The sequence below is a fragment of the Leptidea sinapis genome, chromosome 5 (assembly GCF_905404315.1).
Source record: "Leptidea sinapis chromosome 5, ilLepSina1.1, whole genome shotgun sequence".
Classification (NCBI taxonomy): Eukaryota; Metazoa; Arthropoda; class Insecta; order Lepidoptera; family Pieridae; genus Leptidea; species Leptidea sinapis.
This window is the reverse complement of record NC_066269.1, coordinates 8,631,695-8,760,954: the sequence shown is the minus strand read 5'-3', so window position 1 is coordinate 8,760,954 and position 129,260 is coordinate 8,631,695. Positions and strand designations below refer to the sequence as shown.

The following is a 129,260-nucleotide window of genomic DNA, read 5'->3' as shown; positions in this document are numbered from 1 at the left end:
ACATACAAGAAACTCAACAGCCACTCTCTTCAATTAATAGAGTATTTTACAATGGCTGTAATATACATAACAAATTATTTAGTAAGGTGCTGCATCCAAGATATAAATCGTATTCAAAGTTACAAGCGTTTCAATATCAAATATATAAAATGTAAAAGAATAAATTTTATAAATATAAATTATCGTATATTGGATACATCAACCTTAAGAGCTTGAATTCATTGTTTGTGTAAGGGTGCCTCATGACAATTATGGTTGTGATTACTGTCACAATTAGTAATTGCATCCAACAAATACAATGATTCATTAAGGCGAAGAGTAAGCAGAAAACACGCAAACATGGTGTTTTTAGACAAGTTTTGTGGTGAAAGTATAGCATTTCGAGCTATGAACACTACTTAATCCTGTTACCATAGTTAACATTGCCGAGCCTTTTTGAACTACCACTTTTCTTTGAAGTTAAACAAGTTTTATGGCATGGCGTGACGCATTTTTTTGGTACTTCTCTCAGAAAACTTATTCTTATAGCTTGTACTTTTTTGTGTAGGTTCATTTATTCAGATTAGTAGTGAATAACGAGGATTGTAAGCATATAAACTGTTTTCCACGCAAGAATTTTGAAAATATTGGCTTTGTTACATAGATGGTGGGCCGGCAGCCGTGAACTCATATCGCTCAAGGTCGCTGGCATTTAGGGTCGCCTTAACTATAACAGGTCGACCAGGCACCACAAGCAGCAACCCGTTCACGAGGTGACGCACGGGCAAGCCTTCGTCCCCTTCTCACATGTTTGAGGGAAGGAGAGGACAGGAAACATGACGCCGCCGCAAGCAATACTATTTTAGTGGGCATGACGAACCATAGCATTTTAAAACAATAATCCTATGTCTTAGATTAAGGATTGGTCTCCGCTGCGTTCCAACTAGATACCGCACTACCTAAAAACATAAGCATTTAGCATGCACCTACCTATGATGAATATGGATGTTTGTTTCCGAGTCATGGACGTTTATATGTATTTATGTATGTTTATATGAATTTATGTATGTTTAAGTAAGTATATTGTATTAAATATATCATTGTCTTGTAACCCATAACGCAGGTTATACATGCTTAACTTGGGGCAAGATAATTTGTGTAAAAAGTGTGTCAATATTATTATTATTATATTAAATACCAATAACTTTTTTATTACGGCAAGCTTTAGATGCTTGTGTGCGTGGCATCTTGACTCTCAATGGCTTCTTTCAAAATTTGCAACATACGCTTCGTGTTATTTTACATTGAAGTTAATAAAATACAAATACTTACTGATGATATGTGATCCCAGTGTCTTTCTTATTTTTTGTACTATTATATTTACAAAGTTTTCCTACGCAACCCGGCATTTTAGTTTCAACGTGGCACGTCATCGTCACACATTGATCGAGACTGGCTCGAGTAGGTACGCCTACTAGTTATAGTTGCCGTACTTTGCGACAACGCCTGCGGTATCTAGTTGAAGCGCAGCGGAGACCAATCCTTAATCTAAATACTATGTATTGTTATGTGTAGATGTACTATGTATTAGATGTATCGTTCAGGGCCCATCTATGTTCGCTTGCGACCCACGGGTGGTTCAAGCCATTGTTTGGAAAATGCTGGAGTAGGAAATTAATATCTGTATCGTTTATACAATGCTAATACCCAGCTTTAATTAAAATGGCTACCTCGTATTAAGCGATAAATAAAACTAATGACAATTTATGTTTTCTAATGAAACTTATGCAAAGGAAATTCTTTGTACAAGTTTAATAACCATTGGTTACGCATATGTCAAGTACAAGGAAATTACTAAAACTATTAATAATATTATGAATGCTAGTTTTTCCTTTAAAGAAAATTAATCTTTCATTGTGTGTCAAAGGAAACATACTATTTCTGACGATTAGCTTTTTTTTCTTTTTTATATTCACTAAGCTGTAGATTTTTTTTATGAAAATAAGGGACGAGATGAGGTCGTTCAGCTGATGGTAATTGATATACTCTGCCCATTACAATGCAGTGCCGCTCAGGGAATGCTGAGCGGCTGCGGCACTGCATTGAAAAACCCCAAAAATTTAGAGCGGCACTACAACTGCGCTCGTCACAGTTATATACATAAGATATTAAGTCTCATTTGCTCAGTAATTTCACTAGCTACGGAGCCCTTCTGACCGCACACAGTAATGCTTACACTTTACTGCTTCACGGCAGAAATAGGCGCCGTTGTAGTACCCATAATCTAGCCGGCATCCTGTGCAAAGGAGCCTCCTACTGGTAGGTAACTGTTACACTTGATAGATGTTATAGGATTATTATTACGTCTAGATAGAGCCTTTTGTTGCTAGGCGATGCATGAAAACAGGCCAGGTTTATTACTTTAGTGTGCATGACTACTCCGTCTTACACCCGTAATACATCAGTTACTTGTTTTAGTGTGCTTGCGATGCTAAAAATAGAGGCCAACAGTTCACCCCAATTTTTTTCGATGTGTTCACAGCTGTCGCAGTTTACGTATAAATTATCTAAGGTTACATTGACTGATTGATTAGTAAAGTGTCTAGTCGTATTCTAGATGGATGACAAACAATTAATTAAATAACAGAATGCATCGCTAAAGTCAATCAGTTCTGATAACCTAAAAATTCAGCTGAAAATGTATTTATCATTAGATCATTTATACATCTAGAAAGGCTGTGGCAGCTGTGAAAACGTCGAAAATTTGAGGTGGACAGTTAAACTCTATTTTGAGCATTGCACGCACACTAACACAATACAAATCGCAAACCGACTTCAAAAACTAAAAAGTATCAAATAACTAAAAATTTAATTTAATACACATCTTATGCAAACCTTTACCTTTAATAATATTAAAATTACTATTATTTATATGTGCTACCTATTCATAGATTTTAAGTCGGTGCCAAGTCAAATAAAATTTTTACGATCCGCATCGAAGTAAAGAAGAATTACGTAAATCGGATCATATACCTCATAGTAATCGGTGCACATACATAAAAAAAATCCGATCGAATTGAGAACCTCCTCCTTTTTGAAGTCGGTTAATAAAAAAGCTATTGTTCTTCGATAGCATCTAGTTGGAGCGCAGCGAAGACCAATCCTTAATCTAAGCTTAATACCATAGAGATCTAGATTTAGCTTAGATTCTCTGTGCTTAATACGTTTTCTTTTTAGACTTTCATATCTGTAAGTCAATATCGCTACAATAGATATAAAGACTGTTTTAAATTTAAATATTATGCAAAGCTTTTTCTTTCATATGTAATGTCCGAAGACATTTAAAGTAACGACAATGGAATCATATTTCTACTAAAGTTTTCTATTTTGTTTGTTATGTCTTCGCGCTAAAATGAAATCACATTAAACAATTTGTTATTTTAAGGCTGTGGACCGAGCCAACGGCCTTGAGGAATCGAGCCGAGCTAGGTTACCTCTCTCGCACAAGATCGCCATAGTTTTAATTCGGAATTAGAAGCATTTTGAATTTATTACAAATATAATACAATTTTATTTAAAAAACTATCAAAACCAAAAATCATGTTAAATAGCTAATTAAGCTGTTAATAATTTTTCATGCAATTTTTCTCTACATTGAATGATTAGCATGGCTCCAACTGTAAAAGTTATGGTGATTTTTTTCGCAATGTCTATTAAAGATAGAAAAAGAAAGAAAAAATGAATTTTCTTCTCATTATCTGTAGACATTTTTTTTGTTAAAAATAAAAGCTTTATATAAACCGTTAAGAAATGGTTTTAATTAAGCGCTATTTTGACGATTTGTTGGGATTGCGACCTTTAAGTTATATCTCACCTCACTTCTGGGAATAATTATACTAATTAAAATAATATCTGACCAAAATTTATGAACGATTCGAACGACACGAAATAACGGCTCTCGGATTCCGTCCGCGCGCTCTTACCATCTGAGCTAACCGTTCGAGTGACACATCTCTTCTGTTAAATTCCATATTACTAAACTGCGGATGTGAAAGCCCACATAGTTTTATGACCACAAACTACACAATAATAAGGGTATCGCGTGTGATCGCATAAATGTCATTGTATATTTTTGCTCCGAACTGAACAGAGTAAGTCCCAAAACTTATTCAATTAATTATGACAAAATTAAAGAACCTACGTAAAATTTGCCTTTGGTAACGGATTACTAAGCGTATTTTCAATAAATTAGTATTTTTTTCGCTTTTATGGAAGATGCAGTTCTCAAGCAAATTACCATATTCTTAAAAATAAGCATCGTTATCGATTTAAAAAAAAGTATCGAACAAATTTCTTTCAATCGTGTTATCAGTATAGGCAACGGAAACAAAAAGGTTTAAAAAAATATATTTAAATTTCTCTTTGATAGGAATTTTAGTTTAGTTGTAAAATTTCGAGAAAATCTCAAATAATTATATGAGATTTTCTCGAGATAGGTAATTTGTAATTTTTTTATTTTTAACAGGATAACATGCTTATTGAAAAGTTACGATTATTTCCTTCCGGTTTCCTCGCCAGATCTGGTCTACATTTTGAAGGTTATTTCAAAATATTGATTTCACTCTTGTGTTAAGTAAGACATTTAACGAAAATTTTTATGTTTTTTAAACTTTAAACAAAAACCAAAAATCTTCCAAACCGGCTGGTCACCGTGGAAGATCAAGACCAAAACCTTCCAAAGAAAATAATAATACACACTCATGTTCACATATGGACAGCTATTGTACCATAAACGCTAAAAAAATACTCCAGTCCAAAGCACGTCTAAGTAATTCAGCCAAGTGTAATAAAACGAGAACTTACCTTAGCTTAAGCTGAGCATATAGCTCTATAATAATAATAATATAAACACACTTTTACACAAATTATCTTGCCCCAAACTAGGCATAGCCTGTACTGTGGGTACAAGACAACGATATATTTAATACAATATACTTACTTAAACATACATAAATACATATAAACATCCATGACTCGGAAACAAACATCCATATTCATCAATGATTTCACCTACCGGGATTCCAACCCGGACCTCTAGCTTTAGTCTTTAGATTTGTCTATAGATCTTATTAGCCTAAGATCATACTTGCAATATTTAATACCGTATCAAGTAATATCTTATATTCGATTCATCCACCCACGCCAGATCCTCTACGTCAACGATTATGACGAAAAACGCTGACACGTCATAAAAGTTTTAGATATAATGACGTCACATTTGGCTTAGTTGAAGTGATAACATTGGCCCAGAGTTTTATTAGAAACTATATACCTACGCGTGGGAGGTTAATTAATCAAGTTCTTTTGTGTAAACTATTTTATACAGCTAGAGCGATTTAAACTTGATGTTCTATATTTTTTAATATTAGTTTGTTACATATACCTAATAAGCCTAGCCATAGATAGGGTTACAATTAAAAAGTGTGTGTGTAATTATGTATGTACGCAAGAAGTTATACTTCTTTGGCCTAACAAAGCAAAAATCCATAAAATTATTTATTCCTCGTGCTATTCTACGTTTGTAGAAAGAACAATATTGTAAAAATCTTGCAACGATGGCTTTGAAAATTAATTATTAAATAACGAATACGGCTGTACGGGCTTGAACATTTGCCGTTCTTAATAGTGGACGAAGAACCAAAAAAAATAAAATAACGAAAGTCGCAAACGTCAGAATTGTAGGAACCAACTTCACCCTGTTACTTTTGTGTTACAGTGTGAAGTACAATACAAAGTACATCTTAAAATATTACTCTCATAATTTTTTCATAACGCGCCGAAGAAGTATAATTTCAAAAAGATATTCGGCCTTACAAATAAACTTAGTATAAAATTATACCTGAGCATAAACCAAGAATATGCAAAATATTTACAAATACTATTTGCTTACGATTAGTTTTTTTGGACGTACAATATTTCCCGGGTTTTTGAAGTGACATTTCTTTAGGCGCATGAAGGTAATTTTTTTACAAATGAAACAGAAACGATTGCGTCACGGACATTTGAGACGTTTTCGTTCAAGAAGAGGATAAAGGTTGAAAGATTGACACCGATTGAGGAAGAGTATTTCTTACTCTCGGGCTTCCCTACAAGACTTGTATCGTGCAGTTTTTTTTAATCCAAGATGGCCGCCGCGCAAAATTATGATTTCATCAATATGGATATCGAATCCGAGGTTCTCGAGGGTGCACAGAACGAATTTGGGATCATTTATTAAATCCAGTGTTTATATGTGTAAAAATCACGAAAATGTGGGACGTTTTTATCCAAGAAGAGATATAGGGAGATTGAAAGCGATTGAGATAGAGTGAGAAAGGGCGAACGTAGCATGAAGCACATGGCACCGCTTGTAAGTAGAACAACTTCCCTACTAGAGTTATATCGTACAGGTACAGCGCGCGGCCGTGAAAACGTAGAACAGATGTAAACGAGATTTAAAAATTAGTTTTCCAAAGAAGTTTCACCTCTGACATGTGTACTTTATACGCACGCCATTTTTTTTTGTAAGGCTGCCTTTTATTTGAAAAACTTCAGAATTATCATTGTATTGGCATTGTTGTCAGCGATATTGTCAACATTTTGCATATTCTTGGTTTATTCTCAGATATAACTTTATACCAGGTTTATTTGTAATGCAGATTATGTTTGAATTTGCAACCTGCCATTGGAATATTCATTGACAGCCTAGCGAAACTTTCTAAGAAAAAAGCGATTGTATGAAACGTGCAGTCATTGATAGATTGACAGATGACGGCTTTAATCTTGTAAAAAATGGAGATAGCCATATCAAATACATCTCATCATGAACCCACTAGGTCCTAAGCAACTGTTCGCTTTCAAACTTAGCCGGATTATACTTCGTCGCCTCAGTATTGTAATTACTATTTAAAACTTATGTCAAATGACTGCACGTTTCATACTAAATTAAACTTCAATTTTTACTTTGATAGTCCCGCGTCTTATAACAAAGTATTTACATCCTCTTTGTTCATTCAGTCTACATATTTTCCCGCCAATCTGTATTAAATATTCTTGTGATATTAATAATATGGTGTGACGAGACCAAATTACTGTAATTGCGTTACATACAAGGTAGGTATGTTATGGTTACAAATAGTTATGAACTTATAATAAATATATTTTTAGTGTGGGCCGGTACCGTGAATCATAGCTGCACTTTGAATGAGTTTTATTTTTCAATAAAATTTATATTTAAAAGCAATATAAACGTAGACACAGATATGATGAATCATAACTTGCATTGAGACTTATTTCTAAATAAGATTTCTATTTATATGCGAACAAAAGATACAAAGATATCGAAAATACATAATAATATCTTGCTTTGATAGCATCATACTCAGTCGGGATGAATCAAGTTACGTCTGCAAAATAGCAACAAAAGTCTTTGTGGGAATAAATACGAGAAATGTGAATCCTTAAATCTTTAAACGTTTTCGGTGCAGGTGACTCGGGCAGCCAAGTGTAAGCGTTTCTGCATACGGGGTTCTATCGGGCTACGAAAAGTGTAATAATTTTAGTAACAAACATTACACCTGTATACTATGATAGGTATAGAAAGATAACATTGATTTTTTTGTATGGAAAAGGAGAGCAAACGAGCGTACGGGTCACCTGGTGTTAAGTGATCACCGCTGCCCACATTGCAACACCAGAGGTATCACAGGAGCGTTGCTGCCCTTTAAGGAAAGTGTACGCGCATTTTTGTAGGTACCCATGTCGTATCGTACCGCACAAGGAAACTCATTCCAAAGCTTTGTAGTACGTGAATGAAAGCTCCTTGGAAACCGCACTGTGGAACACAGCCATCTAGATGATGGGGATATCCTCATTTGTGTCAAATCGTGCGAAGGTGGAATTCTGCGGCAGGAATCATATACAGTGTATGTAGGAATGTATGTACTGCTGGTGTCTTTATAGAGATATGTGTGAGAGAGTTTGTTATTTAAACACACACAATTCTTGTAATCACTGTATTTGGACAAAGTTTCCACTTAAAATTCACAATAAGTAATTAATATACGAACTTAGCATTAGAACTATAGCTTATATAGACACGTATAACACGACAGCCAACTGTGTTAATGCTAACAAATGTTACACGAATCAAATTAAAGTTAATTTAACTTAAACTAAACTAAACTTAACTAAAGATTAAAATAATTATTAATAAATCTGAGAATCGTGGCAACCGTTATATCCATATTGTTATAATAATAATTACAATATTAGTAAGAATATTAAGTGGCGGCCATCTTAGATGTCCAAAAATATCTTTGGATATTGAATACGATTTTGGACTTTGGATATGATTATCTTTCCTTTCATAGATTTATTTAACTGGCAATTGTTTTATGTAGACACGACCTACATAACAGGTAGTATATCTCAAGCTTTCTTGTTTAAACCCCTTTTAGAATATCCTTTTCTGTAACGTGTGTGCAAAATACCATAATGATCGGTTGAGTAACTTAGGCGTGAAAGCGTACCAGAAAGTAAGTAGGATTTGTAATGAATTAAAATACATTATTTGAAGTTGCTATCATTTTATAAAAGTTATATTTTGTAGATGGACCAAGGGATAAATATAAATAGAATTATCATCAACAAATTGCACTGCTTAAAGCAATGGCATGCTATATATACCTACAGACAATTTAGATCATATAAAAATAAAGTCGAAATATGGAACATGATACATATTACACAATAATAAGTTTTGAATGCTTTATCTATACATTGACGCTTTTAGTCCAGTTGTTTTAAATATTCTTGGGCAATAAGCAGTAATGTAAAATATTTATTCAGTTTAGTTTTGATTCGGACAGTGACACGACTAAGGAGTAAGTGTGCTTACATTGTCTTTTAGCACAATAATTGCCGTTCCGCTATCAGACTGCGAATTATATGTAGAACGTAATTGGCTTACAGGGATAAAATAACTAGGTAGAAAAGATTGGAATAAATTGTAAGCAACCCTAAAATATAAAATTATATAGATAATCATATTTATTTGAGTAGGTACCTTCAAAGCAAAACGTCTCATCGAGATAAACAAGATAAAAGGAAATCGTAAATGAATGCATTAGTAATAAGTGGTTATATGTGAGATCTGATTGACATTTTCGAAGAATTTACATTAAATTCGTATATTTTGTTCTCCCCTCACAATTCACTCCAGCCTTGTATTTTAGATAACATATTTGCAATACCGTATCTTACTTTTTAATATATGTTCTTCTAAAGTAGATGAATTATATAAAAATATATCTACTTATGTATTTTTCTCGATATAGTTGGATATAGCACTATTTTTTTTTATGGAATAGGAGGACAAATGAGCGTACGGATCACCTGGTGTTAAGTGATCACCGCCGCCCACATTCTCTTGCAACACCAGAGGAATCACAAGAGCGTTGCCGGCCTTTAAGGAAGGTGTACGCGCTTTATTTGAAGGTACCCATGTCGTATCGTCCCGAAAACACCGCACAAGGAAGCTCATTCCACAGCTTTGTAGTACGAAGCTCCTTGAAAACTATTTCTCAAAGGTGTTTTTGTGGGAAGAATACTACTACTAGTATTTCCTTTTGATTAACGCGAGTGTTACATATAAAACACTTTTAAAGGATTATTTCTATATCGATCTTTTGAAGATCGCTGGAATACGTTGGATGAGGGCAGCGCAGGACCGATCTTCGTGGAGATCTTTGCAGGAGGCCTTTGTCCCGCAGTGGACGTCTTCTGGCTGTTGATGATGACATCTACTATGTACTATCTACTCCTACATCAACTATGTAATGATTCATATTTCAAATACCATGTTAAAGCCTATGTTAGCCGCTTATGATTATGAAAGTAAACACGTTTTAAATTATACATTTCTTAAAAAAAAGTGAAATCTGTTTACCGTATACAATTATATAAATAGGTTATAAGCGCATAGATGACTTTAGGTGCGCCATTAATTATCGTTTCGATAAATTAAAAAAAAAAAGAATTATGCATAAATGCTTAGATCATATTTTATACGTCTAGACTATGACAGCTGTGAAAACGTCGAGAAATATTGAGTTTACAATTAACCTCTATTTTGAGCAATTCACGCACACTAAAGTATTATTCCTGTCCTCTTTTTATCAGTTGTCTAACAGCAAGAGACTATCTAGATGTATAAAATATTATCTAAGTTCTTAACTATACTTGTTGGTTATAGAACTATTTAGTTGATTTATTCTGACTCTTTTGTTTCAACATTTTTTTTTTATAATCAGGCGTTTAACGCAGGCCATTATATTTTGAAGCACGAGGGGTGATGTGTGCGATAGGTAAAAGCATAAAAGGCATTTATTTTCTCAAAATTGATTCCTTTAGATTTCTTTTTGATGTCATTTCTAATATACTAGACACTACTACCACTTCGGAAACAAATGGCGCTCTAAGGGAGAAGAAGCGGCGCAAGAAACTCTTCCAAATTTTTTTTTGTGCTCTTTTTTTAATCAAATATACAATATTGTATTGCCATTGCTATAAAATAATCATAATCTAGTCCCAGGCAGTCATAATTATGGACCAATCGTCGATAAAATAATGTCTTTTTAACCGACTTTACATAAATAACCCATACAAATAAGTAACACGTACTAACATAATATAGATATTAAGAAAAATATAAACTAACACTAAATAACAACATTTGAAATGTATTATATTAAGGATATGGAATAAAAAAAAAGGCTTTATTAATATTAAAAAACCGACTTTACAAAACGAGGAGGTTATCTAATAAAGTCAATGTGCTTCAGATTTACATGAATATTTTCACTTCGTGAGTTTATTTTAATTTTAATCTTAGGTATAGATAAGTTTTCCATATAAGCCAATTAAACTTTTTCTCAGATAATGTACTCTGATTTTCAAAATTGGCATAAAATCTACACTGATGCTTCAAAAACAGATATGAGCCCTGTTAGTGCTGCAGCATGGATTCCTTTAAGAAGAATTATACTCAGTTACAGCTGCCCATCTATTCTGTTTTCACTGGGGAATCAATTGCCATACTTGAAGCAATTTTATTTGTTAAGGCTCACGGCATGAACAATCCTATTATTCTTTCGGACTCCAAAAGCTGCTTTCAATCAATACTGTCAAATCCATTTAGGTCTAAATGTAATTTTCCAATTATACTTAAAATAAGGGAATCTTTGAAAGAATGCATGCTTAATATGAACATTGTTTTAGCATGGATTCCAGGTCATTCTGGCATCCTCGGTAATGAAAATGCAGATGCCTGACAGTTCAAAGACAGTTATTGCAACAGGTTCCCTCCAATATTCAAAAATTTTCCCCCATGACTTGCGCACCATCCTGAAACCCAAGATGCATGAGAGTTGGTCCAACATAGGGCAAGTTTCCAAAAACTCTAAAGGCAAATTTTATGAAGATCTACAACCCGTAATTCCTCAGAAACCTTGGTTCTCCAAATTTTAAATTCCCAACGAGTCAGTGATATCAACTATTTGTCGTTTACGTTTTAATCATGCTTGTACCCCAGTATTTTTGGCTAAACTAAGAATTAGGGACAATTCCCTTTGTGAATGTGGTCTAGATGAGGGAAACGTGGACCATTTATTCTTCAATTGCAATTATACTTCCTGAAATTCCCCGCCCAACCTCCTTTAAATGTCTCCTTTCCCTAGTTTTCACTCTTTTTGTATATATTTTGTGTAAATATATTAAAATAAATGAGATTAAGTTGTAAATAGCACTAAGTACTCATATTAAATAATTTAAGTAATTATATTTGTCCTTTATAGTCCGAACAGCATGTATATTTGTTTCAGGTATAAGAAAATAAAACTTGTTTCAATCTTAAGCACCGATCACTACCATTAAAATTAGTAAAAGAATACTCTAAGCTTGGTGGACTACCTTAACGTGACATTGGCAAACTTGTGGTACACCTTCCACAGGAGCCATAGTAGGAACAATAGAATAGAATAGTGTTTATTTTTTTGTTATTCTTTAATACCTATTCAATAAGGTCAATGAACGCATGTTTTTATACGCACTAGTTATATGTTACTCATATATTAAATGAGTTATCGCATTTAATTTGATTCCCAAACAATTAGGAGTTGAGATAAGCTCGCCTAACTATTGCATATGAAATCCCTGATAGTCGATCATTCATTATTCTTTCCAAACAATGTTAATTGGATTTCCCTAAAGATTGCCTAAATCGTAAGAATAGATAGACAAGATTTCCTATTATTTGGCACTGAATCAAGCATAAGCTACCTTAATATTGTACTTATCCATATTTTTGAAGTAAGACTTCTTTACGCGTGCTTGACTTGGGGACTAAGCTATTGAATACGTGGCGATAGCGTTACGCGAACGGTGATTTCTTAGCTTGGGGAGTAACCTATTGAATGAGTGACGAGAACGTTACGCGAACGGTGATTTCTGGACTTGGGGAGTAACCTATTGAATGAGTGGCGAGAGCGTTACGCGAACGGTGATTTCTGGACTTGGGGAGTAACCTATTGAATGAGTGGCGAGAGCGTTACGCGAACGGTGATTTCTGGACTTGGGGAGTAACCTATTGAATGAGTGACGAGAGCGTTACGCGAACGGTGATTACTGGACTTGGGGAGTAACCTATTGAATGAGTGGCGAGAGCGTTACGCGAACGGTGATTTCTGGACTTGGGGAGTAACCTATTGAATGAGTGGCGAGAGCGTTACGCGAACGGTGATTTCTGGACTTGGGGAGTAACCTATTGAATGAGTGACGAGAGCGTCACGCGAACGGTGATTTCTTGATTATTTCGTAATTACATTTCGTTCTTGAACAATTTTATAAATTATTATTTTGTTTTACTTCAGTTGTGTGGGCTAAAGCATACTCGTTTTTTGTAATGAGAAGAAGTGAGGAGAAAAGCAAGACGTAGGTATATCTGATGGTAAGTGATAAGGCCTGCCCGTTAGAATATACAATGCAGTGCCGCTCAGGATATTTGATAACAATTCAAACGGTTTGAATCTCGCATTATTCAAAGATTATGTATACCTAATATGTCATAAGTATTGATTTATGTGGCTTTTTAGTAGGCTTTATGATCAGTTACACTTTACCAAATGATAATTTCTGTACATAAAATAAAAAAAATACAATCGCTATATAGCTATTTCTATAAAATTATTGATGTTCCCCAATTACTCATTTTTACCAATGAGACCAATCTAAGAGTATTAAACCCTTAAAATAAGGATTGGTCTCCGCTGCGCTCCAACTAGATACCGCAGGCGTAGTCTCAAAGTGCGGCAACTAATACTATGCCCAAGTAGGCGTAGGTACTCGAGCCAGTCACAATGTGTGTCACATGTTCTGTTAAACATTGCTAATAATTGAAACTATAATGCCAGGTTGCGTAGTAAAACTTTGTAAAAATAATACTACAAGAAATGAGAAAGACACTGGGATCACATATCATCAGTAAGTATTTTGTATTTTAATAATTTAAATGTAAAATAACACAAAGCGTATGTCACAAAATTTCACAGATGGCATTGAGTGTCAAGATGCCACGCACACAAGCATCTAATAGTTGCTGTAATAAAATAGCTATTGTTCTCAGGTAGAGCGGTATCTAGTTGAAGCGCAGTGGAGACTAATCCTTAATCTACGGAATCACCGCTATATACCTATTTCAATAAGGGTTTACTGCTCCCCAATTACTAATTTTAAACATTGAGACCAATCCGAGAGTATTAAACCCTTTTAATAAACCTAAAAGAGGTTCATTGACAGGACGTCCTATTCAAAATAAAAATATATTTATTTCACTAGACATCATTACCTCTCAATGCCGTACAGTTCTAAGAATTTCTTTCATGAATTAATAATAAAGTTTATGTGTCGCGAACCAATTGCATTTGTAGTGTTTCCGAATACTTACTTACGTGTGATTAAGAAAAGAAAATAATATGTACACCACATGATTTTCTTATCTTTATTTTACGTAGGCACACGTTAAATAAAGTCTTCTTTTCAGTTTTTTTGTGTGCTCAGACTGTAAATGAGGGAGATTGTAAATGCTCATGCATACCAACGCAGCCAAGTCTGCTTTGGTTATGTGGGACTACTACGTAAAACCTAAGTGCCTACCCACTAAACACCACCTGAAGTTGGCTTTGGGCAAATGCTCTCTAAGCCTTCATCGAAAGCGACCTTCTCTTAGGGAGAAAGAGGCACAAGCGGCAATCCCTATGGAGTATCCGCTGGGATAATCTTTTCAGTCAGAACACGTCCGTCTATAAATAGCATTTCCGGTACACAAATAGCTTGCGTTACATTCCTACGAGACGGTAAACCTCTAACGGCCGTTCACAATATTCAGTCTATCTCTTACTTGAGATAAAAATCGTAACTATCGTTGTCTTTTCTGTCCCAATAAACTTATCGACGGTAACTCACCTTATCCGTACACGCTGTCTGCCAATGGGATGACGTATAGCTTACCAGCGATAGAAGTTTTTATGGAAATTTCAATTCACGCGTCCCAATATAAGGCGATAAGAATGACTTATCGGGTATATTGAGACATCTTCAGATTATTGACAGCTAATTACAATAGAAGGTAGTAATTTATATATATTTGTAGATAGTATATTGGGAACGGCCGTTAGTTACTAATCCAGACGGTATCTTGTGTACAGGATCCATCTACATACAATTATTATTGCCTTCGCCAAAGGGAAGTACTTAAGTCAAGTTTTTTATGAGGAAAACCTTAGATTATTTAATTAACATCTAGATAGACAGCTGTGAAAACTTAATAACATACATTTTTTAGACTTACTCGTGTATGGCATCTAGTTTAAGACGTTTGAGTATTTTTATTGCATCACTGCATATATTGTGATTTAAATGATTTGTTAGTTTAATTGAAAATAAGAACTTATAGTACCATTCTGTCTTGAAAACCTGTAGAGCAACCTTAGAGTTTCTTGCCCGTTCTACTCTTAGTAAATCTGCCTTCCGAATGAGCTGTTTGAAATAATGACATATTTCAAGTATAATGCAATTTACCTACGAATAAAATATTTTTGATTCGATTTGGTAACTTCTATTTTGATCAAAGCACGCACACTAACACAAAGTACCATACAAATCGCTAGTGTATATAATAATAAATCTGGCCTGTTTTCATCGGTTGTCTAGCACCAACAGACTCTATCTAGACGTATAAATTATCTAAGAGTAACAGTCACGAAACCAGTAAAATGTTCATCTGATGGTGAGTTATACGCCCTGCCCATTACAATGCAATGCCGCTCAGCAGTGCTATTCTCGTAATTTCAAAATCGTTGAAGTTAAGTTACGATCCTATCTCAGGGTTGCTTTAGATCGGTATTCTCCTATTATTTCCCCAGAACATTAACTGAATCGGAGCCGCGCGTCATTGACATTAGAACGACTAGTTCGCTCGAAGTTACCAATATTATTCTAAGAAAACTAAAATATTTCTACTACTATTAAAAGGGTTATGTATACTCTATTACATAATGTTTAAAGCATCTCCCAAAAAGTAACGTTCTATCTTGTTAAGAGAATACGATTTTTTTTTAAATAAGGGACGAGAAGAGCATGACGTTCAGCTGATGGTAATTGATAGGCCCTGCCCACTACAATGCAGCACCGATCAAGATTATTGAAAAACCCAAAAATTCTGAGCGGCACTATCTACAACTGCGCTCGTCACCTTGAGACATAAGATGTCTAGCCTCATTTGTCCAGTAATTTCACTAGCTACGGCGCCCTTCAAACCAAAACACAGTAATGCTTACACATTACTGCTTCACGGCAGAAATAGGCGCCGTTGTGGTAGCCATATTCTAGGCGGACAAAGGCCTCCCCCAAAAGTCGGCATGAAGATAGATCCTGCGCTGCCCTCATCCAATCTTTTCGGCGATCTTGACCAGATCATCGGTCCGGCTTGTGGGAGGCCTACCAACACTACATATTCCGGTACGTGGTCGCCATTCCAATACTTTACTGGCCCAAAGGCCGTCGAGCTATGTGCCCTGCCCACTGCCACTTCAGTTTCCCAATCATTTGGGTTATGATTTTAGTTCTCTTAGGGATCTCCTCATTTCTGATTCGATCTCGCATGAAAACTACGAGCATAGCCTTCGAGAGCGACAATGAGCTTCCTCATAAGGCCTTTAGTTAGGTATCACGTCTGCGTTTCATATGTCATCACTGGAAACACACACTGGTTAAAAACCTTCGTCTTCAGACAGTATTTTGGACGAGAAGATTTTACGGAGCTTTCCGAACGCTGCTCGTCCGAGTTGGATTCGATGAGGTCACTCATCGAATTCAACTCGGACTATTCCGAAAATTTCAGGTCCAATTTCGGAGCTATTCCGAAATTGGACCTGCAGTTGAATTATTTGACCAAGACGTACTCGTAACAATGTCGAGAGAACAGTTCAGCTGCTACGGGAGTAGGTGGTTAGTAAGTTAGTAAGCCACACTCAATGGTTGTAAATTGCAGATGATTCTGGCTATCCGCTACGACCATGTTTTTTTCAGATGCTGTTGATGGGAAGACCAGGGTAGGAGAATACATTTACGGTAAAAAAAAATAGATATTGTTTATATTAAGACCACACACTACTATATGCACCAGAGAAAAATAATAATAAAATCATGTTATGTGTTGCACACCTTAGATATCAACTTATGTATCTCTGATCTTGTTTTTCAAGATAATAATATAGGGGTTGATTTATTGAAGGAGAGGACAGTAAGAAATATATGAATTCTCAAAATTAGCTTATTTTCCAAGCTAAATCTGTATCACGCTGCTTTCCAAGTCAGTCAATGATAACTGACCTTCAGTGTTGGACCTCCACCTGTGCTAGTAGAGGCCCTTTTGATTTTGGCTACTGTTCATAATTCTCACAAAACTGAAGCCCTGACTGTAAAAGGTATAAAAAGCATTTATTTTCTCAAAATTGATTCCTTTATAATTCTTTTTGATGTCATTTCTAACATACTACGAGGGCGGCACTGAAAATTTCGGGAATCAAGGAAGTGACACAACATTACTATTTAAAAATGTATCTATTGCTTTTCGAAGTATTTTCCGCGAAATTTGACACATTTTTCCATATGATGGAACCAATCATTGAAGCAACCATTCCATTCGGAGGTTGGGGTCCCCAAAATGGCCGTTTTGTAGGCCTGACCACGGAATTTATTCTTTATTTTAGGGAAAGTATAGAAATCATTAGGGCTTAGGTCGGGGCTGTACGGCGGTTGGTCTAATAATTCTGTTTTCTTGCTCTAAAAACTCTTTGGTCTGTGCGCGGTGTGAGAACTCGCATTGTCGTAATGGAGGATGATGCGGCGGTTGCAGTTCTCTTTACGGAGTTCAGAAACGCCCTGTGGCAAACAAATGCTAGCATACCATTCTGCATTAACCGTTTTTTGTCCCTCAAGAGGAATGGTCGCAACATGGCCGGTTTTGGAGACAAACGTGGCCACCATTTTTTTTGCAACACTCCGTGAACGAACAATTTCTGTTGGCTTTAACTCATTTTCGAACACCCAAACTCGTGACTGGTTTTTTGTTTCGGGTTCGTACGCGTATATCCAGGATTCGTCACCTGATACGATGTTGTATACAGCATTTGAGGATCCTGCGTGGAATCTTTCGAGAGTTCTGACGCACCAAGTAACGCGAGCCTCTTTTTGCTCTTCACAGAGCAAATGCGGTATCCATCGGGAAAACAACTTTTTTACACCTAATTATTGTTCATGCAAGATTATTTGTATTTGACTCATGCCAATGTCTAAAGTTGCCTGAATTTCGCGGTATGTCACATGTCGATCTTCTTCAATCAGCTTACGCACAGCATCAACGTTTTCTTTGGTGACTGCAGTTTTTGGACGACCTTGACGGGGATCATCACTGAGCTTGACACGTCCACATTGAAATTCAGCAAACCAGCGATAAATTGTGGTTTTGGATGGGGCTTCATCATCAAATGCAGAAATCATCCGGTCAACACACTGTTTTTCTGTTAAACCACTTCGAAAGTCATAATAAATCATCGCTCTAGAATTTTCTCGAGTCAATTCCATTTTCTCAACAACCAAACAAGTTTGAAAAGACCTTGTGGCAAGACCGAGAATCTTTTTTTAAATAAATAAATGGTATCCGATTTTTAAAACCAAGGAGTTTTCAATTAAAAAGATTTTAATACGACAGGAACAGTGGAAATATTCCATTCCCGATACTTTTAGTGCAGCCCTCGTAGATACTACTACCGCTTCGGAAACAAAAGGCACGCTGAGAGAGAGAAGAAGCGGCGCAAGAAACTCCCAGCATTCTCCTATTGCGCTCTTTTTAATAAAATATACTAATATATTGATTGTACAGTCAATGATTTTTCTTTAAAATAATCAAGGCTGTGGGATAACTTAGATATTCAGCAGTGGAGTAATAGGATTTACGACAGAGCCAATTTTAATAAAACATTTAAATTTATTTATGGATAATGCCTGAACACTGCAACTTTACTATAAAAGTGTATACATTTAGCTTCAAGCTATAATGTATCTTATGAAGCCTACTAGAATTAGTTACAAGCAATTCCTTTTTCTAGTGTTATAATAATGAGAATCACTATTAGTTCTATAACATTTAATGTTAAGTCTTCGAGTAACATAGAAAAATAACAAATAACTCAATTTCTAATAGCAACTATACTATGACATCTCGGTGATAGAACTGGATCGAACAATTTCACCAAATACGCATTCTTACAACCACACTCATATAAATAAAGCAACCTATCCAACAGTATAACACCCTCTATAACTTGCGCCAAACATAACCTCATTAAATAGAATAAAACAATTTTTTTCCACTGGCAATCCATTGTCCGTTCCAACTCAATCAGGTAACATTCGGGCAAGCTGTTAAATATGTTAAGACCAAGTTTCTCGTCCGCCATTTTGAAATACTGCTGGAAGCTTTGACATTTTGATGCGAATCCCTTTAACTTGCCTTCCTTTATCGGTGTGTGTGGTAAAAACTTTTTCATGGTTACCTGCGGAGTTAAATTTAATATTATTATATTATTTTAAGTGATCACTTTTTATGGGAGCGTAAAGCCGCTTCGTAACGTAACGCGTTACGGCGCCAGTCCATCTGGCTTCCCTTTCTCTCACGCATACGGGAGCGGTAGGCAGGCTCCTCCTCTCTCACTCTAACCAAATGTTACTTTTATAGGATTAAAAAATGATACATATAATATGCATACACAAAATTCTATTGTACATTTTCAGGAGTTGTAAATAAAAATAAATATATTTTATGATTAAAGATTATAATAATAATAACTTTTCGTTACAACATAACAAACATAAAACTTACGTAATAACCTAAGCTTTTCTCAAGTTAAAAAATAGTTCAACTTAGTTCAGTTTAAGTTATAACTTCTGTCAGAGGTCCCGAGACTACACGTTTTTTTTTTGGTTGAACAAAAAAATTAAGAGGTAGTGAAAATTTTGATTGTGCGTTTAAATTCTTCATATTCCTAGAGTTCAAAATTCAAGTAATAATTATAGCTAAGGTAACTTATACATCAAAGTAAATTGTTTTTAAATTAATAAAAAAAAATAACATTAAATTTTTCTTTCTACATAATTGTAATTATGTGATGCACTCGCTTTTGCTCATACTTTTTTATTTAAGAATTATATATGTTCCTTGGATTACAAATTCTCAGAAGTTAATCAGTGAAGCTTATGTCGACATTCTGGGAGCCTTACCTGCAGCAGCGCTCTATACAACAAACTCCTGTCGGGCATTTGTCTGTAGTGCCTCACCCTGTCTATACTCTGAGCGCCCAGCATGCGAGCGTTCCGACCTAGGTTCAAACCTAATAAAATAGAAAATATACTTCTAAGCTCTGCTATACACAGTGAATAAGATCTTAGGCACAGTATATATATATATATATATATAGTATATATATATATATATATAGTATATATATATATATACTGTGCGTATATATATATATATACGCTAAAGCAGTATGGAAACTACGTGCAAACCAAAGAGTATATATAGGGAAAAGAGAGCCCTCTCTACGCATTATGAGCTGTCTTTTTGAAAGCTAGCGCCATCTGGAGATTGGCCCCGAAAATAACTATATATAAGCTCGACATTATAAAATTCATTTTAAATGTTGTGACGCAATAAAATAACTAACTCTACATTTTAATGTAGGTATTGCAATTTTTTACCATGTTGAAATTGCGCGTAGAGTTAGTTATCTAATTTTGTCACAACACAGAACACGAGAGCTACATACATGCGCAAACGCTAGGCGTAGCCGCCATTTTATGACCAGTGGGCAGTAACACAATTATTTTAGAAAAGTTTAAAGGTTTCAAAGCGAGTGACAGCTGCCAAGGCTTTCATTTTCGGGCCGACTAACAGATGGCACTACAGTCTTCTGAAAACGTCACTTTAAGGCGTCTGTCCCACCCCTGGTGCAAACATTGGAAACGACTATATATATATACTTAGTCTAGTAAATAAACAAAATATTACATTTGAATTTGAAATCTGTCATTTTTATATTATGACTAGCAGACCCGACAGACGTTGTTCTGTAGATATTGAAAAAAAAAACTGTTTTATAGGAATTTGCCAATAATATTTCAAAACTTAGAGAATGATTTCGTAAAAATTGCTCCCTGTTGTTATAATGAAATTGTTTCACAGCGGAACTGTCAAACCCTGCGTCACTAAATTCTCTCATAGAAAACATGTCCATACAAAACAAATATCGAAAATAAAAATAATTATGAGTCCCAAATCGAAATAAAAACTATTCTATCTCTCAAGTTGGACCAAACTGCACTCCATGAAGTAATCCCTATAAACATCCGAGTCCATCGCGGACAAACAACGTGTCATATAATTTATATATATTAAGATTGTACATTGAACTTTCTCATTTTGGCGCCAATACATTGTACAATATATTGCGATATTAAATTGGAGTGGGGTGATAAAGAGAACCGAATCGCTGTGATTGCACTACACAAAGTAGGTATGGAGCCAAATGCAATTTTAAAAACTCTACATACGCTTGGTATTAGTAAAATGCTTGTGTACCGAGCTATTAACAGGTACATTGAGACCTACTCTATTTGTGACAGACAAAGATCTGGCCGTCCACGTAGTGTTCGTACAAAAAAAGTGGTCAAAGCAGTAATAGAAAGAATTCGAAGAAATTCTGTCCGAAAGAAAAAATATTTTGCTTTGTTTTGCGTTGTTTGGTTGGAAACGCAAATTGACTGCAAATTAAATTACGTATATCAGATTAGAAACAGAAAAGGTAAGTTTTTAATCATTAACTTAGCATACTAGCGTAAAGTAAACAAGGTTTATGGTTGTAATGCAACTTGACATATTAACCGCAGTTTCTCTTTCAAGTAATAACCATCAAGAAAATTAAATAAAATTAAAGTAAGATAGGACCACTCATTTCAAAATTGCGACGTTGCCACACTTATCAGCACGGCTTGTATCAACAATAATAGTAAGCTATGACCCAACCTCTCAAATACTGTGACATGGGGAATCCTTTATCATCGGTTGCTGTTTGATCATCATCAAACATGGCCACATCCACCGCCTCACTCAGCAGATGATAGCAACATGGCACGTTGAACAGCACTCGCACTGCTGGCGAGACCGTGAACAGACGCAGGCAGGAGGGACCCAGGTCGCCACAGGTATGAAGACCTGCGGATAATATACAACATGACAACATACTGTTTTGTTTGTGGATAAAATAATACTGTACCATTTGTTATTTTTAAATTGATATCCCTCTCTCTAATCTGGTTGGTAGTTTTACAAATCAAATTTTTAACTAAAATTTATGAACAAGAGGACCACATAAAAAATAACATATTTTTTAGATTTTTAAGTCAATTTCCTAATATGCAATAGGTTATCAATTGTAAAGTAGATCCTGTATGTCCACAACCTGAGAGTTGAACAAAACATACCGATATTTACGAACCATGCGTCACTCGAACGGTTGGCTCAGTTGGTAAGATTAAAAATATTCTAAAATGAATTTATTTATTTATTTACATACTTAATATAAATTTGGTTAGACTGGTGTGCGTGTCTAATTTCTGTGGATAATAAAAATGATTCTGTATTTTTTTAAATCATAAAAGATAAAACACCTTATAATGTCTATTTACATTTTGTGTGTCCGTATGTTTGACAGAATAAAAACCAAGTTGACGAGAACTACCACCATAGAGATGTTACAAAAATTACTATTAATAAACGTTGCCTTAGATAATTTATATGTCAAGATAGAGCATTTTGCTGCTAGGCAATCCACGAAAACAGGACAGGTTTATTACTATGACAGCTACGTCTTACATTGGCGACACGTTAGTCGCTTTGTTTTAGTGTGCGTGCTTGCAGAAAATAGAGGCTATCAGCTGGTCGCTTTTTTTTTTCGCTGTGTTCGCAGCTGTCACAGTAAATCTAGAGATATAAATTATATAAGATCTATACAGTTACAGAAAACGAAATATTGGTTGTAGTGAGGGCAAATTCGATTATATGTTATTCTTTTATATGGCAATATAAATATATTATAATCAAGTTTCGATATACCGGTTAGCAGCAAATTCACTTCTTCACAATCGAATTGTTCTCTGACAACGCTGCTTAAATCCGTATCTCTGGTTATGTACGAGCAGGCGAATCGATGTAGGTTTGTGTCCACACCACCACCCGTCCACACATTGGCACCACCGTTGGCACGTTTTGCAATGGCGTGCCACTGTTTCTGGTAAATAATTGACAACATACTTAATGTAAGACATAACACAATAGAATATGTTCAGATTAAGAAGATTTAATTAAGGCTCAAAAGGGGGATGTCCATTTTAAGCCAGTTTTTCAAATTCAAATGCTTTTTAAAAAAAATATATTTGATTTTTCAGTTAATTATTAAGATGTTAGCTTGTTTGTGAATCCTTACAAACCTCACGCGCTCCTCTACATTCATTACTCTTTTCATACATGCTCGCCGGTTGCGGGTGCTTCGGACCTCTTCTTTTCTCAAAACGTCCCCAATTTGGTCGACGAATGTTCTGCGAGGTCTCCCGCGACCGCAGTAAATATTGTTAAAAAAAACTTTTTGATTTTATTTTCTTGACTAGCATATAGACAGCCCGATAATGCCTAACCAATGTTGATCTGTCAATGTGTGCGTTAGCTATAGCTAGCAATGATAAGCGTGGCTGACTGTTTACGACTTGTCAATCAAAATCAGTTACAGTCACAATAGCTCTCCCTCGCACGTTTCGTTTGTCTATACGCTAGTATATTATAAATCTATAGATAGACCCTCAGTCTGGACAGACGAAGGGTCATAATAATAGTGTTACCATTTATTTTCGGGTACGGAACACTCAAGGCTTTTTTTTCAATGGTAGTACGGGACGAGACGAGCACGACGTTGAGCTGATGGTAATGTATATGCCATTATTCAAGATTCTTGAGAAACCAAAAAGTTCCGAGTGGCACTACAATTGCGCTCGCCACCTTGAGACATAAGATGTTAAGTCTCATTTGCCCCGTAATTTCACTAGCTACGGCGCCCTTCAGATCGAAACACAATAATGCTTACACATTACTGCTTCACGGCAGAAAGGCGCCGTTGTGGTACACATAATCTAGCCGGCATCCTGTGCAAAGGAGCCTCCCACTGGTTACGCTTTAAGTTTACAGGTTACCTGGATAAGCTTAACTCTTTTCTTAGCATTATTCAACGTTGTTTCATCACAGTCTATGGTAAGGCTCGGAATGTGATGTCCCAAAGACATGGTGACAAGTAGATGGCCACGTCCACCACCAGCTTCCACGCAGTGGCTGGTGTTGCAAGCTCTGTGGAGCGACGCGATATATGGGGACATTGTCTCAACCTGCAGATCGCAAATATAATTATTGTAGATCTTTTTTTATAACAATAAGGGACGAGACGGACAGGACGTTCAGCTGATGGTAATTGATACGCCCTGTCCATTACAATGCACTGCCTCTCAGGATACGAGAAAAGCCCCAAAAATTCTGAGCGGCACTACAGTTCCGCTCGTCACCTTGAGACATTAGATGTTACGTCTCATTAGCCCAGTAATTTCACTAGCTACGGCGCCCTTTAGACCGAAACACAATAATGTTTACACATTACTGCTTCACGGCAGAAATAGGCGCCGTTATAGTACCCATAATCTAGCCGACATCCTGTGCAAAGGAGCCTCCCACTGGTAAAAAACTTACGCGATACTCAAGGTGGTAAACACAATTGGATTTATATGTGAGCCTTGCGATACTCCCAAAATGTATAGTAGTATCTACTAGGAGTTTGTATCGACTTTTACAAATAACCAATCCCTACTAATATTATAAATGTTAATGTAACTTTGTTACTAGCTGAACCGACTTTGATGAAAGTTGGTAAAGCGATAGACTAGAGCTTGGGAAAGGTACAATTTATCCCGGTAAAATCCATGGTTCCCTCGGGATTAGCGATAAACTGAAACTTACGTCGATGAGCTATAACTATACCGATAGGAGGTTTAGTTTGCCAGAGCAATCTTCCTCGAAATGAGATTGACTCGAAATAAGGTTGGGAAGGGGAGCGAAAACGGGAACCGGAACTGGAATAGGACATGAGATAATCTGCAATTCCAAACATGGTTATTATTTTTAAAAACCCTTTGTCTACGGGGACGAAGTCGCGGCCATCAGCCGGTGCTTTATAAAACCTAGACCGAAGTAGATAACTTGGGGCAATATTGGTAGGGGAGGTACGTACAAAATGACATATACGGACAAAATGACACAGGCATCATATTTCAAATTCTGACGTTTCTAGTCCGCCATAGATAACTCCATCACGTGACTCTAGCCGGAAATACGAACCTGTCAAAACGTGAACTCGCGCCAGTCTTTCGTTTGGGTGTTATGGCCGACGATAAACATTGGTAAGTTACGAGTTTTTATTTAATGCAGGGATTTTTGTGTATTAATGTTATGTTTTTCATAATATTATCTTGTGTTTACATTTATTACATCCCTTAAGTAATTATTGTTGCCTTCTAATAGTTTTTTCCGTAAATAATAATCATTTTGCATTTATTGTTGAATTTTTATTTTTTATAACAACTTTTTGGACAAAATGACTTACATATGTAACGGACAAAATGACATAGGTATGTCGTTTTGTCCATAAGAACTCAATGAGTTAATTGTAGGTACTCAGTATCTGTTTCTCGTTAATCAGCTGTTAATTTCTTTACAGATAATGCCGCGTAATTATAAGCGGACGACTGATCGTCAATCCTAGAGTGAGGAATCAACGCGTAAAGCTATGGAAGCAGTTCGCAGTAACAAAATTGGCTGGCTTTTAGCGTCGAAGACATTTGGAGTACCACAAGCAACTCTAAGAAGACATGCTTTGGATAGTAACAAAACTTTGGAGTCCTCTGCAAAGGGTCTAGGGTGTTGGAAAGCTACTTTTCCACCTGATGTGGAAAGAAAATTAGTTGAGCATTGGAAATTACTTGAATCTCGTTTGTTTGGACTGACGCGAACGTCTGTTCAAGAATTAGCTTTTGAGTTGGCTGAAAATAACGGTTTTGCACATAAATTTAACCCGCAAAAACAAAAAGCTGGACAAGAATGGTTAGAAGGGTTTTTGAGACGAAATAAAGATATTTCTTTACGCAAACCAGAAGCTACTTCAGCTGCTCGTGCTCAGGCTTTTAATCGACCTCAAGTCAATAAGTTTTTTGAGATTTACGGACATCTGCTGGAATCTGAGAACATTGGGCCACACAGAATTTATAATGCTGACGAATCAAGCCTGTCTACTGTACAAAAACCTCAGAAGATACTGGTAGGAAGCAAGTTGGCGTAATAACTAGCGCAGAACGTGGAACTAACACCACTGTTGTCTGTTGTTTTAGTGCAATTGGTACCTTTGTTCCGCCGATGATGATATTTTCTAGGAAAAATATGAAAAATGAATTGATCGATGAAGCACCTCCTGGCACTATAGGTGTAGCTCAACCATCAGGATGGATGACAACGGATTTATTTCTGAAATGGCTCAAACACTTTCAAAGTTTTGTTAAATCATCAATTGACGATAAAGTTATATTGATTGTCGACGGGCATGCAAGCCACAAAGGGCTTGAAACTTTAGAATATGCCAAACAAAACGGCATTATTATTCTGTGTCTACCTCCACATTGCACTCATCGTCTCCAGCCTTTGGATGTCTCATTTTTTGCGCCTTTGAAGACATATTTCAACCAAGAGACATCCAAATGGCTTAAACAACACCCAGGACGTGTTGTAACACAGTTTCAAATTGCTGGCCTGTTCAAAGAAGCTTATGGTAAGGCAGCTACAGTGCAAAATGGTTGTAACGGATTCAAAAGCACTGGGATTTGGCCTCTAAACCCTGAAATATTTCGCGATTATATGTACGAACCTGCAGAGACTACAAACATACCACTGGAAGACACCTCCAATATGCAATATCATCAGCAAATAGGTCCTATTCCAGTTCCCATAGCAGGACCCTCCACACAACAGCTAGACGATTTAATGTCACTTCCCGGAACGAACGATCTCCAAGCTTCTGAAACTCAGCAACAAATAATCCGCGCCGTAACACCTGACAATAATGACACAACAGGTCAAACAACCGACTCTACTGAACTAGCAGACAATTCAACAGCAAACACTAGTCAAGACCTTATTTTACCTGCTGCAAATCAAAATCGCCCATTTATTGGTAATGAAAAACATCCCTCATCCTATACGTTAGCAGTGCCTATTGAAGTTATATCTCCTGTCCCAAAAGGACATTACGTAAGTGGCCAAGGCAAACGTAAGCGAAAGAAACAGCAAACCTCTTTAGTTTTGACTTCAACTCCAAATATAAAAGAAATTAAGGCAAAAAATGTGCCTAAAGCTCCTTCAGAGAAGAAGAGACACTTCTTGGAAAATGGTTACCAAAACCATATTCCAAGAAGACAGCGAAGAAGAAAATTTGCCAAACTAGGCTCAAGATGACGAAGAGGATTGCGCATGTATTTATTGCAACGATCTTTATTCGCGATCAAAACCTGGAGAAGACTGGCTGCGGTGTTTAAAATGTTCACATTGGGCACACGCTTCTTGCGCGAATGTTTCTAAACGAACCAAGCGGTTCATTTGCGAGCTTTGTCTTTAATTTTATAACTTTTACTCATTTAGTCCGTATGTGGTATGCCATTTTGTCCATAGCATATGGACAAAATGGATTTCGTTGATCTCAGTTAAATTTAAAATTATTATTTTTGCTAGTTTGTTTATCTTTAAGTATCTATTATAATTCAAAGATATGAAACCTAAGATTACTGGTGTGCAATGTGAATGCGCTGTGATTTACCATTAAAGAGTTATATGAGTTAAAGATTATATGTCATTTTGTACGTACCTCCCCTACACCTAATTCAGGGAAAATATAATCGTGGGGCACTTGTACTGAGTACCTACTGCCAGAGTGATATAGTGATGCCTTATCGCGGTACGCTAGACTTTAAGTCATTTTGTAATGCGTAACGAAATCAAACATATATAATTCTTCTGTACGTGTGTTGACAGTGAACTACCTCCTAAATGGCTGGACCGATTTTGATGATTTTTTTAGAGTGTTCCAGTGAATTTGAGATCGGTTTAGTTTCTCAATACAGTCCAAATATAATTCTCCTGCGTATGTTAGTGATCACCTAACGTCTGGACTGATTTAAAAAAAAAATCACATGTGTGAAGGACAACGTCCGTCGGGTCCGCTAGTATTATATTATATACATACCCCCTTATTCATAATGGTCCGCTAACTTTAAACAGCCGCTAAGGAGTGTTTATTCTCATTCTGACTTAGGTCAATAGAACAAGACAGAGTGAGAATTAGCAATGCTTTAAGTAAGCAGACTATTATGAATAAGGGGGTTAGTATAACTAACCAAACAATCCATTGATCCATTCGTTTAGTTATAAAACCTTTTCACTTATTCCTTTAAAAACAAAAACTTTAAATGTAGGAAAAGCCTATTGATGCTTTTTGGGTATATTGTAAAGAAAGCAAGGTCAATATAAGTATACCTAAAACCTGACTAAACAAAGAATTACATAATTTGAATTTGAAAACAAAATTTATGAACGACGCGGGACTCGAACCCGCGACCTCTCGCGTTCCGTGCGAGCGCTCTACCACTGAGCCAACCGTTCGAGTGACGTACCGTTGATAAATCTTGTATGTCTTCTGCAACTCTCAGGTTGTGGCTTCATCTAGTGTAATTAATCCCAGAAGAAGATGGTGGTCACTTTAAAAAATTACAATAATTGTATAAACTTATTTATTGTATACTTCCATCTAATTTAGATATTTAAACATACAGACTCGAAATTCAAGTTTTTTACTAATATATAGAAAAACTATATGTAGCATCAACTGAAGAACATTTGCTATTTCTTTATTTGCTTATAATAATCTGATGATAGATTTATTAATTACATACTTACATTATCCTCTGAGCCGCACGAAATAAAGAATTTTTATAATTAATTTACACAACTCAATAACTTTTACATGTATGATATATAAATGATTCTTTATGTATTTATAAAGTTTATTATACAATATATTGGTGAATAATATTTACACATTCAAATACACACTCACTCACAGAAACACACACACACACATACAACACACCCACATCATATTAGTGTTAAGTATGTATGTAATACTTATGGTAACAATAAAGAAATTTGAATTTGAATATAAAATTAGCATTATATCAGTTTCATAAAATATAAATTTTAATTTAGGTAAAAAACGATAGCGATAGATAACGATTCTTCTACCACATTTATCACGGGGAGTGTTCCAAAGTGCTGTTTAATCTTATTCCTGCCGCCGAATTCCACATTCGCACGACACGCCACAAGTTAGCATATCATCACCACCATCTGGATGTGTGGCGGTCTTCCACAGTGCGGTTTTCAAGGAGCTTTCTTCCACGTACTCCAAAGATGTGGAATGAACTTCCTTGTGCGGTGTTTCTGGGACGATACGACATGGGTTCCTTCAAAAAAAAGCGCGTACACCTTCCTTAAAGGCCAGCAACACTCCTGTGACTCCTCTAGTGTTGCAAGAGATTGTGGGCTGCGGTGATCACTTAACAACAGGTGACCCGTAGTCTCGTTTGTCCTCCTATTCCATAAAATAAATAACAATAAGTCAAATACATACTTACTTCATAACTCTTCTTATGGGACATAAATTCTGTAACTTTAAAACCCGCTTCAAAATTACCACCTCTCTTGTGTATAATATCTGTCAGTTTCTGTGGAGATATACAGTATTCTTCGTTGACACTGACATGGTGACACTGTGATTGTTTCACCCATTTCGTTATTTCACAGCTATCTGAAAATGTAAATTGGGTTCAATTATATCCATTTCGTACACTAACTGTCTTACTAATAAACGAAAAGTAAAGTTATTTTTTCAAAACTAAAAGTTTTAGCCTGTATCTTATCCCATTTGTTATATCATCGCTCTTCGACAACACTTCCCTTAAAGCCTCGCCTAGTATGGGAATACTGGGTCTCGAAATCTCGAGCGTAGAATATCTGTAGGGCAAAGCCAAATTGGCTTCGAAGAAGCTGGGTGTAATTAATAGAGCACGGCAATACTTCATGCCGGCCCACATTCTAGCGCTTTACAAAGCGCAGGTCCGTATGGAGTACTCTGGTCTGGCGCACCCAAGTATCAGCTCGATCCATTTGTCCGCGTGCAACGCAGAGCTGGATAACTTGGCGTTGCGTAGAGAAGTCGCTTCATTTTGTGTCTTCAACCGCATTTATTGCGGGGAGTGTTCCGAACAGCTGTTACATCTGATTCCTACCGAATTCCACCATTGCACGACACGCCACAAGTTAGGATATCATACGGTCCTCCACAGTGCGGTTTTCAGGGAGCTTTCTTCCACGTAGTACAAATCTGTGGAATTTGCTGCCTTGTGCGGTGTTTCCGGGACGATACGACATGGGTACCAAAAAAAAGGTCGTACACCTTCCTTAAAGGCCAGCAACGCTCTTGTGATTCCTCCGGTGTTGTAAGAGAATGTAGGCGGCGGTGATCACTTAACATCGGGTGACCCGTACGCTAGTAAGTTCTCCTATTCCCTAAAAAAAATCATACCTTCATCACTACAGAATAACATGACAGGGAGAAGTAATGTTAAGCTTGGAGTAACTTTACACTGCATTTATTAATAAGACAAAACATGATAAAGATTATGTTGGGAGCTAAGTCAAGCTAAGGCACTCATTTTATTCCCTCATTATGGACATGATTGGAGGATTGTCATAGTTTCTTCAAAGAGACAGTACTTCTACCATTATACACGTTTTTATAATAAAATTCAGGCTTTAAAGTATTTCACTAACTACTTAAAACATAACTCAAAACTGATTAACAATCATCCATTTTCAAATAGGATAGCTATCTTCTAAACACAAACCAAAAATGCGACCTTGATATTAACTTCAAAATAATTCGTAATATTAACTGCTTTATGACAATAAGGGACAAGACGAGCAGGACGATCAGAAGACGGTAATTGATACGCCCTGTCCACTCAGGATTCTTGAAAAAATCTAAAATTTTGAGCAGCACTACAATTGCGCTCATCATCTTGAGACATACGATGTTAAGTCTCACTAGCTATGGCGCCCTTCAGACCAAAACAGATACTGCTTAGACATTACTGCTTCACGGCAGAAATAGGCACCGTTGTGGTACCCATGATAAATTTTATTTGCAGAGATAGCTATTTGGCTAGTGCAGATTGGGTCCTAGTAACACCGCGTCCAGAATTTAACTAATGTGTTTGCCACTCATACCTATAGCTCGTCAAAGTCGCATTTACAAACCGCATTATCTTCTTGTTTGCGAGTATTTCAAACAGCATCAGGGACTAGGGTATAATCGCCAAGGATGGTGTTACGCTTATGCATTATAATTATGCATAGTGGGCCGCAATTGCAGAGGACATGAAGAGACGTTTTGATGTTCAAGAAAAAATCTGCAAGTTCTTTCGTTTTTTTTTCCGACCACACTAGGTGCTTATTCAGGTGACAGTGCCCAGTTAGTATTCATAGGTTTTTTCCTGCTCAATGATAGAGCTTCATCCGCGTTTGTGGTACCCATAATCTAACCGGCATCCTGTCCACAGGAGCTACATACATGGATTTTAGAAATTATTATAGTTATACAATCTAAGTGGTTACAAAACAAGCAATCAATCCACCATGCTATTGATTCTTTATCAAATCTTTTTTCTTTTATTCCCAACAATAATTGTTTTAATGATTTTTAAAAATATTAGTTTTTACGCACCATTATGACAAGATATGTCCCAAAATCTATTCACAGCTTTGTTTAGCTCCATATTTTCTAACTGTTTTCGTAGCTTATGTGGCAACAAATGTTCCCAATGTTTGTCTGTAAAAAATTCTACCATATGGCAATTTGCAAGTGGAAGCAGTGGTGTTAAGTAGCTCATGATGGAGTCTAGGTTTTCCCGTACTTTCATTGAAGTATCCATTTTGGTTGTTACTGAAAAAATAATTTATTGTCTGTGTTTATCTTTGAATAAAAACTACATCTATTTAAATAATTATTTTCCACTTTTTTTAATGAATTATTTTTTATTTCTTAGACTAGTGAGAGATTCCTTCGTAAAGGAGGCTAGATTATGAGTACCAAAATGTTGCCTATTTCTGCCGTAATAAGCATAACTGTGTTACACTCTGAAGAGTACCATAGCTAGTGAAGTTACTGGGCAAATGAGACTTAACATGTTATGCCTCAAGGTGACACAATTGTAGTGCCACCTCAGAATATTTGGGTTTTTCAAGAATCCTGAGCGGCACTGCATTGTAATGGGCAGTGTGTATTAATTACCATCAGAATGTCCTGATGATCTCGTCCCTTATTATCATACAAAAAAGCCTGGCTTTATGCATGAGGTATGAGTAGCTAGTGGTTTTTGACTAAATACTACATCTTCCTATAATATCCTTAGATAATATAGAAACAGAAAGATATATTAATAATAATAGTTGTATTATCTGTACTCTTAATCTTCAACATTATTTTGTTTAAAACATTTTTATTTTATATATAAAATAAAATTTCAAGCCAGCCCACATTCTAGCACTGTACAAAGCGCAGGTCCGGCCACATATGGAGTATTGCTGTCATCTCTGGTCTGGTGCACCCCAGTATCAGCTTGATCCATTTGACCACGTTCAACACAGATCAGATCTAATTTTCGGGGACCCACGGATCATTTGACGCTGCGTAGAGACATTGCTTCATTGTGTGTCCTCTGCCATGTTTATCACGGGGAGTGTTCCGAAGAGCCGTTTCACCTGATTCCTGCCGCCGAATTCCACCTTCGCAAGACACGCCACAAGTTAGGATTTCATCCCCACCATCTGTGATTTCTCTGGTGTTGCAAGTTGAAGGGTTGTGTGGTTTTTCTGGAAGGACCTTTCTTCCACATACTACAAAGCTGTGGAACGAAATTCCTTGTGCGGTGTTTCCATGACGATATGACATAGGTACCTTCAAAAAAGCGTGTACATGTTAAAGGCCGGCAACGCTCCTGTGATTCCTCTGGTGTTGCAAGATAATGTGGGCAGCGGTGATCACTTTACACCAGGTGACCCGTAGGCTCATTTGTCCTCCTTTTACCATAAAAAAAAACATTGCTGTGCCTTTGCAGGGTGTCACATATTGTCTACTTATATAATATACCTTTTCATAATAGTTTTAAATAATGAGTTCTAGTACTAGATAATACTAATTATACTTACCAAGATGTTTAAAAAGAGATACTAGTTTCATATGGGTTAACAGACGATATCTTCAGTAGTGCACAAGCTTTCTTATAATTTACTCTAATATTATCTGCCATAGACACAATGTCATGTTCTTCAGAATTTGTATGAGGAAAACTATTAATGAGATCCTTGAGTTTTTCCAACTGTTTGATTATTTTATCTGGATACTTAGTATCTGAGTTTGCATTTCTTTCCAAATGTATGTTTGCTATACCTAAGTAATAACCTAGAAGAAATTGTAAATGTTAGTATTATAATCAATAAGGTACAAATGCAAATGATTGAAAGATATGCAAGGAGAAAGGGTGATTGTCAGTTTTAATTTAAAAGTACATGTGAGATAAAAATTTAGGACAAGTTCTAATAACATTCTTGATAATTGTGACATTACATATAATTATTAGATTTTTAATGTTAATTATAATAGGATTTTTCTTTAAAAATCAGTTATATTTCCATGCATTTCAAAGTGTTTTTTTAAAGTTAATATTTAAAAAAACATTATTTTAAATTAAATCTTAAATTGAACTAACTAATAAGTTTTATTTTTCATTATCATGGCTTGGAATGAGAATCTAATTTCTTGGAGTAAGTGGAAGTTAGGTTTAGGTTAAAATAAAGATCGTGGTAATCACACATCCAAATTCCGAAAGGGTTCTAAGTGACCCTAAAAACAACATATAAATTAAGCCTCTTCGTCCAGAGTAACAAAATGTACATACCCAATTCTTTCCCTAATCGAGCGCCTTTATGGTAACCTAAGTGAAATCCCTCCGAGTTACCACCTTCTACTCCAGCTGTAAAGCCTTCTGTGTAACTCTCTTTTTGAGTAGAATCTTCACTCATAACAATATCATCGAGGATATCGTTAAAGTCCTTGTCTGAAGCCATCCAAAGTTATTTGAGTTATGCTGTTAAAACACACCTGACCGCTATCTTTAAAGATAATAAATTTGTAGAATAGTAGTTAGTACAGTAGACTAAAATAAATAATACTACAGTTATGAGTTTTGACCTAACTTTACAAATTACAATTTGACAACAATTCTGATTGTTGACCACAGAACACGAATCACGATTCACGATCAGTTGAATGTTGATTACTGCGGTTGAACTTAGGACTTCAATTTTCATCAACAAAATATGTGCTACAAACTTTTCTCCAAAGTTCTAAAGTTTGTTTGTAGGTACTTTGCTAATGAAAACGACTTTTTAAGTTTTTAACATTGGTTATTGACTTTGCACATTTGACAGTGCGTCTAGTATCTAAACGTAACATTTCTCAATTCTCATTATTATGAAGGAATGATAAAAATATAAGAATCATGAATGACGAATCACATGATTTAGAAGTTTACTACTCATGCTTACAAATACAATAAAAAATTGATCACACTTCTGACTTCACTGAAGTTGATTGAACTGGTTCAGACTTCAGTAATTTTTAGATTTTCAGCAAAAGAACACGTTCACAGAGTGACAGAAAACTTTACACGTTAATCGGCAATCGCGCCTTCGGATAAAATGGATAGAATAATAACCTTAAATGAAGTTGCAAAACATAAAAACCAAAGTAGTGTGTGGATTATTATACACGACAGCGTTTATGATGTTACATCATATTTAGAAGAGGTAATTTTAAATGAGTACAGTTATAAACATGTCAAAATTGTTTTAATATAAGAATTAATACTTTTACATAAAAAGCATTACCGTAAATTTTTACTTAATTTGGGATCTGAATTCTGATTGGTACTCCCAATTAAGATTATTAATATTATTTTTTACAATAAATTACCTGTGAGTAGGAAAGAATTATGATTGCACAAAAAATTTAAATTTCACAGATAACTACCATTTATAATGATCTGCAGAAAGGCACTAATGCTTAAGTTCAACTTAATCTGCAGGCATGTGGGTGATAACCTATCATGAAATGAGCCCACTAATCATCATCATCATACCTAAAAAAGTTCCAGAAAAATAATGTTTTATATATATATACTTATGTATATTTTTTCTGTCAGTATCTGTACCTAGCATGGAACATAGATAATATAATGAATGCATTGCAGCTCAGTAAAACTGTAGTTGTTTCTAATAATTAACTATTATATAGAATTTCAGTGTTTAGGGTTCAGCATCTCTTAAAAGAAAAAAAGGTTTCCATTACTGTATTTAAAGACACAATATTACCTATGTACTTTTAAAATGAATACATTTTTAGATTCAACAAGAGTTAAGGAATTAAAATAAAAAATTAAGTATTATTTTTTTGTTTTTATAACAGACTAGAAATTCTCCTTAGAAGAACAAGTTTTTGCAATGATATGTATTACCAAAAATGAAAGCAAGTAGAAAAATTTACAAATTGCTTTTTATATTTCACTTTTTCCTAACTTATAAGTTACTCAAAATGGTTTCTGTTGACTCCAATGCATAAGTTTATACATCTCTCTAATGACCTTACTTCATTTGAAACCATGACAGTATTTATCCTCAACAAAAAAAGTAAGACTTCTAACAAAAAGTTCAAATATTAGATGAGTTTTCCTCCATGTAAAAATAATAAATAAGAATATTTGGTATTTTCTTTCATTTTTACTAATTTATTTCTATGCAAAGATTGATGATCCTTATCAGCAACAGAGTCCATTGGTCCAATAATACAGGATGTTTTTTTTTGAAAAATTATTTGGATCAATTTCCTTCAAAAGTTCAAGAAATTAAAAAAAACTAAATATGCAGTTATTGGTTTCTTATAATTCGCATAAGGCGGCATGACTTCTTTCACGACTTTTCTCTAAGTCTATAGTTTCCGACTTGGCCATCACCATCCTTCTCAAGAAACCACCCGGTGTATACACAATTTTAAAATTCTTATATAATAATAATAATAAAATTTATTGCCTTGAACTTAAGTTAAGTATACAATATCAGCTTATTACACACATACATTAAGACAAAAGGGAGTAGGCTCAGCTTATGCTGCTTGCTATATATGGTATATGATATACAGATATACTTATGCAAGTAAATCAAACTTCTAAATTAATGAAGAAAAAGATACCTCCGTTTTTGCCGCAAATAACATTTAAAAACAAATTTTGACTCTCTGAAGGGTATCAAAATTTATAGGATATTTTCCATTGACTTAGAACTATGAAATTTGGCAAGTAATATAGTTTTTTATTATTAGATTGATAATCTCAATCATATTTTTATATTTTAGCACCCTGGTGGTTCAGATGTACTATTGGAAGTAGCTGGTAAAGATGGAACTCAAGGTTTTGAAGATATAGCACATAGTGATGATGCAAGGTGATTATGAATTCAAATGTTAATGTATGGGTATAATGAACTTGAGATGGATAAAATGAAAACACACACACACACACACACAAACAAACACACACTCACACCTTGTTCCTGTAGGGGTAGGCAGAGACAATAGAATGCCACCTACTTCTATCCTTACAAACCTCACGCGCTTCCTCTACATTCATTACTAAAATATTAAAATAAAATGAAATGAAAATCTGTGTAGTAATATGGTTTTACTTATGATTTATCGGTGTGGGTACCAACTAGTTTCGGACCAATCGTGAAAAAAGACGTATTACTAAATAAGTAAACAATGTCTTATGATATTTTTAATGATGAAATGAATATGTTAAAATAAAATGTTCATAAAATGAACCTTGTCCAATTTAACATAGAACAGTGACAAGTTTGTGTGAATTTGTTGTATGACAGCTCTACAATAACTCTCCCCTCAAGATTTCACCTAGTATCGGAATACTGGCTTTCTACTTCTCTAACGATGAAGGCCAAGCTAAATTGACCTCGAAAAAACTGTTTGGCATGAATAGAGCACGGTAATACTTCAAGCCAGTCTCCATCTTAATATATATACACGTTGTTTGTCCGCGATGGACTCCGAATTTAGTGACGCACGGTTTGATAGTTCCGCTGTGAAACAATTATAACAACAGGGAGCATTTTTTACGAAATAATTCTTGTTGTTTTGAAATATTATTGGCAAATTCCTATAAAACAGTTTTTTTTTTTATTATCTACAGAACAACGTCTGTAGGGGCAGCTAGTTATATATATATATATTATAGCTGTTTACAAACTGCAGGTCCGGCCACATGCAATATCGCTCTAACCTCTAATCTGGTGCACTCCAATCAGCTCGAACCATTTGACCTGTGAACAGCTAGAGCAAACTCTTCTACCTCATTTATCATGGAGACTGTTCTGAAGAACTGTTTGAACTGATTCCTGCCGCGATTGGTATAGCAGGGTATGTAGGAGACAGTGATCACTAAACATCAGCAGACCCTTTGTCCTGCACTTCCATGAAAAAAAAACAAAATGGGTGCCATCTAATGAAAAAAAGTTAGTTTTTTTATGGAAGAGGAGGACGAACGGACGAATTACAGGAGCGTTGCCGGCGTTTTAGAAAGTATACGCGCTTTTTTTTGATGGTACCCATGTCATGTCATTGTATATTTTTATTGAGAAGAGCGCAAAAAAAGAATGTTGGGAGAGTTTCTTGCGCCGCTTCTTCTCTCTCAGAGCGCCATTTGTTTCCGAAGCGGTAGCAGTATCTAGTAGTTATTAGAAATGACATCAAAAATAATTCTAAAGGAATCAATTTTGAGAAAATAAATGCCTTTTATGCCTTTCATGTTGTCCTAGAAGCACCACACAAAGAAGCTTAATCCACAGTGAAAAAAGTGCTTCTTCCCTTTCTAGCGGGAAAAAATTAAAGTAACTTATTTTAAGTCTGCTGAACTATATTTTTTAATAACATATTATTTCATTTTGTTTATAAAAGTTGTTTAATTGCAGAGAATTGCTGAAAAAATACAAAGTTGGAGTCATAGATCCTACTGAAATACCCACAACCGAGAAACCCAGCATAATAGAATGGTATGTATTTTGTAAACTAACTAGCTGATCTGATTGCAAATATAGATGGATAAAGACTTATATAGATAATATTTAGATAATTTATATGTCTTGATAGAGCCTCTTGCTGCTAGACAACTGATGAAAACAGGCCAGATTTATTACTTTAGTATGCGTGACAAGCTACGACTTACACTCGCGGTTTGTATGTCACTTTGTGTTAGTGTGGGTGCATTGCTCAAACTAGAGGTTAACAGTTAACCTCAATTTTCTTCGACGTCTGACACAGTCTCAGTGGTAGAAACTTTTGAGTTCCTATTTTTTTTATAAAATAAACGAATGATTTGTTCCACAAAATTTACGCGATTGGAACTCTAGCTATCGGTGATAACGCCTCCAGTGGTCTTAACCCAACGAATGTTACCTCTAGGCTGTAGGTACTATATTAGATCGTTCATAAATTCGTTTACGTAGTATACGTTTTTGGAAAAAGGTATAAGAAATAGGTCAATTGCAAACGCAAGCTAGTATTACTTTTTTTGCTATCTGTACGAGTTGAACTGCTGGACAAAGGCCTCCCCCAAAGTTCTCCACGACGGTCGGTCCATCATGTAGAGGGCCTACCAACACTACGTCTTCCGGTACGTGGTCGCCATTCGAGGACTTTACTGCCCCATCGTTCATCTGTCCGTCGAGCTAAGTGCCCTGCCGACTGTCACTTCAGTTTCGTAACCATCTAGGCCATACAGTGACTTGGTTCTCCTACGGATCGCCTCATTTCTAATTCGATCTCGCATAAGATAATAATTATGATGAAAATACAATTTTTGTTCATCAAGTATCAAAGTTACTTCACGAAAGATATCACCGCGTACATTACTAGAAAGCGGAAAAACGCATTCAGGGTGTACACTCAATTAGTCTGACCTTTCTCCGTATTTCCTTCAATCTTTCTTAATTAACTTGTATTGAATGTGCGGCCGCCCTTACGAGAATAAATCAGTTTACATAAATTATATGTAAACTATTCTCTAGCTTGAAGTTATTCTTCTTCAAGACTGTCACATACACTTCTGTCACAATAACAAAATTTAAAACGTCACATCAAATACAAATATGTAAAATTGTAAAATGTTAATTTAAACTTAATTATTTATTACAGCGAACGTCTCTTTATATATCCCAGTTTACATTCATTGACAAGCTGAAGAAAAGACCAAGGTTAATATTTCATACTATTTAAGTAGTTATCGACACTGAATTTGCATTTAACTTACAGGCATTGTGAATTGCTTTTCAAAGGTACTATTGTTTCAAAAAGGGTCTTAAAAATATCCTTTGTTAGGTAATAATCGTTTGTACACGTTCATATTTGAGATGTTCTGTCTTCAGTCACTGCGATATTATGCAAGTGTGTATTAATATAATAACATAACATAATATCGATTGGTATCTGTTATTAAAGATATTAGGAATACCACCACATACTTTAGGTTTTAGAACGCGACGTATATGACCTATATATTGGGTAAGGTTGGACTTAGTATATCGTAGCACGAATTCAGAGGTAAAAATATTGTAGTTAATAGAGCTTTAGTCCACAATTATAATGATACCATTTACGAGATCCTATTACAAGGTAATGCACCGTTTTGAAGAAAATAATGAAAATAATTCTAACCTAAAGCGGAGAAATCACGTAAATAAAACTGTAGATGAGCGCTGTCATGGCGCCGGGAAGCTAAAAACTTTCTAATAACTGTCAACTGTAAATTCATTGAATTCTAGGCGTTTCCCTATCTTTCCTCCCCATAAAAATGTCCAAACTCTTAAAAATGTCATAATTTGAGGTTAGGTTATAATGCTTTTTTCTGTGGAATGGTGCATTACCTTGTAATAAGAGTGGTAGCATTATAATCGTGGATTAAAGCTCTATCAATTAAATTTTTTTTTATCTCATAATTCGTGCTAAGTACCTAACTTAGTATAAGTTTTAACCATTAGGTATATTATGGTCGTATCGGCTTACTTAATTTATTGATATATCTTTTCAAAACAAAGTCATTGCCAAAGCCATATTTTTAAACACCACTCATCCATATAGTTGGGATGATACCCTAGTTTGTGGCGTGTCATGCGAAGGTGGAGTTCGGCGGTAGGAATCAGGTCAAACAGCCCTTCGGAACAATGAAGCGACGTCTCTACGCAACGCCAAGTGATCTAGCCGTTCACAGAACACACTGTATCCACGTAAATTCGAGTAGCTCTGCGTTCAAATGGTTCAGTTGATACTGGGGTGCGTCAACCAGAGTTATCGACACTGAATTTGCATTTAACTTACAGGCATTGTGAATTGCTTTTCAAAGGTACTATTGTTTAAAAAAGAGTCTTAAAAATATCCTTTGTTAGGTAATAATCGTTTGTACACGTTCATATTTGAGATGTTCTGTGTTCAGTCACTGCGATATTATGCAAGTGTGTATTAATATAATAATATAACATAATATCGATTGGTATCTGTTATTAAAGATATTAGGAATACAATCACATACTTTAGGTTTTAGAACGCGACGTATATGACCTATATATTGGGTAGGGTTGGACTTAGTATATCGTATCACGAATTCGGAGGTAAAAATATTGTAGTTGATAGAGCTTTAGTCCACGATTATAATGATACCATTTACGAGATCCTATTACAAGGTAATGCACCGTTTTGAAGAAAATAATTCTAACCTAAAGCGGAGAAATCACGTAAATAAAACTGTAGATGAGCGCTGTCATGGCGCCGGGAAGCTAAAAACTTTCTAATAACTGTCAACTGTAAATTCATTGAATTCTAGGCGTTTCCCTATCTTTCCTCCCCATAAAAATGTCCAAACTCTTAAAAATGTCATAATTTGAGGTTAGGTTATAATGCTTTTTTCTATGGAACGGTGCATTACCTTGTAATAAGAGTGGTAGCATTATAATCGTGGATTAAAGCTCTATCAATTACAATATTTTTTATCTCATAATTCGTGCTAAGTACCTAACTTAGTATAAGTTTTAACCATTAGGTATATTATGGTCGTATCGGCTTACTTAATTTATTGATATATCTTTTCAAAACAAAGTCATTGCCAAAGCCATATTTTTAAACACCACTCATCCATATAGTTGGGATGATACCCTAGTTTGTGGCGTGTCATGCGAAGGTGGAGTTCGGCGGTAGGAATCAGGTCAAACAGCCCTTCGGAACAATGAAGCGACGTCTCTACGCAACGCCAAGTGATCTAGCCGTTCACAGAACACACTGTATCCACGAAAATTCGAGTAGCTCTGCGTTCAAATGGTTCAGTTGATACTGGGGTGCGTCAACCAGAGACAGTGCAAAGTTAGGATATCCCCACCATCTGGATGTGTGGCGGTCCTCCACAGTGCGATTTTCAAGGAGCTTTATTCTACGTACTACAAAGCTGTGGAATGAACTTCCTTGTGCGGTGTTTCCGGGACGATACAACATGGGTACCTCCAAAATAAGCGCGCACTTTCCTTAAAGGCCGGCAACGCTACTGTGATTCGTCTTGTGTTGCAAGAGAATGCGGGCGACAGTGATCACTTAACACCAGGTGACCCATACGCTCTTTTGTCTTCCTTTTCCAAACAAAAAACAGTCCCAATACTATATATGTGGCCGGACCTACGCTTTGTAGAGCGCTAGAATGTCCGGCTTGAAATATTGCCGTGCACTTTTTGTTATATTTATTTTGGCATACATTTGAGCATTACACATTTTTTTTTAAACTCTTTAGGCGCAGTTTCCTTTAAAGTTTAGGTGATGTTTTACTTAAATGTGTCAAGCAGTTTAGAAATTCGTAGATCGCACTGGAAATTATAACTAGAATTAACACAATTCTTTTACCCGCAGTTCCCGTTTTCATCAAGAATGTGCTCGATGTTCCACGAGAAGGTTACCCCTTTTTTCTTACATTACATAGAATTTTACCAGTAGGGGGCTCCTTTGCACAAAGAGCCGGCTAGATTATGGAACCACAACGGCGCCTATTTCTGCCGTGAAGCAGTAATGTGTAAACACTGTGTTTCGGTCTGAAGGGCGCCGTAGCTAGTGAAATTACTGGGCAAATGAGACTTTAAACATCTTATGTCTCAGGGTGCCGAGCGCAATTGTAGTGCCGCTCAGAATTTTTGGGTTTTTTAAGAATCCTGAGCGGCACTTTATTGTAATGGGTACCAATTACCATCAGCTGAACGTCCTGCTCGTCTCGTCCCTTATTTTCATAAAAAAAAACCGAATTTGAATATCGAACTGGCTATTATGTAGTATTTACATCCTCTTTGGAACTGGCCACTGCAAGTTATTGTTTCTTTATTACAAGGCAAAGGGTTCAAGCATATACAGCCAGAACCATAAGTAAAACAAAAAACAAGCCGCGTTTGCAAAGAATTATTAATAAACTCTGGAGTTTATTAAATCAGATGCTTTGGAAGTTTAGACTATTTTATAAAATAAAAGTTCGACTCCGTGGGGGCGGGTGAATCTACAATATTCTTTACTCCTGCGAATTCAAAGGGAACAATTTTTTGCTTTGTTTTAATTGGATGTTTCATGAAATTAAAGATCAGGTTTTAAAATAAATTTAATTAATCGTCGTTTTGTTATGTAGCTGTCAATATGTGGAGGACATGGATAGTAAGGAAAAATCGTGGCGGACTTACGATGGATCCTCCAGGTTAATAAGAACTATTTGTTTTTTTTGTTTATTAATACGCATAGACTTTATTTATTTTCTATGGCAGTGTACGGCCGGTGGAAAATAAAAAATCTGTACACTCTCTTACGTCACACACCCCGAGAGCTGAAAGGAGGTGCGAAGCTATAATTGTACCGAGAGAGAGAAGGTTAATATTTATTTATGTTCTAGCTGATCCAGCAAACGTTGTATTGCCATATAAAGTAATTAAAAAAAAAAAAAAAAATTGGGGTATAAAAAAATTATGCAACCGATTCTCAGACCAGATAAGGATATCGTACTACAATTATTGTATTCGATTGCCATGTTGCAACTCTATTGCGTATCTGTGAATGGATTAGAATAATGTTAAAATCGCGATACAATAAAAAAAAAATTGCAAAAAACAACCGACCTTAAACATTATTTCAAAACAATAGATATAATATGCACTAAAAAGTACAAAAATAATTTGGAATTTTTATACAATCTAATTAATTAATCTAATTCTAGTTACGATTATTGTCATTTTTAGAAAAAAAAAACCGACGAATTGAGAACCTCCTCCTTTTTTGAAGTCTATAAAATAGGTGTTGAATTTTCATAGTAGACGGGCGAACAGTAGAAGTTGTATTTTTTAATGCTGAATCATAATAAAAAAATTGTCAAAAATTGTCAGAAAAATTCTCGGGTCCCGAGAATTTTATATATTAGATAACCAATTATCTTAGATACCTACTGTCGCGATTATTGGTGCGTTAATGATCAAAAACAAATTAATCAATTTTTTATAATAAAGTGATATCCCTCAGATCTAGGCTTAAATTATACAAATTTTGTAATCAAAATTCATGAACGATGCGGTAATCGAACCCGCGACATCTCGGGTTCCGTCTGAGCGCTCTTTCCAACTGAGCAAAATCGTTCGAGTACGCATGGATTGTGGTATATCTTGTTCTTGCCGTGAAACGTAATTCTTAAGGCCATAGGAATGCTGTTTACTTATCTGATAATTATTTAACTAACAGATAAGTCGTATGAGGAGCTAGTTAATATTTGATCTAAATTTAAAACATTCACGGCCTTCCAAATAAAATTGGCATAAAGTTATAACTAATCATAAACCAAGAAAATGCAAAATGTTTGCAATTAGACATTTTGCTTACGATTGGTTTATTCGGACGTATAACGTTTCCCGCGTTTATTTGCAAGGCTGCTTGTCACTCGGAAAACTTCAGAATTATCATTGTATTGACATTGTTATCAAAGATATTGTAAACATTTTGTTTATTCTTTGTTTATGCTTAGTTATATTTTTATACCCAGTTTATTTGTAAGGCCGGCAGAGGTCGAGTCGATTTTGTAAAAACTATATGATGCCTTTGAAACCGGAGATATTGTACATTTACGGCCGTTCCCAGTATTCAGTCTATCTCTTACTTGAAATAAAAATCGTAACTATCGTTGGCTTTTCTGTCCCAATAAACTTACCGACGCTAACTCAAGGTAAGTTATGAGTATGGAAATTGTAATTCACGCGTCCCAATATAAGGCGATAAGAATGACTTATCGGGTATATTGGGATAGCTTCAGATTATTGACGGCTAATTACTGACAGTAGAAGGTAGTAATTTATATCTGTAGATAGTATATTGGGAACGGACGTTAGTGGATGATTTTACCAAGTAAAATCAACAGGTTATTTAATTGCACTTGGCTGTAATTTCCTGAATTAGCAGATAATATATTTATGTCAATACTACCCGCACTTTGTCTTGACTTGTTGTTTCAAAGAATGTCGTGATAAGCTTTGATTAACATTTCCTTATATAAAGCCCATCACGTGCCACTGTTATCGAGTTCAATGAGTTTAAGCGTAGTCGTAGGAATACATCTTGAAAGTACATCATCATACCAGTGGGAGGGTCCTTTGCACAGGAAGCCGGCTAGATTATGGGTACTACAACGGCGCCTATTTCTGCCGTGAAGCAATTATGTGTGAACATTATTGTGTTTCGATGTGAAGGGCGCCGTAGCTAGTGAAATTACTGGGCAAATGAGACTTAACATCTTATGTCTCAAGGTGACGAGCGCAATAGTAGTGCCGCTTAGAATTTTTGGGTTTTTCAAGAATCCTGAGCGGCACTGCATTGTAATGGGTAGGGCGTATCAATTACCATCATCTGAACGTCCTGTTCGTCTCGTAACTTATTTTTATAAAAAAATTGCTTAATATACTGGAGAATTTGACATTGCGATCACCATGGGACGATATATCTATGTTATAATATATATCTTATTTTTTGTCAACCGAAATTAATATATTTCATTTATTTTTAAGACGACCTCCCAGCCGGCCTTGTGAAGGGTAATTACATTTTGTTAATGTGTAATTTTAATTAGAGTATTAGGTTTGTACCAAATCTAGCCGTACTTAATTTTATTATGAATATTGTATAATTGATCAAATTTGATTAGATAAGTAGGTAGTCATCTACGTAGATCCATGAATGACATCATCGAAAATTGATAGAGGTAACAAGACTCTCTTTGGCACTGATATAAATTATTAATAATTGACAGTATTTGAAGTTATACTTCTTTAGGCGTGTTGCACGCGCATTACTTTAAGTAACTGATTGAAGTTGGTTCACGGCGTCATTCAGTTTTATTCTCGAGTAGGTACAGCTGTTTTAGTAATTCTTTTATTTTTCGTCATTTCACATATTGGCTAAGCATGATAGCAAATTGTGTGATATTCAGTCACACGACAGAAGTGTAAATTCGAGGTAAGACCAATAGTACGAAATAAAACTGTTCTTCATTCATAAAGTTATAATTATGTGTAAACTGCTCGTAAATTTTATGCTACTAGAACTAGCGTTCCTTAAAGTATCTTATTACACTCAAAATAAAGTGCTAATAACGTCCAAAATATCAAAACTTCTACTACAAATGTTGTTATATCAATTAAGTTTAATTTCTTTTAGGTTATTCAAATTCTATTATTCTAAATAGCCTTACCAAAACTCTTTCTATCTTAACAAAATCGCTTTGCACTGCAATATATTCCATGAGGCAGGCTCGATTAATTAATGTTCTCTTTCCTACTTAGAAATACGGGTTCACAGCACAATACTCTGAATTACTTTGGTCTGCAAATAATGAGACTTACGTAGTAGAAACTTTAAAGTAGTATCTGAGTAATCATTTACCCCCTTATTCATAATAGTCTGCTAACTTAAAGTATTGCTAATTCTCACTCTGTCTTCTTCTATTGACCTAAGTCAGAATGAGAAAAAAACACTCCTTAGCGGCTGTTTAAAGTTAGCGGACCATTATGAATAAGGGGGTGAAAGTATAACCCTTATTTAAGTATATCAAACCTTATTTAGGCTATGATTTTTATGATGCTTGTAATCAACTTAAATACAGCTTAAAACTCATATTTTGTTGAATATTGTAGCTTTTAGATTATATTGGATCCAGTATACTAATACAGCTTAATGCTTTGGCATTGCGTATAGACGTCGCTTACGTCGATACTATAGATCGTATCTGTCACGAGGTTTGTTCCAAATAGATATTAACCTGGTTTCTACGGTTTCCATCATCGCAATACACGCTACCAAAATAATAATAATTATCCTAACTATTGGATGTGTGATGTAAAACCAAACTTTCTGTCTAATCAAAAGTATCTCTGCTTAGTTTCCAGGTCGATACACCATATTGTGTAACGGTCATCATGGCTCTTGTGATTTCTCTGGAGTTTATAAATTACTACACCATTTTATCTGAGACATTAATTTCCTTAAGAAATTATGAATATCAAAGTCGTTGTTGTTAGCTACATAAAAAAATTTTGAAATGTAGATCTTTGCGTTAGCGTTGTGTTATACATTGTAATTATAATTTAAAAAAATTATTATTAATTTTTATTTTAATTAAACATATTTTTTGTTTCAGTTCAAAACTCAAATGGGCAGTAATAGCATTAGCCGGTGCAGTTGTTATAGGTTTCGCAATGCACAGATATTTGTCTAAATAGAAGATGTAAGAAGAAACATGGGTCCATTGAAGATGAATGCTAACCCAAAAGAGAAGCTAAATAATAGAACTCAAACAAAACAAGCGCTTAAAAATAATAGGGTCTTACTTCACATATGCATTTTACAAAGTTGGCTAAGTCAAAATAAACAATAATAGCAATAAAATGTACTTTTACAAGCACACAACATATTTTGTTGTCTATTTATAATTATAGAACTGTATCTTGTTTGCATATTGTATAGATTCTTAAAACTGCTTTTACCCTATTATGGGTACTTCCCAGGGTATAAGTCTGAGTCCTGTGATATAATAGTATGTTATAGCTAATTATAAATTAAATCAAGTTCGATTTAGCTATTGTATAATGTAGCAGGGCCATGATGTTTCAGTACAAAATTGGAATGTAAAATTATATTACCGTACGTAATCGATACAGAAATAGGCTCTCGTGTATTTATGTCTAAGCTATTATTCTCACAGGTTTGCTAAACATTTCCAATAGATAGATGCCTCAATATCTACCTGATTCGTTGTGATATTTTGCAATAATAGTTATGTACGAATATTTATAAATTTATTTATAATAAACAAAGTATAACATGCATGTTTGTTTTATCACTGGCAAAAAATGATTTAAGGCATGTTAACGATAAATTTTTTAACAAATTTAAACTCGTCATAAAAGTCTATTTTTGTTTATTGCTTTATTAATAAATACTCAATATGACTAGTAGCAGTGCTATTATATACATGATAATATGAGAAGTAAGCGTAGGTGCTGCTGAAAATACTCCAAGTTTCGCTGCGTAAGAAATGACGTAAAAAACATAGTTTTGTTCGTGGACTGTGTGGAATAGATGGGCATGTGGTCCTGAAATATACAGAAAAAAGATATTAATTAAAAAAGTACAGATATGAAAATATTGTAACGGGTACTAATTTGGAACTTTGTAAATAAAATATATGAAGCAAATAGGCAAAAGGCTCGCATGAGGACTTGATGAAGCAACAGGCCAGACATACGCTACAGCCCACAGCAGAGGTCAAGAGATTCGTTGCCGGCCTTTAAAGGCAGTATGCTCTAAACTTGAATGTCCCACAGTTATGTCGGCTTTCAAAAACTTGCAATTCGCATTTAGTGCGGTTTTTCTGTCACGCGGAATTTGCGTACGGATCTGGTCCACCCGCATCCTGTTATTTTATATAGGTATGTGTTTCCAACCACGCGTGCTGCACGCACGTAGAACGTAGGCAGGACGTTTTGCCTTGCCTGTTGGCTGAAGCTTTCATAGTAAATGTATGCGGACTAGCTTTGCATACGGATGGAAATCCGCGTGACAGGAAAACCGCCCTTAATGTACCTACTACCCGGTTACATATCTCTGGACCTGACGTTGATGACGTCAAATCGTCGCTTTGTTACGGTATGCAATACAATCATCACTAGGATATTATTATTAATAAATAAACAACGCTTTATTTTTAAAGTAAAACTTTTATTACATCGTTTTAAACAATTTCGTCTGTGTTGCATGTCGCGTGACGGTCGGGTGGCGCCTATAGATCGCAGCAGCTGACCGTGTAGACTGTAGTGTATAGACTATTACTCATTTGTGCCAGTGCTCCACGCTATTTTGTTTGTTTTTGTCAGTGTTTAATGTAAATATTATACCAAAAAATTTTTGTTAAATGTCTATAATGTGAAAAAAATTTTCACTTTTACTGTGGTTTCATAAAACAATACAATCCTTTAGTATTACATATTGATGTAGGTAGGTATGGTGTTGTGTTGTGATGCTGGTTATTATAATAATGATGTAAAATCAATGAAAGAATCAGGGTTAAGTAAAAAAAGTATTGATTTTTCTGGAAGTACTATTATAGCAACACAGAACAACAGAACCAACAAAGCGCAAACCGTACTGACGCAATAGGAAGTGCTGGGGGTGACAGGGGAACGGGAGGGGGCTTCACGTTCCAGCGAGGTCCAGAGATATTGTGGCCGTGTAGTAATATAAGTTTTCCAAGCAGAATGTACTGACCTTTGGCATAAATGGTAACATCGCCTCCTCCGTGACTATTCTCGTCAAGTGGTATAGCCGCAATTTGCTCGTACGTAAAGCTTGTGGTGTCTTCTTGATCTGGACTTCGTCTGACCAATGTGGCCTTATTGTCAATCTCGCGGACATCATATTTGATGGAGCCAGGGCCTCCGGTACCGTACGCAATGGCTGTGTAGTTTATACCATCATGTTTGGACGGACCTATAACACCTAAAAATAACAATATTTGTGACTGCATTAGCTTTAGATTTCGATGTTCGGGTCACATTACAACTTGGGTCGTTTTTAAGCCTGGTTGTGAAGTGAAAGGTAACCTAATTTTTTCCTCGTACTTCTCGTCCAAATGAAGTTCAGCAATAACAAACTGAAATGTTAAAGTACCGGTTAAGTAAAAAATGAGTTGCATCATTTGACATTTTTTAAATGACATCATAACTTAAACTGTAACCGTCCATTCTTCGCCAGTTAAAATTATTGTTAATAACTAAATAGCGACCTGTCAAAAGTTTCAAATAAGTATTCGATTCGATATTGACTTGATATTTCACTTTTTAGCCTTAACTATACCATATACCAAGGAATATGCCAAGGAATACGATGGTGCAACACATTCCACAGTCTATGTTAATGTCAGTGTTACTGTTAACGTTAAATTTGACTTAAACCTTAACTATAGCAGCTAATATTATGATGCAACCCAGCCTTAACAATAGATACCATGCAGTCGAATCTTGTACTTAGGATCAATCAAACAAACCTCACCAAATATATCACTCCCCCTTTCAGGATAACCGTTGATGGTCATGGTATGAGTATGATCTGCAGTTACAACGATCAAAGTGTCCTTATCATCAGTCATGTTCACTGCTACCTTTACAGCTTCCTCCATGGCAGCTGACTCGTCTACTGCCGTTCTGGCTCGGCCCCTGTGGTGGCCCATATCTATGTTGCCGCCTTCAACCTACAAATCAATAAAGAATCTATATATATATACCTATATATAAGAGATTTGCACGTACAAAGTCACTCATCACGATATCTCTGGAACCATTAGAGCTAAGACTTGAAATTTGGTAGGAATATTCCTTTCACCGAGTAGAGGTCAGCTAAGAACGGATTTTACGAAATTCCACCTGCACGAGGTTTTTGTTATAATGAACAGAACAACGTCTGTCGGGTCAGCTATTACAGAATAAATTAAAACGTTGTTTTGGCGGTGAAGGATTTCACTACAGAGGACAAAAACTTGCGCTCTGCCTTTTGAAAACCTGCGAGCATAATTGTAGGTTTTATAAGCATAGTGCAAAATTGGTAAAAGTAACAAAAAACATATTTTTTTCTTTTAGTTTAATAATCATACATTAAAAAAATATGTGTATAAAAAACGTTGAAGATATTTATTGTTTTGGAGAAAAATATTATTAGTTTTAAAATTAGACCTGCTCTCGGGTATAGGATTTCCATAAACGGAGAAATTGATTCCAGATTTATTCTGTTCATAAAAAACATTGTTGGCGACATTGCGTGATAATACGGAGCTCTTTTATCAAAATCGAAAGCCGAAGTTTCGGTCCGAAACGAAAGAACGATGAACTTCGAATCAAATCCTATTACCAGAGTTTTTCCGATTCGAATACTGCGGACGGGTATCCTTTAGAACCATAGACATACCCATAAAGTGAAGTTGTAGTTACGATGATAATAATGTCAAACAAAGAAAAGTAAATGTCAAGTAGGAATAGTCAAAGTCAAAAAATCTTTATTCACTGTAAAACTTTATAAGTTATTTAGTGCAAGTCAGGATGAAGTACAAAAGTTACAATAGCATTCAAATGAGTATAACAATATTCATTAATAAAATTTAGAATATCAATTCCAACTATCTTTATCATTCAAATAATCTTTCACATTATAATAGGCCTTAGATGTTAATTTATTTTTTACGATACATTTAAATTTTTTAATAGGTAATATTTTAATTTCATTTGGGAGTTTATTATAAAATATAACACAATCCACTTTAAAAGATTTAGCAGTTTTACCGAGCCTAGTAGATAAACGAAAGGCAAAATTTTTAATCGCGAACTTCGTATCGATGTTCGGATTCGAAACACTTTTGTAATAAGAAAATGGAGGATACGCCTACCGAAACTTCGTATTTCGATTTAGGTAATAGAGTTCCTGTCGTCATAATATTATTTTTTCGATTTTTTTACTACGAGTCATTGGCTTATATGTATGATAACATATATTATCATTCATAGGTGTGTATACTTGAAAAATCATATGTTTATGCGGTTCTTATGGTGTTTATTATATGGCCTGTAGTGTTTCAAAATAAGTTACCATTAGGAAGAAGCCCTTTTCACCCTTTTGCAACACTTTGATTGCCGCCTCGGTCATTTCAGCGATGGATGGAGAACCCTCTGGCCCTGTTTGTCTTTCAAATTCGTACGGTAAGTGGGCGTTCGAAAAAATCCCTGGAAAAAAAAAAGCCTGCGTATTTTATGCTTATTATTATTTGGCTCAGATAAGAATATGTTGACTTTATTAAACATCGGTATTTCGTTGCAGTACAACTGATATTACATAAAATAAACTATTTATTTGTTAACCTATAAAGTTTATAAATGAAGTATACTAAACTACCTGAAATGTCACGAATTCGGCTAGTGAAGTATTCGTTGGACGCTTATCTATCACTTAGGATAATTATCTTTTGAAAAGTGTATATCTTACCTAAAAGATAATCTGTTTCTGAACCAACACTCTCCAGTTCGCCTGTAGTCGACACCACTTTATAATTTAGATTTCTGGTTTGTTTATTCTTTATGTACTCCTGGATAAGGTTTCTTCCATCACGCCTGGAGCAAGCCCATGCGCTGATAGGATCAGATGGAGTCCCAGTTGCGTTTTGTATTAAGCTCTGTCTACCGCCACCAAGAATCACCTGTGTGGTATTTTTGACATCAATATGGCATTGTACAAATTTATGTCATTGAAAACAAAAAAAATATATTTTTTTAAACTTTTATCTTTGCATTCATTATGACGGTATATGTAATTTTTGTCTTATAGTAATAATTATGACTCACGATATAATTTACTAATTTGAAGCCGATATTGCAACAAATAGACCCGAAAGTAATGACGTCGTCAGTAGTGTAAGTCGTGAATTGGGAAATCAAAAAACCAAAACGAATTAGACGTCACGTGGATAGATTGATGTACTCTCGCCGCCTCCGCAGTTCCGCCTTGACCACAAATCATGCGATCGAAATATCGATTTCAAATTAATGAAATATATATCGTGAGTTCCCGTCGTAATATTACTTTAAAATAAAAATTATTTAATCAAATATATGATTCTACTACATGACCTTGGAATAATCGTTAGTGTATTTTTTTTAAATATTAAGTAATTATTTGACAAACAAAATAAACATATATTTATTAGATTATGTCGTAACTAAACAATTAAAATGACAACTATATAATATAATTAGACTACGTAGTCGGAATAGAGAATACTCAACTATCTAAAACCTACATGAAGATCCCGCCCTGGCCAATCTTCAACCAGCTGCCTGCCGATATCCTTACAGTCCTCGGCTCCGAGTGGAATGGCAGCGTCACACTCCCACTGCCTCGCAGCGCTGTGAGCGTACATCGGGCTCGGCGTCGCGTGGGTCACTCGCATTGTTGTTACGAAACCTTTAAACATTTACTCGAGCTTGTCAAACTAGATTTTTAATTTTTATAGACAGGAAAACCTACACAAAAAATGTATGGGTCATTTAATAGTAGACATTTTCTAGAACAAAAGTAAAAAAGGTGCATATTGATCAGCAGCGGTGGAGAAAAGTTATAAAGGTTTTAGGATATGTTAATATAGTTAAGTTCGATTTGTAAATAAATTATATTTTTTTAAGGTACCCATGTCATACCGTCCCGGTAACAATGCTCAAGGAAGCTCGGGATTCCTGCAGATCAATCAACTGCAGACAGTTGATTCTACAAAGTGGATGAGCAAGGCAAAAAGTTTTTTTTGCAAATCGTGGCTGTGGTCATTGAATTGCCAAGAAATCAAAACTTTACAGGCTTCTATACATTTGCGTAGATAACGTTGTCAGGACTTGTACTGGGTAAATTATGAATTTTATTGATTGATATTAGAAACCGATAATCAACATAAAAAAATCTATATTATTATAATAAATCTACTATCTTGATTTTTCATCACTTTTTGCTTTTTCAGATATCGCGCGAGTTGAATGCAGTCGGGGCCTGAGGTGAAGAGCGGGAGCATCTCTCCCCGCTGTCCACACGCCTCCCCTCGCGCGCCTGCAGTGTAGTGCTGTGCCGTCGCTGTCAGTTATTACTCTTAACGTGTTATCGCATTAATTCTAGAGCTGCGATCTCGTGCTATTTTTTTGATTTTAATAATGACTGATACGAGTCCATCAGATTTCGTTCCAAAAAAACGAGTATATTGTATTACATCGCCATGCACGAGCAATGACGAAAAGTTTTCATCGTTTTATCACAGTGTAAAGTGGTTAACTTAAGGCATCTTTTAAATTTATCGACACATCAGAGACACATCCTGAACTCTGCATTCAACTCGCGCGATATCTGTAACTATGGGTTTCGGTTTGTGAGATACAATCCTCTGACAGACAAATAGAATTAATAATCGTTTGGGTACGGAAGTCTCAAAATGTGTTTGAATACCTGCTCGCTTCCCGGCTTTTAGTGCCAAAGCCGCCAATGATTCGACCCTCGCGTCAGGGTCTAGAGATGCTGAACAGTTTCCTCGGGCGACAGTCGCGTCTACTCCGACGGTATTGTAATTAGCTTTCACGCCCGTAAGCAGAGCTGTGGATGTTGACGCCGAGTCTGGGACCATCTTGTCAGCGCAGTATGTCTATAAGCGCAAACTAGTTACGGTAAGTTCGGACATTGACTTACCTACTATAAACTAGACTGCTTATTAAAAGGTTATCAAAAATGTCCGAGCAGCGTTGTATATACGTAAACAAACAACAACTATTATTAATGCATTTATTTATACAGAAATAAAAAAAAATCTACTAGAACGAGGAACGTAAAACGAAACACCTTAAAATATATAATATTATAATAATTAAAATATATTATTGAAAGGAGTTCCTTTTGGCAAGGTTCCGAAGATACTGGCAGCGTTCCCCATTTGAATAGCTGGACTAATTCTGTGTCTGAGGTCAGCCAGATCTTCGGTCTCCTGTGATGTCGACTAACTAACACTAACTTTATATATTGATAACATTCATTCAAATGAACACCTTATTTGTGGCAGAAATGTTCAGTCTACTGTGTACGCTCATAAGTAGCTCATTGATGAAAAGTATGCGAACGTCTCATTCGCACATTTCGTCGGCGATATTTTTTTAAAATTGAAATGTAATTATTTAGCAAATGATTTAAAACGTCAAGCTATGTAGTTACATACTTTTGTTAATTTTAAGGGTAACCCTTACCCGAAATACGACACTCCATCCTTTTTAGGATTGGATATGCTGTTATTTGGACAATTTTTCACTGAACACTTTGCCATTGCGTGGCGTTGTATTCAAAGCGCGGTGGAAATACATCTGAACGAAAACTTCCTGATAGACGCGTTTTTAGAGTTTTGCTTCAGACAGTTTTTGAGCGTGATTGTGAGTCTAATTGTTTATTGTACGTCGATGGGTTCGGAATATATTTTAAACCTTAAGTAAATGATTCGACTAGGTTACTACCACTTCCTTTGAATTCGCTCCTTGCATCGTAGTTAGGAGTTAGTACACTAATTTAAACTTACAGCTTAATACATATCGTACCTATATCAGAATTATTATTGATATTTCAAATTAAAATATGTTTGCATTTAAATTGATTTATCACAATCAATATGTCACTAACTGAAAGACAGACCAGACAATCCATTTAAAAAGATTGCCCCAACGGAATTCAGAAATTCAGATTTACACTTGTTACACTACATTGAAAATTTGTGCACAATATCGGGCTGGTCTGAGAATCGGCCAACATCTATTTTTCATATCCCTAAATGGTAAGGGTACCCCTAAAAATTTATTTTTTTGACATTTTTTTTTTATTTTTATTCTATTATTATTTGTATTCAGCATTAAAAATTACATACAACTTCAAATTTTCAGCCATCTACGATCAACACCTATTTTGTATCGCGATTTTTATATTATTCTGTTCCATCCACAGATTCGCAATAGGGTAGATTTTATGTACGATATATTTGGTAGGTCTGAGAATAAATCGACATCAATTTTTTAAACCACAAAAAAATTTAATTATTGAAAATCTTTTTTTTACGTTATATGGCAATACAACGTTTACTAGGTCACCTAGTAATATTATATAGGTTGATATCAACCAACCTTCAACATTCCCATGTGTGGAAACAACTCGTAAGCCAGTCGATGAGTCTCTCCTCCCTTATGTATCCTGGTAGCTGTGACAGTATTGGGGCCCATTCCATCCCCGATGAAGAGAATCACATTCTTCGCTACTCCCAGATTCCATTTCACTTGCAGAGCTTCCTCTAGCTCAGCAGCAGCCAAATCTTTCCAATATTGCTGATCTGTAAGTTTTTATGTTATATTAATTTTAATGTAACTTCCTAGGTTCTCTCCTCGACTTTGTACGCGTTAAACTCATGTCGCGCATCCGAAAAACTTGAATATATGTAGCAATTAAGCAATATACAACCTTATATTATTGGTATTAAGATAACTGGGAGAGTGTCTTGTGCCGTTTCTTCTCTTCCAGACCGCCATTTATTTCTGAAGCTGTCGTGATTTCTTTGGCAAAATATTTGAATAAAAAACATGTCAAAAAAAAAGAACCTCATCTGACAATTAATGTTTACATATTACAATCTACCCATCTTATTTTAGTACACACCGTCAAAAGGCATAGCATCCACAGTAACGCAATAAATTAAAAAAAATATGCTAAGGTACATCTAAGAGTTCAAACATGGAACTCATTCTAACAATTGTTATTAATACGGTCAATATAAGTTAATATTCTGAGATCTCCAACATCGACCATGCCATAAAATTTATATTAGATATCTGTCACTTAACGTTAACAAAACCAGCGCTTCGTTATCGGGAATCAGGATCATATTATAAAACCACCTTGTTGATGTAATAAATACTTAGCAAAATTAAATAAATCGAGAAGAATTAAAAATATGCCTTGGAGAGTTTTAGGATACATAGCAAATAAATATATCCTTAGTCATTTATACATGTACAATAATTATTATCTCTACGTGAATGATTTGTTAAATAATTTTTTAATCATCACTAAAAGTAACTCTGATAAGCTACTTACTCTACATAATAATTATGGTGCTCTTGTAGAGCTAAGCCTCTGCAACATAGCGGACTTCATTCATAGGAATTCAAGCTCCAGCAAAAGTTTTTTAAAAAACTATAAAGTTATCAACAATGTTACTTACCTTTTCGTAATGAACACTGCACGCACAGGAAATTAAAAAACAAAACTATATCCAACCTTACTCGCATTATTTCCACTACTGTCGAGTGTCGAGCGTCGAAGTGTCAATTATGAAAAACTTTTGTGTTTTGTATATCGAACATATGTTCGAAATGACATTGGCAGTCATTTGTCATTCATGAAAGATGACAATTCATTGACGTTACATTTTTCAAAGCGGGCTCGTCACAGATTACACAAACACAGTATAAGAAACGTCAGTAACATAATATTGTTACCATAGACACAATATACGAGCGCACAGACAAACAAAGTGTGCAAAGATGAAGAATATCTCTAAGGGAGATACAACAAGATAGAAAAAGGAAGCTAATCTATTTCTATTGTAACCGATTCTTATTGACAAGTCGTAAACAGTCAGCCACGCTTGGAATTAGCTTCTTCAACATCATAATTTTGATATACTAGCGAATAGACCTGACAGCCCTATAATTCCAAGCGTGGCTGACTGTTTACGACTTGTCAAAATCATTCGTCATTCTTAAGAATAAAAAAGTATTATCTGTTATTATCATGACCTCAAGGTCGTATTGCACTACTGTTGTAAATGAAACAGGCGGTACTTCTGATATAAGTCACTATAATCCTATTGCTATGTAATAAGAGAACAAATAAATAGGGGTCACCTTATGGTAAGTGATCACCGCCTTCCATAGACTTACACAGTCACTCCTGTGATTGTGTAAGTCTATGGAAGACCGAATGCCGGGCTTTTACTTAGAAGTACTTTCAAGCTTTGTTGAAGATATACATATTGTACTATTCTGACAACACCGTTCAAAGAAGTTCATTTCATAGTTTTTAATTAAAAGTGGAAGAGAGTTTTTGAAAACCGCACTGCGGAAGAGCGCCATAAAACTTAGGAGAGTGGTAAAACTTACGATTACGATACTCGATTTAAAACGACATGTTTATTTTTAAATTTAATTTAATTGCTTAATATAACAAGCAGTATACATATACAACGATCACAAACATCAAAACCTCTATAAATCTTAACATACAGGACGACATTTAAAGCATTTTAATTGATCTAACAAGTAGGAGGGCCCATTCAAATAGTAACTACGCAATATGAATAGCATCTGTTGTATAATATTATAGAAAAGCGTATTTAAAAAACCGATTAATTGTTATATATTTAGGATACTTCTTTATAATTTGTTCACGAATGGCCTTCGCGGAATCTTCATTGGTTATGACATTAATTATCTTTGTGCACAAGTTGGTACAATTTACGCTTGTCCCGTCCTCCCGCGCCCCCTCCGCTAATTAGACCTTATAAATTACTTATACGCATTCCATTACACTATATCCAAGATGTGACTGGGAATGTAATATTATATATTAGTATTGGTTTGTCCCGACAAACGTTGTTCTGTACTAAATAAAAATATACTGTTTTTTATGAATTTGTCATTGATATTTCATAACATCAAAAATTATTTCGCAAAATATGATCCCTGTTGTTATAATGAAATTGTTTCACAGCAGAGCTGTCAAACCATGCGTCAATAAATTATCTAATAGAAAATGTCCATACAAAACAAATATTGGAAATGAAAATAACTATGGGTCCCAAATCGAAATATAAAACTATCCTATCTCTCAAGTTGGACTAAACTGCACTCCACGAAGTAGTCCCTATTGAAATCCGTTCATTAGTTCAGGAGTTTACTGGGAACCAACATCAGGATACTGGATATATATATATATATATTATAAGATAATAAATTGTGATGTCTTTATTTTTGGTTCCGTACCGTAATAAGATATTTTAAATATACTAATTTAAATCCTTTTTCTCTTATTTCAAAGGAATCTGTTTGTAATTAATTTATTCGTCAATGTATATTCTAGATGTAGAAAAAATTCTATAGATATTTCGTGGCCCAAGTTTTTTTTTGATGCTATTAAAATAAATTTCTTATGCTAAATATAATTTCTATCAAAAATAATCCGCTCTTACATATTTGAACAGGCCCAAAGAAGTGTCTAAAAGATATATTTATAGAAAAGTACAGAGTATATGAAGATAGGATAGACATCAAGAATCATCTAGGCTATACATAAATATCTTTTAACGATGTAATTTTAATTTAAATATAATTGGATACACATTTCTTTATGCCACGTTATTGTGAAGCGAATTTAAATACAGCGAGAATTACTTGTGATTTTGAGTAATTGTAGAAGTTTTGAGTAAATAATTAATTAAAAAATATTTGTGTGGATTTCAAATATGAGTTGTTAGTAGGCGTCCATTAATTACGTGAGGCATTTTTGAGAATATTTGGACCCCCCCTGGTTAGATATCGCAAGATTTTCCTCAACTCTTTCCCCCTAATCTCACGCGAGATTCTTTAAAAATTAATGTTTTGGCTGTAAACGTGTTGGATTATGGAGTAAAAAATAGATTTAAGTTGGTCCCCTCCCCCTAGAACACCTTACGTAATTAATGGACGCCCCCTATACTTATAAACTTATTATTATTTTTACAATCATAAATAAGTATGGCTATATATTTATGTATGTACCTTTCATTCCTCAGATTTCAAGTACTTACTTAAAAAATTACTTCTTTTATTGGTCCCGCTTTTTTTTAAACAGAAAACAGGATAATTTACACATCGGCATTTTAACTAACTATAATAGAAGTATGTAACATGATGTAAAATTACTTTGAAGTTTATTCAATCTTATATGCAATCAAATATTTTTTTCGTGGAGAGAATATTTCTTAAAGATTTACTGCCCTACAAATATACTTGGTATAAAATTATACCTAAATAAAATGCAAAATGTTGACTATGTCGCTGACAACACTGTCAATACAATGATAATTCTAAAGTTTTCCAACTGTCAACCAGCCTCGCAAATAAACGCGGGAAACGTTAAACGTCCAAATAAATGAATCATAGGCAAAATGTCTATTTGTAAACATTTTGCATATTCTTGGTTTATCCTCAGGTATAATAACTCTATGCCAATTTAATTTGTAAGGTCTATAGTATTTATTTATTATAGCTTGAAATTCAGTAACTTAATAACCATTAAATACATATTCTAAAGATTGGTGGCCCTTTAAATATTCTTATACAGATAAATGAATTACATTATGTCAATTCGCTTCTCAATAACGTTCATATTATTATCTAATTAAAGCAAAGGGTCTCTTATTGTCGTTTTAACGTTTTCTACACATTTATTACTTATAATAATATTATAATATTTTTGTTAAGAGTTCCGTACATACGAGAGGTTGTAACAGTGGTGGGACAGACGCCTTAAAGTGACGTTTTCAGAAGACTGTAGTGCCATCTGTTAGTTGGCCCGAAAATAAAGCTTTGTCAGCTGTCACTCGCTTTGAAACCTTTCAACTTTTCTGTAGTTGTGTCACTGCCGACTGGGCATAAAATGCGCATGTATGTAGCTCTCGTGATCCATTTTGCATATTTACACTACTAAATCTATCCTTTATGTTCTATGTTGTGACACAATTAAATAACTAACTACGCGCAATTTCAACATGGTAAAAAATCGCAATACCTACATTAAAAAGTATAATATAGTTATTTTCGGGGCCAATCTCCAGATGGCACTAGTTTTCAAATAGTCAGCTCATAATGCGTAGAAAGGGCTCTCTTTTCCCTATATATTATTATACTCTTTGGGTTATAACATATCTAACAAGCCCACAATATTTGTTATATATTATAGAGATATAGATCTATTACATATATATAGATCTCTATATTATAGGTAGAGCTCTCTAAGCACATGAATAACTTCTCTTCGTTGCTCCACAAGACATTCGGAAATAAAAAACAGAATTGAAACAGAAATCCACTTTTTGCAGATCAAATTGGTATTTCATTGCACCGGCAGAATTTATTTCCTTACTAAAGACCAGTTACATAGCTACTCAGGAAACATGAAAAAAAAAATAGAAAACTCTAAAGACTTAAACTTGCCGTGTCTCTCTATAGTACATGTATAAATATTTTTATAAAAAAATATAATAACTATAGAAACGTTCTGTTTTTATAATTCAGGCCAAAAAATAGATTTCACAATTATTTTTGTATGTTATTCGGGTTTTCTGTGTGTTTATCTCGGTAATGCACGACGTGTATCATTAAAAAAATTAAAAATCGGAACCAACCAAGTACATAATATTATAATAATAATAAAATCAAGGAGAAAACAGTGGAAATCGATCGTGTGGAAATATAACAGAAATCATCCTCCTTAGATCATTTATACATTTAGATAGAACCGATGAAAACAGGCCAGGTTTATTACTGTAGTGTGCGTGACAAGCTACGTCTTACACTCGCGATTTGTATGTCACTTTGTCTTAGTGCATTGCTCAAAAAAGAGGATTACTATCAACCTCAATTTTTTCGACGTTTTCACAGCTGTCACAGTCTATCTAGAAGTATAAATGATTTAAATGTTGCCTCTAAATACATGACAATTTACAAGATTTGTTACATCAATTCTCATATCATCAAAACTTAGCTTACACATAACATAAACTTAGTATACTACCGTAATAGACAAACAAAAAAAAAGAGTGAGATAACTGTCCTTACACAAAAACCTAGGTGTGAGAAAGAGATGGAATAGATGGACCGTGAAACCGTTTTGAAACAATTTAGTGTCCATTAGTCTCTTGTCAAATTGGACCGCGTTTTAATTTTTGTTTTATCGTAATTTTTTAACGTTTTAACGGGTAATTATTAAAAGATAAAATGGTGTCGTATTCTGTTTTTAGATTGTGTTGTTATTTACAGTAGCAATCCAAATAAAGAACCAGTTTAAGGTTATATACCATTCTTCTTTTTTTGCTTTCGTTGTGCTAATTTTCGTAAAACATATTTACTAAAATATTATGTATTACATCTTACATACGCGGTAAACATTCTATTTTGTAAAGATAATTACTAATTTAAAAATATGTGTTATCAAATTAAATATTATGTACCGCCGTTTATCGATATTTGTCATAGGGATTGGCAAAATACTACACACTTCACAAACTCACTAACACATCTGTAAATCTAGCACACATGAACATTTTAAATTTAGTCTCGCCGTAATGAGGAGAGTGTTTGTCTATTACGCTAGTATATTAAGTTTATGACGCATGTGTGTGTATACACAGACATAATCAATGCAATACAATCACTGACCTCTACTATATACCACTGGACTAGCGGCTGTCAAAGTGCTTTTGTGCCTGTTTGATATTCGCCATTTTGGCGCTGTTGGCCATGTAGCGAGAGTCTGCAGTATTAAAACTAGTGATGACAACCTCAGCAAACATCGATAGATGGCGGGAAATTTATTTACAAAAAAAATAGTATACACGGAAACCGAACGAATTTACTTCAGAGTATTTGTACGTTCCTTCGCAGCCTTTTGTAGTATACGTCAAAATTTGTTCTCTGGACGCTCGCGAGTGGCGCCTCAAATAGGCCCAGAAAATTTCATGTCAAACATATAGGAATAGCCTGTCCAGTGGTATTTATACAGGCCAGTGTATACAATTTAACCAAGATAAATATCTTAGTTATATATTTTATAACAAGTATGAACACGTAAATAATTAGAATAAAAAAAACTATAGTAAAGTACATTTCGTAATATTTGACAACCCTGTCTACTTAAATGTTTGTAGAAGATAAAACACTTTTTGAATATTTTTGGACGTCTTAAACTCTAATTGAAAATTTATAAATAATTTATTTTGTTGCTACTTAATCTTTATATAAAATTATTATCATTGTAAGTACATAAAAAATAACATAATGTTAATAAGTCTATCGTAGATAATTTATGCGTCTAGATAGTGCCTCTTGCTGTTAGACAACTGATAAAAACAGGTCATATTAGCTTAGTGTGCGTGAAAAGCTACGTGTCTTACACTCACTTACACACTATTTGTATGAAACTTTGTGTTAGTGTTGCGTAGTTGCGTGAATTGCTCAAAACAGAGGTTCATTCTAAATTTTTTTTTTCGACGTTTTCATAGCTGTCATAGTCTATCTAGACGTATAAATGATATAAGAAGTTGATAGAGCAGTAAACTTTTAATAAAGTATGTACAATAAATAGTCTCTATTAATCTGTTGTTACTAATGTATTACATAATGCAAAATACATATAAGGTCATTTATTTCAGTGGGTTCACAGTTAACAGTGTAGTGAGTAGTCGGACAGTAGCTTCTATACATTTTCTTACAATACAATAATTAAAACATTGATAAATAATTTCCTATAAATTAAAATTAATAATATTAAAAAATTTTACAATATTGTCATTTTGATATGTTATTTAATATTAGTATAATATAAAAACTCTTTGATATGCAGGTAATTTAACCTATATTTTATGATATTTCGTAGATATGAAATTTTATTACTCAGTTCCATATGTTTATGACCTCTCAAAAAAAATTGGCAATTCAAAATAGTAGGTACATAACGTTACGAGTGCGCAAAGTATCGTATACTATTTTTCCCATAATGTTGCGCAAAGTTCGACCACTACAAATTTTTTAAATAATTGGAACGTATAGAACGGTGGCGTTGGGGCGCTTGGAAGAGGCCCCCCTCGGGGGGGGGGGGGGGGGAGGGGCGCACGTTTTGACAGATCCTTTCCAGACGACGACAAAGATGTAAACAAACCGGCGCGAGCAAGAGCGCTCGGGCTCGGGGAGACTGTGTCGCAAGCACGCTCACCACATTCCCGCACGCTCAGCTACATTCCCGCAAGCTCTTGTCAACGTGTGGGAAAGTGGTACTTTGCGAACACAAATGCATGCGCAAGTTCGATTTTAACTTTGCGCACGATAATAGGAAAATAATATTATATTTGTATTATGGGAGAAAGACAGATAATATTATTATATTTATAAAAACAATATCTAATATTCAAAAGGTGCAATTGAGTTGACTATGTTAGTTCGTGGAAATACGAAAATTATCGATGTATTGACTTAATGGATTCTTATTATTGAAAAGTACAAAGTGCGTTGATTTTCGATAATACTCGGATACGTAGGAACTTGGGAACTGCTTATACTAAACTAAATTACAAATAGGTTTATAGGTATGTTAAGAGACTTGTCTTGCAATCTGTCTATACATAAATATAATCTGTCTATATATAAAGACTTTGACCGTGAAGAAAGGGATGAGTAACTATGATCCGTATGAACAGAAAAGCGTGGGTTTCACTCTAAATAGGTGATGAGGATGGGGTCAAATGGGTATAAATCTTTTATAATTGGTTTATCAACAATAATTCGTAACTGTCGTTCGAATCGAGTTTTTTTATCGATGGGTTGGTTATCGTTATTATCGATATTAATGATACCACAACCTTGAGAATGGAACGACCACCCTCAGGCTGTTTAATTGCTAAATTCTACTGAAATTAAATTCTATTTAAAAAACAAGCCCGCTGCTTTTTTGCACCTGTTCCTCTCGGGTCTGAGGCGAAATGTATTGTTTTCACTTAGTGATTTAGAATCCTACTTTGAATAAAAAAAAATTATTAATAGATTCGATAATGACTTGTTGTTAAGTCATCACAACATAGATTCACAACCAGTTATTTTTAACGAGAGGTAATTAAAATATACTGTATCAAAATAAAAAATCACAACTTCTATGATTTTTATAATTATTGATAATGGTAGTGAATCTTTGTAAGTTAAATGAGATATAACTTACAGAACTCCGTCTTCGTTGATGGAGAGAAGATAACTTCGAATGACGACGATAAAGTAAAAATTTTCAGCTGAAATAAAAAAATATAACTATATTATTACTGTATGAAACTATAACTAAACTGTATGAACTATTTAATGTATGAAATAATAATTGATGAAAAAGATCTCATTTTCATTATACATATAAATACATAATAATAATAAAATTGTATCTGTTTTTATGTTCGTCCTTTTGTCTGTATGTATGTCCTTGCAAAACCCAAAAACTAATGAATGGACCTATTTCGAATTTTGCGACGACGTTGCAGTTGCGTTTTCTTCAAAAAGTCATATTATACTGTGAATCTTAGATAATCAATATGTCTAGATAGAGTCTCTTGCTGTTAAACAACAGATAAAAACAGGCTAGGAATATTAGTTTGGTGTGCGTGACAAACTGTATCTTACACTCGCGATTTGTTAATACTTTGTGTTACTGTGCGTGAATTCCTCAAAATAGAGATTAGTTCTAAACATAATTTTTTTCGACGTTTTCACAGCTGTCATAGTCTATCTAGACGTATAAATGATCTAAGCTGTGAATAACTACACATTTGTAGAACCATAAAAAGAAACATTTTTGGTAAATCTGTCTAACTCACAAAATGTAAATGACATCTCTCCTGTATCAATATTTGATTGCGCCGGAGACGACTTTTTGGCTTTTGAAGGCATAGTGAGATGTTGGTGTGACTTTATTTGTTTTTTTTTTCTATGGAAGAGGATGACGAACGAAAGTAAAAAGAATATCAGGGGACCCTGATATTAAAGAATATCAACGCTCTTTGATTTTTCCGGTGTTGCAAAAGTGCACTTTTGCGTTGCTGGACCTTTGGAATGTGTACGCGATAAAAGGTTCCTTTAAATTGTTTCTAATCATGCTTAATATACTGCGGTGAAAAATACGCTAGTAACTAACACGATGATAACTTAATAATAAAATACACACATAGTTCACACTATACTACATTGCCTCTCCATATCTATCTCCATATCTATATATATCTAATATATAAAATTCTCGTGTGTAATAATAAAATATAATATATAAAATGCAGTGCCGCTCAGGATTCTTGCAAAACCCAAATATTCTGAGCGGCACTTCAATTGCGCTCGTCACCTTGAGACATAAGATGTTAAATCTCATTTGCCCAGTAATATCAGCAGCTACGGCACCCTTCAGACCGAATAACAATTATGCTTACACATTACTGCTTCACCGCAGAAATAGGCGCCGTTGTGGTACCCACAATTTAGCCGGCATGCTGTTTAAGGAGTCCCCAAATATACATCGCCTTATAATCATCATGATTATTTATCATTTCAGCCTGAAGACGTCCATTGCTGGAGAAAGCCCTCCCCCAAAGATCTCCATGACAATCGGTCCTGCGCTGCCCTCATCCAACGTATTCCAGTGATCTTGACCAGATCGTCGGTCCATTTTGTGGGGGACCTATAATCTTTCGCTCGAAATAAATATTAAAATAGTAATAATAATAAATATAGGTACCTAGGAACAGTATTTGTGCAATGACATGGCCAGCTCCCATGTGGAATAAGGTCTTTAGGAAGCTGATGATGAAGAGCACCAGGAACACGATCCAGAAGATGCAGTACTTCTTTATTATGCCACATTTCTCCTGAAAATTTATACATAGGTTTCTTATATTGCTTTATGATTGGTAAATAAATAACACAAAGTATGTTACATAAAATTTGTTCTGAATTACATCAATTTTTTGGTCATAAAAGAAATGGTCGCCATTTTAGGATTCCTTACCCGATGGGCAAGAGAGGTTCTCTTACGGTTACTATATCTTTGCTATAGTATAGCTATAGCGTCTGTCAGCATGCTGTAATAGTTAGGATTATTGAGTGAAATAAGACAAAACTTTTACACATTATGGACAAATAGAAAGATAGTTAAAATGTATTGCAAAATTTACCAAAAAAACAACTGACTTCAAAAAACTATCCCAAATAATAGATATAATATGCACTAAAAAGTATAAAAATAATTGCGTATGTTTACACAATTTAATTAATGAATCTAATTCTAGTATGTAGTAACGATTATTGTTATTTATGGAATCCTCCCGCCGCGGCCCGCTCTCGCCTCTCGATCTTCACGTCGCGCGTGCTACTCAAGCACATCTTACCTATATCTATGTATTTAGTTACAAACCTACCTTAGCTGACACTGTCTCAGCATAATTTCAGCTGTAAAACGACTATAAAAGCTGACTATAAAAAAAATCAAACTTTTATAAGAACGACTTCATGTTTTATTTAAAGTATCAGTATGAATGTACAAGAATGTACAAAGTACTATCTTCGCACCTCAATAGGGCTACTGGCAGCCCAAGCGCTGGTAGCTATTTCTATCTACGGATCAGCCTAGCTATCCAACGCAGGAATGCTGCCAGTATTCTTTGTACCCTTCCCCGTAATGATAGTTTTAATTTAATGTACCTAGGTAATCATAGTATTGTAAATATAGTAAAATTAGATAAAACCGAAGAGTAATGCGTGTCGGTTAAAACATATACCAACCTCATAAATCTTTAGCATCTTTCATCATTATCATCATCAGCCGGAAGACGACAACTGCTGGACAAAGGCATCCTAACAAGATGGACCGACGATCTGGTCAAGATAACCGGAATACGTTGGATGAGGGCAGCTCAGGACCGATCGTCGTGGAAATACCTAACAACACTGCGTCTTCCATTACACGGTCGCCATTCGAGGACTTTACTACTCCAAAGGCCATCCGTCCGTCGAACTATGTGCCCACATTCAACTTATTAACATCTTTACCCATGAATATTTCTTGCAAACTATATTAATTATTAAATAATTAATTAAATAACTTTTGATTTTTCCTAGAGTCTCATACCTTATACACAGCGTAGATGAACACCAGCTCCAAGAGGAACTTCACAAACAGCAGAACCACCAGTAGTATTACTATTGTGTACATGACAGAAGACATGCCGGAGTCAATGTCCTCACGTTTCTCTGATGCACTCTTTATGTCCACCGCAAATGTTATCAGGATCACAGCCAGCACGAAGGTTAGGATCTGAAAATACGTGTAAGTATGTGAAGATAAATACACCAGTTTTAAATATCACATAGTGACATTCCACGTGTGAACGCGGAAAGACTAAAATCTTAATATTTTTTTTTATGAAAATAAGGGACGAGACGAGCAGGATGTTGCTACAGCTGGTATTTAATACGCCCTGCCCATTACAATGCAGTGCCGCTCAGGATTGTTAAGAAACCCCAAAAATTCTGCGTAAAAATAATTGCGTTCGTCACCTTGAGACATAAGTAGTTAAGTCTCATTTTCCCAGTAATTTCACTAGCTACGGCGCCCTTCAGTCTGAAACACAGTAATACTTACACATTACTGCTTCACGGCAGAATCAGGCACCGCTGTGATACCCATAATCTGATGTTACTTATCTACTAATAAAAAGCATTAAATATATACATACTGAATTGACGATCCCCATAACTACACAACCGGTCTTCAGGTGGAAAATAAAACAAAATTTATCCAAAATTGGTAGCTCCATTCTAGCCTGAAAAATATGAACAGTTATTGTAGGTCATTATTATTTAAATTAATGTAAAAAGTAATACATTTGCATGTTAGATAATTTACCACCGTTGACTGTATCAGAATAATTAAGAAGCTTCACAAATGAACTAAAACGTAAGTTTCGTATGTGTATAATGAACGAAACTTTTTGCCTTATTGGTCAACCTACATAAATATTTCCTGTATCTAACCGAGGTATATGTTACATATTTTGAAGAGGGCTTGTATATTTACGACTTGCAGTAGATATACTACGAAAGTATAACAATGCACAGTCTTATTATGTACGGGAGAGTCGAGAGACCTACTGGAGTTAAACTCAGCACTCTATACTATAATACTGGGTCGAAACAATAACATGAGATCCCTCTACCAAATATTCAGACGACACTGCTGTTGGGGTTGACCGAATACTCTCATTACTATTGCAGTGCCAACAAACGTCCTCGATGCCAGCTGGTACTAAACCCTAACCCCCTTATTCATAATGGTCCGCTAACTTAAAACAGCCGCTAAGGAGTGATTCTGACTTAGGTCAATTGAAGAAGACAGAGTGAGAATTAGCAATGCTTTAAGTTAGCAGATATTATGAATAAGGGGGTACAAGTCAGCAGATTGGAATACGTGTTCCTATTTAGCTTTTATCAAAGTTACTCCAAATTTAAAATTACTTCTCCCTTTCATGTAATCCTGTAGTGACAAAGTTAAGATAAAGACAAAAAGGTTTAAATTTGGCATAACCTTACTTCGCGTTTAATAATAATCAAACACATACTGTGTTTGGGGTTTGAAGGAATTAAATCTGAATATGTATTGTGCCCCCTACATGTGCTCAGACGTATGTCCATAAATTCTTATACCGTAGAACATGTGGGGAACGAGGGTGCTATAAAGACCTAGGTGCCTTTGCTCTGCTGGAGTTTTTAATCATGTGCTCAAAACTTCTGCTTTAAGAGGCGTGTTTCAAAGTAGTATAAGGTAAGGTAGTAGAATGTGTTTCGGGTCTACAGTAGTCACGCGGCAGAATCGCGCGGATTCATTAAAACTAATTTGAGCTACTGCTAGCAAGCTGCTTCTAAGCTTACAATGGCCAGAGAGAAGACCTGCAAGGATTCGTAGATGTCTATGATTGTTACAGGCCTTGGCTTAAAGCTACCCGAGATCAGCTTTGCTATGATGTCATAATTAGGTCCAGTGCCTAAATTCTTCAAGTTTTTCATTATTCCTTGAGAATCAGTGGATAGTATATTGATAATTTGATTTATTTTGCTTCCAATTAACAATGTTTGTGTCTCTACAGAGGATGTGTATATGGATATTTTAATACGAAGGTAGTTGTACCAATCAGTGCTACCAGCTTTTGATTTATCCGTTTTGTTCATTTAGTTCTGACCGCTTTCGACAGCTGCTCTTAGTCTTACAATCCGTCCTTGATGACCATGTTAAGACACCGCTGATGAACCTGTCAAAGTTCATCCACAAAATAATCTTGATCCATCATTCGTTGATTTTATCCCATGCCGCGATCTTTTCAACTCTCATAGGCCGGTGCATACCATGTAAGAAATCTGGTTTCACTTGAAAAACTCTCACAAAGCCCATAGTTTGGCCGTGTAGAGAGAAGTGGCTTTCGTTAATATGACTGATAATTTTGAAGTCCAGGGAATTTATGGAAATAGGCGGATCTGAGCTGTCACTTCTTTAAGGGATCGGATGTCCTATGGCTGACTTTCTCGAATGTTAGGCTGAGATCTACAGAGCGTACTTAGACATTGCTCAGACTTTACTTATGTAATACTTAGCTGAGTGTAAGCTTAGCATAATCTTTGATTTCGTTTTTGTAGTAATTTGACAGCTGAAATTATACTGGGCTTAAGGTAATACAAAGCCAAGTTCGCGTTTTATCACACTCAACTAAGTTTTACGTAAGTAAAGTCTGAGCAAAGTCTAAGTATACTCTATAGATCTCAGTATAGATCTCAATTTATGTTGTAAAATTAAAACTAGACAAACACATAAATAAGATTGAATTGCCTATAACAAAATAACTGCTTTTAACTTAATGCATATGAAAGTTTATAAATTTAAAAAATCCAAGTATTTTTTTGAGATCAGTTAGTTTTTTTATAAGCGTTATAATATGTGATATTAAACTTACCATTCTGGAAGTAAATTATCCAAGTAATACTTTTTATAACGTTATAAAGAGGGTGACGATAAACTTTATCTGAAGGTACGGAAGAGGCTTTTTTATCCTTAATAACACATAAAACTTTTATAAACACAGAAATATATTAAATTATAACAATAATTGATAGTTTCACAACACGGGTTCCGTATCTATCTCGCACAGTTACCTAGAACACATTTGGGACATGATTGTGTCAACTGGGACGATTATAAGTTCAATTTAGCTTGGAAGTTCCTCGTAGACTTAAGGGGGAGACCCTTTGTTGCTTATCGTTGTTTTATTAATACTGCTATTAAAATTTACGATTATTTTGTCTTAGGCGAGGTTGTTTGAATTGTGATTTTTAATTCGAAGCTTAGAAGTTTGACAGGAATCCGTTTTTTTATGGAAAAGGAGGACATGAGCCTATGGGTCGGGTCACATGAGGTTAAGTGATCACCGCCGCCCACATTCTCATGCAACACCAGTGGAATCACAGGTGCGTTGCTGGCCTATAAGGAATGTGTACGTGCTTTTTTTGAAGGTACCCATGTCGTATCGCCCCGGAAACACCGCACAAGGGAGCTCATTCCAAAGCTGTAGTATATGGAAGAAAGCTCCTTTAAAACCGCTCTGTGGAGGTCCACCACACATCCAGATGGTGGGGATGATATACTAATTGGTGACGTGTCCTGCGAAGGTGGAACTCAGTTTCTAAGAATAGAATTAACTAAAGGTTTGATTTAGCATATTTTATGATAAACACATAATGCATGTTAGCAGTTAAATCAACCGATGCCGTCACGGAAATCGGTATTACGCACTCTCGTGTTGTCTTACGCACGGGATGATCTATGGAGAAGTTCCATATATCCTCGATTTTTTTATATGAATACATATCATGGATGTATTATTCAAATTGTACATATAAATTAATTGATTTTGTCCTCAAGACCAAATCATTTTCACCTTTTATTTTTATGGAATAGAAGGACAAACAAGCGTACTTGGTGTTAAGTGATCACCGCCGCCCACATTCTCTTGCAACACCAGAAGAATCACAGGAGCGTTTCCGACTTTCAAGGAAGATGTATGCACTTTTTTTGAAGGTACCCATGTCGTATCGTCCCGGAAACACCGCACAAGGAAGCTCATTCCACAGCTTCGTAGTACGTGGAAGAAAGCTCCTTATTATAAAATTAATGTACAAACAAACTTTACAAAATGTTGAATAACCTAGTTGACTTGTAGTTGTTGCTGAGCAGGCTGTCATTTGTTTCTTGAATTCGTCTTCCAGAACGCTCCTCACGTACAAAGCCACTATTTATTATACAGAAAGAATGGATAATATACATATAATGGTACTCAATTAATGGGTATGAAATGGGCAAATAAAGGTAATTATTTACTGTATTTCTAATAAGACTGTCTGTGAGGAATAAGATAACATCAAAAACGCAATAAATTTCATTAATTTGCGGCCGTGGTGTTCATGACGTGACATGATGAAAGTACAGTAAGGTGAATAATAACTTATTTTTTTTTAAAACTTCATAATGTGTGCACCCATTGGCTTTTTTAGGGTGTTTTTGTTGAGCGCCTTGATATTTGTATTATTGGACGCTTCAGGATTATCCATTCTTTCTGGGACTACCTGTATAATATCGTCGATGTTGTAAGCACTATACACGTAATTCATATATCGTTCCACAGACTTCTATAATAAAGATTTCACAAATGTTGATTTATTTAATATCTCAATCCTTAATTGTTCTTTCTTTCTTATTTTCTCACTCAATGGTGATCCAATGTTTGATAGCACAATAAAATCTGTTATATTTCATTAACGATATTTATCGACCCTACCGAAAAATGAAGGCTTCCCCTTAAGAGAGGCTGCACCAGCCTTGCGCAGAGCGAGAGTTCTGATCGATCCCTGTCGTACTCAACAAATAATAGAATAGCCTCCATCGTTGGTAAGACATGTATTGATTGGAGACACTGACCTATTACTGTAACCTATATAGTTTTACTGCTAATCGCTGTAGGGGATTTGGTATTAAAGTTCCTAGAATGTTCGATTCATTTGCTATAGATAGATATAGATTTCAGATATGGCCGGCCCTTTACAGGCTAAAGCACTTATTATTAATATAGATTTTTAACGGTTATAGTTTAATATTAACTTTCGAAGAGAAGCGAATTTAATATGGAAAATGCTTTCTGTTAGATTTTTTTTTTTAATTATAAGCTTTCATCATTCATCGTCAGCCGGAAGACGTCCAATGCTGCATAAAGTCCTCCCCCAAAGATCATCACGACGATCGGTCCTGCGCTGCCTTAATCCAACGTATTCCGGCGATCTTGACCAGATCGTCGGTCCATCTTGTGGGGGCCTACCAACACAGCGTCTTCCGGTACATGGTCGCCAATCGAGGATTTTTCTGCCCCACCGGCCATCTGTCCGTCGTAAGGTATTTATAGGAGAACGCCTACATAAATTCGAGTGAATGTTTTTGCACGCCTCGAACGCGAAGCGGCAAGGTTGTGCTTTATAAACGACTTGTCAAGGTCACACACTTATGAATAATACTGATACTTTTTTTAAGTTGTGGAATACTTATTAATATAAAAAAAAATAAATAAAAAACATTATCGTGGACGTCCGATTATTACGACATTAGTCTGTGATTCAAAAACACGCCGTGGTATGGACATCTTGAGAACGACTTGACGAAACGACTTGTTTGTTCACAATTTTCAGAATTAAGCAGAGAAGGTTCCTTTCGAAAATCACTACTGTAGGCCTAAACGTTTTTTTTTATAAAAAAACGCAGGTGATTCGATTTTGTTCGAAATTTAACTTTTAAAAAAAATATAGCATGAGCGTTCGAGGCGTGCACTTTTGGATTTTCCTATTTTTTTATTGTTACTGTGGTAACCCACAGTATATGGACCAACTCATATCTTTGGACGTAACTTGATTATCAGTTCCACTTTTGAAAAAAAAAAATACCAAAAATGCTACGATTTTTTTTTTACAATTGGAACAATCTGAGAATCATTTCATAAATATAAAATCGGTTTTTTAAATACACTTTTCCATAATATGAAACAACACGAACTGATACTATTCATATTGCGTAGCTTAGAAAATTTATACGTCTAGATAGAGTCTCTTGCTGTTAGAAAACAGACAAAAACAGGCCAGGAATATTAATGTGTGCGTGACAGGCTAAGTCTTACACTCGCGATTTGTATGACACTTAGTGTTAGTGTGCGTGAATTGCTCAAAATAGAGTTTAGTTCTAAAATCTATTTTTTAGACGTTTTCACAGCTTTACAAGTGGGAGGCTCCTTTGCACAGGATGCCGGCTAGATAATGGGTACCACAACAACGCCCATTTCTGCCGTGAAGCAGTAATGTGTAACCATTACTGTGTTTCGGTCTGAAGGGCACCGTAGCTAGTGAAGTTACTGGGCAAATGAGACTTAACATCTTATGTCGCAAGTTGACGAGCGCAATTGTGGTGCCGCGGCCGTTCAGAATTTTTGGGTTTTTCAAGAATCCTGAGCGGCACTGCATTGCTATGGGCAGGGCGTCTTATTATCATAAAAAAAAGCTGTCATAGGCAATCTAGACGTATAAATGTACTAAGTTGCGTTGTATGAAACCATATTATTATATTGTTATGAGATGTTTTACTTCCACCATTTACAGCGACATCTGATCGAATTTTCTGGATTTTCATACACTTGTCACTATGTAAGCGTGTTGTAGGTTGAAATAATCTCAAGTTTACGTCGCATAACGATAGGTGTCGCGGCACTGTGTTGGGTATTATCCGAATTGCTAATTTTTTTAAAGAATTAAAATGGATATAGTATGTTATCCCTATGAGATAGACATATGCCACAGTGGACTTTCCTGTAGAGCTATTTAAGATACACAATTCCACCTTACATGATTTTATTATATCTCAAAGGGTTTAGACAGCGTTTTCGTTGATAGCTCCCAGACGGATTATATTTTTCCGACACCTCCAACAAATATCGTTAATGTATACAAAAATACGTATAAAAACTTAACAAATTATATACGAAAACCTTTCTCGAGAATCCCGCTATCCATTGGTGATAACAGCTTGAAAATCGGTGCAGTAGTTTTTGAGTTTACCGCGATCAGACAGACGCGGCAAAGGACTTTGTTTTATAATGTGTAGAGATACTTTAACCGCATCTGAAAGACCACTCACCTTTGTAATGTAAGTGATAACCTTGTATTGTAAGTGATATTATGCCTGCAGTGCCTTATATTGCAGTTAGTACCATCCGGGATTCAAGAAAAATCGAAATTGTCAGCGCCGCGATACAAAAGACACACGCGCTACCAAAATAAATAGTACCTAAAGTTAAAAAATTGCAAAACTGGCGTCACAATATATCAATATGCATCATTTTTACATATTACATTGTTATGCAGGTGACAATACCGGAGATATCGTATATATAGACCACCTTTAGGTCTTCTGAGAATGTCGCGGTGTAAAGCTAAAGAAACCTTGTCCCCCATTTTTTACCCCATTTGTTGATGACCCCATCATCAATCTTCGACAACACTCTCCTAAGTCTCTCCTGGTATTAGAACACTGTATATTGAAATCTCGAGAGTACGCCAATATTGCTGTCATCTGAAAGAGAAAGGTCAGTTGACTTCAAAGAAACTGGGGTCAAAAATAGAGCACATTCTAGCGCATACAAAGCGCAGGTTCGCACAGAGTATTTATTGCTCTCACCCCTGATCTGATGCACCTTAGTATCAGATCGACCCATTTAACCGAATGCAACGTAGCTCTGCTTCAACTTGTCGGAGATCAAGTGTCCTACAAATGGCTCGATCACTTATCGTTGCGTACAGACGTCACTTCATTGTGTGTCTTCTACCGCATTTATCACGGGAACACCAGACCACCCGAATTCCACCTTCGTTACTCCTCTACTGACTTACCACAATCTTGGATATCATCCTCACCATTTGAATGTGTTGTGTTTCACCACAGTTTTTGATTCGACACCACACGATTTTCCAAGAACTTTCTGCCACGTACAACCAAACTGTGCAAAGAGTTTCCTTGTGCGGTGTTTCCAGGACGATACAAACCGAGTCCCTTTCTAAAGGGCGGATAACACGCCTGTACTACTTCTGGTGATTATATGATATCTTGTATTATGTTCTCACGGGCTACTTTTTTCGAACATAATATAGTAGATAGAAAATCGTAAAGGTTAAGCGTATTTGAATGTAAATTATTTTAGTTTGAGTTAACAACCTCTCTTTGGAAAAGCTGTGAGTAAATGTATACTTCCTATTCTTCTGGGTCGCATTCTTCTGAAGGTCGTGTCCGTAGTTCAAAGTTTTTGTAAATTGGTCACTAAAGCACTTTTTTCGATACGCAGCCTTCCTTATTGCGGTCGTAAGTGGTAGGAGTGCCTTGATCTGTTCCGACCAGCAGCTAGGTGATCGTCCGCGTGGTCTTTTGCCCTCCACCATTCCTATGACTATCAGTTTGTCTAAATTACTGGGAAGGCGTCCGGCAATGTAGTCAAAATACCCCAAGATCTTTTGATAGCAGAATGTGGACAATCTAGTGCCAATACGAAGTTGCTCCAGGATAGACTTATTTGTTCTTTTAGCCGTCCACGGTATGCGAAGCATCCTTCTCCAACAGCACGTCTCAAACACGTCAATCTTTTTCCTCTCTGCCGCTTGGATCGTCCACTCTTCAAATCGATAGAAGAATATTGAGAAGACTAATTTATTTATTGTCCAATTAGCACGGCAGTGCCACTTACACGAATAAGACGAAATACTAAAAGGAAAAATTACAAACAAAAGACATATATTAAAGAATAATTGAATTAATTATACAATTACAATGCTCTCCGCGTACCTTAGTATTTCAAAATTAGGGAAGTCCACCCATCATTGAATGGATGCTATTGAGCATTCTTCTCCATGAGCGCGTTGAAAGATGCCATTGAACGCGGTATAGGTGCCATTGCTCGGGCAGCGCGACCGCGACGGTGCGGTGAAACCACGAAAAGTTTATTTTTTCGTGGGCGAAGATTATTCTAGTCTCTTTTTGGTACTTTTTGGTTATATGTATACTATAAGCCTGTGGTGAAACCGAGTAATTAAATACAGAAAATACACAAAAGTAAACAAGAAAGCAAGATATATTATTTAATAACATTACAAAAGCAGAAGGCACAGTCCTCTTATCTCGATCACATCGGCAACGCACTCTCGCTGTCGGACATCTTCATCTTGCGGTATAAGCTGTTCACTACGATCAGGTAGTACATAGAGTATGCTGGAAATAAACATCATTTATATTATTATATACAAATAAACTTGGTAAGTATAAAGTCATACATGAAAAATAAAAAACAATTATATGCAAAATGTTTACGAATAGACATTTTGCTTATGATTGGTTTATTAGGACGTATTTAAGGTTAGACAAATAAAATTTGAAAACAAAGTTTTATGAACGATGCTGGGCTTGCTCATTAATCCTAGAAGTGAGGGGTATCACTTTAAAAACATATCAAATTGTTTGTATTTAACGTTTCTCGCGTTTATTGAGGGTGTCTAATATTCGGAACACTTCAGAATTATCATTTTAATGACAGTGTTGTCAGCGACAAACAATATTTTGCATATTCTTGGTTTATTCTCAGGTATAACTTTTGGAATTCGCCGATGGAGTTTATACTGGTTAATATATTGCAAGTTATTAGAAACTTCGATCGCTACCCGCCATTTTACACATTTTTTTTGAGGCTTATATTTTAATATGAAATCGCAATTTTCAAATGGGGTTTTATTCCAGCTGTTATTCCAGGATACAGCGGGAGTGCCGCTTGCGCCTCTCTCTCCCCAAGAGAAGGTCGCCTTCGATAAGGCTAGGGCACTTGCCCAAAGCCAACCTCAGATGGTGTTTAGTCGGTAGGCACTTTTAGTTTACTTTTTTGTAGGTTTTACGTGAGTCCCACATAACCAACGCAGACTGCTGCGTTGATATGCATGAGCATACACCACCTCCCTCCCGTCGTTATCCCGGAGGCAATCTGGCCCTCTGTCTGAGCGCAAAAAAAGTGGGGTTTTAAAGAAAAGAGTGATGCAGTGCTTGCCATGATATACCAAAACAATATCCTCTGTCGAAGACCATAAATGATCGGAACTGCCGTGGAGCTATGCACCTAGTCACAGGGCATGCACTACCTTAGCTTGTCTTGAAGTCAAAGTTCTGAACTTTATAAGAGCTGAAGACTGACCTTCGTCTAGTCCAGATACGAAACCAATAATTTTAGAAGACATGGCCTGCTCTTAGTGTCGGTTATGAAATCTCTAAAATAAGGAGTGATTAAATAGAAACAGTGCATTAGAACAAAGACTTTTTTAATAATAATAAGGGACGTCAGTACCGCAGCAATCAACATTTGTTCCGCCAATTTGGGAACAAGATCATTCGTGTTTGGATTGCGATATAAGTGAATCGTATTTTTTTTGGCTTCTGTATTTACGTCTTTTGTTAATCCGTTATCTACTGTTAGTTATCTTTTTGATTTTGGCTGTTATTTTGAGTAGTTGTTATTGTTGTATTAACTCAAAGAGGATGTAAATAGTACGAAATAAGAGTCGGGACTGCTTAAGTAAAAATTGATATTTAGTTTAGTATGAAACGTGCAGTCATTTGACATAAGTTTGATATAGTAGTGATTACAGTATGGTGATTAGCGACCAAGTATAATCCGGCTAAGTTTGATAACGAACAGTTGCTTATGACGTAGTGGATTTCGGTTATCTGCGTTTTTTACAAGATTATATCCGTCACCTGTCAATCTATCAATGACTGCACGTTTCGTCCAATCGAGTGAATCGCATTTTTCTTAGAGAATTTCGCTAGGTTGTAATAACTTACCAGCTCCGGCCAGTAGGGCCAATATAACAAGCGTCACATTGACAGGGCTCTTCAAATGTGGCGTCAGTTCAGGACTGAAGATGCAAGTCACAATGGCAACCAGGAATATACAGAGCATAAACACGGAATTGAACAGGATCGACAACTGCAGACAGCCCGGTCTTCTCTGGAAAACGTTTTAACTCTTATTAAAAGTATTAAGCTTTGTGCTCCTACAAAGAACAATGCAGCTCATATCTCTTGGAAACCCAAATTTTGAGTGTCACCGCGATCGCTCTCGTTATAATCTTAAGTAGATAATTTATACATTTAGATAGAGTCTTTTGCTGTTAGAAAACCGATAAAAACAGGAATATTAGTTTAGTGTGCGTGACAAGCTACGTCTTACACTCGCGATTTGTATGACACTTTGTGTTAGTGTGTGTGGATTGCTCAAAATAGAAGTTAGTTCTAAACTCAATTTTTTTCGACGTTTTCACAGCAGTCATTGTCTATCTAGACGTATAAATGATCTAAGAAGGCCTACCATCAACTTTTAGTTAGCGATTCAATTGAGATTCAATTCAGTTTACGTACCTAAATTGAATCGCTAAGATTCGTACCATGAAGTGCCTATAAATGAATGGCGTTTGGATCGCTTATGGAAGGAATGAACGAAATAAATTTTTCTGTGGTCCGCGGTGTGAGAAAGAGATGACGCTGTACAGTCACTGAGAGTCAGTGCATAAGTCTGTCTCTCTTACTCGAACCATAAGCGTTGCGTTTCGAAACCTAAAATGATATGATTTTAGCGGTTTTTTGGGTAGAAATTACTACAAATACATTTTAAAAATTAGCGGCTAATTATGAACCATTAAGCCCTTTTTAGTACTTATTAAATACAAATTAAAGGCTTTTTATTATAATGTTAGGTGTTAAAACGAGTTATGAACGCACTTCCCTTCATGTCTGATTTGACAGGAGCACAGAGTAAATTTTTATAAATTCGGTCTTGCAAACAGACAGACAGGCTTTACTGCCTTGTCTTTAGCATTTTCATTTACAAAATTTATTTTCAGTATTTTGTTTTCCAAAAATTAAATTTTCCATTTCTGTACGTTTTATGTACTTTCCGCTAAGAAAGTAGCAACTTTTATTGAATCGCTCACTTTGACCCATAAGCTATCCAGTTTAGGTTGAAATATTTCCTCATGGTACGAATGAATGAACGAACTAAAACAGTTTGCGATTCAATTTCCGACGACGTCAACCTAAATTGGATCGCTCAAATAACGTCGTGGTATGAAATAGCAAAGCAGTTCATTTTAGGTCGTCAATTAAATCGCAATAAGAGTTCATGGTAGGCCCGAAGGTTATATTAATCACAGGCAGAAAATGATGCCACTTAGTAACACATCATACGTCTAAATTCTAGAGTCTAGATAGATTGCGACAGGTCGAATTATATAGCGGCGGACTGTTATCCTCTATGCTTATGATTTAAGCTGGATAGAGGACACATTGTAATATTTAAGATCTGGACATATCTGCCCTATTCCAAAGAAAAATAAATAATTTCATTTCTATTTTTAACAACGGACGCATACTAAAACAAAATGACTGAAGTAGTTTGTCACGCACGCTGAAGTAATAAACCTGGCCTGTTCTCATTCGTTGCCTAGAGTTCACCTCAAGGTTCCATCTAGATGTATAAATTATCAATGAACTTGGTCGAATGATTTCTACAACTTGGGAGTAGAGCAATTGCGGCTGTTTCATGAAATTATAATATTTTCATTTGTATGTTACAGCCATTGTAAAATACTCTATTTGATTGACAAGAGTGGCCGTTGAGTTTTTTGTATGTTCTTCTCACGAGCTACACTTTTTCCGAACATATGGTTCAGTAATTTAAAAGAAATATTTATAGTGACGATTCAAAAGTGCTTAGTTTAAGCCTAATTGAATAAAGTTCATTTGACTTTGACCTTGATAAAAATGTCATACAGTTTTATTTTCAAATCGATTTGAAACGCACCCATCCGATTCCGACCAGCACCACAACATTGCTTATTCCAGACAGCGTTGAAAACATGATCATTGTCATTGAGATGAGGTTATCTTCTCTCTCCCTTTCTCTGTGGCGAGGCAGGTTCCATGATCCAGCGGCTATGTTTAATATGCAGGCTATCTGAAACATATTTTGAAGTATTCAAGAAGTGTCCAACGAGTTCCGTACTTAATAATAACATCCCGCTTTACTTCATATCAAACTCGGATCTTTTTTATGAATATAAGGGACGAGACGAGAAGGACGTTCAGCTGATGGTTATTGATTCGCCCTGCAATCCTTCGACAATGCAGTGCCGCTTCCGGATTCTTGAAAAACCCAAATATTCTGAGCGACTCTATGATTGCGCTCGTCACCTTGAGACATAAGATGTTAAGTCTCATTTGCCCAGTAATTTCACTAGCTACGGCGCCCTTCAGACCGAAACACAGTAATGCTTACACATTACTGCTTCACGGCGGAAATAGCCAGATTTGCACCCTCGCTCTTCATACCCCGCACGCGTCATACAATGCATCGAATTTTCGCGTAGGAAAGCGCAGTCTATGTTCAGGAGAGGTGATGTCAAAAAAGCGACTTTGTCATCACTACATAATATTATAATAAAAACTTCTCCGCAGCTTCTGTCTGTCTGTCTGTTCGCAATAAACTCAAAAACTACTGGTGGTTCTTGAGGAAGGAATTAGTATATACTATTCGTACATTTTTATGCATATTTTTGTATTTAAAAACGATATTTGTTGGAGGTGGACAAAAATAAGCCGTCTGGGAGCCTTAACCCTTTAAGATATAATAAAATAATGTATGGCGGAATTGTGTATCTTATATAGGTCTCCTAAATCCGCGATGGCATATGTCTATCTGTTAAGGCTAACATGCTTTCTCCATCTCAATACTTAAAAAAATGGGTTTTGTTTCGTTTTAACTAAGTAATTAAATAAGTTAACAAATTTCCAATGGCTTAAGACTACATAATTCCTAAATATTTACATTCATTTACATCATATCTTTTTCCTGTTGACACCGTCTCCCAGGACAGCTAGTATGATATAAAAAGGTTCGGGAAAAAGTTTCTTCTCATTTTATATGAAGTCTCAATATAGTTTTTTTCAACGTTTATTTACATTTAACTACTGTACATGTGCCATTTTGTTCGACGAGTTTTTGCTATCTTGTAGGTAGACATATGATTCCTTTTCTGTATAAATTTTGGGATTTTTGATCAAAACAACGCGACAAGTAGTTTTAGCAGTCCTCTCCTGATTTTAACCTGACACTGCCTTAATCCCATAGAGAAACAGGTTGAAAATCGGTAGAAATTGCACCCGATTTCCAATTAGAGAAATGTCATGAAAACCCGTCAAGTGCAAGTTCCATCGTACATGATATACGAGTTATTAGCTTCGTGGCACATAATAAGAGGGATGGACATATCCATCGAAACAAAATACAATAAGCGGATAAGACAGTTCCATTGATTGGAGGACCAGCTCAGGTCAACTGCGGAAACCACCTGAACCAGATTGGACAGTGATCGAACAGATTGAAAATATATGGGAGTTGCTCGGTAAGGACAAACGGACGAAGATGTGAATGTTAATTTAATTAAACTATTTAAATCATCCAAATAAGAGGTTTTCAAGTAAAGTATGATAATGCAATTTATCTCAATCTGTGTTAGATGATGTGGGTTGTATCTATTCCAAAGTATCCAGTGAATTAAAAAAAATTCATGTTTCACAAATACATGTAGAAAATATACGCATTGAATTTGAAACTGAGCTCAGAATGTAAACAGTAACAAAGGCCAATAAAGTAGCAAGTAAATTCTTTGAATAGAGTTTGCTGAATGAAGCAATAATTGTCTTGAACAATGGAAGCGTCTATCCACATTATCTTGCCAAGTTTGTAATTATTTCAAATTTATATTTATTAGTTACGGCGTTCCCAACGCCTCAGCATAGATAGTAACAATTACACACTTTTTACTTACTAGTTTAAGCCAAATGGAATATTTAAGCCAAAAATTACTGCATGGATTAATGTTTAATAGTAAATTTTCTGCTTTGAAATTAATAGTAGAGACACAGTTTTCATTAGAAATATCTATTTCTGAATCTTTTCTTGCAATTCCTTAAATACTTCCAATATCACATTCTTCGACATGCCTATTGTATATATAAAGGAGATTATGGAAAATTTCTATATTATTTTAGTGTTTTCTTATCCCAACACTTTAGCCTATTAACACAATTTGTTATTATTTAAGTGATATACTCACTTCTGGGATTAATAACTAAAATTACCCAATTAAATTATTAAATACTGCCACAGCCTTCGATTTTACCAAAATTTTCCATCCATGCGTACTCGAAAGTTTGGAAAGAGCGGTCGCGGAATCCGAGAGGTTTCGGGTTCAAGGCCCGCATCAATAAAACAAATAATAAATTTTGGCTACAATTTATTATGTTCTAAAGTGATAACCCATTACACAAATAAAACTGAAAACAAAATTTTATGAACGATGCAGGACTCGAACCCGCGACCGCACCCAGAATTCAGGGTTATCACTTTAAAACATAAGAAATTGTTTAGATTTGCAAGAGCGACATCTCAAGTCAATTTCCTAATATGCAAATATTGGGGTTGAGCAGGTAATCAATTGTAAAGTAGATCCTGTAGATGAAGCCACAACCTGAGAGTTGAATAAACCATACATGATTTTATGACGGTACGTCACTCGAACGGTTTGGCTCAGTTGGAAAGAGCGCTCGCACGGAACGCGATAGGACGTGGGTTCGAGTCATTTTATAAAATCAAATTTTGTTTTCAGTTTTATTTGTTACGGCTACAAATTTATTTTGTGCCTATTTACGTCACGGCTAACTGATTGTTTGGACTTGGCAAACAAAAGTTTGTAGGTAACTAATTATTTCTAATGAGGAAACGATTTACCTTTAGTAAAATATTTGTAATTGTGAATGTGTGTGTGAAATAAACAACGTTGTCATTTACATGGAGTGTTTTAAATGAAATTGGAATTTTTCGTGATAACCCGCTAGTTTCAAAAAGCATCCTTAACGTTAACCTTATATCTTTAAACGAGCAATTCTTGTTTATGTATATGAAATTTAGTATACAGGTAGTTTCGGGGGCAAGAAATCGAACTAGCTAGGTTTCAATTTTTAAAAATGTAGTTTTATACGTGTTTTTATGAGAAACAGCTACAATAACATTAGAATACAAAGGTAAATTTTGCCACTATATACAGCTCAGATGGGACAGTGGGTGATCCGGAAAGCAGAACACCCCGGTTCGAATCCAGATGTCCTATTAGTTTTTTTTTTGTTCAAGTTTTGTACATTCTTAAAAATCCGAGCTAGGCTTGCTTGGTCGTCCAGATATTGTTTCATTAAATATAATACGGTCACTTATTTTTTATTTTGACAGTATAAGATAGCGTGTGATATAAAGAAACATTAGCTTTAAAGATGCTTTCTGCAACAAGCGGAACGTCATATAAATTGTTGAATGCCAGCTGCACGCACGAAAAACTGCCACGTTCCGTATGAGCTAGCGAGGAACAAGCGATAGAGAGGAACGATTGATATAAGCGCTCGGCTTATAGCGATCGTTCTTTGGTTATTAAAAAAAAGTTGGCCTCCGGTCCTCGACACTAACCTATGCGAAACATAGCGGCACTAGGCCGCTACTTCACGCCGGTATTCTGTGCGAGTGTGGTAAGTAACCCGGACGAGTCTGGCCCGATTGTGCTGACGTCATAAGACAGCAGCGTGACTCTCCCACTTTCAAAAAGCCCGTAGTCGCCTCTTACGACACCCTTGGACCTGGGACTACCCTATTCTTTTTACGCCCCGGGGCAGCACAGGGCAGGCTATGTTTCAATTTTGATAAACAATTTATTATGGCTCATAAAAATATGTTTTCTTGTGACATTATCATGTAAAATAATTAGCGTCCGTAAACCGACATTACAGAAAACCATTTTTCACCAGTAATTTCATGAGCGTTCAAAGGGGACGTAGCCCTTCAAACTGTAACGAGAAAATTGCTTCCTCGCTACTGCTTGGCGGGAGGAAAATGAGTTCCTGTGATACGGCCATCTAGCCAGTACCTGTGCAAGAATCCTCGCTTTGGTATTAGTCGTAGTTAGAGAAAGATTAATACGGGTTAAAGGAAATATTTTCTCGACTTTTCTAGTACTTCGAGGAGTTTTCAGCTAGCTGAAACATGATTTCTGGCCGATCCAACAGATGTTCTAACACATTATTATCATCATTACTCGGAAGACGTCCACTGCTGGACAAAGGCCTCCCCCAAAGATTTCCAAGACAATCGGTCTTGCGCTGCCCTCATCCAACGTATTCCGGCGATCTCGACCAGATCGTCGGTCCGTCTTGTGGGGGTCCTACCAACACTGTGTCTTCCGGAACGTGGTCTCCATTCGGGGACTTCACTGCCTAAACGGCGATCTGTCCGTCGAACTATGTGCCCTGCCCACTGCCACTTCAGTTTCGCAATCATTTGGACTATGTCGGTAACTTTGGTTGTCCTACGTATCTCCTCATTTCTGATTTGATCTCGCAGGGAAACTCCGAGCATAACCCTCTCCATTGCCCTCTGAGCGACCATGAGCTTTCTCATAAGGCCCATAGTTCGCGACCATGTCTGCGTACCATAGGTCATCACATAACACATAATAGAAAATAATACAAAATAGTTCCCTCGAGTTCATGAGGCTGAAACTCTTTTTCAGGCCGTTTCAGAACAAGACTAGTTAATTTTCAGAAAGTCCAGCAAATTTTTCAGACATTTTCATGACTGGTTATACTCCTTTATTCTAATGAGTAAGAATTCTAGAATTCATGGCCAAGACGGCATGATGTGCGAGAGAGATGAAACTTTTTCAAACTCGTGCGAACGATCTAGAATTGTGCTACACGGACGGAACGCTGTCTGGAAAGAGATGGAAGATTAAACATTCTAAACTTGTGTGTCGGAATAATTGAAAACATTGACTGGGCTTGCCTAGAATGTTTTCGAATATTGTTCACAGGCATATACAGGGTGTCCCGTAATCAGTGGACCAACGGGATACCCGTGATAGGGGTGGTCATCATCTCTCGAAAACACCAAATTTTACTGTTCTAGGGCCAGTAGTTCAAAAGATATGATTTTTTAAGCATTATTTTGAAAATTCTACCCTTATCAACACAAAAGTTGAAAAAAAATATTTTTTATTTTTATTTTGCCCTGTTTCTTAACTTAAGGTGGCTGAGGAAACATGTGTCTTCACAATTAAATCCATTTTTGTGAATAAATATTGCCAAATTAAAAATTAAAAACCAAAACATGCGCAAATATCAAATAACTAAATTTGCAACGTGATGTTTGAAGCAAGCTAGTGCAAAAAAAATGTATGACAGCCTTGCGGACCATTATTTAAAAAACATCTGCAGTTCATACTGATTCCAAAAAGGTATAATTAATCATTATTGTGAAACAATAAAAGACAATAATTATTTTAAATCAACATTAGATAGCAATTTCTTGGCGGAATTTACAATAAAACAAAAGTAAATAGTTAGAATTTTTTTATTTATTTCTTATAATAAATGTTCGAAATGTCTTCCTCTTACTCTAAGGCATAGCCGGCATCTTCTTATAAAATTTCTTTTTAAACTTTTTAACGCCCTTTCATTATTTTTGACTTTTTCACTCACCACATTCAGTTTTTGTCTTAGCTGTCTTTCGTTATCGTTAACGGTTTCATATACGGATTCTTTAAAATATCCCCATAAAAAATAATCCAATGGATTAAGATCAGGTGATCGAGCTGGCCATGGGATTGTACCTCCTCGTCCAATCCACCTACTTGGGTAAGACTCGTTTAAATATTCCCTCACTTGTCTGCAATAATGAGCGGGTGCGCCATCATGCTGTAACCACATCCTCTCACATACCTCCTGTGGTACATTTGCTAATAAATTACTTAAGTCATTTCTTAAAAATTGCAAGTACCGAGCACCATTAAGCCTCGGTGGGAGCTCAAATGGACCAATAAGTTTACCATCTAAGATTCCAGCCCACAAATTGACTCCAAACTGGTGCTGGAATCTATCTTCTCGTACAATACGTGGATTCACAACAGCCCATTCATGTAAATTATGAATGTTAAACACTCCAACTCTTTTAAAACACGATTCATCGCTCCATAATATTGAATTGAAAAATAGTGGATCTTGTCGGCATCGGCGAAGCATCTCTGCACAAAAATCTATCCTCCGTTGATAATCAGCAGGTAATAGTGCCTGCACTCGTTGAATATGATAAGGGTATAAACTGTTTCTTTTTAAAATGCGATGTACTGTTGTTTTTGCTATACCAGTACGTCTTGAAATACGACGAACACTCGTAGAAGGTTCTTCTGTCACTTCGGCCAGTATTTGAAGTTCATCGACTCTTCTAGGTCTTCCCACGTTGTTTGCAGCTCCGGGAATTCTGCCTTCTAAATACGCGTTATTTACACGGAGAAAAATTCGATGATCCGGATAGCGGTCGCGATTAGGATAGCGCTCACGATACGTACGGGCTGCTTGCCGAGCGTTTGCATTACACAGACCGTAAATAAAATACATCTCAGCATATTCACGAGGAGTATAGGTATTAGGCATTTTATAAAATCCGGGCAAACAGTATCCAAATCACAAAGACAAACAAGGTCCAATTCAAGCGTCAGTCACCAAAAAAAAGAGTCGTAATGGTAGCGAAGTAAAAAACACGTGTGCAGCTACGAGCTATGAGCAAGTCTCTGATGAAACTAAGAATAATTTGAAAAATTAGGGTGTGGGGATCATAGGCGTCGGCCAATAGGACCCCGTAAACGAAAAAGGTACCTGAGCGAGAAAGAGATAGCATATTGTGTTATCTCTCTCTCGATAACAAAATAATTCTCAGAATAGATAGCGCTTAAATGTTTCTCGCAATTGGAGTCTAAAATTGGTTATTAAGTTATTTTTTTTGTAAAATGTAATATTGTTATACCTTTTTGGAATCAGTATGAACTGCAGATGTTTTTTAAATAATGGTCCGCAAGGCTGTCATACATTTTTTTTGCACTAGCTTGCTTCAAACATCACGTTCCAAATTTAGTTATTTGATATTTGCGCATGTTTTGGTTTTTAATTTTCAATTTGGCAATATTTATTCACAAAAATGGATTTAATTGTGAAGACACATGTTTCCTCAGCCACCTTAAGTTAAGAAACAGGGCAAAATAAAAATAAAAAATATTTTTTTTCAACTTTTGTGTTGATAAGGGTAGAATTTTCAAAATAATGCTTAAAAAATCATATCTTTTGAACTACTGGCCCTAGAACAGAAAAATTTGGTGTTTTCGATAGATGATGACCACCCCTATCACGGGTATCCCGTTGGTCCACTGATTACGGGACACCCTGTATAAGCAGGCCGGAATGCAAAAAGTTATCATAGAATGGAACAAAGTTTTTTATTTTGTTTTTTATAATCATTAAAAATTAACAACACGATGAATATTTGATTTTTTGCTAACTGATATACGGGACCCTAAAACATCGGTACGTATGATGCATATGAAATAAAAAAAATTGTCAATATAACAATTTTGAACTCGATCTAAAAACTTTGGAAAAGATATCCATATTTCAGTATTGATCATTTTTTGGTGCCGTCAGCTTAGTTTTCCAAATTCGGAATAAAATGAAAATAATACCAAATTTGTTTTCTGTGCCCTTGAAAACCTCGAAAACTATATTTATAAAGTTGTAATAATAATTTAGGGCAGTGGCCAATATATTAAAAATATTCCAAAATACGTTCTTCTACATCTCCGTGAACTTTGGCGTGATATCCATATTGTATCAATGAAAATCTTGGAATTTAAAAGAGATCCCAAATTCATTCTCTGCAACCCTGGAAACATTGGAAACGGTATCCATATTGTTACGATGATAATAATTATAATATTAGTAAGAATTTAGCCATTTTGGATTTCAATAATAGTCCCAAATTCGTTTTCTGCCATTCTAAAAACCTGAGAAATCATATACCTAGTTGTAGTTTATATAATATGCGGATATTTATGTGGACCTGACTAAAAAATTAAATCGCGCTCCCTCAGCTACTTCTAAAAATTTAGGGATAAAGTGTTCAATATATCAGTGGGAGGCTCCTTTGCACAGAAAGCTGGCTAGATTATGGGTACCACAACGGCGCCTATTTCTGCCGTGAAGCAGTAATGTGTAAGCATTACTGTGTTTCGGTCTGAAGGGCGCCGAAGCTAGTGAAATCCCTGGGCAAATGAGACTTAACATCTTATAATCTAACGTCCTGCTCGTCTCGTCCGTTATTTTCATAAAAATAAAATATCCTTTTCTGTACCCATGACAACGTCTGCAAAATTTCATGATGCTCAATTGAACAGTTAAGGCGTGACAGAGTAACAAACAAATAAATAAATGTTTCTTTATAATATTAGTAAGGGCTATTATTATATATATATGAGTCGTCTGCACGTTCCATAACTGCCTTTTACCCATATTATTACTTGTATATCTCCTGCAGTCATTTGGAAAGAATCAGTATCGCTACAAAGATCTCAACTCGCAATTGTACGATTTGTAACTCACTGTCGACAAGATTCCAAGAAGCAAACATCCTCGTTCCAGCGACAAGCAGCCACAGCATCGCCTTAACTTTGGTAGCGCCATTTGATCTGGAAAGTAATTGATATATGCATTAGTTAAAAAATAAGTATTCTAGTTTCGCTAACCCAACAGTCTCTTTTTATGATATAAGGCGTGAAATGAATGAATTTATGAATTATTTATTTTATATCACGGACGAGTAAAAAAGAAGGACTCCGTGTCAACTTACATAACAGTGCCTCACTGTCCAAAACTAGCCGGTAAACGAGTAAATACATAGCCCCACGCACACACTTACACTAATACAAGCCGATTGGTCACCATTATGAGATTTGCCATCGTCTGACAGATCAGTTGGCGTCGCAATAAAATATTTTAAAAATGCCGTCGTGCGTTGTGAAAAGGTGTAAAAACGATACTATAAAAGTTTTTGTGGCCATGTTTCCATCCACAGATACGCAATAGAGTTGCAAGATGGCAATATAATGATTATCGTAGTACGATAGGTTTGGTGGGATTTTATACACCAAAATTTTTAATTATTGAATTTTTTTTATTACTTTATATGGCAATACAGCGTTTGCTGGGTCAGCTAGTAATATAGATATTTCTTTTGTGCGTCTGTTGTAACTGTACTCCTCCTAAACGGCTGCACCGATTTTAAAGAAACTTTCTGTTTGTCTTCAGGTGGATTCGAGAATGGTTTAGATTTACAGTTGAACTACCTCGTAAGCGGCTGGACCGATTTTGATCAATTTTGTGTGTTCCAGTGAATTTGAGATTGGTGTGTGTCTTCAGGTGGATTCGAGAATGGTTTTGATTTACAATTGAACTACCTCCTAAACGGCGGGACTGATTTTGATAATTTTTTGTGTGTTCCTGTGAATTTAAGATTGGTTTACATTCTCAATTCCGTCTATATAATATAATTCTCCTGCTCATGTGTATGTTAGTGAACTCCTCCTAACGGTTGGACCGATTTTCCAAAATTAAGACGTGTGTACAGGACAACTGTCGGGTCCACTAGTATATATGATATATATTGTACTATACACAAAGAGAAGGCTCACTCTGTAAATCAATTAAAGAAATAGGGATTCTTGAGGCCTTACAATAAGCTGCAATTCAGATCGCACAGCGCTATTACCTACATTTTTATTCACCCCGAAGTTGCCTCTCTTTTTATGGCGTAACTCTTACCTCTTTTAACGAAGTTATGGTTGTCTTCTTTACCTAAAACTGTACCTTCTTAGTATAAGGTCAATTTATCAAAATAGCTCGGTTTTTTATCATATAAATAGGTATGTAACCGTAATTTTAAATCAATATTTTTTCGATGAGGTGCAAAGTGTAGATCAACTCAACCTGCACATGAACTGAAAGTTTCTAGATAAAAATTACGGCTTGTTGACACAAAATACACCCTAACACATCAAAATGGAATGTCGGTATTCCGATATTAAAGTTATGTAGGCCGCCGCGAGGGGGGCGGAGGGAGAGACGGGGTCCGTGCGGTAACACGCGCCATGTTTATTAATGTCAGAGTATTCTATTATAAAATATTTGTTCGTTACGTCACTGCATAAGTGTGCTATTTTGGACGCTATTTCCTTGACTATTTAACGAAAACTATTTGGGCGATTTGTCGGAATGTGTCGACACCCCAACTATCCTAACTAAGTATAATTAAATAATTAAGAATATAGAATAATAATATTATAAGATATAGTGTAGTTTGTCCCGTAAGGGTCGAACAATTGGCGCGTGGACTAAAACTGTTGAAATTAAGTATTTGAAGACAAACACAGTCGTTACAACAAGGTCGAAGTCAGTAATTATTTAGATGTTACGGTAGAACAATAAATCATTTCGACCTCGTCATGATAAGCCATTTAAACAACATTATACAAAACCGTATTGAAGTGAAAACTTCTTTAGCGGCATTGAGCACTTTTCTTAGGATAGGTATAAAATGTCAAACTCGCATCAGGACACGTGGCCTTTTTATTGTTATTATTTATTATAATCTCTTAACCGCAGATATTCAGCAATATGTAAGATTTTATTTAATTAAAGGGCTTTCACGAAAGCCATCCAGTGACTGCTCCGTTTATTCTTGTTGTGCCTCTCAGAGAAAGTCTTGAGGAATCTTTCTTTTTCGTCTAGGAGTGAGCCAGCATATTTGGATGATTAATGATTCGCTTCTTGTACGCTTTTTACCTTTACGAGATTTCTTCTATAACATTTTTGACGGAGAGGTTATGATGGAGTCTAATATTTGAGACATACCAATGTGCGTTCGTTATTTTTCTTAGTATTTTTGACTGGAATCTCTGTATTATCTCAATGTTCGCTTATGCTGCTCTTTAGGCCATATGTCCATATGGGTTTTATTAGGTTTTTTCAAAATTATATTCAATAGTTTGTTTTGAAGTGAGAGTCGTGTTTTTTTATATAGAAGCCAGTACATAGAGCGCAACTTTTGGCCCATGGCTAATCTCGTTAGCCGTCTATCCAAGTATATTCCAAGATACTTGGCGTGATCCTCTTGCGGTAAAGGTATGCCATTGAAAGTGACGGGTGGACATATTTCTTTCCTGTTTGTGAACGCATCCTGGACAGATTTGGTTTCGTTGGCATTGATTCTCCAGTCCTTGAGCCATTTGGATTATCGAGACTGATTTGTAGTTTTTGTGCTGCAATAGCTAGTGAGCTCCATCGGTCGTAGGGAGATCAGCTGTAAAGAGCAGATACAATGTCGGACCCATGACGCGCCCTTGCGGAACACCAGCTTTGATAGCATATTATAAAGCATATTATATAGACGTTATCTCTTCTCCTTGTATTACAAAATAGTGTCTGTAGCTTAGATATGACTTTATTAGTGTGTAGAAGTTTAAAGGTAAATCTTTTTTATTTTGAAAAGAAGTCCGTCGTTCCCTCGATTCAATGCCTGGGATATATCCAAAAATGCTGCAATCTTGTATTGTTTTGATTCAAGAGCTTTGTATATATGTATGTTCCACTAGTCTATGTACTAGTCCAATAGTACTATCTTTTCGACGAAAGCCAAACTGATGTTCGGTAGTAATTTTTTTGCGGCAATAATCGGGGATAATCTAAGCAAAATAACTATCTCCATGATTTTTGGTATGGTATGGTATTTTTTAAGGTATGGGTATCAGGCTAATAGCTCTGTATGATTGCGTCCCAGCCAGATTTTTTCCAGGCTTTAGAACCACTGTTACTTGAGCTATTTTCCATTGGGGGAGGACTATTCCTCTTCGTAGGATAGCGTTATACAAAAAAGAAAGTGAGAAATTTAATCCCTTCCTTTTTCCGTTCTTCTTTCCTTTGTTAATAACTGTCAGGTTATAAATTCAAGGGCATGCGCATTAAGAGTTTTAAAAAGGGGTCGGATATTACCCACTTTGTCAACAAATATTGTTGGGACCTATTAATCGTTTCAGTGGCAGTAGTAGCCTCTCTCTCAAAGTTATCAGCATCTAAGTAAGCGTATCTGTTTGTTGTAGGTATTGGTGGATTCTGGGACAGCCAGTAGGTATTAAATTTTGTTTATTTTTTGTGCCCATTCTTTTCTGGACTGCGATAGTGCCCAATTTTTTACAGTAACTTGTGACCAATTAGCATCATTGCTTCGACTCAAAACGTTCGATCAGGTATCGAAAATTTTAAAGATAGTCGTTGAAATTATGGATAAAAGTTGATTTCTCTGAGATATGAACTTTGTAATGTAAAATAATTGTATTAGTTCTGATGTCTCAAATTTTTTATTTAATATAAATTGTCATTTTTTTTGCACGATAGCGCAATAAAATAATATTATATTTAACCACATAAATTCTAGCACGTTTATAATGATAAATAAAGCAATTCGTGCGAATTTATTCCCTAATCATTCCAAAATATTCAAAAATGCACAACGTTAATGTTCAAGTTTTCACGTCTTCTTTTGTTACTTCCGTTATTTTTTTTGTTTGGGTATTTTTAGTACAAAAAATCATTGTAACTTATGGTACTAAAACTATGTACATTTATATACTTGGCACCTTTAAAATTTTGTAACATACGCTTCGTGTTATTTTACATTGAAATTAATCAAATACTTACTGATGTTATGTGATCTCAGTGTCTTTCTTATTTCTTGTAGTATTATTTTTACAAAGCGCAACCCGCCTTTTTAGTTTCAATTTTAAGCAAAGTTTAACAGAACATGTGGCACGTCAACGTCACACATTTTTCGAGAGTACGCTCACTTGGGTGTAGTATTAATAGCTGCACGTTGCGACTACGCCTGCGGTAACTAGTTGGGGTGCAGCGGAGACCAATCCTTAATCTAAGATTGTAATGAATAAAGATTTTATACTGGACTGCAGTACTGAATCAACCGGAGTGTATTCTAATTGACTAATTTGCTAACGCTAATGGGTTTCCGGAGCTCGGACTTGGTTGTCGTTCAAGGGTAAATGGGTCTTTACCGACATTATTGTAATATGCTGTTGAACATTTAAATAGAAATTATAAACAATTTGTTATTTTTTTAAAGTGATAACCTACACTTCTGGGATTAATCCAAATATTCTACCTACAGATTCTCAGACCTACTCAATGCACTCAAAATTTCATGAGAATCGGTCAAGCCGTTTCGAAGGAGTTTAACTACAAACACCGCGACATGAGAATTTTATATATTAAATGATTAGATATTATATAATATTTGACATAATATTTTTAATAATCTAAGTACTGAAACTAAATTTAACATGAATGAAATTAATGAATTGTATCGGACTATATTAATTTTATTTCTATAATTTTATTATTTTCTTTTTACTTTTAATTATGACATATATCAAATTTTTATCTGTAATTGAATTAAAATGAAATTAAACTCAACTATTTAATGTAATTTAAGTTAAGATTGTTTGTAGATCTATGGGTGAAATGCCTGAAAAGAAATGATTTATGATTTATTACTATTTTTACAACTTGTTATGGCTACTACTCGATTAAGTTGAGTGGGTAAGACTTCCGTTAATAATAAAGGCTAGTAATATAAGATAATAAGGTTTTCACAACGCGATCTTAGAAAATGTACAATGCAAGTGCAATTAACATCAGCTGAACGTCCTGCTCGTCTCATCCCTTAATGTCATAAAAAAAATATAAGTCAACTTATGCTTTCCCAAGTATAACCCTTTTAATATACTGCTCGGGAATACCCAATTATGGCAATGTTATAAATTTATTTTAATAAAAGTCAACTATCTGTTCGTAAAATACCCAATACGGCGAAACCGCTTGTCAATGTGTGGCCAATGTGTAACGATATTATCCGTTGTATGAGTATTGGTCACAAGACGAAATATTGATTTTAATTGTATTATAATGATTTTATCTTTCGTAACATAGACACCGAGAGCAACTTACCTACCGAAATAAATAATAGTTTAAAAAACTAAAAATCACGCTTCTATAGATAACCAAACTAAAATTATATATAAATTCACAAAAATCTTATTTTGCAAATTGAAAAAAAGAATATTTTTATTAAATTAATGTATTGTCATTGGCCTTCGATAAATCTACGAAGTTTGAATGAAATCTGGCCGTTTAAAGTGGGACAAAATCGCGCCCAAATGAGTCGGTTACAAACAAACATACATCTATACAGGTAAAAAGCGTGTAAAAAAAGAAACTTCTAATCAATGTTACGGTGGTGACATTAGCAGTTCTTAAAGCACAGTGAAGCATTTTAGCGCTCCGGGCGTTGTTCGTGGTTCAAACATACATAAATAAGGCCACACTTTTATTTGTGTCCATTATTTTTTGTGTCGGTTTAGGGCCGGATTACCTTTAGCCCCAGTTTCACCAATGACACTTCAAACTGAATTTAATAATTTAATTTTTCCAAAGAGCCGTTTCACCAGATTCCAGCCGCTGAATTCCGCCTTCGCACGACACGCCACAAATTAGGATATCATCCCCATCATCTGGATGTGTGGCGGTCCTCCAGAGTGCGGTTTTCAAGGAGCTTTCTTCCACGTACTACAAATCTGTAGAATGAGCTTCCTTGTGTAGTGTTTCCGGGACGATACGACATAGGTTCCTTCAAAAAAAGCGCGTACATCTTACTTAAAGCCGGTAACACTCCTGTGATTCCTCTGGTGTGACAAGAGAATGTGGGCGGCGATGATCTTTTAATACCAGGTGACCCGTACACTCGTTTGTTCTCCTTTTCCATAAAAAAAACTCTTACACTTAAAATAGTTCAAATGCCAGTCTTGATCTCGATTAAAGTCAAAGCAATTTCACCAATACATTATTAACGCGTTCACGAAAACTGCGTTTAAGTGAATTGACATTGACAATAGAATTTATCAAATAGCTATCAAATATGTCATCGATTAGTATGAAAAAAAATTACAAAGCACGGACGAGTAAAAAATAAGGACTCCGCGCCGTGATATTAGCAAGTGAAGCACCGTAATGCTAGTGTGTGTGCGGTTACGGGGGATACTAGTTACACAATTTTTTCTCCCTTAAATAATCATATTATATGGCCAAAAAACTTATAAAATATCATTTTTACACTTTTTCATACCCACGACGGCATTTTTAAAGTATTTTATTGAGACGCAAAATGATCTGTCGCAGACGATGACAATTCTCATAATCAATCTGTAGTAGTGTAAGTGTGTGCGTGGGGCTATGTATTGACTCGTTAATCGGCTTGTTTTGGTGCAACACTGTTATGTAAGGTGACACGGAGTCCTTATTTTTTTATTAGTCCGTGCACCAAAGTATCTATTTGTAAATTCCATTCTAAGTCTTATTATAATAAAATACAACAAAATCTTATTTATCACAGTTAAATAATGTTAACGAACCGATTTATCATTAGATATTAAATGGCTATTTTTTATCGTTAGACACGCCGATATCGAACATAATTAGTAATTATACAACGATATAAGTCATATAGCTTTTTATAGTATATTTTTAATGGAGGGAAATGTTCACTGGATGGTAGGTAATATTAATTCATTAAATCCAACTGATTTACAAACTCGGGCCTTACCATACGTTTTATCATTTGCGTCTGATATTTCGATACCCGTCAGATTACTGTATTGAATACATCCCTATTAATATTATAAATGTAAATGTAAGTTTGTTTGTTCCGCTTTCACGCCTAAACCACTGAACCGATTTTTATAAAATTTAATACAGTGATAGACTAGAGCTCGAAAAACGACATAGGCTACCTTTTATTGCAAAAAATAAGTGGAGGGGTTGAAATAGGACATGGCAGTTTGTATGAAAATTCGTCATTATCGAAGATAAAACCATGAAACTTTGTTTTTAGGCACTTGATAAGAAATAATATTTTTGAAAACTTTGACCTACATGGGGATGAAATAAGAGATTAAAATTCACAGGGAAATACTGTTAAAGAGACTGTCCACATTGACAAGAGATATCCGCTGTATCATAGAAGAGCGCTGCCAGCAGCGGAAAGAGCAGTTTGTATGTTTATTATTTAAAATTTAAATAAAAAGAAATGCCCAAAGTAGCTATTCAACGCGCAGTCGCGAGAAAAAGCTAATATTTAATATAAATTCCTCAATACACTTTAAACAGACACTAAAAGAACTAACAAACAGATAAATTAAACATTCTCTACAAAGATTGACTGAATTATTAAAGATAGATTTAAATCCGTTTAAGCAGAAATATACTTACATTTACTCAATCAAAATATCCTAATTATCATGTTGTTTTTCTGTATCTCAGCACTGGCACTCAGAAGGGTTAATTATAACAATCTCAAAATAAAACAGTGTCATCATCACGCGGTGTTTAGTCTGCTACTGGATGTGGTCTGTGGATGTGTTTAGTTTCCTGGTGTGAGGCGCACTGACCTTGTCGACGTAATAAAACTACACACGTCTTATATTATTATTAAATATGAATTATAATATAAAGAAACAATCGCTATTACAGAATTTACTATCTTATATCTTTACATAAGCAATTCTTGTGTACATATAGATATTTATTTTAGTATACAGGTAGTTTCGGGGGCGAGAAATCGATCTATAGATAGGTTTCAATTTGAAAAAAAATGTAGTTTTATCCGTGTTTTAATGAGAAACTGCTACAATAACATTAGTCATTACAATACAAAGGTAATTTTTGCCACTATATACAAGATTTTAATAGCTCAGATGGGACATTGGTAGGAGAAGACTCGGGTTCGAATCCAGAATCCAGATGTCCCATTAGATTTGTTTTTGTTCAAGTTTTGTACATTCTTAAGAATCCGAGCAAGGCTCGGTCGTCCGGATATTAGTAATTAAGTTAAAGTAAATTGAAACGAATTCTACTAGTATAAAATTGTGAAACTGTAAATATTATCTCGAAACATAAAAAAACCTATACAATAAAACACTTTTAAAGGATTAAAACGCGTGTATTTCTAACTGTGTTAAAAACATTAGATATTTGCGTAAAAAATACATTTTTATTATTATTTTAGTTAACCCGACGTTTCAAGACCTTTTCAGATCTCGTTTTCGGGGGGACTGAAAGGACCGGAGGAGATCGGGTCGAAATGACACGCGTTTTAATCCTTTTAAAATGTTTTATTTAAATGTGTAAAACTCGCGTTAATAGAAGAAAATATTATGTATAAAACCGCTAACTCTTAAACGTCTAAACTTTCGTCGTAATTTTTCACGGAAGTTAGGAAGGATAATTTGCAATAAAACCTTATTTACTTTACATGTACTTAATCAGAAAAGAACAATTTTGTTAAACTGAAAATATAAGTACATTAATAATATGATGTAGGTTTTAATCTCCTTTCCTTAATTCTAAAAAACACTCCGTGCCGGAAAATCTCTGTCTTTTCGACAGATATTTCACCGGTAGATAGCTAATAGATGGGCATAATATTTACTATAGTCTTATTCCAGAACTAAGTCTGTGTTATAAATAAACGCAGTGTAAAGTTACCTACTCCAAGTTTAAAATTTACTTCCTGTTAATTATTAATAACACAGAATAGGTGTATAATAACATTGTTCCGGAATAAGTCGTAGATTTTTTTAAGTTTTGTTATAAACGCCGCGATCTAAGAGTAAGATCACGAAATCTTATTATTTGTAAGTAAATCGTTTTTCTACTCATTGTTACTAAGAAAACTAATAGTGAGTAGTTATTTTTCAAGGAAAGAACCGATGTTTACATTTGTCTCTTATTACGTGCAATCCAACGACTTTTATGTTTTTTTAAACTGTGGTATGCTGTGAAGGTCAGCCCTGCACTCAGGTCGGTGATGCGAACCGTCTGGGGCTATGATATGGAATGCATCCATCCCTTGTCCAGCACTTGCTTATGCCGAATCTCTACCTTGCCTCCATAATCACGCCATGACGGCTCTTTGTTCAAAACTCTGATACAGTTATACCGCTGCCCTTAAATCCAGTTTTAGAGAAACAAACCTTATCCCGCAATGCCACATCCGCAAACTTTACCACTGTAGGACCAGGTTTCTTTTCGGATGGACGTCCTAAGCGATGTGATGACTTGATGAAAGCAACAGAGAATCTAGTCACACCAAGATGTTCCCTACAACATAACAAACCCGTGAAGTAACATCTACCGAGTTCTCTTCGCTGACTCCGTGCACTAGTAATTCAGAATTATTTAAAATCACCAGTGGGAGGCTCCTTTGCACAGGATGCCGACTAGATTATGGGTACCACAACGGCACCTTTTTTTTGCCGTGAAGCAGTATTGTGTAAGCATTATTTTGTCTCTCTCCGAAGGGTGCCGTAGCTAGTGAAATTACTGGGTAAATGAGGCATAACATCTTGTCTCAAGGTGACAAGCGCAATAACAGTGCTGTTCAGAATATTTGAGTTTTTCAAGAATCCTGAGTGGTATTGCATTGTAATGGACAAGGCTTATCAGTTCCCATCAAGTGAACAGCCTGCTCGTCTCGTCCTTTATTTTCATAAAAAAAAGTAGCATTTTGCGCCTTCTACGTATCTCCAGACGATCAATCTCTATGCCAAGGAACTCCACCTGTCTCTGCAAATTATTCATGGCAAAGAGCACAAAGGTTCTGAAGCTGTTAAACTCTGCAGCTTAGGATGTGGTTGTGCTTGTAGTGGGTGCATTATCGAGGCCCTCCTTGAAACTCACTCATCTTCTGTTGGAACATTTTAGCCAAAGCATTGAGCGAACCTTTACGTGCTTCCATGATGACTGGTGACGCGTAGTGACAGTGCAAAAGGGATATTTGTGAAGTGAACTTAAAAGTGATTCACTAGGAGAATACTGTCTGGTGTGTAGGTACTTTTAATAAAAAAAGTTGATCTATCATAAGACAATATTTCCCATAGTATATCTACTTCAATGAAACAGGAACTCCTCCAGTTTGACGTCCGAATGTAAAACATTTGCCTCGATTGTATACGGACCATCTGCAAATTAAAAGAAGTTATTAAAACAATAATTTATTATTTATAATATTTGATCTATTTATACAGATATCTGCTGTCAATAGTTTTATGCCTAGATAATTTATACGTCAAGATTGTGACAGCTGTAAAACCGTCGAAAAAAATTGTGGTTGACAGTCACCTCTATTTAAAGCAATGCAGGCACATTAAAGTAATAAACCTGGCCTGTCTAGCAACAAGTGTCTAGAGTGAAGTAACTTTGCCATTTTTTTCACAGTTTACTTTTTAATAATAATTATTATTAATATGATTTAATGGAACAGGAAGACACACGAGCGAACGGCTCCCCGAAAGTTAAGTGAGCACCACCGCCCACATTCTTCTCTAACACCAGAGGTATCACAAGCGCTGCCGGCCTTCCAGTAAGGTATACGTGGCTTTTCTTGAAGGTTCCCATGTCGTTTTTCTGTAGGTATAGGCTTTTACAATATAATAATAATGTGTGGTAAACTGCACTTCACAGCTTTCGAAGCAAACACGAAATTTTGCAATTAGTTGTGTTGAAAAAGCACACTGATTTAGTGTGCTTTTTAAGCATGAATTTTATGTCAGGGTTCAAGTAAAGTATAACAGAAGTTAACAATAGTTAATTTCTCAATATTATTGTAAATTTTAATTTTAGATTATGAATTGGTCTCCGCTGCGCTCCAACTAAATACCGCACTACCTAAGAACTTTTATTACGGCAACTATTAGATGCTTGACACTCAATGGCATCTTTCAAATTTGTAACACATACGCTTCGTGTTAATTTACATAGAAATTTAATAAAATAAAAAATACCTAAATATTAATAATATTAATAAAAGGTCATTAGGTGACCCGAACGCTCGCTTGTCCTCCTATGTAGCTTTACAACAATTAGGAAACCACGAAAGATCGGTCCTTATTGGTTATTAAGAAATTAAAAGCAGAATAATATAATAAAGTTAAATTATTTTGGGGCTTTATATAGTAGCATTCGTTGGAAGAAAACTACTGAAGAATAGAACATTACCAACGTTGAACCACTGATTCATTGGGTAGCCAGTTTCATTCCGAGAAGAAATTATTGCCTCTTTGAGAGCAAAAGCCACGCTCACCGCAAGACATATGCCTGGTTCCGCTATAGCTAGAAATAAATAATAATTACAAATGAGACATATTTTACTGAGAACTTCGATTTTGCATGGAACTTTCTTGTAAATATAGTAATAAACACTAAAATGAATCATTATAAACTGGTAAAAGGCATTTATTTTGTCAAAAGTGATTCCTTTAGAATTCTTTTTGATGTCATTTCTACTATTCTAGATACTACCACCGCTTCGGAAACAAGTGGCGCTCTGAGACAGAAGAAGCGGCACAAGAAACTCTCCCACCATTCTTTTTTTGCGCTCTTTTCAATAAAAATATACAATATTGTACTGTCATTGCTATTGCTATAAAATAATCATAATAAATAAATGATATTAATCTCAGGCTGTCTGATCATTTAGATATTCAGTTGTGGAGAAGTTGGATTTACGACAGAGCCATTTTTTAGTAAAACATTTAAATTTATTTATAGATAATGCCTGAAGAGTGGCTGGGTCTTTATTATAAAAGTGTATACATTTACTCTTAAAGCTATTATGTTTCTTATGAAGCCTACTAGAATTAGTGACAAGAAAGAAGTATTAGTAGTAGTAAAATTTAACTCTCCGAATGGGTATTCGATAGTACGTGCGCTCTCCGCGCCTCTGGGCCCCACGGGCCAAGTGTTTGGACACAAGTTTGGATGTAAGATTCACTGAGACCGACATAGTTAAATTAGCAATTATAGTGAAAAAATTTCAACTATTTATTCAAAAATATTTAAAAGTAATTAATTTTAATGGAAATGTTTGATTTTAGTTTAGGTTCAGTTATTTTACGTAATATAGTGCAGTCGATAATACTTCTTTCAACCCTCAGCTTATATAGCGTTATTATATTTTCAAGTTTAATTCATCATCATCAGCCGGAAGACGTCCACTGCTGGACAAAGGCCTCTCCCAAAGATCTCCACGACGATCGCTGCACTCATCCAACGTATTCTTCGATCTTTATTTCTGATTCGATCTCAATAATTTAATCGCTATAAATAGATACCACGAGCTCCCAGCGTTCCTTTGGAGTTATAGGTCCGCAACAATTTAACTCTGAAGTCTATAGGAATATCCTTGGCTATCGGGATATGGTAAGTCCAGGTGCGATCCGTCAATAGCTCTCCAGAATCTTTGTCATAAATCATATGTTCAGAAGTCCAGTATCCAAGGCCCATTACGAATGCCCCCTCAGACTGTAATTCAAATATTTTTATTCAAAATAGGATATAAAATCACTTATTGAAAGTCCAAAACTACCAACCATTCCAAAAGGTGTGCCTCAGACCTGAGAAGAACGGGCGCAACAAACTCAGCTGGTATTTTGTTATAAAAATATGGTTACAATATAAAATCGTGAAATAAAATTTATTATTTAATAGCCTGTGGGCTGTGGTAGAAATATATAAAATATTACATGAAAATCGATCCGGGTTCAGAAAGAAAAGAGGCAGTTCACCGCTTTTATATAAAGTGAAAAATATTCTAGCAGTTCTCTATATGGATAAAGTAATAATTTTAGTAATGCCGGATTATTCTAGTGCCTTTGATACTTGAAATTTAGCTTCGTTGCTCTCAAAATTGGCGTAATGAATACGTGTATTATAACATAATACAATACTTCTAAAAACATAAAATACCATAGCGTTGTAGCTACCTCAATTATAAAACTCAAAAAGATTAAATCACAGAAGTAGATGGTAGATATTCCAAGGGTTTATTTAAAGGGTTCCATATTAGGCCCTTTGTAATTATTTTGTAAAGTGCTGACAAAATATTGCAAAATATTAAGAATCAAACTTGCTAAAACAAAAGAATTGTTTTTCGACATTAACGCCAGCTTAAGCGCAGGTGAACGATACACACCAATTATAAAAATTGAAATCAAAATTGAAATAGCGCTTTCCGTATTTTAGCTTTTCCTAGATATCTCACTGCTGCATTTTGTAAAAGTTTTAGCTACCAAGTAACCAGGTGCTGGAATGATTTGCGAGCAGATCCAATAATAATAATATTGACACACTTTTACACAAATTATCTTGCCCCAAACTAGGCATAGCCAGAACTGTGGGTACAAGACAACGATATATTTAATAAGGATGACATGTGGCTATCCACCTCATGGGCAAATTATTCACAGATTGCCTTTGCCATTCGGCACAATGCCCGTTCTAGTCACGCAAGACTACAATTTGTTCGGAGAGTTCCTCATCATCTTGAGTTGACCGTCATCTACTGGTGGACGGTATACTATAGGTTATCCTAATGATGCAAAAAACATTAACCTAAACTTTGAATTTTATTTTTACGAAAAGATTAAACTTACTAAATATTAAGCAATCTTGTTACTTACTTGGCCAACATCTATTTCAGGATTTACAGATACACCAACATCCTGTACAAGATCAACTCTCCTAACATGTGATTCTCCTGTAAGTATGTCTAATTCAACTTCACATGTAGCTGCTCCTGCACACCTATAAGTCTTTTGGTCATTTGATGTAACGTGATAATTACTTTGCAGGTTTACTCCCTGCACATAAGCCTCTTGCACCAAACGTTCCCAAGTCGCATTATCCAAATTATTTCTAATAGGTGCTAAACGATCTAGAAGCATCTGGCAACATTTTATGGCACCGAAACACACCGCTTGAGTGGTTCTACTACCAGCGGTTGTATAGCTGTTTGGAAGCGAGGCAACATCGACAGATTTAACTTTGACTTTTGATATTGGTATTCCTAAAGTGAACGCAACTACTTGGATGACCTTTGTATTAATACCTTGGCCACATTCAACACCGCCTTGTTTGACAACAACTGTACCATCCCCATGGTATATAGAAATATATATTTGATAATCAATAAGATTTGCAGCTGGCCAGCTCATTATTGCTAGACGGAGGCCTCGCTTTTTCCATCTGTTGCTTGAATTAAAGTTTTCTACTTCAGTTTTTCTGTTGGAGTAGTCACTATCTTGAAGCAATATATCTACTGCATCTTTAACATCTTTATAATCTGAATTTAAATTATTAAGACGAACTTGTAAGGGATCCATATTAATTTCATAGGATATCCTTTCCATGATATGTTCAGTCATGGTAATAGTTTCAAGGCTACCTGTAAGTGATAACAGAATGTAGTACACATATTTTGAGTTTCAGTTTATGTGAAAAATACTATCCGAATACTGAGAAGGTACAGTACCTTCTAAGGAGTATATATAACTTCCTAAACTACAAGGTACCTGTAAACACAGGATTCTGTATGTAATTTGTAAAAAAGCAATGAAACTAAGATAAAACTTACCAGGGCTTCGTGCAAATACGTTTGAAGGGGTGTCAGTGGTGACTTTATAAATATTAAAACCCCAACGGCCATTGTCATAGCAGTTCCTCACACCGGCAACCTTAAGAAAAGCTACACTCTCGTTTTCAAACCAGCCCACATCTCCATACAAATCGTATTTCATATACTGGATTTCTCCTGACTTGCTTACAGCAACCTGTATTATAACATTAGAATTACTAACTTAACTTACCTATATAAAATGACGGATTGCGTGTTGCTATTTTAGTTTGTTTGTCTCCCGACTAGTCAAAGTTACAGATAGGTCAGTCATCAGTCATATTCAATCGGTGATTCAATATCAATTTGATTAGGCACACCAAAATTTTAAGAGTGTGAATCATCAGTCTAAATAGAGTGACCAACCATCGAGTGCGCTTTATATTTGTACTCGGTTGACACAAAAAAGAAAGCAGAAAACGACACTTTTATTTTGATCATCATAGAGCGACCGTCAATAGTTAGATTGGTAGATCATAAAAGACGCGTAGTAATTGGACTGAACTCTGACTGAACAACGACGAATTTGGAAGATGTAGGTAGATTTCAAAGAATGATGATCAAAGTAATCACAATAAATACTTTTAATAACCATCTAACGTTGCTCAAGCTTAAAATTTATTTCATCAAATAAAATACAATACAATACTAATGTAAAATTTAACGTAACATGGAGATTGAAATAAACGCAATCAATTTAAAAAAAAGTTATTCTTATACTAATAAATAGAAAAAGAAAGGATTATTATACCTTACCTCGTACTCAAGAGTATTTGGCAATCTTTTTCCGACAACCCGTAAATTGGAACGAATGCTCATAACAAATCTACATGGTCTGTTCAGGAGGTAGGTAACCAATGCACTCGCGGTAGCTACCAAGCCACTTCTACTAATTTTGCATCCATAAGCACCTCCACACCGAGGAATTTCAACATTAATCCTTAAAGTGATATTTATAATTAGGAAGCAGCAATAACTTCATACACAAATAAAATTTGAAAAACAAAATTTTATGAACGATGTGGGATTCGAACCCACGACCTCCGGCGTTTCGTGCCGGTGCTCTAACCAACTGAGCTAACCGTTCGAGTACCGCCTCTTTATAAAATTCTGTTTGCTTTGTTCAACTCTCAGGTTGTGGCTTCATCTACAGGATCTACTTTACAGTTGATAACCTTCTCAACCCCAATATTTGCATATTAGGAAATTGACTTGAGATGTCGCTCTTGTAAATCTAAACAATATGTTATGTTCTTTTTAAAGTGATAACCCTCACTTCTAGGATTAATACACAAATAAAATTTGAAAAACAAAATTTTATGAACGATGCGGGATTCATAACATAACATAATAACATTAAAATGAGAATGGACAGTAAATGCAAGTAAGACAAATGGGCAAAGGACATGACAGACTGGTGTTCAAGACATTACCAAAGAAGAAAGAGTCTGTTCTTTCTTATTTTGCGTTTTTTACCGTCTTAGATGAGAGGACAACATTCAAAAGTAAATGAAGTGGTTTGCCTGCACCGCATCATAATCGCTTCTACAGTATATATTTTTTGACATGAATACTTCTTTTTCTAATAGAGGGATACAGTCCAGAAAAGAAATTATAACAATAGGCCAGAGGCACTTTCGCATTATCACACAAATCACACACCTTTCGCATAGAGTATCTTTTGACTTAGAGATCCCAACCTCTAGGCTAGGATCTCATATCTCTATATATATAACTTTATCACACTCTCTAGAGGGAAATAATAAAAGATGTTTTATATTAAAAAAATATATAAAAATACTTTGACGGTCTATATATACTCCTCAAATAGCCAAATCAAAATTTAACGTGGTATTTTTCGGAAACGGCTACTCAAGAGCAATCTTATAATATCCATAAAATACTGAGTGATAGAGTGCACGGGTTCCATCAAGTACATGAAAGAGTAAGGGGTCAGTAGATACATTTGAGGCTTGGGAGATTTACAATAATCAGGCTTTAAAAATACCATCGGAAAGCACTTACTATTGCTTAGTAATAATACTATTAAATATCTTACAAGCGATATATGTAACTTTTTTTGAATTCTCTCATCATCCAAAGATTGGAAAATGTTGCGAATTGCGATCAACAAACAAATTTAAAGATTTGAAATGATTATGTCACTGATATAATAAATATTCTCAAAGAAAACATTATCTCTAAGACATTTTTTTTTTTGGAATAGGAGGACAAATGAGCGTACGGGTCACCTGGTGTTAAGTGATCACCGCCGCTCACATTCTCTTACAACACCAGAGGAATCACAAGATCGTTGCCGGCCTTTAAGGAAGGTGTACGTTATTGTGTGCGCTATATCAAATGATTATATGAAAAAAAAACCTCGTGTGAACTTCTTCCACTTATTTCAAGCGTAACTTTGTGGAAGTTTTTTATTATTTATATTTGCAGGCGTTCGTTTTTTACTTACATTTTCGACATATTCAAAATTATAAGAAACACAACTAACCTGCTCTGGTCAATATTCAATGATTCCGATACACCCAAGTGTACCATATCAGGAAACTGGGAGGCAGGAAACACATCAATGCCGTCAACGCTTGGACGGGTCACACAACTCTGAGTCTCCATACTAAAGTGATATTGCCAAGAAATATTCTCTGTATTCTTAATAACTCTATGAACATCAGTACCAGGTTCTTTTATAGCGGGAAAAGACGACACAACAGATACTCTACTAGGATCAAATACTCTGACATCTTCAATCTTTAGGAGAGGTTTTTTGCTATCGTTTTTATATGTAACTTTAACCATAAGGGAAGCTCTATTGGCTAAAGCTTCCGTTTCTGCAACTATTATGCCAATAGGCTCATCGAAAAAATTTATTTTTCCATCTGATAAAATTTTCTCATTTGTGTAGGTCGGAACTTTGGTGCTCACAAAAGAGTTTTTTCCTGGTATATCTTTAGCTGTTAGAAATGTCAGAACACCTGGAATTTTCTGAAAAACCTCAATAGCTTAAAATTCGTAAAGTGACTATTATAATTTATTTTTCCAATACGAAATACAAGATTAAGTTCTTTGTTTTGTAAGTAGTTTTAATTTTTATACTTATTCATACAATTTTCTAGTGAAGAAAATCGAGTAAGTTTATTCGAACCTACCATCACCGATGGCAGACAAATAAATTTGTAAGAATATTACCTTATGATACGTTTTAAGATGGCACATAGAAGAACTAAGTCTTGAAGCAAATTATTAACATATAAACAACTGTTTGTTCGACGGACAGATGGCCATTGGGGAAGTAAAGTCCTAGAATAGCGACCACGTGCGGGAAGACGCAGTATTGGTAGGCCCCCGACGATCTGGTCAAGATCGCCGGAATACGTTGTATGAGGGCAGTGAAGGACCGATCGTCGTGCAAATCTTGTGGGGTGGCCTTTGTCCAGCAGTGGGCGTCTTCCGGTTGATGATGATGGTGATGAAAGAACCGTGAATGATTTACAGCTGCATTATATCAGATGCAGCACTCAGTCATTCAAAGAGAGATTTCATTAGAAATAGATACCTATGTCTTCGAAACTAAATGTTCTAGGTATGGATGATTGGACCAATTTGTGTAATAAGTCCTGTCGAATCCGCTTTAACTATTTTTTTAGATTCACCTCCGTTTTCTCATACAGCAACTTAGTAATTTAATGCACATACAGTTAGTTCTACTTCTATTCAGTAAGTTTATTAGGTACATTTTACCAGTCATCTTACAAATATACTTACAAGAGCTGGAGATGGGTCTATGTGTTCAATTTCACCCGTACATATCTTTGCTGTGACAAATGCACAAAATACTTCCTTCGGTTGTGTTTGAAGATCATTCACATAATTCGCTTCACCGGCGCATTGAACCAACGCTTCTAACTTTGGCATAGGTTCGTTCATGGGCCAAAGTAAAGGATTTGTGTTATAAACTTCTGAGCCACTTGAAAGTGGTCTAGTTTTCCGCAGATCAATAGCACCTGACGTATAGCGGTGATTTAATAATCCTACAGGAATGATATTCAAAAGACCCTGAAAGCAAACGGATGTGATCAAAAGAAATTGCTTTTTTGGTCTATCTTAATGCAGAACCTTTCAACTTAATTTTCCGCTTCAAAGACAAGATACACTTGAAAATTTCCACGCGTATTACGGACCCATGATAATACAAATTTTTCGTATCTTAAATACGAACCAGACTTACGCGAACAGTAATAAATCGATACAAAAATAGTAATTTAATTTTGACGAAACTAAAATACACACTTTGATTGCAACTTAAAAAGCATAAAATAATTTTTAAATATTAAATTTAAAATAATCCCTCTCGAGAACTATTTTCTACTTCTTAGCTGACAGTTAAACACACATACTAAGATTTACGAATGATGCTAAGGCGAAATCGTGAATAAGGCGGGTAGTGGCGTCAACTCTGAAAGCGAAGATTTGGATCTCCATTAGTATTTCCAGAAATGAGGAAAAAACTTATAAAACTTGAACATCATAAGAATTTTAATTATAATTATTTTAGATACCTTGTAAAATAGCCCCAATGCAGCCTTCTTACGGTATTCTGGGCTCAACATCCCCTCTATTTCTTCAACAATTATTTCCTCGTTCAAAATTCTTAGTGCTCCTTGAAGTGTTTCGTTTGTAAATAAAATCTTTCCCGCTAAAAACATCTCAGTGTGCGATGCATGGAAGAAGTTTCCGGAAAGGCCTCCGTATACAATTCTTGCACTTTCTACCGCGCTGTTTTCGTCGAGTCGGTATAAGAATGCTGCATGAACTTGAGCAACTGCGTTCTGAGATCTTGGCATTACCTGGGATACAGTATTTATGTGAGAACAAGCAAAAAAATTGATACTAAGAATTTACTTTGATGTCAATTTAATAATCTGCCTTGAAAACAAATGGCGCTCTGAAAGAGAATGTACGGCGCAAGAAACTCTCTCAGTGCCTTTTTTCGCCCTATTAATAATAAAATATTTTATATTTATTTTATGATAATTTATTGGAATAGGCGTTATTTTGCGAAAATCCCTAATTATCCAAATGATATGAGTTTTCTTTAGTGTTCATACCGCCAATATTTGTCTTTAAACAATTCGACACGTGTTTCGCCTTAATAAGTTTTCTCTTTGAATTTTATGTAAGAATCTGAAATAATTGTAATTTGTAAATAAATATTATTAATTCAACAATTACTCACCTTAAAGGAGACAAATTTATATTTGTGCGAAAGCGGAGGAATCTTAATTTTTGTTATTATTTTTCCTGTCATATCAAGCGAAAGGAAGTCTACAGGACTTATTTCTTCTGTTTTGTTTTTGCTAACTGCAATTATTACAAGTATTATAATAGTGATGATGTTTACTTTGAAATATGGTAAAAAGTATCAAACTTAAATGAAATAATTTAAATATTATGAAAACGCATATAAATAATAGTGAATTCTAAATTAACCCTGACTATTAAAGTATAACAATGCACATTTATTCAAAATAACCAAATCTTATAACTTTGTTTACACATACTATGAGTACATTGAATTAAAACTATCATTACGAAATAGCTGCCAGCACTTGGATTTCCAGTAGCCTTATTGAGGTGCGAAGATAGTTCTTTGTACATTCTCCGCGCCTCTGGGCCCCACGGGCCAAATGTCTCGACACCAACGGCACACAGATGTATGACTCACTGTGACCAACATATTTGCGAGCAGCAGCCCCAACACCAACTGATTGGACATGAGAAGGAGCCAGAGTGTCAACGTAAGTCGCGGCACACACCAGCGCCCTTCCTCATGCCCAAGCCACTAGCGTCATTCCAACAGGACGCTTACCATTGCGGTGGGTATTTAATGTAATACCATTTGGCTCTAAAACAGCTGGTATATCAATATAGCTTGACTTGTGATGTAAATGTAAATGCAAATGTAAGCCCTCATGATGAAATATTGTACACAAGTTGTAAAAAGTAAAAAATGGATTAACGGTATTAGGTTATTTTAGTTATCCCGAAATTTTTAGGAGGATTTAACACGGGCAGAAGCTAATTATACTAAATCTTCCATGACAATGAAATCAATTCTTTCTTCTTTTTTGTGTTCTTTTTATATTTCATTGTTATAGTAAAATTTAATGGCTGATATAAAAATGAAAATTCGTTTGAATTATTAACACCATATTATTAAATGGTACAGTCGAGTTTATTAAAGAAGTAACTTTGAAAAACTTTATAATTATTAGTTGATCGACGAGAACTGTCAGTTAATTACCAATAGTGACGATTGCTCCAATACATTCAAGCAACAGGAACACATCCGACGCAAATCTGGGGTCCTTGTGCTTTAACATTAAATTCCCTCCAATCGATCCAATCTTAAAAAATAAAAATAATGTACGTATTATTTATGCATGCGAAATTTCCTCAGGAAGTTATGTGGTTACACCTGGGTTCTTCTATGTGCGAAGACGACCATAAGACGACGACTTAAGACCATAAGACCATAAGAGGAGGCAAACAGGCAAAAAGCTTACGAGATGGGAAGTGGTGAAGTAGCCGCCCATGGACATTCGCAAAACCAGGGGTCAAGATATGCTGTCCGGCCTTAAGTTGGGAGAATTATAATCTTGACGGTCTCTTAAGTCGTATCGGTTCGGGGAAACTGCAGCCGATAATTGGTAGTACGTGGAAGGGAGCTCCTTGAAAACCGGACCGCAGACTTTGTACTTATTATATTTGTATATATTTATTACTAATAATCATACATCATCTTCAAATGAATACAAAAAGCTTTTTTATAGGAAGCTGGCCACCGAGCACAATAACCTGATGTTAAGTGATCACCGCCACCCTTAGTCTTTTGCATAACCAGCGGAATTCCAGGAGCGTTGTCGGTCGTCTAATTGACTGTAGGTAAGCGGTTTTTGGAGAATAGCCTAGTCGTATTGGCAATATCACACAATGAAGATTATTTCTCAATAGCCACACTGTATGGATTAAATTTTAGTTTGTGGCTTGTAGTCGGATGATGAAATACATTGGCAAGAATCACAATAGCTCTTAGAAGCTCCTTGAAGTTTTATCAATCTTATAATATATATTATTATTTATATATATAAACACAGTCTCCTGATGTTTGTTTCCAGTGAACTCCTAAACTAATGAACGAATTTTAAGGGGGATTACTTCATGGAGTGCAGTTAAGTCCAAATTGAGAAATAGAACAGTTTTTATTTCGATTTGGCACCCATATTTTTTTTTCCATTATTTGTTTGAAATAGACATATTTTCTATGAGAGAATTTATTGACGCACGGTTTGTCAGTTCTGCTGTGAAACAATTTCATTATAACAACAGGGAGCATATTTTACAAAATAATTCTTGATGCTATGAAATATTGTTGACAGATTGATAAAAAATAGTTTTTTATTTATTTTGTACAGAACAACGTCTGTCAGATCAGCTAGTATTTTATATATTTTACGATATAATATTTGTTTAAAAACCAGTTGCTGTGTTCCTAAATACATAATATAGGAAAACAACAGATATAATATGTTCTTTCTTACATTTCTCACGGGGATATGAGCTACTAAGTCTAAGTGCTCGTATAGCTTCAGCAAATAACTAAAGTCCTCGTTGCGATATGCTGTCGATTTCAGAATCTCCATAAAGTCTGTCAGAGGAGTACCAGCGCCCACCACTAAGTTCTGGTCTAAATAATGAAACTTTAGTTCTTCTATAGCACTGATATCAATCAATACTCGTGGAAATTCTAGAATTGGAATAGCGCCTGGAAAAAATATCAGAAAAATATTTTTTTCTCTGTCTTCGAAGTTAAATGAACTTTATTCAATTAGGCTTAAACTATGCGCTTTGAAATCTTCACTGTATATATTTCTATTAAATAACTGAATCTACCATATGTTGAGAAAAAGTAGAGCTCCTGAGAAGAACATATAAGAAACTCAACGGCCAATTTTTCGATCAATAGAGTATTTCACAATGGCTGTTATATACAAAAAAAATAGTATTTAATGTACTCCATTCAAAATATGAATTCAGTTCAAAGTTAAAAGCGTTTTCAGTATCAAATATTTTATTAAAGTAATAAAGAATAAATTGTATATATATAGATTATCATATAAGTACTGCACGCATTAACCTTTAGAACTTGAATTCTTGGAAAGATCCATCGTGAACATGACGGTCGTGATTATTGTCATAATTAGTAATCACATCCATCAAAAACAATGATTTATTCACTAACTATATCAGGTTTCGTCTGACCTTTCAGCAATACCTACTTAAACATTAAATACATTCTATGCAGCTTTACATAACAAATTAATTAAAAAAAATTGTCAAACCTCTCAGCTTACTTGTTGACTAAGTTCATCATTATTCATCATCATCGTAACAGCTGAAAGTCGTCCACTGTTGGACAAAAGCCTCCCCCAAAGATTACCACGATGATAAGTCCTGCGTTGCCCTTATCCAACCTACTCCGGCGATCTTAACCAAATCGTCGGTCCATCTTGTGGGAGGCCTACGTGGTCGCCATTCGAAGGCTTTACTGCCTCAATCGGCATCTGTCCGGTCGAGCAATGTGCCCTGCCCACTGCCACTTCAGTTTCGCAACCATCTGAACTTCTCCTACGGATCTCTTCATTTCTAATTCGATCTCGCAGGGAATCTCCGAGCATAGCCCTCTCCATTGCCCTCTGAGCGACAATGAGCTTCCTCATAAGGCCCATAGTTTGCGACCACGTCTGCGTTCCGTAAGTAAGTTAAAAAGAAGTAAATTTAAAAACCTCAAAAGATTTGTTGAGTGTAGTTGAAACTACACAATAGATTTTTAATTAATAAAGTGAAGTTACTTAGAAGTGAAGAAATTTAATTCAACAACAAAGCATAGTTCACAAACACGACGAACGAAGCAAAAATTCCTTCACTCGTAATGTTTTAGGGAGTTGAGAGAGTCGCTAGTCATTTGAGCGAACAGGACAATATCTGCTATGAAGAAGCAATGAAAATTAAATAGTTGTAATAAACCTAATATACCTACCTCTGCCAGTATTTCCGTTAACCAACATATATGACTCGGTTCCTTCGATATCTAACAATTTAAAAATTTGACTTATTTCGTACGCTCTGTACCACACTTTATTATCCTTTAGAATGATAGATTTTACTTTATTATCCTCGATGACACACCAATCGTTACATGCTCTATTACATTCTATTTTGCATTTTCCCAGATCTTCGATGTCTATTGTTTTATTTCTTTTAGGAGCGTCTTTGGCGAAAGTATTGAATGCATCCAGAATAGGCCTGTAGCCGGTGCATCTACATAAGTTGCTGCCAAATGAGTTTTCTATTTCTTCCATTGTCATATTGTCGTTACTCTTCAATAAACTGTAATGTAAGAAGATTGGCGTTTGTTTCGATATTTATTGTGCAAAAAACACATTATATGTAGTTAGATTAAGGATTGGTTCCCGCTTACAATAACTGTTTGATGAAGGCAACTATTAGATTCTTGTGTGCGTTGCATCTTGACACTCAATGGCATCTTTCACATTTTGTAACATAAGCTTCGTGTTATTTTACATTGAAATTAATAAAATACAAATAATTACTGATGATATGTGATTCCAGTGTCTTGTATCCAGTATTTATTATTTTCACAAAGTTTTACTACGCAACCCGGCATTTCAGTTTCAACTATTAGCAAAGTATAACAGAACATGTGGCACGTCAATGTCACACATTGTTTGAGACTGGCTCGAGTACGCCCACTTGGGTGTAGTATTAGCTGCCGCGACTTTGCGACTGTGGTATCTAGTTGTAGGGCAGCGGAGACCAATCCTTAATCTAAGACATTATGTTATGTTTGGTTAATAATAAGACGTTTTAACTACAAATCCAAAATTTCGACGAAAACTCACTTACATTAAATAGATCTAGTTTAGTATTTTTAAGTAGAGTACGACCTTGTTATCTGATTGTATGCAATAAATGTAGGGATAGTTTTTTTTCTGCTTTATAGAGTCCGCGCATGACGTCACGAGCAGCAGGTAATATAACAGGTTTAACGCGGTATCGGTCCGAGAAATACCTATATCGGGCTCTACAGTTTTAAAGTAATCAAAAAGGAAAAAAATATATGACACTTTTGAGCTTTTTATGGAATGAAATTATAATTTCAATACATAATTCGTAATACTTAACTCGATAAAAAAAATACACCTTTTTTAAATAAATATTTAATTTTAGTCTTACTTCTTACATTATTTATTTTTCGGTACATTTACTAAGGTATTATAAATCGACCTAGTGAATTTAGAGACAGAGACTATTTCTGCCATGAAGCAGTATGTGTAAGCGTTATTGTGGTTTGGTCTGAAGGGCGCCGTAGCTAGTGAAATTACTGGGCAAATGAGGTTTAACATCTTATGTCTCAAGGTGACGAGCGCAAATGAAGGCCGCTCAGAATTCTTGGGGCTTTCTAGAATTCTGAGCGGCACTGCATTGTAATGGGCAGTCTCGGCTCTCGTCCCGTATTTTCATTTAAAAAAAGAAAGTATGACTATTCCGTCAAGAGTGAACGATTATAAAGTACCTAGATCTGATGAAAATGGGCCCTCATTTGGTCACTAAAGCGTCTTATAAGAATAAATTACATAATTTAAAGAAAAGATCACATCACCGCATAAGAATAAACTTACATATTAGATGCGCGGAGAATGTACAAAGTACTATCTTCTCGCCTCTACTGACAATCCAAACGCTGGCATCTATTTGGATCAACGGATCAGCCTAGCTATCCAACGACGAACTGCTGCCAGTATTCTTGGTACGCTTTCCCGTAATGATAGTTTAAGATTAATGTAATTACAATATTGTAAATAATAAGATTTGTTTTGTTTGAACAAATTTATAAACTTACATAATATATACCTACTCTTGCCATAAACATTTTACAAGGAATAGGTTTTTTTCTATAGCATAAAATGTTTACTACAGTAATGTCTGTTATATCATACACTAAGCAATTTCTGTCAAAATTCGCTTATCTCCTAAAAAGATCTTCCTATGACTTATAATAAACTTGCGGATTATATTTACCTGTACATGCTCATCACCCAGCCTGGAGTACAATATCCGCACTGGGTGCCATTATGCTCAGCGAGTCTGCGCTGAATGGGATGATAAACCTTTCGGTCGCCGATACCTTCAACTGTGGTGATTTCCCAACCTTGACATGACAGTATCAGAACTAAACACTGCAATGATTTAAAAAAAAACATATTAGCAAGTTGCCAAATATTCAAATTATTATAAAAACTTTAAAATTTTTAACCACCATAATTTTAATTTCACAATTAATAAAACTGAAAACAAAATTTTATGAACGATACGGGACTCGAAACCGTGACCTCTCGCGTTCCGTGCGATTGCTCTTACAAACTGAGCCAACCGTTCGAGTGACGCATCGTCATAAAATCTTGCATGTTTTGTCAACTCTCAGGTTGTAGCTTCATCTACAGGATCTACTTTACAGTTGATAGCCTGCTCAACCAAAATATTTGCATATTAGGAAATTGACTTGAGATGTCACTCTTACAAATCTAAACATTTGTTATTTTTTTTCGTTCTTAAAATCTTTGTTTTCAGTTTTATTTGTGTAATTAATCCCGGAAGTGAGGGTTTTTACTTTAAAAATATAAAAAATTGTTTATAATTTCGATTGGCATGAAATATAGCGTTACTTATCAAATGTTTATAATACATATACATTTAAATGCTTATACAATACTAATTTCATTATTATGAGAAGTTAATAAGTAAATTCAGATTTCAGTGAAATGTGTGGTAAGTCAGTGGCAAAAAGGTAATAAAGATATCTTACAGAATTAACAGAGAACGTTCTCACGGTACCGTTACTGTCCGGTGCCGTCACTGATACTATACACACACCACAGCCTCCCTCGTTACACATATACTTGGTGCCGCGTAGGTTAAGGTGCTTCCGTATAAAGTCATTTAGTGTGTAGTCTGAATCCACCTCACAACCAACTAAAACATTTCAAAACAAACACGTAAAACAATAACGCAACGGACTTTAAACTAAGCATAATCTTTTTATAAACAGCTGAAATTAAACTCAGCTTTTTTCGGTAAGTATACTTCTTTAGGGGCGTTATGAAAAAATTATGAGAGTGAAATTTTAAGATGCGCGCGCATCACTGTAACACAAAAGCAACAGGATGATGTTGGTTCCTAAAATTTTCTGACGGTTGTGACATTCGTTTTTTTTTTTGTTTCTTCGTCCATTATTAGGACAGGCAAAGAGTTAAAGCCCGTACAGCCGTATTCGTTATTAAATAATTAATTGTCAAAGCCATCTTTGCAAGATTTTCACAATATTGTTCTTTCTACATACGTTGTGGTAACCATAATCTAGCTGGCATACTGTGCAAGGGCTTCTTTCACTGGTAGGCTTAGCTTAACTAAGATAGTCCAATGCAAAAGTCAAGTTTGCGTTTTATCACTCTCAGCTAAGTTTTACTCTCACTCAGTAAAGTCTTAGCAAAGTCTAAGTACGCTTTATAGATCTCAGCCTAAACGTTAACTAAATATAAGTAAATCTTGACATATATAAATCCAGTGTCCTGATGTTTGTTTCCAGTGGACTCCTAAACTAATGAACGGATTTAATCGGGATTACTTCATTGAGTACAGTTTAGCTTATTTGAGAGATAGGATAGTTTTTATTTAGATTTGGGACCCATAATTATTTTTATTTCCAATATTTGTTTTGTATGTAGATATTTTCTATGACATAATTTATTGACGCACGGTTTTGACAGATCTGCTGTGAAATAATTTCATTATAACACCAGGGAGCATATTTTACGAAATAATCCTTGATGTTATGAAATACTAGCTGACCCGGCAAACGTTGTTTTGCCATATAAAGTATAATTCACGCGGTAGTTTTATAAATAATAGCCTATGTGTTATGCTGGTGTGTAAGCTATATTATTGTAAAGTTTAATCAAAATCCATTCAGTAGTTTTGGCGTTAAAGAAATTCAAACATATATCCAGACATACAAACTTTCACATTAATTATAATATTAATAGGATTAGTGACAAGTATATGAAAAACAGTATTTTATTTATTATGTACAGAACAACGTCTGTCGGGTCAGCTTATTATAAAATAATTATATTCGAAATACAATACTTGCATGAAATAATTATAACCACATATTAGCATTGTGTTAATTTATTAATTATCCACACCATTTTTTAATGTTAATGAGTTTCAATATCACTTTCAATGTTCGTGCTATAGATATCTTCATAAATTCTCTTATAGACAGCGCACGAACGTAAGTTTTATATATTATAAATCTTCTCTCACTGTTTCTGCACTTTCAACTCTTTTTGTTTTTTGTAATAAATATTCGTTTTACCTCACATTGACACCAATCTTGCGATTTTTTTTTTAAATTAATTGTGTAGAAGTGTCAGAAAGGTTCATGATAGAAGAGTAGAACCAATGAGCGTACGGGTAACCGGGAAGGCGGGAGCAATCACAATCATATCAATTTGACCAGTGGGAAGCTCTTTTGCACAAGATGCCGGCTAGATTATGGAAACCACAACGGCGCCTATTTCTGCCGTGAATCAGTAATGTGTAAGCCTTATTGTGTTTCGGTCTGAAGGGCGCTGTAGCTAGTGAAATTACTGGGCAAGTGAGATTTAACATCTTATGTCTCAAGGTGACGAACGCAGTTGTAGTGGCGTTCAGAATTTTTGGGTTTTTCAAGAATCCTGAGCGGCACTGCATTGTAATGAGCAGGGCGTATCAATGACCATCAGCTGAACGTCCTGATCGTCTGGTAAAAATCACGATGATGAAGTGTCAGAAAGGTTCATGAGAGATAGCTTGTCTGTTTCTTCAATTACCAACGCTGAATGGATTATTAAGGGATCGTGGGGTGACAAGGGACAACAAAACAGATTTAATTCAAACGGTATTTATAAGAATTTAAGGTTTTTCCAAACTCACAATTTATGTCTTAACAATTTTGGAAATAATTTGATCTATGCGCTAGCAACACTAAGTATCTACGCCACAAAAAATAAATAAATAAAATTATCAAACTAGCGCCAAAAAGTACCGGTTTATTAGAAAGACAGAAAGGAAGAAAGAAAGAAAGAAAGGAAGAAAGAAATAAAGAAACATATTTATTTGCAACATACACAATATTTACATAGTAAAATTTTTTTAACAAAAAAACAACCGGCTTCAAAAACACTATTCCAAAACAATAGCTATAATGTGCACTAAAATGTATAAAAATAATTGCGTATTTTTATACAATCTAATTCTAGTTACGATTATTGTTATTTTTGGAATCGGTGTCCTTCCGCCGCGACCCGCTCTCACCTCTCGCCTCCTCACGACTCAAGCACATCTCACCTATAACTATGTATGTAGTAACAAACCTATCTTGGATGACACCGACTCCAAAAATTACAATAATCGTAACTAGAATTAGAATAATTAATTAGATTGTATAAAAATTCGCAAATATTTTTATACTTTTTAGTGCACATTATATCTATTGTCTTGGAATAGTGTTTTTGAATTCGGTTGTTTTTTTTGTTAAAATTTTTGTTTATTTTATGATTTTAAATACACTTACTAACAATTTGTCTAAATATGTGTAGATATACTAAATCTTTCATTGCAGCAATGAACGTAAGCGCTTTGCAATTTGATAACAGACAGTTAGAAATTCTGCCACAGATGCACCCTAACTGTAAGTCGTTGAGGTGTCCCATTGATCATCATATTCGACTACGACAATTACTTGACTATAACTATGTTATGGTAGATGACTTAAATATCCGAAAAGCATAAAAAAGATTCGGCCGAGTATCGTTAATTTGCTCCTAAGAATTGAAGAGTTCCGTTACTTTGTCATGGATTTCGTAATCAGAACCCAACCAAACTCTCACCAAACTATCTATCAAGTATACCCTTTCCAATAAAAAAGAATCATCGAAATCGGTTGGCGCGATATTGAGTTATTCGTTAATTTATCATCCACTTTGCTAGGTTCACCCAGTCGAAGTTTTGAGGTAACAAACATAAAAAATAAATATACCGACGAATTGAGAACATCCTCCTTTTTTGAAGTCGGTTAAAAATAGAACATTATTTGTTCTAGTTCATGTTTTGTATATATAGCATAATGCTGATCGCTATTGCTATCGCAACTAGCGCTGATCTTCCAGTGGTACCAATATTATGTGTTCAAACTTTGATTTTATAGCAAAAGTACTGTTACTTTGAGTAAGTACAGTTGTAGGATAAAGTTTAATGATGTTTGCCGATTGACTTATTATGTAAAACATTTTAAAAATCAACTGAAAATAATGTATTTTTGAGGCGAGTGGGGCTGTTTGAAGGAATAAAATTCAGAAAGTAACAAAACTAGCAGAATTCCCTACTCTCCCCTCTAGTGTTCCTTATAACGCCGATGACGGGATGAGTAGGGATCGCGTTTATTGGTTATAGTATCAACACAAATATAACTATATAAACTATGAATTTCAAACAATTAAAACATAATCTGCAGTAACAAAATATATTAAAATATAATCGAATAAGAATAAAATAGTTATAAATAGTTAAATATTTTAATCGTCCCTACTCACCCCATTTTACCCATAACCTATATAATACAAATACGAAATATTTTATCCTAGCAGCATGTCGGTATCAGGAAGAAATTATGAAAAGGAACCTTTAATTACAAAACTTTATATTCTAATTTAAAAATGTTCACGTTTTCACACCATTTATACGGTTATCTAAAAATAAATAAACTCACCCGAATAATTTTCTCCATTAACTATAAAACTGATTCTATCCATGATTGAAGCAATTTTGACAATGCAGATTTCTATCGTTGAATCGTCTATGCAACACTACAACGCGTACGCAAAACTAAAGCTAGGTGTACAATACCAGTCGTTGCAACAGACAATAGGTTAGTATTTTACATATTATGAATTAATAAAAAAGTAAGTAATATAATTAATAAATTAATTATTATAGTTAATATGAAATTAGTTATAAAAATTAGTATTCTTACAAAAAAGAAAATAGCAAAAATTTTACTAAATGTTCACGATCATAAAACAGTTATAATAAATAATAATTATAACATAACCAAAATAATATACTCAGGCCTATCTAGAGTTCGAGAAACAATGACGCGCTATATACATATAATATAATATATTGACACACAAATTGTAAGAGTTTACACAAATTATCTCAATACATAGGCTGCACTAAAAGTATCGGGAATGGAATATTTCCACTGTTCCTGTCATATTAAAATCTTTTTAATTGAAAACTCCTTGCTTTTAAAAATCGAATACCATTTATTTATTTAAAAAAAGATTCTCGGTCTTGTCACAAGGTCGTGTCAAACTTGTTTAGTCGTTGGGAAAATGGAATTGACTCGAGAAAATTCTAGAGCGATGATTTATTATGACTTTCGAAGTGGTTTAACACAAAAACAGTGTGATGACCGGATGATTTCTGCATTTGGTGATGAAGTCCCATCCAAAACCACAATTTATCGCTGGTTTGCTGAATTTCAACGTGGACGTGTCAAGCTCAGTGATGATCCCCGTCAAGGTCGTCCAAAAACTGCAGTCACCAAAGGAAACGTTGATGCTGAGCGTAAGCTGATTGAGGAAGATCGACATGTGACCTACCGCGAAATTCAGGCAACTGTAGACATTGGCATGAGTCAAATACAAATAATCTTGCATGAACAATTAGGTGTAAAAAAGTAGTTTTCCCGATGGATACCGCATTTGCTCTATCTTCATAGATAGCATAGCAGAAAGCGGCTCGCGTTACTTGGTGCGTCAGAACTCTCGAAAGATTCCACGGAAGATCCTCAAATGCTGTATACAACATCGTATTAGGTGACGAATCCTGGATATACGCGTACGAACCCGAAATAAAAAACCAGTCACGAGTTTGGGTGTTTGAAAATGAGTTAAAGCCAACAAAAATTATGGTTCACGGAGTGTTGCAAAAAAAATGGTGGCCACGTTTGCCTCCAAAACCGGCCATGTTGCGACGTTTCCTCTTGAGGGACAAAGAACGGTTAATGCAGAATGGTATGCTAGCATTTGTTTACCACAGGTCGTTTATGAACTCTGTTAAGAGTACTGCAACCGCCGCATCACGACAATGCGAGTTCTCACACCGCGCATAGAACAAAAGAGTTTTTAGAGCAAGAAAACATAGAATTATTAGACCATCCACCGTACAGCCCCGACCTAAGCCCTAATGATTTCTATACTTTCCCTAAAATAAAGAATAAATTGCGTGGTCAGAGATTTTCATCACCTGAAGAAGCTGTGGACGCCTACAAAACGGCCATTTTGGAGACCCCAACTTCCGAATGGAATGGTTGCTTCAATGATTGGTTCCATCGTATGGAAATATGTGTCAAAATTTCGCCGAGAATACTTCAAAAAGCAATCAATACATTTTTAAATAGTAATGTTGTGTCACTTCCTTGATTCCCGAAATTTTCAGTGCCGCCCTCGTACAACGATATATTTAATACAATATACTTACTTAAACCACGGACTAGTAAAAAAAGGACTCGCGCCGTGATATTAGCAAGAGAAGCACCTTTATGCTAGTGTGTGTGCGGTTACGGGGGATACTAGTTATACAATTTTTTCTCTTTTAGATAATCATATATCCACAAATACTTTTATATTATTGTTTTTACACTTTTTCACAACGCACAACGGCATTTTTAAAACATTTTATTGCGACGCAAACTGATCTGTCACAGACGATGGCAAATCTCATAATGGCGACCGATCGGCTTGTATTAGTGTAAGTGTGTGCGTTTACCGGCTTGTTTTGGTGCCTCACTGTTATGTAAGGTGACACGGAGTTCTTATTTTTTTACTCGTCCGTGACTTAAACATATGTACATAAATACAAATAAACATCCATGACTCGGACACAATCATTCATATTCATCATATAAATGTTTGCACCTACCGGGATTCGAACCCTGGACCTCTAGCTGAGTAGGCAGTGTCACTAACCACTGGACTATGGGTTGTCACTGTTCGCAATCTGATAGTGGAATGGAAAGAGTGTGTACAATGTAAGCACAATTTTCTCCTTACTCGTTCGTCAACTGTCACTGTCCGAATCGGGTTCTAAATTCAATATACTATGTCTGAGTTGAACATTTTTTTTTACATTGATCCTTATTGACCAATATTTTTTAAACAACTGGAGTAAATGCCGCAATGTATAGATTTGGCAGTCGGAGGTAATTATGGTGTAATTTGTGGCATGTTCCATAATTCGGCTTTGTTTTCAACGACGTGATTGGTCTATATATATAGAACGTTGTTGCCTAGAAGTGTTATTTATTCCATATTCAAAGGACCGCTAGCGGCTAACGTGTTCTGTTTTTCAAACATACTATTCTTTAAATCGTCTTCCCTTAAATGGAATAGGCAAAGGCAGAAGCATGCAGCCATCGAACATACTAATTAAAAACAATTTTCATTTATAAACAGGGAGCCACTCGTTAATTTGTGTCTCTTTTATGGCCACAAAAAAAACTTCAAAGAAACGTAATTTTGGTATTTCATTGTATCGCTTGCTGCAGTCATTACCCCCTTATAACATCAAAGTATTAGAAGATCTGTGGTACTAGTTTTTTTTTATATAAGAGGGGTCAAACGGGCAGGAGGCTCACTGGATGGGCAGATGTGAGGCAACCGCCCATGGACATCCCCAACATGGTATCAAGAAATGCGTTGCCGGCCTTTAAGGTGGCAACATACAGTAACAAGCTACGTCTTACACTCGCGATTTGTATGACACTTTGTGTTAGTGTGCCTGAATTATTCAAAATGGAGCTAAGTTCTAAAGTCTTTTTTTTCGACCTTTTCACAGCTGTTATAGTCTATCTTGACGTATAATGATCTAAGTAATAGACATTCGAGGCAGTATGAGAATAAACCTCAACACCTCATTCCACCTGGTGGTCTTTTTGCTTTTCAATTTGACGGGTTTTGCATCAGGACATGAGTTTTCATCTATATAAAGTTCAATTAACTCATATAGAGCTATAATTAACTTAACTTATTTCAACCCGATCATGCCTTATTTCATTCCCATACAGGTCGAAATTTTAAAAACGTTAGTCTAACCGCCTTCATAATAAAACGCTTATCGAACGTATAAACCTATTTTAGTTTAAACGTGTTTTAATCCTATATAAAGTTCGATAACGTTCCATATTCATAATCGATTGTTAAACCTCCGATAACATAAACGTCTCTACAGTACGCAATGTTGCCATTTCGTACAAAAGCACGATTTTACCTGATTTATTGTGTAACTGTCTATGGAAACAGAAATCTTGTCAATGATGTCAGAAGGCTTGTCAGTTATCAAAAGTCGATGTCAAAATAAGTTCAAACATCAAAAATCTAGTTTTAAGTAGCGGGCCTACTGTGCTGTAGGTGAACGTAGTGTTTAAATTCTCTTTGGCTGTAGGTTGGTAATGATAACTATTATCAGCCACGAACTGACTCACATCGAAAAACGAGACAGCTGATCGATGTCGGCCATGTTTTTTGCTATCGAGGGCTTAAAGAAGGGTCCTAGGCCTAGCTACTCAAAAAGTCACATCCAGGGGCGTGCATTCCATATATGCCAATAGGCCTACATACCATATTTAGATTCTAAATAATATACCTACACTAGATTCCAAGTTATATCAGATAAATTTAGTTCTTTTATTCTATAATCGAACTTCTATTGAACACCCAACCAGTAAGTTTTTCGCTACGTGATATACTAAATACGTTCCGATAAGATAGTAGGCAGTTCCGATAATGCCTACTGAAGGCTAGTAGAATACGTTCAATTTCTTTATCAAAATTTATTTGTTAACGTTATACGACCACAGCAAAAAATATACAATGACTATGTAAAAAGTTCATAAAATATGACCATCGCAATTTGACTTCTTTGACACTTCTCGGGTAGGCAAGCTTATGACAGAACTGACAACTGTAGCTGTCACGTATTAAACAAACGAAAGAAATTATATCTACATTATGATTTATGAGTAATTATTATGACGTATCTCGTTCGTTTATTGTCTGAGTTTCAACCTTATTGCGCTCCCATAGGAGTTTTGACATTGCACATGACGTAATTCATGATTGTGAGATGTGAGATATAAAATATGACATTTCCGGAAATAAAAATATATTGTTTAGTAATCAACAATAACAGCGCCATTTTTTAGTTGTTGTGTTTTCTTGTACTTTATATCATGGGTGTGAATTATTATTAAGCTAATTACGTTAGTTATTTGTTTTGCGTTGATTTGTTTATTGTTAATTATATTAATTAGTGAAAAGGGAAAAAAAAGAAGTTGCTGTGTGATTTGTGTTTAAAATTGGTAACAAGAAAGGAATATAAATATAATGGAGAAATTCCAGTGTCGCGATTGTGGCGAAAATACGGTGACTTGAATAATTTGACAATTTGACAATTTTCTTGCTAAAAACACGATCAATCTGACAGAACGGCAGAAAAATGTTGGCAAGTGAACTTATATTTATCCTTATAACAGAAACTAAATTTTTAAATATTAATCGCAACTACGACTAGTTAGGCTAACAGTGCCTACCGCTCTGGAAAACCAATGCACGCCCCTGGTCACATCTGATTTATCGAAGAAATACTGAGCGTATTAGCTCTAATATACGATTATGAATACCATTTTTTAAACAGCTTTGAGTTTAAATGTATACACTAAACTAATAATTGAAAAGAATTATAAAGGAATCAATTTTGAGAAAATAAATGCCTTTTATCTGCTGAAAGCCTTATGTCATGTCATCCCTTATTGTCATATAGAAAACTATAATAAAACCATTAATTCTGCTGCTGCACTTGTAAACTACTGCTTTGTTGATTACATTATGAACAGACAATCATGCACTACTTGATTACTTAATTAAATGTTACACGCACTTCATCAGTAATTCGACGTGCAACTTAAATATAGAATAGACCTATAAATATGACCGTGTTTAGATAGACTGTAATATAACTTTCTTTTACGCAAAGCGTCTCATTAAAAATTGGTAATAATTAACTTTATTTACCTTTTCGTTTCCTTTGCAGTTCATCCTTCTCAGTCGAGAAAGTAATACTTTTCATTGTAGCTAAACTGCTGTTTTTCTCATTGCAAAACTGACAATTTTAATGTGTAACAATTCTACCATGAACATGTGGTAAAAGAAAATTATTTCAATCATAATAATTCATAAAAATATAATATTATTAATTTCGTAAATTCGTAATCTTATTATTTTGAAATAACGTCAATTCAATATCACTGATGACCAGTTATTTATGGGTAGAAGACGTTAACATATTTTAGTGTCTTACACCGTTTCTTCTCTCCAAGGACCATATGGCACTGATGTGATCTAACTGATACCAAACTGAATTTTAAACCAATCCGTTTCGAGAAAATAAATGAGTTCAAGAAGGCCGTTAAAAGTTAATTGAGCATTTGTTCATCTGTTGGGAAGTGATCACCACATATATTATTTCAAAAAATAACTCCATGTATGTGCTATTTTTACAGCAGTAAAACGTTAAGAGAGTGAAACGAGTAGTATCACTGATGAATAAATACCCTTTCTGTTGCGAAAACTCTAATCACGCGGTATGGCTCAGATCGGCGTTTTTTTTCCGCTCGCACAGTGTTCTGTCAATGCATATTATTTTACGTGTAGCAATAGATTGCTGATAATGAGGATGATTTGAATGAATGTATCTGTAAGGTATTGAAACAAGCTATAAACCATGTAAAATAAACCATCTTATAAACAAATAAGGGTCAGAACTTGGTTAGGGAGTAGGGTGCCGTACGGCACTTTCGGTTTTGGTGTATCTGAAAAATCTAGTGCCCTGGGGCACTGCCAATTTCATAAGGATGCATAAATTCAAATGTTATTTTTAAAATATGATTTAAAATCACTTTTTGAACGTCTAAAACTACCACCCAATTGAAAAAATATTAGTATGCCTCAGACCTGAAAAGAACGGGCGCAAGACACTAAGCGAGCTTTTTTTTTTTTCATTAAATATCGTTACAATGTAAAATCAATTACTAGACCCTATTATCAAGAACTAGACGATATTAGCCAGAGTGTTAGTTCAGTTGTGTTTCGACCGCGCTTTGAATACAACGCCACGCAATGCCAAAGTCTTCAGTGAAAAACCGACCAAATAACAGAATATCCACGCTTAAAAGGTATGGCATGTCGTATTTCACGTACATGCCCCATTAGGTTAAAAAAGTATGTATTTGACGTTTTTAATCATTGAAACTTTTGACAGGTAGCTATTTAACATTAACAATAGCTTTAACCGGCGAGGATTGGACGGTTACGGTTGGCAGTTAAAGTTATGACGTCATCTAAGTGTTGTCAAATGGTGCAACACATCTTTTGCTTAACCGGTACTTTAACATGTTTATTATTGTTGAAGTTAGTAGCTGCAACCCAGCCTTAACTTGGTGATTTACTTTAACGTGACATTACAATGTGGTATACCAACCACAGAAGTCTTCTTGCAAATATAAACTAAAACATTAAAAAAATACTTTAAGTTCTAACAATTAGTGTTACAATACTTACTCTAACCCTAGCAATTAAAATTTGTAACTCTTTATTGCAAAAAATATATTTAAGGCTTTTTTATTTTATTTATTTATTATATATATCTTATATCTTTAAACGAGCAATTCTTGTATATATATATATATATAATCTGGATCTCAGAAACGGCTCCAACGATTTTAATGAAATTAAGTATACAGGTAGTTTCGGGGGCGAGAAATCGATCTAGCTATGTTTCTTGTCAATTTAAAAAAATGTAGTTTTAAACGTGTTTTAATGAGAAACTGCTTCAACAACATCAGAATACAAAGGTAAATTTCGCCACGATATACAAGACTTTAATAGCTCAGATGGGACATTGGGTGATCCGGAAAGCAGAAGACCCCGGTTCAAATCCAGATGTCCTATTAGGTTTCTTTCGTTCAAGTTTTGTATCTTCTTAAAAATCCGAGCAAGGCTCGGTCGTCCAGGTCCTATATATATATATATATATATATATATAACGGTTTTGACTGTATATATATATATATATATATATATATATATATATATATATATATATATACCACAGTACAATGAATCGAATAGAATAGAAGATTTATCATATTCACGGTTTAGATATATATTTTTAAATCATTTAGGCCCTGTGATTAGAAAAACCAATTATTTAATAACGATGAGTGATTAGTGTGCCAGTCGATCAAAATTGTTTCAAATTCAACATTAGTGATTAAGATTGAACAACTGAGTGAAGTCGTCTTACGGGTACGTCCTCTTTTATTATATATATATTTACGTTCCATATTTGAATGTATATTTTTTCCTTAGATAATTTAATAAACGCCTACATAGAGCCTCTTCCTGCTAGACAGCCGATGAAAACGGGCAGTTTATTACTTTAGTGTGCTTGTATTGCTCGAAATAGAGGTTAACTGTCAATCCCAATTTTTTCGATGTTGTCACAGCTGTCACAGTCTATCTAGATATAAATGATCAAAGATCTTTTTCATTGGATCTAAAAATCTCACCTCTCTCAATACCTTTTTCTCTTGTACTCAAACGGTCAACAAATTTTTAGATGCATGAATTGTATTTAATAGCATATATCCACTTAAGTTATTTTTTTAATAAAAAATACTAGCTGACTCGGAAAAAGTTATTTTGCCATATAAATTATTTTTAGTGTTCGACCATTTTTTCTTTGACTTCTTATTCTCTATCACTATCTACCACGAATATGTCTTTTGATTTTTCAGGTTAATATATGACAACATAACATAACAAATTTTCAAAATCGGTTTTCAAAATTGTGATAATGATGATAAGAAGTATTATATTTTACCGTCAATATTCATTATTTTAATATTATTCGGGATCCAGCAAATTAAAAATCATGAAAATCGATCCATCCGGTATCCAGTTATAAGTGTTTGAAGAATTATATTGTTTAATGTATCTAAATTGGCATTAAACGCTATAATTTGTAAGGATAGATAGGTATGAAAGTACATGACGATTGATGTAATGCTAAAGTTATACATATGCTAAAAACTATGTTAAACGATTTTTTCCTGTCTGCATAAACATGCCAAGCTAGGCTGTAGGGAAATACATGGCGTGCTCAAATGTACACCTACCTTTAAGGTTTAACCCTGCAATTTTTTGAAAGTCATTGAAAATGTAAGTGTTAATAAGAACTGCAAGCGATTAAAATTAATAATTTCTCGACCGCAATCGTCCGACCGATTGCGCGCCCGTCCCATTCATCCGCCACCGGACCGCATCATAATATCGGGCACTAAATTGTTTATCATCATCGTCATAACTATTCAAATATTTGCCCAAATGATATAGTGTAAAAGGCAAAGCTAATTTAAATACCAGATTCGATCAAAGCATTTTTTGATAAAATAATCAATTTGTTCCTACCAAATGTGCGGTAGAAATAAATTATCTATTTATGGTTCATTATTTTGGCCATAAAGGCTCACACATAAAATATAGATATATGCTGTTGCGGACTTGTTGTAGGACTATTTAAGGTAAACATTTCAATTATTCATTATATGTATTCGGTGCACGCATAAATAACTCGCAAATAGCAAGACTTTTTTTTCCTACTTGCTATATCTTATAAAATTATAGCCTATTTGTTATTCTGGTGTGTAAGATATTGTAAAGTTAAATTAAGTTTCAGTAGTTTTTGAGTCAAAGTGAGAAAAATTCGACGGTTTATGTGGTCGGCAAAGCTCTGTGAGCATGTTACAAGACTATTAAAGTTACTCTCTACATGTTGCAAGAAAGTAAGGCCGCGGTGTTGAATATGTAGATAAGTTATTATTAGTTGTTTTCCTACGCAGTTCAGATGCCTTCCATGAGATAAAATAAAAGTATTCATTATCATCAGAGTCGCATAGTATAATTTGGTTGGTTTTAATCGCGTAACTATTTTTTGATACCTTAATACCACCCATGAAATACGGTCTAATTTTTGTAACTGACTTGAGGCGATTAAAATGTCTAAAACCTAAAGATTATTTGTCT

At 35.2% G+C, this 129,260-nt stretch overlaps 7 protein-coding genes and 1 non-coding gene across 11 annotated transcripts; 1 reads left to right on the top strand and 7 right to left on the bottom strand.

The window, feature by feature from the left end:
- Positions 1-18,773: 18,773 nt before the first annotated feature.
- Positions 18,774-31,875, bottom strand: LOC126964623 (probable methyltransferase-like protein 25). 4 transcript variants are annotated; one of them, XM_050807807.1, is made up of 7 exons: positions 31,668-31,875; positions 29,518-29,690; positions 23,935-24,123; positions 22,808-22,982; positions 21,719-21,907; positions 19,915-20,024; positions 18,774-19,190 (listed from the first exon to the last, which is right to left on the bottom strand). In XM_050807807.1, the coding sequence occupies exons 1-7, from the start codon at positions 31,873-31,875 to the stop codon at positions 18,825-18,827; spliced, it is 1,410 nt and encodes a 469-aa protein (XP_050663764.1). In that variant the 3' UTR covers positions 18,774-18,824. The 4 variants fall into 4 exon arrangements, with proteins under 4 accessions (XP_050663764.1, XP_050663767.1, XP_050663766.1 ...); XM_050807810.1 differs by lacking the exon at positions 31,668-31,875 and adding an exon at positions 28,498-28,581 and having other exon boundaries at positions 29,518-29,653; XM_050807809.1 differs by lacking the exon at positions 23,935-24,123.
- On the bottom strand, positions 31,737-34,192 carry LOC126964625 (protein LTO1 homolog). Its single transcript, XM_050807813.1, has 3 exons — positions 33,901-34,192; positions 33,152-33,404; positions 31,737-31,886 (listed from the first exon to the last, which is right to left on the bottom strand). Exons 1-2 carry the CDS (start codon positions 34,067-34,069, stop codon positions 33,160-33,162), a joined length of 414 nt encoding a protein of 137 aa, XP_050663770.1. The 5' UTR covers positions 34,070-34,192; the 3' UTR covers positions 31,737-31,886; positions 33,152-33,159.
- A 44-nt stretch (positions 34,193-34,236) lies between these two features.
- Positions 34,237-47,486, top strand: LOC126964624 (cytochrome b5-like). The gene is made up of 4 exons (XM_050807812.1): positions 34,237-34,810; positions 36,411-36,499; positions 38,039-38,119; positions 46,801-47,486. Exons 1-4 carry the CDS (start codon positions 34,703-34,705, stop codon positions 46,880-46,882), a joined length of 360 nt encoding a protein of 119 aa, XP_050663769.1. The 5' UTR covers positions 34,237-34,702; the 3' UTR covers positions 46,883-47,486.
- A 77-nt stretch (positions 47,487-47,563) lies between these two features.
- On the bottom strand, positions 47,564-56,587 carry LOC126964622 (alkaline phosphatase). Its single transcript, XM_050807806.1, has 9 exons — positions 56,476-56,587; positions 55,385-55,587; positions 53,682-53,874; positions 52,498-52,661; positions 51,687-51,897; positions 51,294-51,427; positions 49,710-49,908; positions 48,927-49,157; positions 47,564-47,755 (listed from the first exon to the last, which is right to left on the bottom strand). Exons 1-9 carry the CDS (start codon positions 56,540-56,542, stop codon positions 47,592-47,594), a joined length of 1,566 nt encoding a protein of 521 aa, XP_050663763.1. The 5' UTR covers positions 56,543-56,587; the 3' UTR covers positions 47,564-47,591.
- Positions 56,588-62,719: 6,132 nt separating this feature from the next.
- Positions 62,720-70,311, bottom strand: LOC126964585 (uncharacterized). Its single transcript, XM_050807782.1, has 5 exons — positions 70,090-70,311; positions 67,825-67,911; positions 67,218-67,403; positions 65,829-65,958; positions 62,720-64,347 (listed from the first exon to the last, which is right to left on the bottom strand). Exons 1-5 carry the CDS (start codon positions 70,090-70,092, stop codon positions 64,277-64,279), a joined length of 477 nt encoding a protein of 158 aa, XP_050663739.1. The 5' UTR covers positions 70,093-70,311; the 3' UTR covers positions 62,720-64,276.
- A 6,022-nt stretch (positions 70,312-76,333) lies between these two features.
- LOC126964582 (uncharacterized) lies at positions 76,334-96,785 on the bottom strand. Its single transcript, XM_050807780.1, has 5 exons — positions 96,615-96,785; positions 88,830-88,915; positions 80,107-80,259; positions 78,090-78,255; positions 76,334-76,475 (listed from the first exon to the last, which is right to left on the bottom strand). The coding sequence occupies exons 2-5, from the start codon at positions 88,908-88,910 to the stop codon at positions 76,390-76,392; spliced, it is 486 nt and encodes a 161-aa protein (XP_050663737.1). The 5' UTR covers positions 88,911-88,915; positions 96,615-96,785; the 3' UTR covers positions 76,334-76,389.
- Positions 96,786-98,256: 1,471 nt separating this feature from the next.
- On the bottom strand, positions 98,257-125,244 carry LOC126964729 (xanthine dehydrogenase/oxidase-like). Its single transcript, XM_050808005.1, has 18 exons — positions 125,190-125,244; positions 115,817-115,983; positions 115,033-115,190; positions 112,970-113,319; positions 111,666-111,694; positions 111,471-111,536; positions 110,174-110,276; positions 109,106-109,230; positions 108,429-108,716; positions 107,635-107,925; positions 106,364-106,854; positions 104,611-104,794; positions 103,816-104,011; positions 102,863-103,626; positions 101,516-101,705; positions 100,401-100,514; positions 99,126-99,364; positions 98,257-98,504 (listed from the first exon to the last, which is right to left on the bottom strand). The coding sequence occupies exons 1-17, from the start codon at positions 125,242-125,244 to the stop codon at positions 99,294-99,296; spliced, it is 3,642 nt and encodes a 1,213-aa protein (XP_050663962.1). The 3' UTR covers positions 98,257-98,504; positions 99,126-99,293.
- Trnaf-gaa (transfer RNA phenylalanine (anticodon GAA)) lies at positions 104,868-104,941 on the bottom strand. Its single transcript has one exon. It is a non-coding gene; the product is annotated as a tRNA-Phe (tRNA).
- Positions 125,245-129,260: the final 4,016 nt, after the last annotated feature.

Coding starts and splice junctions, on each gene's coding strand:
- LOC126964582 (XM_050807780.1), bottom strand. CDS start 88,910: ATGGCGCTACCAAAGTTAAGGCGATGCTGTGGCTGCTTGTCGCTGGAA. Junction 80,260..88,829: donor TTCTTGGAATCTTGTCGACA/GTGAGTTACAAA, acceptor AATATGTTTCAG/ATAGCCTGCATATTAAACAT. Junction 78,256..80,106: donor TGCTGGTCGGAATCGGATGG/GTGCGTTTCAAA, acceptor AACGTTTTCCAG/AGAAGACCGGGCTGTCTGCA.
- LOC126964624 (XM_050807812.1), top strand. CDS start 34,703: ATGGATAGAATAATAACCTTAAATGAAGTTGCAAAACATAAAAACCAA. Junction 34,811..36,410: donor TTACATCATATTTAGAAGAG/GTAATTTTAAAT, acceptor TTTATATTTTAG/CACCCTGGTGGTTCAGATGT. Junction 38,120..46,800: donor AAACCCAGCATAATAGAATG/GTATGTATTTTG, acceptor TTTTTGTTTCAG/TTCAAAACTCAAATGGGCAG.
- LOC126964622 (XM_050807806.1), bottom strand. CDS start 56,542: ATGCGAGTAAGGTTGGATATAGTTTTGTTTTTTAATTTCCTGTGCGTG. Junction 55,588..56,475: donor GCAGTGTTCATTACGAAAAG/GTAAGTAACATT, acceptor AAAAACTTACAG/ATCAGCAATATTGGAAAGAT. Junction 52,662..53,681: donor AAAAGCCGGGAAGCGAGCAG/GTATTCAAACAC, acceptor AAATGTTTAAAG/GTTTCGTAACAACAATGCGA.
- LOC126964729 (XM_050808005.1), bottom strand. CDS start 125,244: ATGAAAAGTATTACTTTCTCGACTGAGAAGGATGAACTGCAAAGGAAA. Junction 106,855..107,634: donor TAGACCCATCTCCAGCTCTT/GTAAGTATATTT, acceptor GAGGTTTTTCAG/AAAATTCCAGGTGTTCTGAC. Junction 103,627..103,815: donor CGTATTTGCACGAAGCCCTG/GTAAGTTTTATC, acceptor TATCACTTACAG/GTAGCCTTGAAACTATTACC.
- LOC126964625 (XM_050807813.1), bottom strand. CDS start 34,069: ATGGCTTCAGACAAGGACTTTAACGATATCCTCGATGATATTGTTATG. Junction 33,405..33,900: donor TCGATTAGGGAAAGAATTGG/GTATGTACATTT, acceptor AATTTCTTCTAG/GTTATTACTTAGGTATAGCA.
- LOC126964623 (XM_050807807.1), bottom strand. CDS start 31,875: ATGGATACTTCAATGAAAGTACGGGAAAACCTAGACTCCATCATGAGC. Junction 22,983..23,934: donor AAAGAGTTAAGCTTATCCAG/GTAACCTGTAAA, acceptor ATTATTTACCAG/AAACAGTGGCACGCCATTGC. Junction 21,908..22,807: donor AGTGAATTTGCTGCTAACCG/GTATATCGAAAC, acceptor TATTATCCGCAG/GTCTTCATACCTGTGGCGAC.
- LOC126964585 (XM_050807782.1), bottom strand. Junction 67,404..67,824: donor TTATGGGGATCGTCAATTCA/GTATGTATATAT, acceptor ACGTATTTTCAG/ATCCTAACCTTCGTGCTGGC. Junction 65,959..67,217: donor TCATCTACGCTGTGTATAAG/GTATGAGACTCT, acceptor ATAAATTTTCAG/GAGAAATGTGGCATAATAAA.